The sequence below is a fragment of the Spermophilus citellus genome (genome assembly GCF_964194105.1).
Source record: "Spermophilus citellus genome assembly, chromosome: X".
Taxonomy (NCBI): Eukaryota; Metazoa; Chordata; class Mammalia; order Rodentia; family Sciuridae; genus Spermophilus; species Spermophilus citellus.
The window spans coordinates 583,232-693,571 of record NC_138190.1 but is presented as its reverse complement, the minus strand read 5'-3'; the positions used below and the strand labels follow the sequence as shown (position 1 = coordinate 693,571).

Here is a 110,340-nt window from a genome sequence, read left to right as displayed (position 1 = left end):
AGGAGAAGGAGAGGGAGGAGCAGGAGGAGGAGGAGGGGATAGTAAAGGAAGAGATGGAGAAGAAGGAGGTGGATGTAGAGGTGGAAGAGGAGGAAGATGGCACCCTGCCTTATGCCTGCCTGCTGGGTCCCCACCCCTAACGTCCTCAGCCACACACCTCTTTAGGGTAGGACGGTCCCTGCAGAAGCCTAATCATGATTGACGTCATCTCCTGGCAGGTGGCAAAGGCATGGGCGGCTGGGAAGGGGGCATCCGTGTCCCCGGGATCTTCCGGTGGCCGGGTGTGCTGCCCGCCGGCCGTGTGATCCAGGAGCCCACCAGCCTGATGGACGTGTTCCCCACCGTGGTCCAGCTGGGGGGCGGCCAGGTGGCCCCAGGACAGGTCCGTGTTCACAAGGTTGTCTTCCTCCTATGAGCCCTCCCTCACTCCCAGTTCAGGGCTGGAAATGCCACCTCAGGAATGCTCTATGACAACTGGGGTGCAGCTCAGTGGTGAGCACCGGCAAAGTTCACTGGCACCGAGAGACCCTGGGGCTCATGCTCAGCACTAGGGAGGAAGGAGGGGAGGGGAAAATCAGTATGCTGGTGCTGATTTGCTCTCAACTACATTTACAGTGACCAGTTCTCCTATTTAATGGAAGGTCTAGGGTCCCCCCAACTTCTCACTCCAAGGAAGAGTTTTCATCTATTATATATCAGGGGATCATGAGGTCTCTGAAGACAGATTGGTCACTAGGTATGTGTGTCTATGAAAATGCGTCTCCGTGGAGATTATCTATCTGCCATCTATCTATCTATCATCAACCTATCATTATCCATCCATCATCTACTACCTGTCCATCATGTTTCTATCTGCTGTCTAGCAACATCCTCCATTCTTCCATCTGTGTATCTAACATTTATTATCGATTCATTGTCTACATCTGTCAATCTGTCTACTGAAGACATTTATTTTAAAGATTGGCTCACGGGCTTGTGACAGCCAGGAGTAAATCCAAAATTCTTGCACTCAGTGAGCAGATTGCACCCCTGGACATTATTTCTATGTCAGTCTTGAGACCAAAAAAAAATCCCAACTTCTCAGTAGACCTGTTCTTTGCCTTGAAGGCCTTCATCTACTTAGACAATGCCACCAACAATGTTATTGTGGGTGAGCGGCTCAACCTAAACTCAAATGATGTTGGTGGTTGCTCTCATCCACCAAATCCCTTCCCAGCCACATGATTACACATCTGGTGCTCTGTGTCTTCGGGTTCTGTGTTGACAATTCCACCAAGTCCACATGGGAAGTATTTTAAGAACTGAGTCATACTGAACACGGACAGATTATTTTTCTGGTCTCATTCCCTAAACTACAGCAATTCCATGCAGGAGGGAGATCCGTGGGTCCTAGGAGGACATCCTCTGTCTCCTCATGGAACAGATGTAGGCACCCTTGGGTTTGGGTATCCACAGGGGTCCTGGCACCGAGCCTCCCTGGGACCCTGAAGCACAACTCCAACTCCACTGCAAAATAAAATTAATAGGCTTAAAATATTTTTTGAGGAAAACACTTGCATTTCTACATTCAATATTCAGATTTGTTTTTAATCGTCAAGCAGGACTTCCTGACTGTCTAGCTGGGCTCAGGAGACTCTGCATGCATATCCAGGTCATGGCTGGGTGCGGGCGGAGTGTGCATATGGTTAGGGGGTGCTGCCTACGAGATGGCTTTTGTGTCTTAGAATACCACAGGCTTCTTGTTAGAATACCCAGAGCCACTCGGTGGAGGGAGTCTCCGTGACACACTCATCTGGGGCCCCTTCTAGCCCCAGGCTCGCATCCCCCCACTGGCCGCCGCTGCTCCTGAGCATCCTTGGTCTGACCCCGCCCTTGCTCTCTGCATCAATCAGGGTGATTGACGGCCGCAGCCTGGTACCGCTGCTGCGAGGAGATGTGGAGCACTCTGAGCACGAGTTCCTCTTCCACTACTGCGGGCAGTTCCTGCACGCGGCCCGCTGGCATCACAGGGAGAGTGAGTACCGCAGGTCCTGCTGCCGGGCGCCAGGGGCACTGGGAGATGCAGCTGGAGGAGGGAGGATGGATAGATGGATGGATGGATAGACACATGGATGGATGGATGGATGGGTGGGTGGGTGGATATGTGGGCAGGAAGATAGATAGATAGATAGATAGATAGATAGATAGATAGATAGATGATGAGTGGATGGGTAGATGGGAACATGGATGGATGGTTTATGGATGGAAGATGGATGGATGGATGATACATGGATGGATGGTGGATGGATGGATGGGGGATGGATGGATAGTGGATGGATTTAGTGGGTGGAAGGATAGATGGATGGATGAGTTGGGTGGATGGATGGATGGATGGGTGGGTGGATGGATGGATGGATGATAGATGGATGATGGATTGGTGGATGGATGGGGGATGGATGGGTGGATCACTAGCTAGCTAGATGATGGATGGTTGGATGGATAGATGGATGGATGGACGGGTAGATAGAAGATGGTGAGTGGGTGGATAGATATTGATGGATGGATGGATGGGAGGGTAGATGGATAGATGGATGGTGGATTGGTGGATGGATGGATGGGCAGGAGGGTGAATAGATAGATGATGGGTGGATGGATGGATAGATGAATGGATGGATGGATGGGAGGGTGGATAGATAGATGGTAAATGGATGTATAGATAATAATGGATGGATGGATAAATGGATGGTTGGATGGGTGGGTGGATGGACGGATGGGTGGATGGATAGGTGAGCAGGAGAATAGATAGAAAGATAGGTAGATAGATAGATAGATGATGAATAGATGGGTGGGTGGGTAGATGGATAGGTAGATAGACAGATGCTATGTGGATGGATAGACATAGAGATGGATCTAAAGAATAGGTATATGCACAGCTGATCAAGGGGGGTCCCCTGCTTTTGTCTAGTTATTTTGATGTACATGCTAATCTCATCTGAAAAACCTGCGTTCACAGGGACATCCAGACTCCCATCAGGATGATTGAGAGATGCACAGATACAGAGATGCTCCGTGGAAAGATTGCTAGGTGATAGATAAGGAGAGATGATTGACCATCAAACAGAGATACACAGATGCGCAGACGGGTAGTGATGATTGACAGATGGGTGCAGAGAGTCGGACATACAGATAGATAGAATGGGTGGGTGCCAGCAGAGATGATTGGCAGGTACACAGACTCTCAGATAATGAATAGCTGGACAGATGGGTAGGTAGATGGTGGATCTGGATAGACAAATAGATAGATAGATAGATAGATAGATAGATAGATAGATAGATAGATAGATAGATAGATAATTAACAGAAGTTAGGAAGGTAAAGAGACAGAGTAGAAAAATAGATGATAGATTATGGGTGGACAGACAGCCGGACCTAGAGGACTGATAAATGCACAGAGATTATATATATATATATTAGTCTGTCAACCATCCACACCCTCCACCATGTCTATACATATATCACCTGTCCTGCGCGGATCCCACCCCTGTGTCCGTCCATCTGTCCATCCCGGAGTCCCTCTGCCACCTACCCTGTCTGCCGGGGGCGCGCCCATAGACACTGGCGACCTGGACAGGGACGTGGGGCGCAGGGCCACCCTGAGCCGCGCCACTGTCGCCGCTCTGCCCACAGGTGGGAGGCTCTGGAAGGTCCACTACACGACACCGAGGTTCCAGCCCGCGGGCTCGGGCGCCTGCGGGGACCAGCATCTGTGCCCCTGCTCCGGGGACGGCGTCACCCAGCACAGCCCGCCCCTGCTCTTCGACCTCTCTAGCGACCCTTCCGAGGCTCGGCCACTGTCCCCCGACTCGGAGCCGCTGTTCCACGCCGTGGTCCAGCACGTGGGCGAGGCTGTGGCGCGGCACCGGGGGACCCTGCGCCCTGTCCCGCAGCAGCTGACCCTGGGCAACGTCCTGTGGAAGCCGTGGCTGCAGCCCTGCTGTGGCACCTTCCCCTTCTGCTCCTGCAGAAGCGACGACGGGGACAGCTCCTCCCAAGAGCCAGCGCCATGAGAAGGTGTCCCAGGGCGACCAGGGGACAGCGTCTCCAAGGAGACCCCTCCCCCAGCTCCCCCTTTGAGGACCCTGTGGCAGCCGGGAGTGGGTCACTGAGCCATCTTACTCTGAGAGGATTCCAGGGACCACCCCTCTCCTGACCCTGGGGTCTCACGGGGGCTGACCTCCTGTCCTCTCAGTGCCAATCACCACAGAGCCGCCTTGGGAACACCCAGCCTGACCACAGGCCAGGCAAACGGGTCTGCACCCAGTCCACTTTGGTTGGCCACGTAAAGATCCTGTTCTGTGCTTAGGAATCAGTGATTGCTGAGGATTGACCCTCATGGCCACCTCTTGGGGTCACTGTCTTGGTACCCTTGCTGTGTGACTTAGAAATTGCCTCCAGGCTCTCCACAAAAGTCCCAGAGAATAAGAAAACTTTCAACAAGATTGCAGGATAATGTCTTCCAGGAAATGGGAGGCCCAACTTCCTGCTGTACTGCCCTAACTATGGGAGAGTGGGCCTCATGGTGTCAGGAGGGTTGCTGCAGCTCTGGCCCTCCCATACCCAATCCAGGCAATAGGATAGAGCCAGAACTAAGAGGCCTCCTCTCCTCCGGGTCTGTCCCTGTGAAGGATAATTATCACAGAACCCACAACTTTTGGCTTTCAGCTCTCTGTAGAGAGAACCGGAAATTGAGAAATACCTGGCTCTCATGAAGCCAGAGTAAGTCTCTGCGGCATATAAATGAGAACAGCTTCCTTGAGTGGGCCGTTTTTGATGTATCACTAAAACTGCCAGAAGAAACACCCTTTATCTCATCCCGCTGGGAAGCACATGCAAATACCAGTACCTGTTATTAGCAAGTGATCATGCATTCCTATTCTGTCTCTAGCCTTCAACTTGAAGGTGGACCCAACCAAGGAGCCACTGTGATACCCAGCCATGGAAGCTTCTGTCATCCAGAGATGGGGGGGCAGAGTGTCTTCCTGGGCGAAGGTCCCAGACAAGGGCTGAGGGTTCTGCTAACCAGGCAGCTGACCCTCCCTGCCCTGGCTCTTAAAGTCCTTGGAGGGAAATGAATTATAGGTAGAGGTTTTTGTTGTGGTTTAGATCCAGAATGTCCTTCAAAGGCTCTTGTGTTGAAAGTGTGGTCCCCAGGGCAAGAGTGCAGAGGTAGGCTTTGGGGAGGTGATTGGATCTCAAGAGCTCTGAGCTCATCAGTGGGTTAGTCCATTGAGGGCTGACCCGGCGACTGGGAGGTGGTAGGACATGGAGCCTACTTGGAGGAAATGCTTCCTTGGGGGTGTGGCCTTGGGGACTATATCCTGTCCCTGGCTTTTCTTCCCCCCTCTCTCCTTCCTGCTGCCCTGTCCTAAGCTGAGTTCCTCCTCCACACCCTTCCGCCATGATGGTCTGCCTGACTTCACACCCAGAGCCCTGAGCCAGCCAACTACAGACAGAGATCTGTGAAACTGTGAACCAAAATAAATCTAAGGGAGGGCTGGGGATGTGGCTCAAGCGGTAGCGCGCTCGCCTGGCATGCGTGCAGCCCGGGTTCGATCCTCAGCACCACATACCAACAAAGATGTTGTGTCCGCCAAGAACTAAAATAAATAAATAAATATTAAAAAAATTCTCTCTCAAAAAAAAAATAAATAAATCTAAGTTGCTTGGCTCAGGTATTTTGTCACAGCAACAAAGAACTGAAAAACACATTATTCTTGTGCCTGACCCTTTCTCTCTCCAACCCCTGGCTTCCTGGCTGCCCTGTCCTGAGCTGCTCTCCTCTTCCAGGCCATTCCGCCATTTTGTTCTGTTCCCCTTGGGCCAGAGCCATGGAGTCGGCCAACCATGGACCAAAACTCGGACACCAGGAGCCAAAATAAACCTTTCTTCCTCTCAATTGGTCTCGCCAGTTCTTTTGTCACAGTGATGGAAAGTTAATCCAAGTTCTTTGCTGGCTGGATTTAACCTGCAGCCACAGGGAATGTGAGCCAAGGGAGGTGGTGCATAGAGTTCAGGTTTCAGAGTCCATCCGGGAGAACATCTAGAGGAACAGGGAAGTCCCAACATAAACTAAAAGTGACAAAATAGCAACTGTCATGGAGCATGGGCTGCAAGAGCTCCCTCATCTTTTACCTGATTTAGGTTGGTTTTGGATAAAACCACTCCATCAAACTGGAAAACATTCAAATTGATGCTGTTGTAGTCAGATCTTACCACATAGTGACCACAAGTCTTAACAAGAATAACTTAGAGGAGGAAAAGTGTATTGGGGGCTCATGGTGTCCAAGGTTCAGCCCATGGTTGGCCGACTCCATGGCTCTGGCCCAAGGGGAGGCAGAAACAGAGGATACAAGGCCATTTCTCAGGACTCTGAAATTCTGACAGATTCTCCCTGGGTGGTTTCATTTGTTCCTATAGTCCACGTTCAAAATTCTTCTCCTACGTACACCCCCTGACTTTGAGTAACTTACCTGATTTTGTCATTTATTCATGGAGAGAAAATGAATTAACAAATTCTCCTCTTTTGGAAATCCTAGATGGCAGTCATGAACTCACTGCTTAAATTATTAGAGAGAACTAGAGGAGACTGGGAACAAGAATGTCTTAAATGAGAGAAGAGTATGTTCTTTCCTAGATAATATGGGCTCTACCATTTTTAGCAGGTAAAGTTGGTTTCATGGTCTCAAGATGACTGCCACAGCATGACACATCTCACACACATTCCAGCAGCAGGAAGGCAGAAGGGTAACTGCAGGATGCCAGGCAGTTGTTGAGTCCACTCCTGAAGGGGAAGCCTTGAGTCATTTTGACTCCATTGGGCAGCTATTGATCTATATCTCTGGACACTTTTATAGGTTATAATCTGGTACACATTATAAAATCAGCTATCCCACCACTTTCCAAGGGAGCCCATCATGAAGGGGAGCCTGATCCCTCCTCTTTCTCAGTTCTGGGATGAGCAATGAAATGAATCCTGAATCAGGGGCATTTCACAAAAAAATTATTCAGGAGTTTTCAAAACTCAATCTCATGAAAAAAATCACAATTTAAATGTATTTTTAGCTAATATGTACAAACATAAATATTGTACATATTTATGGGGTACCAGGAGATGTTTCACTACATGAGTACATTGCATAATGTTTAAATCTGGTTAAACAACTATCTTTCTATATGTCTATCATTTCTTTATGATGAAAGTATGCAAATTCCTTCTCACTTTTCCAAATGTGCCAGACATTATTGTTATTAACAGTCATGCTAAGGTGCAATAGTACATCACGAAGTTGCTGCTAATTAACAATAAGTTGATACTCACTGATCAACCATTCTCCATCAAAATGCCAAAACAAAAGAAAAGCAAAATAACTTCCTTACACACAGGAACAAAAATTTCTTAAAGCAGTGAAAGATCTCTGTAATTAAAAATTATAAAACATTGAGGAAAGAAACTGGAGACAGTCATACACAGAAAAAGTCATCCCATGTTCATGGATAGGAAGACTCAATATTGTTAAAATGCCCATACTACCCCAAGCCAGGTACAAATTCAATGCAATTTCTATCGAAGAACTGATGAACTAGAGAAAACAATCCTAAAATTCCTAGGAGTCAAAAAAAAAAATCCCAAAAGAGGCAAAGGTGTTTTGAGCAAAAAGAATGAAGTAGGAGGTGTTCTATGTACCGACTTAAAAATACACAACATTGGGGCTGGGGTTGGGGCTCAGCACATGGAGACACTGGGTTTGGTCCTCAGCACCACATAAAAACTTAAAAAAAATATGAAATAAAGGTCTTGGGTCCAACGACAAGAAAAAAATATTTAAAAAATACACAACAAAGCGGCAGTCATCAAAACAGCATGGCAGTGGCATGCATTCAGGAGCACAGAGCAAGGAAACAGAAAATAAAAAAAATTTAACTGGATCCTACAGCCATTTTTTTCAACAATGACACTATGTCACCATTTGACTGGATCTTTCAGTGGTGGGGTCCTTCCTGGGCAGTATAGGATATTGAGCCACATCTCAACTTCAACCCATTGAGGCCATTAGCTCTTCCCTGCCAAGTGTGACACTCAACATCAGTCCCCTGTAGAATCCTAGGGTCTGAATGTGTCCCCCAATGTCAGGTGCTGGTAATAGAATCCACTATACAAGTGTTCAGAGTGTGGACTTTGGGGCAGTGTTGAGGTCCCGAGGCTCCCCCATTATGAATGGGTGAATGCAATCTGAAAAGATTTTTTCTGGGAGGGAGTTTGGTTTCTCTTGGCCCTTCTGTTCCTCCCCTCTGGTAGATGCAACAACAAATTCCCTTGTTGAACGTAGACAACAGCCCTCACCAGACACTGAGCCAGGTGACACTGTCACCTTGGACTTCCCGGCAGACTTGAGTCACTGTCTGCATTGGTGATGTGCGTTGAAGAGCAAGGCTTGGCAGACATCTGGAGAGCTTAAATATGGAATAGGTGCGGGGAATAATTATATTTAATTTTTCTAGGTGAGGTAACAGTGAAGCAGTTATGCAGAAAGATCTCCTAATTCCTAGGAGTTGCAGGTTGAAAATCTTCAGAGCTGAAGAATCACAAGTTATTTTGAAATGGCTCAACAAAAAATATATATAACAAAGAAACATGTCAGGCTAACATGATAAAATGCTAGCCATTGTTGAGTTTAAGGGCAGTGCAGAACGGTATTCTTTTTTCTTCTTTAAATTTTTCTGTATTTTGTTTAATTTCTTCCATAAAAATAGAAATAAATCAAAGTAGAATTGAATGAGCATATCAATTATCATCTCAAAGGTCTGTAAAATTAGACCTTATTATGTAGTTTTTAAAACTTTTCTGATGAGACCAAAAGACCTGACAAGAACAAATTTAGAGGAGAAGTTGATTTGGGGCTCATGGTTTCTGAAGTTCAGTCCATGGTTGGCCAAATCCATGGCTCTGGCCCAAGGGGAGGCAGAACAAAATGGCAGCAGGGCCTGGAGGAGGAGAGCAGCTCAGGACAGGGCACCAGGGAGCAGAGACAACTCTGCTCACCAGGGACAGGACAGAGACCCCAAAGGCACAGCCCAGGGACCCCTCCTCCAGCTACACCCCACCTGCTGCAGTCACCACCCAGTGAGTCCATCCAAGTGGATTAATCCACTATGAGTCTACACCCAGTGAGTCCATCCAAGTGGATTAATCCACTATGAGTCTACACCCAGTGAGTCCATCCAAGTGGATTAATCCACTTATTAGTCTACACGGAGTCCATTCAAGTGGATTAATCCACTGATTGGGTTATAGCTCTCACTATCCAATCATTTCACCTCTGAACATTCTTGCAGTGTCTCATTTATGAGCTTTGAGGGACATCTCATGACTATACCATAACACTATTCATGGAGGATCCATTCCAAGAACCCAAAGATAAAATCTGCAGGTGCTCAATCTTTTATATAAAAGGTTATTACATTTTCATAGAAGCTCCATACATTAAACTTCACACAGTATATGTCTCTAGATGACTTATAATACCTAATACAGAGGAAAATCTCTCTAAATAGTTACTATTTTGCATCGTTTAACAATAATGACAAAAAGTCTGCATATTTTCAATATGTATATAATTTTCTAATTAAATATCTTCCATCCATGGTTGGTTGAATCTAGTGATACAGAGTCCGCAAGATGAAGGGCCAATACTTCAAATTCATCAAAGACACCATTGAGAGAGAGAGAGAGAGAGAGAGAGAGAGAGAGAGAGAGAGAGAGAAAGACAAGCCCCAGATTGGGAAGAGGTATTCCCTCTGCACATAACCAACAAAGGACTAGTATATACTGTACATAAAGAAAGGCTATAAAGGGATTAGAAACCAGACCAGCCACAGAGAAATAAGGGGAGCATTCAACAGAGACCACAAGAAAATTGCAAATTTAAATCTGAATGAGGCACAACTACCTATCCTCTAGAATATCTTATGCTGAAAGAATGGATGAGGTCCAGTACCTAGAGGGGATGTGGAATGCCCTCAATGTCACAATGTTGCTGGTGGAGTGCAAAGTGCTTTGACCACTTTAGCAGTAGCTATTGAAGGAGATGACTACTATTTTAAAGATCTACCATTTGGGATGCGGTGGGCATTCTGAAGGAACCAGAAGCCACTCTGACAACAGACAAGGATTTCATGGTAGCATCATTTATAAGTGTCCTAAACAAGTACTCATCAATGAGAGAAAGCACATGTAGTTTAGATGCCAATCAATGGGTGAACAGTCAAAGATGGGGTACCTATATACCATGGAATATTATTCAGCTATAAAAAAGAGAGAGACCCCATCATTTGCAGCCACATGGTGAAAGTGGAGCACATCATATTCTGTGAAATAAGCCAGGCACAGAAAGAGAAGTACTGCATGTTTTGGGTTAGCACGTGCCATGCATATGCATGTATGAAAACATCTTGCTGAATCCCATGAAGATGTATAGTTAACAGGTGCAACATAGGAAAGTACTCCAGAAAAGCAAACCAGAAAGGATTAATAAAATGTGGGAGATTCATACATTAGAATATGGCACCATAATAAAAAAATTTGCCATATAAAGCTAGGCATGAAATTCCTCCATTTTCATGAAATTCCAGAGTAGGGCAAGATCAGTCAATGATGTTAGAATGCAGGAGATTGGTTCCCTTTGGGGGAGAAGGACTTGGGAGATTTGGGAGGGATGCTTTGTGATTTGTACCCACGATGCCCCAGGGCAAATGTCAGTCCTTTCAATTTCTAGCTTGAGAGATTCGGTTTTAAGATCAAGCTGCCTCCGTTTCCCCGACTTTGTGGTGCTGAGGATTAAATGCAGGGGGCGCTTAACCACAGAGCCACATTCCCAGCCCTCTTTATTTATTTTTTTAATTTAGAGACAAGGTCTTGCTAAGTTGCTCAGGGCCTCATTAAGTTGCTGGGGTTGGCCTCCAACTTGAGATCCTCCTGCCTCAGCCTCCAGAGCCACTGGGATGACAGGTGTGCATTGTTGAGAGCCACAGCTGAAGGGGTCCCAGCAAACTTCCAGCTGCCAACTGATGATTGGCTCACAGCGGCTCCAGCAAACTTCTAGCTGCCAACTGTGATTGGCTCCTCTGCGGTGACGCACATTGGGCTGTTTCCCCGCCCTTTCAGACCATGGAGCTGCTCATTGGGGGACTTTTTTTGGCTCCGCCCTCGCAACCCAGCCAATTGGCCTCAAGAGCAGGAGGAGTGGGGGAGGTTGAGAGGCTTGTGGGAAGCCGGTGGTGGCAGTTGGGCTCTGAGGGTTTTTTCCTGAGGAGCTGTTTTGTTTGGCGTGTGTGGTTCTAAAACTAAAGTTCGTTTCTTTTGACAAGTGGCTCCTGAATTGTGCCCAGCCAGACTGTGGCAGTGCATCACTGTGCCCGGGGCCATAGTTTTCAAAATTTACCCCTCTCCACCATCTCAAATGGTGACATTTGTTTTCAGGTAATGACATTATTTTATACCTTTTATATTTTTTTCTTTTTGTGGTGCCGGGGAGCAAACCTAGGAACTCAGGTCCCAAAGCTCCTGTACCACTGAGCTACACCCCAGCCCTATTTTGTGTTCCTTATGCAGATGTTTTGGGATTCTTTCAAGTATTTTCAAACTTCTCATGCATTGATTGATTGCATATCTTAGCCTATAGAGGTAACTCCATAACCATGCCATGAAGGAACAAATAAATGTAATTGAGAACACAGAGCCCCAAATCCAAAAGCTCCTCTAAGAAAACCTTAAAAGACTTCAGAGGGACCATAAGTAAAGATGTTTTGCATTTTGCCACCACCAGGAATTCTGAAAAATCCACCGGACCACTGGAATCTGTCCTGGGAGCAAGGCAGCCACCTCCCCTCCCGCTGTGCCCTCTAAAACACGATCCCAATTGCTCAGAACCTTGCAGGCACACTTAAGAGGAGACTCTGTGGCTTTTTAAGACTTTAATTCAAATCCATCAGCGCTCTTCCAAGGAGGCTGACTGGCGTGCACCGGGGTGCAGTCGCATTCTAGATGGAGCTAGAACCCTGAAAGCCCACTAAACCATTGCCACGGATTCCCATTTCCAGAGACGCACATTCCTTTACGAATATGAATTTTCTGGAATACCGTCCATCTGGTTTGCTCGACGGAGGCTTCTGGTTTCATAGCACCAACGCTCTTTTGTTCTGTGATATATTCACGATTTTGCTCGGGATGGGGATCATCGGTGGACGCCTCAGTCAACACCATGAGCTCACCCCAACGGCTTTCCCTAAAGGGTCAACCTGCTTTGAGTGACAGAGGCCGGCCAGACAGACAGACACCATAGAACAGTGTTCTCAGCATGTCCCAGCCCACCCTCTGCATTTCCACAGTACGTGCAGGACAAAGGACCCCGCCAATTGTCCACAACACCCCGTGCCCCTCTCCTGTTGGAGAGGAGCCCGGAGGAGCCCCGAGGAAATGGCTTTGGAGAGTGATCACCGAAGGTACTTGGCACTGAGGTAGAGATGCAGAGACCGAGGAAGGACTAACTGCTCAGAGGTCACCCACTGCTTGCTGATGTCATGGCTTAGCAAAAAGCATCTATCTCTAGTTTCTGTTAGTGCAGATCAAGCTGCTGCCCCACCGAATGACAGTCTTCCTTTTTTTTTTCCCCTTGTGGTACCTGGGATGGAAGTCAGGGGCTCTCAACCCCTGAGCCCCGTCCCCAAGCCCCATTTTGCATTTTATTTAGAGACAGGGTCTCACCGAGTGGCTTAGGGCCTCACTTTGGCTGAGGCTGGCTTTGAACTGGAGATCCTCCTGCCTCAGCCTCCCAAGCTGCTAGGATGACAGGCTCCGAGGTATGGAATAGGCAGTCTAATGTTATGAGGTTAATTAGATAATTAAGATAATGCATAATTAGATAATTAAGATAGGCACCGAAGTGGAACTCCATAAAGGCTGCACAGGCAGCACTGAGGCTACACAGCACTGGAGAACTCTTTCCAGTAAGACCAGAGACCAGCATCCGGGGTCCACTAGGGCTATAGGCTTGTTCTCTTTTGCTGACAAAGGGAAGGATTGATCTCTCAGGAAAGCCGGAGAGACAGGGTAGGGAGCTCGGGGGCAGCCAGGGTGGCTTGGAGCTGGACCTTTAGCATCTACATAACTCAGGGCAGGCACTGGAGTTGGTGAATCATAAATAGAGGCACAGGGTTCCCCTCGGGAGGGGTCAGCGGTGGCCGCCACACACGCACATCAGTGCAGAAAGCGGTCGAGCTTCTCCTGAATGCGCGCGAAGGCGTCCTTCCCCATGTAGTCGATGCGACCTTCCTCCCACTTCTTCCTCTCCTCCTCGGGGCTGGGCTCCTTGAGCTTCTCCTGGATGGAAATCTTGGAGACCGAGGCGGCCACATGGACCTGGGGGACACAAGCAACCGCACAAGGTCACCAGCTGTCAGTCAAGCAGCCACAGAGGCTGCACCGTCCACGGGCTCAGCCCTCACTTCTGCAAGGTGGCGCGTCTCGGGCTCCAAACTAAACCCATGCCGGATGTCACGCAATCTGGCAAGGTGACACTCTGCCTAGCTTGTCCGTGGTGCTGGAAACCGTAACCGTGTTCCTGTTTGCTTTCCCCTAAGAATGAATCCCTAACCACTAAACCCCACTCCCCACCCGCACTCGTTAGGTTGAATACTTTCACCTGCAAAAACTTCAATGCTCCTGCGTCATCTTTAAAAAAAAAAAAAATCAAGCAAAGATGAAGAAAAATGTCACCACTTGTAAATAAAATTTGCAATGCTTTACACCGCTAGGGAGGATCACTGAAATAGTCACATACAGAATTGGCTTCAATTTACTCCCCAGGACGGCAGGTTCTATTTCCCTAATGGGTAGGTGGATGTATATCCACGCACAAGTGTGTAAACGCAAACACACGCATCTCACTTCTATTTGGTGCTCAGGTGGATCAAAAAGAACCCGTGCTTTAATCACTTCTCACAGGACTAGAATGAGAGTTTTAAAAGTCTGCACGTGGTGCTCATAACGGACATGCATGTATATCATCTGTGTCTTTATCCACATAGATGGACACACGTATAGACGGATGGACAGAAAGATCAAAGGATCAATAAAAGGATAGATACGACATAGAGATGGATGGATAGATATGATGGGATGGATGGGCGGACAGATGGAAGAGTGGTTGGTTAGAGGGTGGGTGGATGGGTGGATGGATGGATGGGTGGATGGATGGATGGGTGGATGGATGGGTGGATGGATGGTGGATGGATGGATGGATGGATGGATGGATGGATGATGGATGGATGGATGGATGGGTGGATGGGTGGATGGGTGGATGGATGGGTGGATGGATGGGTGGATGGATGGGTGGATGGTGGATGGATGGATGGATGGATGGATGGGTGGATGGATGATGGATGGGTGGATGGGTGGATGGATGGATGGATGGGTGGGTGGATGAATGGGTGGATGGATGGGTGGATGGATGGATGGGTGGGTGGATGGATGGATGGGTGGATGGATGGATGGATGGATGGGTGGATGGATGGATGGGTGGGTGGGTGGATGGATGGATGGATGGATGGGTGGGTGGGTGGATGGGTGGGTGGATGGATGGATGGGTAGGTGGATGGGTGGGTGGGTGGGTGGACGGGTGGAATAATGGGTGGATGGATGGATGGATGGGTGCATGGATAGGTGGGTGCGTGGATGGGTGGGTGGGTGAAGGATGGATGGATGGGTGGGTGAAGGATGGATGGATGGATGGTGGGTGGATGGGTGGAATAATGGGTGGATGGATGGATGGGTGGATGGATAGATGGATGGATTGGTAGATGGGTGGATGGATGGACAGATAAGTGTTGGAAGATCAATGAATAATAGATGGATGAGTGGATGGGTAGGTGGATGGATGGATAGATGGATGAGGGACAGATAGATGAGTGTGGAGAGATTAGTGAATGGATAGATGGATGAGTGGATGGGTGGGTGGATGAGTAGATGGATGAGTGGGTGGGTGGGTAGATAGATGAATGGATGGGCGCACTGATGGATGGGTGGGTGGGTGGTTGTGTGGGTGCATGGATGGATGGATGGACAGGTGGACAGATCAATGAATGAATTGATGGATGAGTGGATGCATGGGTGGATGGGTAAAGGACAGCTAGATAGATAGAGATAAGGAGAAAGACAGATGGACAGATGAAACACATAGAAACCAATGGATGGTAGGTAGATTTACATGGTGGATAGAAAGCGATAGTAATTTGACACATTGTTCCCAGATGTGGGTTGGGTTGGGTAGACTTGGTGCTGGGCACCAGACACCTAAGCTATTGGAGTTGTGCCCTGGGTGTATCTATCTACACACACAGATGGATAGAAGGATAGAAAGACCAATGGATCCATAGATTAACTGATGGCCACTTAGACACGTAGGAATTGCTGGATAGATTCACAGATAGTTGGATAGATACGTGGCCGTGTGGATACGTGGATGGATGCGTATGACAGGTGGGTGGTCTGATGGGGGTTGGATGATAACAGATAGATAATAGATGTGATAGATGGATGAATGGATGGATGGATGGGTAGATAGAGAAATGGACGTGTGGACAGATGAAATACATAGAAATTGATAGGTGATAAATATATGGGTGGACAGTGGGTGGCCACGCTCCCAGGACATGAGCCCTGGGGGCAAATGAGTGACCGGGGTCCTGATGGTGTGTGGGAGGCAGACACACAGTAGGGCTTCTTCCAGTTCACCTTCTCGTCCTGCCTTCTCCACGCTTCCCCCAGTTCTTGGAGGTGGGTAGCCCAGCTCCTCCTCCCACAGATGCTCAAAGGATGAGACCCACTCACCCAAGATCCCAAACCTACCAGTGGCTGGGCCACCAGGCAGATGTACCCAACCTTACTCCCATGCCATGTCACCCACCACCAACTACAGAGACGATTCCCTGGGTCTCCTTATCAGCGTACAAGGGCTGAACGTGCTGAAGGGACAAACTCACACATCATAACAGGTGGAGTTTTACAAGAATTCTTGTCACCAACAGCGTTCCATGCCAGTCCACACTATGACACCTGGAGTTCACCAACCCAACTGGGTGAGGATGAGAAGCAACATTCACACTTTCTCCAAGGGTGAGTTCCCTTATGGTGTGCTACAGTTTGGATGTGGAATGTCCACCAAAGGCCACACGTGTGGAAGGCTTAATTCCGGGTTTGATGCTATTGGAAGGAGGTGGGACCTCTAAAAGGTGGGGCTTAGGAGGAAGAAGTGAAGTCATTGGGGGAGTGGCCTGGAACCTTAGCCTCTCTGCTTTCTGGCCACCAGAAGGGGACCAGCTTCCTCCACCTCACACAATCCCAAAAGCACCTGAGCTTGAACCGAAAGCTCTCAAAGTATCATCCAAAACCTTTCGTCTTTTTAAGTCGATTATCTCAAGGTATTCGTTCTAGTAACAGAAAGCTGAGGGATGCATGACAGATGAGGCGATATTCCAAATCGGTGGGTAAATACATTCAACCCAGGCCCAGGTCCCAATGCTGGAGGGGTGTCATTGAAGGGGATTATGACCTTGAACGGATTTACTGTTGCCTGAAGAGAAAAGGCATGATCTGATCGTTCATTTACAAAGAAAAAAGTTGCTGATGGCTTTCATTCAACGCACCAGAGAGAATGAAATGCAGGATGCGAACGATCATAAGAGGAAGGAAGAGAAGAACAAGTGTCCCATTTCTCAGACACGGAAGAAATACTGTGTTTGATTTGCAGCTATGCATTCCCCCCGCCCCAAACAGCCCCCCAACCTTCCTTCACAGGACAATTCAGCATGCAGCCCGCCATCTTGAATCTACCCACAAACTTTCTTCAGATCAACTTCTGATGAAAAGCTTTTGAGGACAGAACAGGCAAGATCCGAGCCAAAGACAGGAATGAGGACACCAACCAGCCCCCAGCAAATGGCAGAGAGAAGACAAGTGGATCAGAGGCAGACAGAGCCTGAGTTGGACAAGCTGAGGCTGGAAATTTGGATTAAGGACAGACACGTGCATTGGGCTGGCTGCAGAGCTGGCTGAGAGCATCCATCAGGAGTGATGGGGCAAGGCAAAGGGATGCAGGTGTCACCTCCAGAGTTTCCTGAGCACCGGGGTCTCTGCAGGGTTCCCCAGGAACCTCCTGACTCGGATCCAAGGATTCCTCAGCGGGGCCACCTTTGACTTGATTCGCTGCCTGCTAGAAACACAACCATTCCATCATTAGTCTTCAAGAGGATGCAGGGAATTCTCAGCTTCGCCCAAAGGACGGAGGAAACGAGATAAAAATGAAGGTGCCCTATGAGATAGCCATTGGGGGGAGGGGGAGTACCCATGCTGAGCTTCATCCCGTCTCAATTTCCTGAACCACTCGAAATTTCTGACAGACAGACGATGGGACCCTAAAACTCTTCCTGCCGTTTATCTATGTTTCAGAGAGAAATTTAACAGATGCCTATTAATGCATTTTCACCAAAAAAGACTACATAAATAAATAAATAAATAAATAAATAAATAAATAAATAAATAAATAAATAAATTGTGGCTCAGGAGGCTGAGGAAGGAGGATTGCAAGTTGGAGGCCAGCCTCGGCAACTTAGAGGGGGCTTAAGCAAATTAGCCAGACCCTTGTCTCAAAATATTTTAGAAGGGCTGGGATGTGCCTCAGTGGTTCAGCACCCGTGAGTTCAATAACCTAGTAGCAAAAAAAAAAAAAAAGAAAAAAAAGAAAGAAAAAATTTCAATTAAAGTTAAAAATTAAAAATTTTCAATTAGAGTTGGCTCCTCTTTTTTCACAGGGGCTATGTCCCAAGACCCCCGGTGGATGCCAGAAGTCTTGCATAGTACGGAACCCTGTGTATGGTTTTTTCCCCAACCTCTGCATGGTTCTGATAAAGCTGAATTTGCAAATTTGGGCACCGACGGGTGTCGGCCACCCTCCCGATGCAATGGAACAAACTCGGCATTTAGACCCTAATAAACGTGATGCGCAGGCAGGTCCCTAAGAGCCAAGGCAAGGTTAGTATCCTTGGTGACTGGAACCCTATCAGGCAATGCCGTGGTTACACGAGAGTGTCCCAGTCACGATTTCAGGCACGGCTGCAAATCTCTCCAAAAGTTATGAAAATTAAGTGAGATGCCCCCGCCATATTGGTTTTCTTTCTTTCTTTCTTTCTTTTTTTTTTTTTGGTTTTATTGGTTTTCTTTTCTTTTTTCTTAAAATTTTTTAAATTTAAAGACAGGGTCTCATTAAGCTGCTTAAGTTGTTGCTAAGTAGCTGAGGCTGGCCTCCGTCTGGCAATCCTCCTTCCTCAGCCTCCACAGCCGCAGGCGTGCACTACCACGTGGATCTTTTCTGTTCCTTGCTAAAGCCCTTAGGCGATTCAGGGTGAAATGGGAAAACCCAGGGTCTGCTCGGCTGATGCACATCTTCTGAGAGAAAGGACAAGCAGCGACAGACAGGAGCCCATGGGACAGAAGGGGCCAGTGTACCCGGGTAGGTTGGGTCTCAGCGACGTCTGGACATGGCAGGGCCTGCGGTGGCTGAGGCGCACACGGGATCCTGGCCGGAGTCAGGGTGTCAGGGCGGCCTCCCGTCTGTTATGAAGGAAGAGCCGACAGGTGAGACCCGGACCTTGGCATGGACGCAGCTTTACCAACAGGTGGGTAGGGTCCCTGCCTCCAGGGTGCCGGTGGCACCTGGCCTCCGGAGCTGAGAGTGATGGGCTCAGCGGTGTCCAACGTGGATCCTTCTCTGTTCTCTCCTGTGGGATCCCACCTGATGCCGGGTGCAGCCTCCGGGCGCCTGGACAGGGTGGTGCGTCTCCATCTGACCACTGAGTCTGGGCAGCTGGGGCAGGACGCCCCTCCGTGCTGGGCAGCACGTGCTTCCCGCACCCTTCCTAGTGAAGGGCAAGATGTCCCCCCAACCTGCGCCCACTCGGTGGGTTGCCCCGGGAAATGAAGAGCTATGGAGACCGAGTCTGGCGGGTGCCAGGCCATGTTCTCTGCCGTAGCTGCTCTGTGCACAATGATGCTCTCACAGAGTCACAGCTGCAAGGACAGAGCAAGACCCTGGGTCTCTGAACAGCTTCACGGAGCCCAGGAAACCTGTGCCACCCAAAACTTGGATGCGACTCGAATCAGAAGCCCGCTTTCAACTTGGTGGGGACAATGATGCCCGCCTGTCATCCCAGGTACTCAGGAGGCTGAGGCAGGAGGATGGAGAATTGGAGGCCAACCTCAGCAACTTAGCGAGGCCCTAAGCAACTTGGCCAGACCCTGTCTCAAAATAAAAAATGCAAAATAAAAATGGGGCCAGGTGTGGGGGAGGCTGAGACAGGAGGATGGCAAGTTGGAGGCCAGCCTCAGCAACTTAAGCAAATTAGCGAGACTCTATCTCAAAATAAAGATAAAAGAAAGGGCTGGGGATGTGGCTCTGTGGGTTCAAGCTTGGGTACCAAGGTCCTGCGCATTCCTAACCATCCTCGCAGCCCTCTGAGGACACTGGTTACCCCCTTGCTCTTGGTGGTGAGGGGTCTAATTTGCAGTCGGAGACACTTGTCCACACACAGGAGCTCGTTAAGGACAGAGCAGGACCTGAGCCTGTGTCCGCCCAGCCCTGCTCCTGAGCCCTGCACTGGGCACAGCGTCCATGCACCCTGGGGCCTCACGGGTCAGAAGCACATAAATCCCACAGGAATGAAGAGCTGCTTGGACCCGTCGGGACGGCAAAGGAAATGTCCTAAATTCTAACCCTGCCCACGTCAGGAAAAGGACCTACATGGACGCCTGGCTCTCTGCCACTCGCTTGCTTTGGTCATGCAAGGGACCCGCGGTGGCCTTGGAGGATAAACGAAGCAATAATTTAACTTTTTTTTTTTTTTGGTACCTGGGACTGAACCCAGAGGTGCTTAACCACTGAGCCACATCCCCAGCCCTTTTTTTATTATTAATTTTTATCTATATTTTATTTTTTTTAATATTTGATTTTGAGGCTGGCCTCAGCCTTGGGATCCTCCCGCCTCAGCCTCCTGAGACACTGGGATTAGAGGTGTGTGCCACCTCGCCTGACCCCACAGGTTTATTAAAAACAATGCTAAATAAAACATAAACCTAAAAAATTGTCAAATCCATATCCCCCTTAGTTTTACCAATAACTAGGAAACACGTCCCTGTTTACACCAGATGAAGAGAGAGACCCAGGATGAGCAATAGTATGGGGCCAACGCAGCCTCTCGGCCAGGTTTCAGGAAGCCGGTGAACAAATGGGTTTGTCATTACGGGACTGTTTCATCCACGACAAGTCTGCCTGACATTGAGTTCACCTTGAAAGAAGAGACCGTGGCCTGGGGCACGGTCCGGAGACCCTTGGGTAGCTCTAAGGAAGGACAGGCGGACGGAGCAGAGAAGCCCAGAAACGAAATCGAACGAAACCAAAATTTTGCTCTCCGTCCAGAAACGTGTGACAGTTGGAAGAGGGATACCAAAAGAATCCTCTCCTGGGCAAGGATAGTCTGATTCAGAATTTCAAATTATTTTTGCAAAAAATTTTTTTCTCCCATAAACCATGTCTGGCCTTCCATTTCCAAAAATTAACCATCCTGTGAGAAGACAAGATCAAATGAGTGAAAACCAAGAGAAAAACCAAACCAAACAACAAGCATCAGACCTGCAGGAATGCAGAAAAATGATGGATCAGACACAAGACCATTAGCAATGCGAGAAATCGACTCTGAAATCCAGAAACAGCTGCAGGATGTCCGTGTGGTAATGACACTGCAGCCAGTTTTTGTTGTGACTTATCCACATCTGCTTGCTTTATGGCTGCATAGTATTCCACTCTAGGAATTCGCCTCGATTGGTTCACACATTCACCTCTTGATGGACACTTGTTCCATTGCAAAGCTACTATATATAAACTGCTATCATCTTTATGGACATTTGAAGCCAGCCTCAAAATCAAATATAAGAATAAAAATAAAATATAGATAAAAATAAGATATAAGCTTTCATTTCTCTTGAGCAAACTTCGGAGTGGAACGGCTGCATGATGCAGTAGGTGCATGTTTAATGTTCGAAGAAATTACAAATTTCCCACCTGCAGATACTGTAATTTTGTTTGCAGGAAAATCAAAGAGAATGTTGTGTCGTCGCATGAAAAAATTCAGCACACCGTCTGGATTCAAAAGTCACATGCATTTCTACATGCCAATATCAGAAAAATAAATTAAGCAATGCTATTTACTTAGTCTCAAAAATTAACAAGCCTAACGAAACACAAAAGTTTTCCACTGCAAAAAAAAATAAAGTAAAATAAACAGTGTTGAGAGAAATTAAAGATCTAAGTATAGAAATGGACCAAGTTCCTAGAGTTGGAAGGCTCAGTTCCTTGGAGACGTTAATAATCCTAAAACTGGTTTATAGATCGAACGAAACCCCAGCCAAAATTCTGGAAGTTTCTCTTTTTAGGAGAAAAAATCACTACGCTAATTATTTCATATAAAAATGTCCCGGGGTTAGATAATGGCTATCATTAAACACTCAAAGGTAGCTATTTTGATAGAGACTGCTAGAATTTACACTCAGCTTTTCTGCAGTTATGAAGACTTTTTTTAAAAAAAAATAGCATCTCAACCTCACCAAAAAATTAATAATAATAATAATAATAATATATATTTTTTGAGGGGTGGGTCTGGTTTTGGCTCCTCAAAAAAAAAAAAATCAAGACTCCAGAATCTGCAATTCAATAAATGGCCATAAGGGGGCAGCAGGGCTGCAAAATTCATTCAGAAAAAAAATTCATTCAGAAATAAAAAATTCATTCAGGAAATACACGGGGTGTTGTAGGGAACCCCTCCCTTTTACAACTGCAACGACTGTCATTTTTGGGGGGAAATAGGCTCCTCATAAAATACACAGGCGCTGTGGTGCGAAGGTGTTCCCCCAAAGTTCATGCTTGACAGACGTAACCCCCAGAGCCATCGGTTAATGGTGTTGGAGATAGAGTTTGGAGAGGTCATGGGGCTACGTGAACTGATGAGGGTAGGACCACCCCCCAAAGTGGCTTCAGGAGAACAGATTTCTCTGTCTCCCCATGGGACATCTCTGCCATGAGCTCGAGAAACCTCTTTTCTTTATCAGTTTCCCCGCTCCACAGCATTTTGTTACAGCAACGTCAAATGGGCCAAGGCCAGAGTCAATCTGCCCAACCACTATTCACAGAGGCCAGGGCGGCCGACGGGGACAGGAAGTTGAAAGGTGAAAAATGGATTCACACCTAGCACTTTTCTCCTCATTCCTATTTGGACCATAGATTTCTCTCTGATTCCAGCGTTGTCCCTCAAGTGTTCACACTCTAGAAGTTTGGTCCCCAGTGCGGTGACATTGAGAGGTGGCACATCGGATCATGGGACCCACTGAAGAGCCTCCAAAATCCTGACCTGTCTGGACCTCTCTCCTTTATCCATCCCTCGGTCTCAGGTAGTTTATGATAGCAATGATAAACAGACTGACTCCTAATTTGGACTCTAAAGGAGTGTGAAAGGGACCCGTTTTCGGTACGAGTTCTGCTGGGAACTCTAAATTCTGTTCTTTTCCTAAGAAATATTGAATTTTCTTCACTATTTTTCATGCGGGGAGGGAGAGTACTGGTGATGGAGCCCAGGAATTCTCCACCACTAAGCTGAACCCCCCAGCCCTTTTTACTTTTTTTTAAAAATTTTAAGACAGGATCTCACTAAGTGGCCGAGGCTGGCCTCCAACATGCGATCCTCCCGCCTCAGCCTCCCAAATTGCGAGGATTGGTAGGTTGAACGTAAGCAATGAATTTTCTACTTGTATCATTTTTACTTCATGATGAGTTCAGCAGGACCTGAGCCCATGGTCAGCAGGGGCTCCCTCCTGAGCCGGGTCTCTGGGGCTTTTCTGAAATCGGAGCAGGTGGAAGGCTGGGGGTGGGTGGGGGGTGGGCAGCTCCCAAGATGGAGTCAGCTGTTGATTCTGGGAATTGGCTGATTCTACATTTTCCCTCCTATAAGGACCCTTACGATGATGGGGGTCCCCTGGGATAATTCACAACCCTCTCTGCACCCCCAACATCCTTGACTCCAACCCATCTGCAAAACCCCCTTTGTTAGTACAAGGTTGTGCGGGTCAGGGCGTGGGCGCCTCTGGGCAGAGTGTGGGAGGCGGGTACTCACATCTTCCCATCCTTCAGGGGTCGTTGGGGTCTCAGCCACCGTGGTGGGCGTGTTCTCCAGAGCAGACCGCAGGTGGCCCGATCCTGGTGCAGAATTTGCACACGGCACCTCAGAAGGGGCAGCTGAGTTTGCACACGGCTCTGCAGCACTGGGGGCTGAATTTGCACACGGCACCTCGAGACCATCTGAGCAAACCTGCACACACACAAAAGGACACATTTTCACTAGTCCACTCTGCTCTGGTCCCCCCCCCCCCCGGTCATCCTGCCCCGTGGGTGTGCAAGAGCTGCCCATCAAATGCAAGGATTTGTGCAACTGGATTCCCAAGAACCTGTAAAGAACCCACAAGTGTTCTGTGTGGCAGTCACCCACAAGGTGGCCCGAGAACCAATAAACTCCTTCCTATTTGCTCCTATCGAAAGCCTTCAAAGGTTCCCGAGAAGTAGCATCCGGAACCACTGATTTCTTTTTTTCAAGCAAAAATTAAAGTTGACCTCCAGCCAGACACGGTGGCCCACGCCTGTGATCCCAGTGGCTCGGGAGGCTGAGGCAGGAGGATCGCGAGTTCAAAGCCAGCCTCCGCCAAAGCGAGGCCCTACTCAACTCAGGGAGACCCTGTCTCTAAATAAAATGCAAAATAGGGCTAGGGACGGGGTGTAAATACCTGTCCGATTGTTTTGGGGAGTAAGAACGAGGGGGGAAATGGGCCTGTGTACTGGTTCCGTGCAGACGCAGCTATTTGAAGAAGTGTTTTGCATCCGCGGTTGGAAGGGAACCGTGGATACGGAGCATCTGCGTGTTTAGACATAATGGGGAGAAGCCAGGGGAGCTGTGGGTCTTGGCGGGGACAGGCTGGTCCTCAGCCGAACTAGCAGAGGAACGTCCACTCACGCGGAGCCCCGCAGGTCCCTGCCTCTCCTGCGCATGGGTGGTTGGGTACAGAGGCCGCGCGCCCTCCTGGAACAGCCTCCACCAGAGATTCAGGAAGGTCACGTGCTGCCGGGGGCCGGACCCCGTGCCCTGCTCCAAGACGGAGCCTGTCTGCGGGTCGTACGTGCAGTTCCAGGGCTTAGTGGACCCCAGAAAGTGCACCACCTTCGCACTGGAGCCGAACCTGAGGAGGAGAAAGGACAGATTCCGATTTTCCACCAGGAAAGGACACAAGAGGGCGCCCGAGCACGCCGGTGGAGGTCCTCACCGAGAGCCACCTGGAGGGGAATCAGCCACCACTGTTGACAGGGACCTTAGTAGGGCAATGATTGACAGTTACTTTGTGTAAAGGGAATAACATTTGGGGGGGGATTTGTGTGTGTGTGTGTGTGTGTGGTGCTGGGGATGGAACCCAGGGCCTCTGCATATGAGGTTAAGTGCTCCGCCCCTGAGCCCCGTCCCCAACCCTATTTTGCATTTTATTTAGAGACAGGGTCTCCCTGAGTTGCTTAGGGCCTCCCTCTGGCTGAGGCTGGCTTTGACCTCGCGATCCTCCTGCCTCAGCCTCCGGAGCCGCTGGGTTCCCAGGTGTGCGTCACCGCGCCCGGCCCCCTAAAGATCATTTAAAAAATCCACATGTGCAGTTTTTAGAAAAAGGATGGGGACAAGAAAATAAAATAAAGAGCTTTTGTGGCAGATAATACAGGCTGCAAACCAAACACCTCTAAAAATAAAAAGGATCAAAGATTCTGAAATCTCCCCTTCTGAACCTTTTTTCCGGTGCCATTCATTATCACTCCCCAAGTGCTTTTTGGACATTTTTGGTTTTAGTTAACTCCCCATGAAATTTTAACACCAAAGGCACATGGTCTATCTGAGATTCACACATTATTTTTTAAAAAATATATTAACAACAACAACAACAACAAAAGACTATTTGCTGTCCCCAGAACCAATTTCTGCCTCCCTGGGGGCAGCAGGACCCCTGCTGCATAATGCATACTCTGGAGTTCTTCATCTCCTAGATTATTATCACATTTTGATTTTCATTTTAACATCTCCTCTGGCAGCAGAGCTCCGAATGTTTTGGTCCCAGGACCCCAGGGAAGACAAAAATCACTGAAGACCCAAAGAGGTACAACCCCATGGAATTCATCTTCTCTACTTTTCTACCATCATAGAATCTAAGGCTGAAAAATTAAGGAATACCGTCATCCATTCCTTAAAAGCAACCCACTATACATAAATTTCATAATTCTTTTTTTTTTTTTTTTTTTTTTTTTTTTACCAAAAAGGAAATCCCTGTATTCAAAACAAATATGTTTCTGGGTGCCATGGTGCACAGACCTGGAATATGAGTGACTCAGGAGGCTGAGGCAGGAGGATCGCAAGTCGGAGGCCAGCCTCGTCAACTTACTGAGGTCCTGTCTCAAAATAAAACTTTTTTAAAAAGCGTGGGGGTATAGCTCAGGGGTACGGCACTTGCCTGGCCTACGGGGACAGGGTGATCTATTTCCGTTTCCTCTACGAACAGCTGATATCTCATCTGGGAGATAAAAACAACCAAGTGGCTACGGCCAGTTGGGGTTCAAGATGGCGGAGGGCTTACTGTTGGAAGGCTGGACTGTAGGTGTAGGCTGCGTTGCTGGTCAGGTTGTAGATGAAAGGCAAATGCTTATGGATGTCCACCGTTGGCCAGTCCCTGAAGAAACTGTTCAGCAAGCCTTGATCTGCGCCTGGGCCACCCGCCAACACAAACAGAGGTCAGCAGAGTTGGGTGCCGTTCTCAGGTCGGCCTTATGTGAAGGACCTAAGGTCTACACTGGCCTCGAGAGGTCCTCTCTGCCAGCTACAGTGTTCCCGCTCTTCTTGGTAGTGATTGGCTACCCATACCATTACTAAAAATCAGGGTGTGTTCCCTACAAGATCTGCATCCACTGCCCCCCAAAATCAATAATAAAACTATGTACAACCTCCAGCGTCCTCCACTCACCCCCAGTGAATTCCATCTGGTAGTTAAAATGGCTTCCCCATTGTTATGTTAGGACCCTGCAGACTCTTGGAAAGGGGCTACATGTATTTTGTATGAGATTTTGGGGGACCTGGGGGACAATGACATGGTATACATATGAGGTGTGTCCCAAAAGCTCATGTGTGAGATAACACAAGAAGGTTCAGAGGTGAAATGATTAGAAGAGGTGTAACCTAATAGTGGATTAATCCACTTGGATGGACTCACTGGGTGTAGACTAATAAGTGGATTAACCCACTTGCATGGACTCACTGGGTGTAGACTAATAAGTGGATTAATCCACTTGGATGGACTCAGTGGGTGTAGACTAATAAGTGGATTAATCCACTTGGATGGACTCAGTGGGTGTAGACTAATAAGTGGATTAATCCACTTGGATGGACTCACTGGGTGTAGACTAATAAGTGGATTAATCCACTTGGATGGACTCACTGGGTGTAGACTAATAAGTGGATTAATCCACTTGGATGGACTCACTGGGTGTAGACTAATAAGTGGATTAATCCACTTGGATAGACTCACTGGGTGTAGACTAATAAGTGGATTAATCCACTTGGATGGACTCACTGGGTGTAGACTCATAGTGGATTAATCCACTTGGATGGACTCACAGGGTGTAGACTAATAAGTGGATTAATCCACTTGGATGGACTCACTGGGTGTAGACTAGAAGTGGATTAATCCACTTGGATGGACTCACTGGGTGTAGACTAATAAGTGGATTAATCCACTTGGATGGACTCACTGGGTGGTGACTGCAGCAGGTGGGGTGTGGCTGGAGGAGGGGGTCCCTGGGCTGTGCCTTTGGGGTCTCTGTCCTGTCCCTGGTGAGCAGAGCTCTCTCTGCTCCCTGGTGCCCTGTCCTGAGCGGCTCTCCTCCTCCAGGCCCTGCCGCCATCTTGTTCTGCTCCCCTTGGGCCAGAGCCATGGAGTCGGCCACCAGGGACTGGACCTCGGACACCATGAGCAGCCCCAGATCAACTTCTCCTCCTCTCATTGTTCTTGTCGGGTCTTTTGATGAACAAAATCTGATGATGACCATTTCCCCCCTTAATTCCCTCTCAGGGATCACCCTGAGCCCCTTTTTCCAAACTGGCCTTATTGAAAGGCAGCCACGTTCACTGTTTTTCTTCCAACGTCCACCTCCAAGTTGCACGTGCAGAATAAAGTGTTTGCAACAAAGACCCTGCACCCTGCAAAGCTGACGATATCGGTTATTCGGAGGAAGGTTTGAACACCTGCTGTATACGATCGGCACTGCCAAGGTGCTCTCTACCTGGGAGAGGGTTTTCCAAAGGTTCTCCTGGCTGCTGCATATTGACATAATACCTTCTTGGTGTCTCCCTGTCACCCGGTCTGGCTGACTTCTCAATGTGCACCTTTGTCTCCAGGCTCCAGCTCGTGGATGCGAGACACGTTTAGCTGGGTATAAAACTGGATCCCGGCAACGGGTCCTGCCCTCACTCACCGTCAAAGCTGCCGTGCTCCGTGGCATGCTGCAGCAGGAGCTGGTGGGTCTCCAGGGAAGGCTGGAAGACAAACACCCCGCTATTGAAGCAGTCGGGCCATCCCGGATCCGGGGCTGCGGAGAGTTCTTCCCTGTCAAACAGCTCGTCGATGTTGTGCAGGACCTGGCGAGGCAAAGCCACACATCTGTCGCCTCCATTGGGCAACCGAAAAAATTCCACAGGGGCCTAGAGTGAGCCCAGTGCACCTCTGGTGCCCGGAAACCTTAGACCAATTTTTTGTGTGTGAGATTCTTAAAACTTTTAAGGTGAAATGAGAAACTCTGGTGAGAAAGACTCCTCTCCAGTTTACCTGCAGTTGTTGAGTCCGCACTGGGTCTGCAATGATTTTTCTCACGGACGCTTAAGATTCTACAGTGAAGAGGATTATCCTTCCTTACAGCAGCAAGTGTGCAAAATGGAACTGGGACCCCAGGAAGGGACATGGAGACCATCCGTATCAAGCAGATACTGGGTGAATTTCGACGCAGAGTGGAAATGGTCTCCCCAGCCTCGGTGCCAGCCTCTGGGATACGCCATCTTGAGCCAGCACCCATTCTTGGGGGTTCTAGAACTTTCTTTTATTTTGCAAAACTCTTAGCTTGCCTCCTATGTCCTGGAGCCCATTCAAAAACCACCTAGGATTTGTTTCCGTTCCACGAAACTCACAGCGAGTCCAAAATGCATTTAGTACCTTTAGGCTACTCAACATCCTAGCTCCGCCACACACTGTGCTCTTGAGAACTTGACCCCTAATTGCAACTCCCTCTAACACGTACTGGTTTCTAAATCATGCCATTTGGCAGGGGGCGACCCTGTTTTGGAAGACAGGGTGCTTCGCCACCTCTTCCTAAAGGGGTGCTTCTGCTTAACCAAAACCGACTCGCGGTAGACCAACTGCATCTTGCGTTCCAGATCCCCAGTGGCCATTTTGAAAATGCCCATCCCGTGAGAGTTCTAAGGTACTACCCCCCCAAATGACATCGGGGGGGATGCCACCATTTGCAATTTCGAAGATAGTGGTCCAATCCGGAATCTACAATTCAATACGCAAGCGAGACAAAAATATTTTTCCACTTATGCTCTTTTGAGCAGATGAGATACTGTGGCTGGAACGGTTTGGACCTGGAATGTTCTGCACAGGCTCCTGTGTTAAAGGCTTGGTCTCCGAAGCCGCAGTGTCCAGAGCTGGGGATTTGGGAAGTGATTGGATCGTGAGGGTTCTGAGCTCATCAATGGATTAACCCGTTGATGGATACCTAGATGAAAGGGTTATTGGGAGGTGGTCTAGGCTGTAGGAGGTGGGAGCTAGTTGGGGGGAGTAGACCTTGAAATGGTACATCTTATCTCTGGCCTCCTCATCAAGCCGAGAAGTTGGTCCTGACCACTCCCTGCACTCACCAGGGTGTCGGCATCCAGGAAGACGCACTTGCTGTAGTGAGTGAGGGTCCAGCAGTGCAGCTTGGTGAGGGTGACCCCCAGCTCAGGTCTCTTCAGAAAGGCCAGGTGGATGTAGTCTTCGCTGTCCATCAAATTGACTTCAACGACCTCATCGAACACCCGTGAGAGGACATTCCTGATAAAGACACGGGTCAGCAGAGGACTATTAGCCCAGGGCAACACTGTCCTGCCAGAAGATGCCCAGGAGCTGCTCCCAAGCCCGGAACAAAGCTCCAATTCCCATCACACCCACTGAAGACTCAGCATTTGGGGTTGTCTTCCATGGCTGTCTCTCAACTGGGCACACTTTGCACTCGTTCTGGAAATGACCCCCAAACGGGACAAGCATACAGGTTGAAGGGAACTGTTCTAGATAGACTGACTCAGATCATCTCTTAGAAAGGTAGCTCCCTTCATAAAATATGTGGGCAGGGAGGTGTGAATGCGAAACTGATGGGAACCCACAGATGTCCACCGCAATCTCCCGTCAATTTTTGCTTTACGTGTTCAAAACCCACATTGTTAGTTGCCTACAAGTTTGAAGCTCAGATCTTGAAATATTATATTTTTTTAATCAAAGTAAACTTATCCCTGGTCCATTATGATTATTCTTTTTTAAAAATTGGCTGACACTCTACTTCACAGTGACCTGGAACATGTTATGACGACAATTTTTTTTTTTTTTTAATTTGAGCAAGCGCTAGAAAATGGATAAAAGTATGATAGCAGGACACCAGGACCCAACGAGGAAAAGATTCCAATTTCCAGAGCGGAAACAATTTGGTCAGCAAAATAACAAACACAATGCATAAAATAAATGTTTCTTGGTCTCCATTGATAAAACTTTTGAATACACAACCAGGGAAGAGGGAGGAGGATGACCTTGGGAAAGAATTCCACATAATAAATACAGAATGAATGAGGAACAGAGAAAATCTACGGTAAGCAAACAGCGCCATAATAATTCTTGCAAGCCAGACTGACTCACTGACGGATGCTTAGATACATGCGTGAATGTTTGAGGAGAAACTTTGGGTTGCATAAACCTAATGAGTCTGTCCCAGGATATTTATTCTCCATAAAGGGAAAAACATGACTTGATAATGGAGAATGCCAATTGTGCCTACTTCATTTATTCTCCGTCAATGTTTAAGAAGGGGACAGACAGACCCGGGTGATGGGACACGAGTCTATCAATGGCCCCCAGTGCTGACCCCACAGCTTCCTTCCCCGAAGCCCTGGACCTGCAGCCCTGCCTGGCCTCCGGGCAGAGGCTACACCACTGTCCTCACACACCACCTGTGACCTGCAGGGGACATGCAGGCGGGAAACCATGTCCCTGAGAGGAGCCAGGAGACCCTGAAGGGGGGACTTCTGTGACCCTGACGCAGACCAGGTCCTAGGACTCAGGGAGACGAGGATCCTTCCTCCAACCCTAAATGTCACTGTGGCCTGTGACCTCAAACCCTGCTGTGCGGCTCTGCCCATCTCTAGAAGTGGAATATGTTTCGTGCCTACAGTTGGAAGCACTCGGGTTGTGCCTTTGCAGACAGGCTTGCACCACAATGCCTGGGAGAGGGGTGGTCTTCTGGCCTCACACCCCTGGCGGTTTGTGGTCAGGGGCCACTCTCTGTCTTCTGCCCCCCTTAACCAGTGCATGAAAAGTCAACCTGGTCTGCGACGTCCTACCTTACCCACGGTTTCTGTGCTGTCCTCTCTAAATATTTAAAAGACCATTTGGAGTCAACATTAAGACGTACACACATAGCTAGGCACAATAGTGCAAGCCTGTGGTCCCAGTGGCTCGGGAGGCTGAGGCAGGAGGATCACAAGTTGGAGGCCAGCCTCAGCAACTTACAGAGGCCCTGTCTCAAATAAAAAAATAAACAGGGCTGGGGGTGTGGCTCAGGGGTTAGGCACCCCTGGGCTCAATGTCCAGTAACAAAAAAAAAGAGAGAGAGACACATAAATATGAAGAACACTGACCCCTGCTAAGAACATAGAAATCATGAGAATCACACATGGGTTGTGGGATCATTCAAGGGTTGGAGGTACAGGGAACAGATCACACAGGGTCCCTTCCCCAGAGACCCAGGTGCACTGACTTCTCATGCATGGTCACTTTGCCCAGATCTGACATCTCCTGTGTGAATGCGAAAGTTAAGTGGACCCAGGGCTGATGTCCACTGTGACCAAATGTATTTTCTTCCCTTGATCTCTTTCTGTTTGGACGCTGACAGACTTATTGGATCAAGAGGAAATACAAGCTCGGCACCCATTCCTTGGGAGGACCTTCAAGAGAATGGGTCACAGCCAAGAGGGTCCAAATCTGATCGTGTTGCTGGGCATCCAGCTCAGAGATCCACCCAAGGAGGCCACCATTTTAAAAGACATTGGCCAACCCAGGGAGGCAAAGACCTCAAAGACTAAAGCAAAGACTGACACGGTGTGACTATTTGAGAGGGATGGAGACGTGCTCATCTCACACACACACACACACACCCGCTACTCTGTCTTTGCTTAGTGATTTATAAGAGTTCTTTATATATGAAGGATGGTAGCCAAACTCTGCATTTTCCCACTTTGCATATCGATCTCTCTCTCCATCCAGCTACGATCTACCATCTAAATATCTTAATTACGTGTACCTACCTACCTATCATCTGTCCATCATCCAACAATTCTACGTGGTTGTCACAACCTGGGTGGGGTTGCTCCTGGCTCCTGGTTTCAATGACCTGCCATCAACTGTGACCCCAAGCTATTCGGCGGAAAATTCCAGAAAGAAATAATCGGCTGAGGCCCAGAGCAATGGAGCCACCAACCGCAGACTAAGACCTGCTGAAACCACAAGCCAACATAATAAACCTTTCGTCCAACATAATAAACCTGGATTTCCTCAGGTATTTTGTTACAGCAACGTAAACTGACTAACACTGTGGTTCCCGACCACTCCTTAGGAAAGGACCAGAGTTCCAATCCTGCCTCCGCCTCAGGAGGATCCCCCCGAGTTCTAGGTGGTTCCGATGGACTGAAAATCCACATTGGAGACAGAAATGCTCATGGGCTCCTGGGAACCAACCTGCAAGGGGGGGTTGAGAGCATGTCCTGGGTCCCCTTGGGCTTGGTGACCTTTACTGCATCGGGGTGCATGTGGAGTCCCCAGGTCTTACCTGAGCAGGCTGGACACCTGAGGGGTGATCAACACCACCAGCCTCCTCGTCGTCTTGTGATTCCTCAAGGACAGGCCCAACACCAGGGCCCCCTGGCAGTAAATATCGTTGGTGGCCAGCGTGACGAAGGCCTGTGTGGTCACTGGGAGTAGGACAAGAACACGAGGGTTACTCTCCTGAGAGTTTAAGGTGGGGCTTTAAGGTGATGAGGGATCATGAAGCTCTGACCTCACGGGTGGATTAATCCACTTGACGGATTTTGTTGTGTGGGCATCACACAATCTACTGACACCGACGAAATGGCTACGGTGTCCACACCACAAAAATCCCCTAATAACACACATTTGAGAACACCTGGATAAAGTCCACACAACTATATCCTGAAGTCTATCAAGCGTCCCATGGATCAAAAGGATTAATCCATTTAGGGCTGAATGGATGATGGGAGGTGGGACCTAGTTAAAGGAAACTAGTTAGCAGGTGTGTGTCCTGGGCTGACCTTCCGTCCAGCCCCTTCCCTTCCCTCCCTCTCCCTCTTCTTCCTGATTGACAGGACCTTCCTACCTCCATTCCCTTCCGCCATGTTTTTTTTTCTCCCTTGGAGCCAGTTGACCATGGAGTTCATCTTTGAAGCCAGGAGCCCAAGAGGAGCCATTTAGCTCCTCTCAGGTCACTTAGTCACATCAGGGAAAAGCTGATAGAGACACTTTGTCTGGTGGAACCCGAGGTCCAGGGGACAGTTCTATCAATGGCCCCCGGTGCTGACCCCACAGCTTCCTTCCCTGAAGCCCTGGACCTGCAGCCCTGCCTGGCCTCCGGGCACAGCCTCCGCCACCTTCCTCACACACCACCTGTGACCTGCAGGGGACATGCAGGCGGGAAGGCATGTCCCTGAGAGGAGCCAGGTGACCCTGAAGGGGGGACTTCTGGGACCCTGACGCAGACCAGGTCCCGGGACCCAGGGGGACGAGGATCCTTCCTCCAACCCTAAAATCTGCAAGAACAGGTTCCACTGAGAACCAGGCAGCAGGGGCCAGGGGGACCCAGAGTGGCCATGGCCGTGGGGACCGGAGAGTGTGATGTCACCCTGCTGTCCGTCAAAGTCAGGAGGGGACCTGGGCGGGGCTCTCTGGGGACTTCCCTGGGACCCCCATAAAACTGGAGGCCAGGAGGGGCACGCTGTCCCTGTCCTCTCTGAGAGGACCCCTCTGTCCCTTGAGAGTGTCCCCTGCCCACATCGACTGGCTACCAGCATTGATCTGGATATTTCCAAAGCACTGGGCTGTCTATGATCGAGCAAAACCAGAGGTTAGGACAGGAAGTGGCTTGAGCGCTGGTGGAAAGGGACCAAAGGACCCACCCGATGGACAGCCAGGAGAAAACTAAAAGTGGAATCGACTGTAAAGAAAAGGGAAGGTCCCCGAGAGAAAGTCACCCCCACGTGGAAGAGGGATCCCCTAATTCCTCATGCACAACGTCACCCCTCAAATTCAGGCCCACCGAGAAGCCCCGCCCACAGGCAGGACGGACATGGACAGTTGCTCAGCTAACACACCCGGACGCAGAGCTGATGGGAACAAGTTGGGCACACGCCTGTCATCTTAGCAGCTCAGGAGGCTAAGGAAGGAGGATGGCAAGTTGGAGGCCAGCCTCAACAACTTAGCAACCTCGCAAGACCCGGTCTCAAAATAAAATGCAAAAAAGGGCTGGGGACGTGGCTCAGCGGTCCAGTGTCCCCGAGTTCAATCTCTGGGATATGAACAAGACTTTTGATCTTCCTCGGCACCAGCCTCGAAATCCCGAGTTACACGTCCTTTAATTTAAAAACCTAAACCCAGACCCTAAAGAGCCAGGCTTCTCCGAATTTCCCTCCTGTGGGACAGAGCCTCTGCATGACCCAGGTCCCACCCAGAAAGGGTTGGTTTCATCTTCGAATACTTTTTTACCAAAAGATGGGCACAGCTCGCCCGATTAAAAAGGCGATGATCGTAAAATGAAATGGGTGCAAGGTTTAAAATGCAATGACTGTCATCTCGGGTAGGAAAACAGGGGACCTTGAAATTGAATCCCACTCTGGGATCATAGTGAGTTCATTTGGAAACCCGTGTTTTCGGAAGCATACGTCTTTGTGTTTGTTTTCAATCACAGGCTGCGCCTTGAAAGACTGTTAAACCCAGGCACCGCGCTGCACACCTGTCATCCCAGCAGCTCTGGAGGCTGAGGCAGGAGGATCGCAAGTTAGAGGCCAGCCTCTGCAACTTATCGAGGCCCTGAGCAACTCAGGGAGACCTTGTCTCTAAATAAAATGCAAAATAGGGCTGGGGATGGGGCTCAGGGGTCCTGGGCCTCTGAGTTCAATCCCTGGTACCCCCCAAAAAATACACAAAAAGTTGGCGTTGATGTCCCTCTGATGCCCACCCCTTAGGCTGAGAGGAGGAAGATCTCTCCCAAAGTCCATGCTGCTAGACACAGAGGGAGGGTCCTGAGATGGGCTCCTCCTGGGTCAGGGGGCCCTCGTGCCATGGCCGTGTCCTCCCAAGAGACAGAGGAGGGGACACAGACCAGAGGAGGAGCCCCGTGGAGATGGAGGCAGAGACTGGAGTGAAGGGGCCACAATCTGCGTCCTTAGGTGCTGCAGTCCAATAGGGGACAGTAACCTGAGCCCTGAACACTTTCAAAGCCACATGGACATTGATCCAGGAGGCGGCTAAGGGCTGAAACCAGTAGAACTTACGGCAGCTCCCAACACCTGATTGGCAGACGCCAATCCAGAGACCCCCACCCAACCAGGAACGCGGGGACGCACCGTGTGTCGGCCCCATCGTCCATTCCCACCCCAACTCTGAGACGGGTTTCAAAGCCCAGAGAAATCGGGGCCCCCGTGACTCACTGTGCCGAGCCTCACCTCTAATTGCGAAGCCACAAAAGTCCCCCAAATAACTTTTCTCTCCTGTCTCCAACAGAAACTAGATTAAAAATAACCCGGGAGGGAGGAGGCCACCCAAGGCAGACGAGTGTCCCAGCAAAGTAGAGACGGGGATCGCAGGCTGGATGTGGGGTCCCGCAAGAGACAGCTCTCCATGGAGCCCAGGGACAGGGGTGGTGGGAAGACAGAGGCCCAGAGAAGCCGGGTAAGAAGGGGGCACCCAGAATTTATCTTTGGCTTTAGTTGTTTTTCCCCCCATCAGTGAGATCAAAGGACCTGACAAGAAGAAGTTGACCTGGGGCTCATGGTGTCCAAGGTCCAGTCCCCGGTGGCCGACTCCATGGCTCTGGCCCAAGGGGAGCAGAACAAGATGGCGGCAGGGCCTGGAGGAGGAGAGCCGCTCAGGACGGGGCACCAGGGAGCAGAGAGAGCTCTGCTCACCAGGGACAGGACAGAGACCCCAAAGGCACAGCCCAGGGACCCCCTCCTCCAGCCACACCCCACCTGCTGCAGTCACCACCCAGTGAGTCCATCCAAGTGGATTAATCCACTTATCGGTCTACACCTCTCACAACCCAGTCATTCCACCTCTGAACAGGTCTACACCTCTCACAACCCAGTCATTCCACCTCTGAACATTTCACATCTGGCTGGTCTCATGCATGAGCTTTAGGGGGACACCCCGTATCCAAACCATAGCATCTTTTATCCCAAAGGTCCTTTAATTCCAGAGGGTTGCAAATAGCATTATGGACACCGTGTTCCAGTGAGGAGGAAGACGGGGTTGGGTGCCCTAACAGCAAGGGACAGGGAGGGCACGGGCGACAGCTATCAAACCAGCAATTGATAGCTTCATGCACTGGGTCTGTAGCTCCACAGGAGGACGGCAGCAAGGACCGCTGACCCTGGTGGATATTACACATTGAACCCCATCTCCCCAAAGTCCTCTGCTGCAGCCCTGGCCCCAGGACCTTGGGACGTGCCTGTGTGTGGAGAGGGGTCTTGGCAGAGGGGATGGAGGTGCAGTGAGGTCCCCAGGGTGGCCCTGTCCAGCAGGACTGGGGTCCTTGTAGAGGACGAGATGAGGACACAGACGCACACAGAGAGATGGCCCCAGGGAGGACACAGGGAGAAGATGGCGGCTGCAAGCCCAGGGGAGAGAGAGGCCTCGGGAGGAGCCGGCCCTGCCCACCATGGATCTCGCACCTCCAGCCTCCAGCCTCCGGGACCCAAAATGGACAAAAGAACCATAGACCGAGCTTATGACTCATATTAACAGCACCCGCGACTGGAAGAGCCCTGTGTCCGGCCACCAACTGTCCCTCTGGACAAGAACATTCACCCGTGAAGGGGGAACAGCCTCCCCTGGGCCCTTGGAGGCCATCTAAGCTGCAAAACCAGCTCCGCTGACTTGAATGCAGTTTGCTTTTAACACATCGGGGTGACCAGCTTTGGGGGCAGCACCCAGGAGCACGCTCCAGGCCCCAGGTCAGCAAAGCAATTATTCTTTAAAAAAAAAAATCCACTCGAGGCTCAGCCAAGAGTCTTCGATGGAGTCTGCCAAAAAGTGGTTATTTCTTGGCCTCCGCCCTGCATCCACCTTCCATCTCTCCCCCCAAATAACACCACGGGCTTCTCCCGGGCATCTTCTCTGCTCAAAGGTGGTTTTTGATTCCTGCAAAGAGCTGAAAGCCCCCAAAGCAGGTCTAGCAGGACATTCCAAGCCTGGTCAAGGAGTGTCCGCCAGTGTCCGCTGGCTGAATGCTGGCATTGTACACACCCCGGCAGCCTCGGGAGGCGGGGGACACGTGGTGGCCACTCAGGAGAGCTCCACCCTGGTTTTGGGAACAGAGGACCCTTTCTGTGGCTGCCGGGAACAGAGACTCCCAGTCCACCCCGAGAGAGAGACCCTGCAAAGCCCGGAGCTCGGAGAAACAGGATCAAGGTCTCTGGTCAACTGTCCCAATGTCCCCTGCCCAAGCTCAAGGGCAGGGAGACCCGGGGCTGAGCAGGCTGCAATCCCTGCAAGTTGGTCACCGAGCCCAGGCCTGCTGCCTGTTGGGGGAATCATTGGGACAAGAAAAAATAAATAAACCTGTCATCCCCGCGGCTCCGGAGGCTGAGGCAGGAGGATCGTGGGTTCAAAGCCAGCCTCAGCCAAAGCGAGTCCCTGAGCAACTCAGGGAGACCCTGTCTCTAAATAAATTGCAAAATAGGGCTGGGGAGGGGGCTCAGGGGTTCGATCCCTGGTACCCCCCCAAAAAAAAATTGAATAAAATAAATAAAACTAATGTTCTGACTCTGAACCGGCCTCCCTCTGGAGCCTCGATTTCTTCCCAACCCTCTCCCACGCAGTGAGACTCTCAGCTTAATATTACTCCTATGAACCCAGCTCCTCTGATCCTTTCACAGGAGGACTATTGTGACATCTCGAGCCTCCCCCCCCCCCCCGTCAGGCCATAAATCACCCCCTCGCGATGCTGCTGAGCCCCCCCGACCCCCGGCTCCAGCCACATCAGAAACACTCCTCCCTCAGGCCCCAGAGACCTAGGCGCGGCAGCCAGTTGGGGACTCAGTTTGGGGACAGTGGTCAGGGTCAACGGGGGGAAGGCGGGGGTCTCCCGGTGCCAGCAGTGGCTACTCACCGGACATGTTGGGAGGCGCGGCCGCCGCGGGCTCCGAGAGAAGCCTGCGCCCTGGAGCGGTGGATGGATCCTCCTGGCCCAGGCCTGCGGGAGGAACTCTGGGTAGCAGCTCCGGCCACAGTCCCCGGACCCCTGTCACCTGCGCCCCACACCTCCCCAGCGCAGGGTCAGCCTCCACCCGCCACCTGGGCTCCCCACCTGCGACCTGCAGCCCCTGTGCGTCCCAGGGCAGCCTCTGAACCTGGTGTGTCCAGGGCCCCACGCGGGTGTCCTCAGTCGCCTACCCGCGCCCCACACCTCCTTTGAGTGCCGGCATCCTCTGCCACCAAGGCGGACCCGCGAACTGGGCTCCTTGTCCTCTCCCGGGCCAACCCTGCGCCCTGAGCGCTGCGCTCCCCAATCCTCCCACCTCCCCGGGCCTCTGGCCTCCCCCGGGCCTCCCCTGGGCCTCCCGCTGTGGCGCCCAGGCCCCCACCCACCCAGACCCTGCGCGCCATCCCCGCTCCCTCTATCTCCCCGGCGCTCGGCCCACCCCTTCCACCGGCGCCTCCCGCTGCCTCCCCGAACCAGCCTCCCCTCTGCTGCCCCCAAGATGCCTGAACCCTGCAGCAGCCCTGCCCCTCCCCGGCCCGCCCAGGACCCGCGCCGCCTTCACCTCCCGCGGGCTCCTGGCGAGGCCGCGCCCCGCTCCCTCCACCCCTCCGGCGTCCCCTAGGCTCTCTGGCGGCCTCCGTCCCCGGCCTCCGCTGAGCCCAGGCCATCTCCACGAACCACGCTCCTCTGCTCCCTCCACAGCTCCTGGGCGCTCACCCCGCAGCCTCGGCCCAGGCCCGCGCCCCCTCCCCAGCGCTCTGCCCTCCGGCGCCCCAAGCTCCCGCCTCCTTCGGCAGCCTCCATCCCAGGCCTCCGCGGCTCCCCAGACTCCATGCCCCGCTCCCCCTGCAGTCCCCGCACCTCCGCGGCCCTCGGGCGGCCTGTGCCCCCGCGCCGCCCCGCAGCCCGCGCGGCACGATTGGCCTGTCGCAGGAAGCCCGGCCCCACCTCCGCGCCGCCACTCGCCTCGCCCAGCGGTGTCGCAGCCCCGGCCGGAGAGCCCTCGCGCCGCCTGTCGCCCAGCCTGGGCTGGCTGCCAGGAGACAGAAGAGGGGACCTGGCTGCGCTCCACTCCCGAGTGCCACCTCCCCTCCCCCGGGGCCGCTCCCCGCCGCCGCAGCCAGCGGTTCCTGGCTCTCGGGTTTGGACATTTAACCTTTACTCAGCCAACCCCTAAGCAAATGTTTGCTGTGGCTTCCCCGGCGCCGGCCCCAGGCCAGCGGGCGGCTAGGCGGAGGCCAGACTGGGAGGCCCCCTGCCCGGGAGGCGGGATTCCATTCCCCATCTAATTGAATGCGCGCGGGAGAGAAGGGGAATAAATGAGCGAGCCCGGCTCAGCTGTTGGGTGCGTGGGTGGTTGAGTGCGTGCACACTTGGGAGGGTGGATGCCTGCCCGAGAGAGAGAGAGAGAGAGAGAGAGAGAGAGAGAGAGAGCAGATCGAGCGCGCGCATTCCTGAGCACACGTGAGGAGTGACTAGTGGAGGGAACCCGGGACTCACCAGAGAGTAAACTCCCGCTGGGAAGGCGCCAATGGTTGACAGCGTGAACGGATGCGTGCTTGAAGGACCCGCTACGCCAATGAGCCAAAGAGCTGCGTGCGTGCGTGCGTGGGGGAGCGAAGGGCCGATTGAGTTCGTGCGTGCAGGATGGAGCGAGCAGACTCACGCCTTGGTGCAGGAATAAATGCGGGCACGAGTGAATGGATACGGGGCGTGCATGCGTGGATGTGTGAATGAACGCACGCGGAGTAGGCCGCGTGCGAGCGCGAGCCAATGGAACTCAGGAACGACGCATGCGTGAGCCAACAGACTGCAAAGCGAGTGGGCGCGGGAGCAGTGAGTGTGTGGACAAGCGTGCAGATGAATGAGCCAGCCGAGCGTGGTGTCAATCAGCGTGTTAACGCCGGCCCGGCAGGATGAGCGAGTGCTCGGGAGCGTGCATGCACCAGCGAATGAACCGAATGCGTGAAGGAGCGGGAGGAGTGCGTGGGTGTCTGGGGGATGAGTGGGTGGATGATGAATGAATCCGATCAGCACGTGCACGGACCTAAGCGGATGGGCTGGGGAATAAAGGAGGCCCTGGGAGAAGGCTGCATCAGCGGGTGGGCTGAGTGAGCCAGTGCGGGAGCGGAGAGTCGAAGGAATGAGTGAATGAGCAGGGGCCCTGATGAATGAATGCGTGCCTGAGCAGGTGAGTGGAGGAAGGAATGAACACGTGTGCATGAACAGATGAGTGGAGAGAATGGATGCGCAAGCAGATTCCACTAAGTGAGGAAATGAGATGATGAATGAATGAATGAGTGAGCAAGTGAATGAATGAGCAAGTGAATGAATGAGCAAGTGAATGAATGAATGAACATGTGAATGAATTAATGAATGTGAAAGTGAATGAATGAACAAGTGAATGAATGAATGAATGTGTGCGTGAATGAATGAGTGCTTGAAAGAATGAATGAGTGCGTGAATGAATGAATGAGCAAGTGAAGGAAGGAATGAGCACGTATGCGCATGAACAGATGAGTTGAAAGAATGGGTGCACAAGCAGATTCCGATGAGCGAATGAGCGAATGAATGAATGAAACAGTGAATGAGCAGGGGCCTTGAATGAATGAATGCCTGCCTGATCAGGTGAGTCAAACGAATGAATGAGCACGTGCACGCATGAATTGTTGTGCTAAATGAATCGTGTGAGCAGATTCCGATGATGAATGAGCACGGGAATGAATGAATGCGTGAGCAGGGGATTGAATGAATGAGTGAGCAAGTGAATGAATGAATGAACGTGTGAATGAATGAATGAGTGCGTGAATGAATGAGCGTGTGAACGGATGAATGAGCAAGTGAATGAATGAATGGGCAAGTGAATGAATGAATGGGCAAGTGAATGAATGAATGAGTGCGTGAATGAATGAGCGTGTGAATGGATGAATGGGCAAGTGAATGAATGAATGGGCAAGTGAATGAATGAATGGGCAAGTGAATGAATGAATGGGCAAGTGAATGAATGAATGAGTGCGTGAATGAATGAGTGCGTGAATGAATGAGCGTGTGAATGAATGAATGGGCAAGAGAATGAATGAGTGCGTGAGTGGATGAATGAGCGCGAGTGGATGAATGAGCGCGTGAGTGGATGAATGAGCTCGTGAACGGATGAATGAGCAAGTGAATGGATGAATGAGCAAGTGAATGAATGAATGAGCAAATGAACGAAGGAATGAGCATGTGTGCTCATGAACAGATGAGTTGAAAGAATGGGTACACGAGCAGATTCCGCTGAGTGACCGAATGAACAGTCAGGTTGAATGCGTGAGCGCCTATACATATGGACAGATGTGTAAAATGAATGGGTGCACGAGCAGATTCCGCTGAGCGAATGAGCGAATGAATGTATGAATGAACAGATGAGTTGAATGAAACAGTGAATGAGCAGGGGCCTTGAATGAATGAATGCGTGCCTGATCAGGTGAGTCGAACGAATGAGCACGTGCGTGCATGAACTGTTGCGCTAAATGAATTGTGTGAGCAGATTCCGCTGATGAATGAGCAGGGGAATGAATGAATGAGCAGGGGAATGAGTGAGTGAGCAGGGGAATGGATGAATTAGTAGGGGAATGAATGAGTGAGCAGGGGAATGAATGAATGAGTACGTGTGCACATGAACTGATGAGTTGAATGAATGGGTACAGGAGCAGATTCCAATAAATGAATGAATGAACAGGCAGGTGAATGAATGCATGAGCGCCTGCACACATGGACAGACAAGCGGAGTGAATAGATGCACGAGCAGATTCTGCTGAATGAATGAGTGCATGAGAGTCTTCCACGTGAGCAGATGAGCTGAATGCATGAATTGATGAGCAGATAACTTGAATGGATGGATGGACCAGGTGAATTGAATGAAGAACGACTGCACTAATGAGTGAAGGAGCAGGTGAGTCGAATGAATGAATGAATAAATGAGCACGTGGTTGCGTGAACAGATGGGTTGAAAGAATGCACGACGTTTCAGCTGAGTGAATGAGTGAAGGAGCAGATGAATGAATGACTGAAGGAGCAGCTAAGTTGAGTAAGTAGATGGTGAGTGGAATGAATGAGTCAGTGCCAGAATGAACAGGTGAATGAATGAATGAATGAATGAGCGCATGCGCACCTGGACAAGTGCGCTGAATGAGTGCTGGAGTAGGTTTCACTGAATGAATGAGCAGCTGAGTTGAATGAATGAATGGGTGGATGGATGGATGGGTGTGCGCATGCGCACCTGGACAGGCGAGCTGGACGTGGACGAATGGGCTCAGGAGCGGTTCCGCTGAAGAAATGCAGGCCTGAGCAGGCGGGTTGGAGGAAGTAGGAGTGAATGAGAAGGTGAGGGACGAGGTGGATGGACAGATGCAGGTGAGCATCCAGGTGAGCTCGGGGAAGGAGCAGGTGGCCTGTGGATGGGCTGGTGAGTAGAACACATAAAGGTGACTTCCCTGCACTCAGATGCAAACCAGCCTCCCCTGGGCCTTTTGTGTCCACCCCCACCCCCACCCAGCAGGTGGGAGCCCCTGCCAAGCCTGCAGCTGGGCTAGAGAAAGGATCCAGAGGCCAGTGGCCCAGGAAGGGTCCCTTGAGTGACAGAGTATTTCAACCCGGGGTCACAAGACCCAGGCCAGTGCGCCAGGGACAGCGCATGGCCGGACCAAGCACCTTATTGCATCCAGTTGGGGGAGAGGCAGAGGCCCACGGGGCCAGGTGGCCCCTCACGATGTGTCCTTGAAGCCTCCGGTTACTGCGGGGACCGGGTTGATGGTTCAGGTGAAGGGCCCTTCGTGGGCAGGCCGAGGAGGGGTGCAGGTAGGTGTGGGCCTGAATCCTGTGCATGCACCCCGAGTGGAGCAGCCTCTCTGGGCTCCTCACACCAGACACTAGGAACAGCGGCCTCTTCCCAACAGTCAGATCCAGAACCTTCTCCAGACACGGCCAACGCCCCTAGAGGTGACACCGCACCAGCCACACTCCGGGCTGTGGGGAAACAGTGCCCAGAGGCTGGAGAGGCCTCTGGGTGGGAGGCCACCTGGCTGGATCCCTCTGCCAGGCCCAGCCGGTCTCTCCACTCACCCGACCCCCCAGAGCTCCTTGGTCTTTGACTTCAGGTGTCTTTGCTGGGAACATGGAAGCTGGACATGTCCATCACACTGAAGGTCAGCCCGGGAGGGAAACGGAAGGCGGGAAACGGGACAGAGGTTGGAGGCGCTGGGTCTGCAACACAAGCTTCTGTCCATGTCCCTTGCCCCACACTCGCCCGTCCCTCTTGGGTCCCCCTTCCTCTCCAAGCAGAGCAAAAGCCTCTTTCGAAATGACACTGTGCCCAGTCAGCAGGGGACAGGCAGCCCCCTCGCTCCTGGGTGTAAGGGCAGGTGCCCCTGGATGTCCCCACCGCGGAGACGATGACGTCACTGGAGAATCCCGGGGACCCTGATCTAACATCAAATGTAAGCTGAGAAAACAGATGACAAACTGAAAAGCCATTTAAAAAAAGGGACCACCTATTTGATTGACAGTATGAGTTTGCCACCCGGAAGAATAAAAAAAAAAAAAAGAGAGAGAGAGTGTTTGTGACAAATATGCAAATTTCTGTGTGTCAGAGTCGCCACTTTGTATCAATCTTTCATCTGCCCATAAAAGTCGTTCCTTAGCAATTGTTGATCTTTAAATTTTTTTCCCCTGAGGATTAAACCCCCCTGAGCCCCCCTCCCCAGCCCTATTTTGTATTTTATTTAGAGACAGGGTCTCCCTGAGTTGCTTAGGGCCTCACTTTGGCTGAGGCTGGCTTTGAACTCCCGATCCTCCTGCCTCAGCCACCCCAGCCGCTGGGATGTCAGGTGCGGGCCATCAAAAACCCTGAACTTTTTTTTCTTGCTGTTTGCCTGGGCAAAATCGTGAACTGGATTGGTCTTCTGCATGTAAAAGGTTTATTTCTGCAAACAAGCAGAATACAGCATGCTTTAACTAGTATTGGGTATTTCGATGATAAACGTTTTTCAAAAAATGAAGATCCAATTCTCCCTCTTTGGGATGTCAAATGCTCGTCTGGGGGGGGGGGGTACCTGGTGTGTTCTCTCATTGACAAGCTCAGAAAGACTGCAGGCTGCCCATGAATGTAGGGAAAAGAGTGGGGAAAAGAGTGGTGGAAATGCAAATTAAATCTAGGCTGAAAAACCTCATCTCAGAATGGTGCTCATCAACAATACCTATAATAATGAAGGGCGGAGAGTGTGGGGCGAGAAAAGAACTCTCTTACACCGTTGGTGGGGCTGTAAACTACAACAACCACTATGCAACTCAGTATGGGGGTTCCTCAAAGGGCCAGGCATGGGACCAACAGATGACCCCAGCTGGACCGCTCTGGACCGTGTCTATCCTGAAGCATGAAAGTCATGTCACTGCAATGATCCACGCACACCCAGGTTCAGAGCAGCACAGTTCACAGCAGCCAAACTATGGAGCCAGCCTGGGGATCCATCAGTGGATGAATGGATAAAGAAAATGTGGTATATATATGCACAATGGAATATTACTCAGCCATGAAAAATGACATTTGCCAGAAAATGAATGCAACTAGAGATCATCACGCAGAGGGAGATTTTACCCGGATGCTGATGGACAAGCACCCATCAGCGTGGACCAGGAAGAGGAGGGAAGGGAAGAACTGGGCTGTAATTTTAAGCAAATTATGTTTTATGCATAGCCCACAGTGAAACACACTGTTCTGCTTAATTAATATACACCAGTAAAAAAAACCAAATTGTATTTTAATAATTTAAAATCAATTCTTCAAATATATGATCTTAATAACTTAGAAATTATTTTAAAATGTCATTATTTTAATATTTTTTATTGTGTTTAGTATCATGTTTTGAGAAATCTTTATACGATTTTTAGAATTTTTATGAGTTTTAGGCTTCAAAAAACGGAGGTGACTTGCTATTGGCCAGACGGAGTCACATGACCATGTCTAACTGCAAGGGATTCTGGGAAATGTAGTTCCTCTGTCAGCCCAGGAACCGGGCCCCATTGGTCAAGTTTTGCGGTATTAAAACTATTGAGAAGGAAAAACTGGGCCAAACAACCTGGATTCTGTATTCTCCAGAGCCATAGTTTTCCTCTCGGTTTTGATTTCATGGTGTAGAGTTTCCAGCCATTTCTAAGAAGTGCCCAACGTATTTATTTATATATATTTGGAATGGGGTAATTAAGACTCAGAGAGGTTATGAAACTTATAAAAGTTTGCACAGCTTCAAGAAACCTCCTTGTCCTCCTCCTCCTCCTCCCTCTCTGCTCCCTGGTGCCCTGTCCTGAGCTGCTCTCCTCCTCCAGGCCCTGCCGCCATCTTGTTCTGCTCCCCTTGGGCCAGAGCCATGGAGTCGGCCACCAGGGACTGGACCTGGGACACCGTGAGCCCCAGAGAGACTCTTCCTCCTCTAAGCTGTTTTCTTCAGGTCTTTTGGTGACAGTGATGAAAAAGCGCACTCAAACCCCCCCAGCCCTGGATTGATCCCCTGAAACAGTGAGTCCCTAAGAAATCCTTCTGATAAGTTGACTTATGTCGGGTGTTTTGTCACAGTAACGGCGATCTAACATATATCCCAATATCTTCACCCTCTTGTCCTGGGGCGGGGTTTGATCTTGTCACGCTCTGACCCTATTTTGTATGTTCCTAAGTCCTTGATCCTCAACCCAGAAAGGGACTCATTAAGGTGACACTTAACACAGGGCAACAGTCAAAGCCAAGAGTTTCCTTTGGCATTTATTTATTTGTCGATTGGAGAGTTGGAGGATGTGCTGAGGTTCACACTCAGGGCCCGGTGCCTGCAAAGTGCCAGCCCTGTCCCTGGGCCACCCCCAGCGCCCACTGTTATGTGAAGGAATTAAAAGTGGTTTAGGACAGTCATGGGAACGGGCAGACGTCCATCAAAAATGTTTAGATTCCACATCGGTGTGCGGGTAGGAACCTCAGGGTGGTTGTTTTTTTGGTACCAGGGAATGAACTCAGGGGCTCTTGACCCCTGAGCCCCCGTCCCCAGCCCTATTTTGTATTTTATTGAGAGACAGGGTCTCCCTGAGACTCTTGGGTGGCTCATGCCTGTCATCCCAGCTGTTGGGGAGGCCGAGGCAGGAGGATCACGAGTTCAAAGCCAGCCTCAGCCACAGCGAGGCCCTAAGCAGCTCAGGGAGACCCTGTCTCTCAATAAAATGCAAAATAGGGCTGGGGAGGGGGCTCAGGGGTCTTGGGAACCCAAGTTCAATCCCTGGTACCAAAAATAAAGGAAAAAAATGAGAAACTTGATTCTGTGTCACCAGGATTGCAAGTTTTGGGTCATTTTTCAAATCGAGGCTATTTCACTCCTCTCTGGAGACCTGCAGCCAGGATGACAAGGTGAACCCAAAGTGTCCGTGTAGGGGACTTCATGTGGGGGGGGGGGTTCCTCTGTACGAGTTCCAGCCTGCCATGACTTCCAGAATCTTTGGTTCTGATATTTGGAGCAAAGTGTAAAAACTTACGTCATTACAAACCACTCCTGAATCAAACTGGATCCCAAGGCCATTTTTTTCTCCCTGTCCCTCAAAGTGTCCCTAAAAATAGAGCGAATGGCTCAGACACTTTTTAGATGTTGAAGGATCTAGGAGGTTTCCCCTCCGTGAATAGACAAAGGTATTAACCAAGGGCGGAGGCTGAGGCAGGAGGATGGCAAGTTGGAGGCCAGCCTCCGCCACTCAGTGAGGCCCTAAGCAATTTAACAAGACCCTGCCTCAAAATTTAAAAAAAAGAATAATAACTTTTTTAAAAAAAAGGCTGGCAACATAGCTCAGTGGTAAAGCACCCCTGGATCGCATTCCCAGTATAAAAAAGGAAAAAAGAATTTTCTAGAAAAAAGTCTTGCAAGACCCATTTCCACTTTAGATTTTAAAACCTCAAATTCCATTTGGAGGGGACAGACGGGGGACGGAGGGCCCTGGAAATCCCTCCTGCCCCTTGCAGGGGGCGAAGGGGCAGTGTTAGTAATTAGGGCCGCAGCCTCCGTCCCCGAGACCCATCTGCTCACTGGCCTCCGCAGCCAGGCTCAGCCTCCGTGGAGGCCCCCCCTTCGCCCCGTGAAGGCAGCAGCTGCGGGGTGGAGGCCACAGGTAGAGAATCCTTCTGGAGGCAGCTGGCCTCCTTCCGCAGGTGGGAATGCACTGAAATATAAAAGGAGCTTTTCCACGGGACGGTCCCCGGCGTCGTCGGGTCCTCCTGGGGACCTCGGGAAGACCTGGGCAGCTTCACACCGTCTCTGGATCTGGAAGGGAAGGGGCCAAAGGTCTCAGGTCGGGGCCGGGGGAGAAGCTGCATCCCTCATCCCAAATGCATTTCTGGGGATTTCAGCGAAAGCTTTTTGAGTTAAAACTGGTATTTGTGTGAGCCTCTTTTTTTTTTTTTTTTAATGCGGCCTCATCAGATCTGAAGCGCGGAGGGTAATTTTCTTCTTTTTTTTTCTTATTTTTTAGTACCGGGGATTGACCTCAGGGGCACTCAGACCCCTGAGCCCCTGTCCCCAGCCCTATTTTGTGTTTTATTGAGAGACAGGGGCTCCCCGAGTGGCTCAGGGACTGTCAGTACCGCGTCTCTGCCAGCAGAGGGCGCGCGAGGCCAGGTTTTTGGAGACCATCCCAAACTCCCGGAGGGAGGCCGCCCGCGGAGGCCGGGGCAGACCTCCACGTGGGTGGTCTCCCATCCAGACCCCAGAGGCGCCAGTTAAACATGTGAGTGGTCCTTCGCCATCAGCGGCCCTTCCCCGGTTGTACCACGAACGGGACAAGAGAAGGAACTTACCACTGGCCCGAAAACAATTTCTCCTCTGGTTGGACTTGAAGTAGCTGACCCCGGCCCCCACCAAGGCCACCACCACCACAGACACGATCGGGGACACGATTCTGGCCACCGTGTTGCCTGCAGGGTGGACAAAGAAAGTCTGCCTGAGGAGAAAAATATTGGTGAGCAGAAGCGCGGCTAAAAAGGGCGGGTCGGAGAAGGGCCTGGAGAGGCGTCCTTCCGGGGACAGACACCCAGGACCGCGCTCTGCACGCTCCGCTCCGGGGTCTGCAGCCCTTGATGGACAGGCTCGGGTTCAGCCGCAGGGCTGTGCCTCAGCACGCTGTCGGGGCTGCCGAAGCCCCGGATGCCGGACCCCTGTCCTTCCGGGGCACTTGAAACCACCTCTAAGTGACTTAGGGTGGCTGGAAGCCGTGGGGACACTGACGACCCAGCTAAAGGACAATTTTCAATCTGTGCTTGGTGGGCTCCATCTGTGGCCGTAGAACCCACAGACATGGGGGGACAGGGCAGAAAAGGTGTTGCATAACAGAAGCACTTAATTATATGTGAATTATGAGTGTGACATGTGATAATTGACCATGTAAAATATAAGATGCAATATACATAATGCACACTCTGCATAAATAATATATGTCATATAATACATGTCATTATACAGTGTATATAATTACATGAGATATATCCTATTATGATATGCAATGTATGAAATATGATTAGATAATATATCACGATCACATAATTATAGTAAATAATATGTAAAACATATCAAGTCTACATCATTATGTAGCTAATTATATATCATATATAATCATATCTGAGATATGTATTACAGTTATACATATATACAATATATATTATATATAATTGTATCTGAGATGTATATTTCATTATCATATCGGATATAGGATGTATATATGATTATGTATACTATATGATAATTATAGATAATTATCTTATATAATATGTATAATGTATCGTGATGTATTATGTCTATAATTTCTCCCATTCATGCGTAGACACACACATGGATGGATGGGTTTGCACCTATACAAACATGACTATTAAATGCATTGACATACGTACTTATGTGTGCATCTATAAGTGTGGATGTGGGGGGTGTGTGTACAGGGTTTCATTTTATTTTGGGTACCAGGGATTGAACTCGGGGACACTCGACCCCTGAGCCCCGTCCCCAGCCCTATTTTGCATTTTATTGAGAGACAGGGTCTCCCTGAGTTGCTGAGGGCCTCGCTTCTGCGGAGGCTGGCTTTGAACTCGCGATCCTCCTGCCTCAGCCTCCCAAGCTGCTGGGATGGCACGCGTGCACCTCGATGCCCAGCTGTGTGTATAGTTTTGTTTTTTTTTTAAACTAGAACATTCCTGCTAAGAGTTGTTTCCAAAACCACTCTGATTCTCTCCTGCCCTGAAACATAAACACCCTCCAAATATAGACGTCATGCCTTCCTACAAAGTGTCCACGCACAGAGAACCGAGGTTGGGGACCTCTGTATACATACACAGCCATATGTATGTGTATACAGGAAGAGGAAAGGTGCATATATGTGCATATATGTCACTATGTCACTATTTATATTTATCACTGTCTACATCAGTAGGTAGGTACATATATTGATTGATTGATTGATTGATCAATAGATAGATGGATCGATGAGAAGAAGGGGAAGCTTAGTTTGCATTTGGAGTCACCAGCGATGTCCCTGCAGATGGGCTCCAACAGCCCAGCCCAGGTCTGGATGCAGGAGGTGACGGACATGGATGTCCCGTGACGAGGCCGGAAGACTGTCACCTCAGAATCTGTTTACCTTGCCTCTCAGGCCTCCCCAGGGGGATCGGCCTCCCTCCCTCGCCTGCCCAGGTCCACACCCCTGTGCAGGGCAGGCTGGGCTGCATTCCTCCTCGGGGGCGGGCTCTGGGTGGGCCTCCCTGGAGGCTGGGCTGGTCCTCAGCCGGGTGTGGCTTCTCTCTCCCGCGCCCTGCCCTGTTGGCAGCCATGGGAACGAGACTCACCCTGGAGGGACGTGAGATCCAGCGGAGGCAGAGAGAGGTGGCCTCAGCTGCAGCCCTAGGTCTACGGGGAGACTCGGCCCCTCCACCAAGAGGGCGAGCAGCCTCCATCCGAGCACCATGGAGCAGGGAGGCCGGGTGGGCCTTAAACCACCAAATCGAATTTGGTATGAGGGCCCCTCTGCAAGGGACCCTGAAGGGACATTCTGTAACTGTGGCAGAAGTTCATTCACTACTTGACTTAGGAGGACACTCTTGTTTAAAAAAGAAAAAATATGAGCTCAATCTCTGCAAAGGACCTCTGCTGAGTGTCCCTCAGTCCACCCCAGGTGGCCCAGCATCTCCCATCATCAAATACCGCCATGGTAGCAAAGAGTTGGGGGGGTTCTTTTGTTACGCAGCGCAGCTGACTGATACTCACCGCTTTCCTCTCTGCGCCCCTTAGACGTCATTCCGGTGCCGTCATTTCTACCAAGTGGCCCCCACCCACCCACCCCGTGTGGGCTCCCTCTTTCCCATGAGTCACAGGACCCCAGGGGGTCAGCCTGGGCTGCAGGGGCTTCTCTGCCGTTCTGGGCTCTCTCTGATTTGGGGGACACGAGGTGTCCACACCGGATTCCCAGGGTCAGGGGACAGAGATGGCCGAGACGGCGGGGCTATGATAAGGAATCAAGGGGTTCTCCTGAGATGCCAAACCCGGCACCTGCGTCCTAGTCCGCCTAAGATATGGCCACGCCGCCGCCGTGGCCGCTGGGCATGGCCGGTCCCCGCCGTCCTCTCCCGTAGTGGACGGGACAGCCTCGGGGTTGGGCGCGCGGGTGGCGATCATCCTGGGTCTGCGCTCAAGCGGGTTGGGACCAGGTCCCTGGGAGGGCGGGGACCCTGCCCCCTGCTAGTTGGCCCTTTGGGCGCAGCGTCCTCTGTCCTTTGCCCTGAGATGGGGCATTTGAGGGCTTAGCTGGGACAGAACGACACCCCTCCCCCGAACCCGCAGCTGTCTGTCCCGGGTGCTGAGTGACTGTCCCCTGCACAGGCGCCATGTGGACCCTCGGGCCAAGCCCGGGCTGCAAGGCGCCTCAGCCCCGGGCTGTCCCCACCGCTGCTCCCTGTGAATGCCCGTGGGTGGCGCAGCCTGTGGACGGGGCACGTGAAAACTGCAGTCAGGGGGACAGGGGACCGCCACAGGGGTGGGCGCAGCGCCCGTCTACACCGCGCCCGCCCACCCGGGTCAGATGAGATGTGGTGGGCTCACCTTGTGGGTTGCCGTAGGTGGACTGTCCGTCTCCACCTGCAAACAGAACAGGACACGGTCACGTGCTCAGCTCCAACCGCGCACGTCTGAGAGGCTCAGGGCGCAGGCGCGGGGCTGCGGAGGGTTTGCGTCGCGCTGGGAAGCGGAGCGCACGGGCCACGGGGGCGAGGTGGCCGGGCAGAGGGCAGGCACAAGGACTTCGGGGTGGGCAGGGTCGCTCGGGTGTGCGACACACAGCGCAGGCACACACACGCAGCGAGCTACACCAGTGTGCACGCACACCCACCACAGCATGTGGCACACGCAGACACGGGCGCACACATCCGTGCCCGCTGCACCTCTGAGGGCAGAACAGCACTGAAACACTCGGTCAAGCGTGTGCAGACGTGTGGATCCACACACCTCCTTGTGCACAGAAAACACACGCAGGCACGCATGCTCACACACCTACACGCACGCACCATAGTACAGACGACTGCACACGTGCGCACCCCTCAGCTCCACGGTCACACACGCGCACGCAAGAACACACGTGTGCAATTCACGTGCACACCGAGCACTAGATGGAACAGAGTGCATGCACACGCACCTGCGTGCAAGCGCGCAATCATGCACATTCTGCACAAGCACATTCGCGTGCCCAAATACACGCGTGTGAGCGCAAAGCATGCTCACAGGTGCACACACACGTGCACCAGAGGGCCGCAGCTCCCCTCAAGATGTGAAGGCCTCATGCAAAACAGCTCCCGAGCATCGAGGTGTGTGAGCACAGGGATCGCAGACCTGGGTGCGTTAGTGGCCCCGCGGGGGGACAGGCGGGCCCCCTCCCACGCCAGGCCGGGGGTTAGTGGGGCGCGAGGACAGCTGCGCCCAGTGCGTCCCTTCCTTTACCATAGGAATTTCCATAACGAGGTTTGGGTCTGTAACCCCCTCTGCCTGCAGGACAGAAAGACCCGTGAGACGCGAGACTGGACCCGGGGACCCGCAGGGCGCAGGCCCCACACCCGAGCCCAGATCTGCCCAAGCCCCCCAGGGACTGGCTCCCGGGCACCCGGGGCCTCCAGGACCTGAGACCCTCTCCCTCTTCCGGAGGACACAGCCCCGCCCAGCGGTGAGGAGCGACCCAGCCAGGACCCGAGTAGGGGAGCAGCAGCAGAGGCCCCATCCAGGCGGCTCCCAGGCCTGTTCCCTGTGAGGCTCCAAAGACCACTGGACCAGACACAGGGCCAGTCCCCGAGGGCTCCCGGCCAGCTTAGGACACACAAGGGCAGGACAGCGCCAGAGCTCAGGGCTCCTGCAGCCCCGGAGGGCGCAGGCTGGACCAGGGTCCACGGCTGAGATCCCTGCACAGGCTCCAGGAGGCTCCTCCTGCCTCTCCAGCTCCTGGGCTCCAGGTGGCCCTGGGCGGGTGGCCCCTCACTGCAGTCTCTGCCTCCGTCTCCACGGGGCTCCTCCTCTGGTCTGTGTCCCCTCCTCTGTCTCTGGGGAGGACACGGCCATGGCATGCGGGCCCCCTGACCCAGGAGGAGCCCATCTCAGGACCCTTCAGTAACGACCTCTGCACAGATCCTGTTCCCACACCTGGCCCCAGGACCTTGGGACGTGCTGTGTGGAGAGACAGGTCTTTGCAGAGGGGATGGAGGTGCAGTGAGGTCCCCAGGGTGGCCCTGACCCAGCAGGACTGGGGTCCTTGTAGAGGAGGAGATGAGGACACAGAGGCACACAGAGGGACGGCCCCGGGAGGACACAGGGAGAAGACGGCGGCTGCAAGCCCAGGGGAGAGGCCTCTGGAGGAGCCTGCCCTGCCCACACAGGGTTGTGCCTACATCCACTGATAACACGGCCCACCTCTTGCATTAGTGAAATGCCACAGGCTATTGACGTATGAAGTCTGCTTTGGGCCTCCCTTTGGGTGGAGAGTGACGTTAGCAAGCAGAGCTCCAACGGCAGAAATACCCTCCCAAATACTGTGTCTCTCTCACGCCCCAAGTTTCCCAGTCTTGTGGGACCAGAGTTACAAGAACCGAGCTCGGGCCAGGCACGGTGGTGCACGCCTGTCATCCCAGCGGCTCGGGAGGCTGAGGCGGGAGGATCACAAGTTGGAGGCCAACCACCCAAGGAATTCCCATGTCACGGTGTGGGCTCCTTTGGGTGACGCTGCATCAGAGTCTCGCTCCCCATTAAACAAAGCTGTGGGTGCAGAGCCTGGGCTCCGGGGGGACAGGCGGGGTCCTCCCAGCACAGACAGATGCTCAGAGTCCCTGGCCCCCGCCGAGGCGGCCCAGCTCACCCAGGACCCCAGATACCAGGCCCAGGCGGAACCCAAGGGGAACCAGAAATTCCAGCCTCTGAGTCTCCGCTGCCCAGCGCCCACATGACGCACCATCTGTGTGTCCGTAGCCACCATGTCCACCGCTGTATCCACCGCCACCACCTCCTCCTGTCAGACAGAGAAGGAGGGACTTAGGGACAGCAGGCCGAGCCTGGCTCACGGGCAGTGGTGACCGACGGGTAGGATGGCCAAGGTGATCCCGCCAAAGTGACGTCGTCCACGTGATAAATCTCACGCCAGGACCAGCTATGGAGACTCCCGGCTTCACCCAACTGTATCTGCCACATTGAAACCACTATGTGTGCACGCTGCTACTGCAGAGAGACTTCAGAGGGACCGGCAGCCCCGGGCCAGAATGACCCGCTTCTGAAGCACAGCCCCTCCGAGGATCCCGATCGTGAACGCTCTCATTATTATTATTATTATTATTATTATTATTATTATTATTATTATTGGTGCATGGGTCTGTGTGGACTGTCCCCTTCCAAACGCAGAGAATTTGCATTAGAAGTTCACATAGAGACCTACAGAAAGATCTATTTCTGGCCAGGCACCGTGGCACCCGCCTGTCATGCCCGCGGCTCTGGAGGCTGAGGCAGGAGGCTGGTGAGTTCAAAGCCAGCCTCAGCCATTTAGCGAGGCCCTCAGCCACTGAACGAGACCCTGTCTCTAAATAAAATGTAGAAAAGGGACTGGGGGTGGGGTAATAAATTGTCCCTTAGGGATTCCATCCCTAGTATAAAAAATAAAATCCTATATATATGTAATTTCTTTATACCTCTTTAGATATACGCATATGTGGGTACACACGTGGAAAAAATGTAGACCTTTGTATAAAGATATTTGTGGATACCTCAAGTCACATCAAGAGATATATGCATGTGACATTAAAGGGTACAAACATATAAATGTGTGCACACATGTTAGAAAGGTGCATACCTGAGGGTAGACATGCTTTGTATAGGGCCATACAGACATTCATGCAAATGCACATAAAAAGGTACTCGCAGGGTCAAACAGGCATATGTTTGCATATAATTATCATATGTAAATATCACACATATATGCACGAACGTCTATGCAAATACCATGCATATATTTGCATATAAACATCATATGCAAATATCACACCTACATGTGCATATAAATATCATATGCAAACACCATGCATATATTTACATATAAACATTATATGCAAATACCATGCACATGTTTACATATAAATGTCACGTGCAAATAACATGCGCATATTTGCATATGGATATTATATGCAAATATGATGTAAATGTGCATGAGCATATGATAGACACATAAAGGTCCGTGCGCACATGCAATGTGCACACAGACACGATATATGTGTGCATAAGGGCAGCTCTGTGCATGCAGAATGCAGAAAGATTCACCGACCTATACAGAAAGAGGGTCTATATGCACAAAGTTCTATCCATTTGTATACACATGACGGTCTATACAGACAGGCATATATTAACCCCCTTCTGTATAGCCACAGGGAGGTCATTTTACCTGAAAATGACCATGATTTTCTTTTCGTTCCGTCCTGGGCACTGCACCCAGGGGAGCTTAACCTCTGAGCTACACCCGCAGCCCTTTTGAGTTTTTATTTTGAGACCGGTCTCACTGAGTCGCTTAGAGCTTTGCTAAGTTGCTGAGGCCGGCCTCCAACTTGTGGTCCTCCAGCCTCAGCCTCCCGAGTCCCAGAGATGCACCTTGGTGCCTGGCGTGAGCACAAGTCTTGAGAGGTGGGTCGGTGCACAAGCCCCCGATGCAGGGATGGACAGACCCTGTTTGTGTCCTGCAGGTGTGACCTCCCTCCTCATGGGCTCTGTCCCCACCCTCCCTCTCTGGGCACACCTGAGGCTCAAAGTGGCTCTGCCCCTACGTACCTGCGGGCGGCCTGGGCCTGGGCGGGTAGAGTCCATCATCGTGGTTGTGATGGTACCCTGTGGGGCAGAGGCACAGCGTCAGGCCCACGTCCCGCCCACACCCCCCTGCCGGACCCACAGGCCAGGGGCCTTTGTTGGGGACAAGCCCTGTGCCCGCAGCAGCTCTTTCCAGGACACCCAGGGACCCCACAGACACATCTGCTGGGTGTCCTGTGGGCAGACAGGGACACTGGCCACCAGCCTGTAGGAACTGCGCTCTGCAAACAGAGGGGTCTGCCTTGCTGTCACCTGTGCAAGGGTCCTGGGGCCCGTCCTGCTCAGAGTCTCCCATCAGGATGCTGTGCCCCTTCCCTGCCCAGGCGCCACCCTCTCTCTCCTCCCGCCCCTGGTTGGCGGGGCCTCCAATGGCAGATGCAGCCCACTGACCCTCACCTCGGCCCTGGAGGGGTCTCTGGCCTCAGCCTCTGCTCCCCACGGCCCCAAACCCTCCTCTTCTTTCAGGTCTAAAATGACCTGCCTCTCCCACCCAGCAAGCCCAAGCTAGACCAGCGTCGTGCTGTGTAGACGTTCGGCCCCCAACACTGGGCTGAATGAACCTTTCTTCTTTATAAAGACAGCCAGCCTTGGCTATTTTGTTATAGTAACAGAGACCAACGCAGGAAGGGTTCCGAAACAGGAGATGCTCCCGTTGAGAACCAGGAGGAAGGTTGCTCTTACTCCTTTGTTTCTTTAGTGCATACGTTTAAAAAAAAGCCACTATATGCCACCACGTGACACGGGCGAAGCCAGACAGACCTATATGTCATGCAATCCCCGGGCGCTGGCCAGCAACCCAAGTAGCCCGCTGTGAAACTACTCCAGAGGGGAATTCACCGAGGAGCGCTGCGTGTGGAGTTTCAAGTGCTCCCCGATCAGTCGCCTCCGGAATTGGAACGGGACTCAGTGTCCTTACCTCCTCCGCTGTTATCGGAGCTCCCAGGCTGTGGGCGAGGCTGTGGGCGAGGCTGGGGTTTCGGCCTTGGGTAGATATCTGCAGGAAGAGAGCGCGGGGATTTCAGGGAAAGTGTGACGTACTCATCCCGAGCTGCCCACCCCAGGACCTTTGCACACCACCAGCTGCCCACCCCAGGACCTTTGCACACCACCAGCTTCCCACCCCAGGACCTTTGCATGGGGTGTTCTTTCTGCGGGAATCTCTCTGCCTGATGCCTCTGTGGCTCTGGGGTAAAGGACCTCTGGGTTTGTCAGTCACCACTGGAGTGACATTGCAGGCAGCACTGCAGACATTGGGCATGCTCTGGACACACCCTCTTGGATATGGGCCCCGGGGGGCTGCAAATTAACCGTCCAGCTCTGCACGCTAGATTCAAACCCCGGAACCGGAGCCAGGGAGCCGCCTTCCTGTGCACGGAGGCAGGAATCCAGCTCTGAGTCACACAGGGCCCCGCCCGAGCTGGGACCTCGGCCAGGCCCTCGGGTTGGTGAGTCACTCGGGGAGGGGAAGGGCCAGCGCCCAGACCCCGTGGCTCTGAGGGGCCCTGCCCAGGGAAAGCCCCAGGGCAAGTGGCCAGAGCTGGGAAGAAGAAGAACCGGCCCCGGGTGTTAGGGAAAGGAGCCGCGTGGCCTCCCGTTCAGTGTCAGGGACAAGAACAGAAATTGTCCCTTGAATTTTGTCCTCCCCAAGCTCCAGGGTTAGGAGCCTCCTGGGGCCGAGGCTGGCTCGAGGGAACTTACTGCCTCCGCTGTCCGGGTTTGCAGGCTGAGGGCCGTAAGGGGGCCTGGGCTTGGGGTAGATATCTGTGGGAACAAGGGAGCAGGCTTAGAAGACCCCCAAATCCTTTTATGACCCGTCTGCAGGACACACACCTCAGGCTGGGTGCCGAGGCCCACGCCTGTCTTCCCAGCGGCTTGGGAGGCTGAGGCAGGAGGATGGCAAGTTGGAAGCCAGCCTCAGCCATTTAGCGAGGCTCTACGGAACTCAGGACCAGCCCACCGCCCGGCCCTGACCCTGCTTCCTGGATTCTTGCCCCGTTTTCTTTGCCTTCAGGACGGTTCCCAAGTCCCTAGACACAGTCCACTCAAAGTCCCTTCCCGGGTGTCCACACGGCTCTCTCCTTCTCTCTCCTCCGTGAATTTATTTAATTTTTAATTTATTTTTGTGCTTCTGAGGTGGAGCTCAGCCCAGGGACCCCCTCCTCCGGCCGCACCCCACCTGCTGCGGTCACCACCCAGTGAGTCCATCCAAGTGGATTAATCCACTATGAGTCTACACCCAGTGAGTCCATCCAAGTGGATTAATCCACTATGAGTCTGCGGCCGCGTCCCATGTGGCACCCACCACGCCGTCCCCGCAGCCGGGACGTCCCACACGGAGCTCGGGGCGGGGGATTGGGGTCATTTTGGTGTCAAGAACCCCAGGCCAGGTCCCCGACGCTGCCTTTGATTGACATGTCGCTAAGTATTTTATCATTCAAAAATAATGATCACAACTGTCACTCTTTATCAGGTCATTTCGGTCCCTGGTTGCAAAACGTCCCCCGAGTGGCTCCCCAGGATGGGCCTGGCGCCCAGCAAGTGCCGCCCCACGGAGCTCCAAGCCCCGCCCAAGAGCCACTGAGTCCCTATTTAGGGCATTCTGCCCGGGCTCCAAGTTCGGGTGACACTCACCCTCTGTTTCCCTATTTCTTTATACAGTTGTTGAGCACGTCCTGCTACGGTCTAGATAGGTGACGTCCCCAAAGGTCACGGGTGAGACCAAGCAGGAAAGTTCAGAGGTGACATGACCACCTTACAGAGGTGTAGACTCGTAGTGGATTAATCCACTTGGATGGACTCACTGGGTGTAGACTAATAGTGGATTAATCCACTTGGATGGACTCACTGGGTGTAGACTAATAGTGGATTAATCCACTTGGATGGACTCACTGGGTGTAGACTCATAGTGTATTAATCCACTTGGATGGACTCACTGGGTGTAGACTCATAGTGGATTAATCCACTTGGATGGACTCATTGGGTGTAGACTCATAGTGTATTAATCCACTTGGATGGACTCACTGGGTGTAGACTAATAGTGGATTAATCCACTTGGATGGACTCATTGGGTGTAGACTCATAGTGTATTAATCCACTTGGATGGACTCACTGGGTGTAGACTCATAGTGGATTAATCCACTTGGATGGACTCACTGGGTGTAGACTCATAGTGGATTAATCCACTTGAATGGACTCACTGGGTGGAGACTCATAGTGTATTAATCCACTTGGATGGACTCACTGGGTGTAGACTAATAGTGGATTAATCCACTTGGATGGACTCACTGGGTGTAGACTAATAGTGGATTAATCCACTTGGATGGACTCACTGGGTGTAGACTCATAGTGAATTGATCCACTTGGATGGACTCACTGGGTGGAGACTAATCAGTGGATTAATCCACTTGGATGGACTCACTGGGTGTAGACTAATAGTGGATTAATCCACTTGGATGGACTCACTGGGTGTAGACTCATAGTGGATTAATCCACTTGGATGGACTCACTGGGTGGTGACTGCAGCAGGTGGGGGGTGGCTGGAGGAGGGGGTCCCTGGGCTGTGCCTTTGGGGTCTCTGTCCTGTCCCTGGTGAGCAGAGCTCTCTCTGCTCCCTGGTGCCCTGTCCTGAGCTGCTCTCCTCCTCCAGGCCCTGCCGCCGTCTTGTTCTGCTCCCCTTGGGCCAGAGCCATGGAGTCGGCCACCAGGGACTGGACCTCGGACACCAGGAGCCCCAGAGAGACTCTTCCTCCTCTGACTGTTCTTGTCAGGTCTTTTGGTCACAGTGACAAAAATCCAGCAGGTCCACATCCGTATGAATCCAGCCGTCCCCTCGTTAGCACCCATTAGTGCCACTTGTCCAGTGACACATGTCACCCACTTGTCCACCATGACCATCGGGGCTTTAGCTACCAGGGCTTCCTGCCCCTGATGTGATGTGACTTCCAAATGGCACCGATTTCCACGGGGGACTCGCTCAGCCCTGTCCCCTCCAACTTTGATGGACAGCTAGGATTCTCCTAATGTCCTGCCCGCGGGGTCCCGTGGCCTCTGGTCATTGAGGATCCCCCCAGGAGTTGCTAGGAGCCTGCAAGTCCCCTCTGCTGGTCACTAATGTGTTCCTTCCTGGACAGGAGCCCAGGTTCTGTGACATGCTCCTGGGGGACCTCGTTCCCGGCCCTCGGTACCCACCTGCTCCTACCTGACCAGTCCCTTCCTGGGTCTCCCTGAGCTGCTTAGGGCCTCACTCAGTGGCTGAGGCTGGCTCTGAACTCGCCATCCTCCTGCCTCGGCCTCCCCAGTGGCTTGAAGGACAGGTGTGCGCCCCGCACCCGGGTCACTCTGCATTTCAACGGTGACCAACTCCACATGGACACCTGTCACTTATCGCAAGCCTGGGGCCCCTCCAGGCCTCACATCACCCTAAACCCACAAATGGCCATTTTCCTAAAGGTCTCGTTGGTCAGCCCCCTACATCATTTTGGTCCTCGTAATACGCCCTCTGGGGCTCAAGTCAGGTGTCCCCAACTGTCGCTGGCTGAGTGACACAGTGGCCCCCAGGATTATTTGGCATCGTCCTTTTCACTGGCACTCTGAGCTGCTCAGGAGCTGGATGGACCAGGACATGCACTGTCCCCAGGGCGGGAACCAGCCCTGTGTCCCCAAAGCGCCCCAAACAATTGCATCCGCCAATTGTCATTGAGACCGACCTGAGCAGCTCACTACCGCCCCCAGTGGTCGGCTCAGGAACTGCAGGGTGGGCAATGGTGACCCTTTTTTGGCGGGTTGGGGGGGGGTACCAGGGACTGAACCCAGGGACACTCGACCCCTGAGCCCCGTCCCCAGCCCTATTTTGCGTTTTATTTAGAGACAGGGTCTCCCTGAGCTGCTAACAGCCTCCCTTTGGCTGAGGCTGGCTTTGAACTCGCCATCCTCCTGCCTCAGCCTCCCGAGCCTCTGGAATGACAGGTGTGCGCCCCTGGGCCGGCCCATGGCCACCAGTCACCCACTTCCCATCTCTTTGGATTTCTTGATTCTGGCCAATTTATATAAACAGGATCCTGGGCTCTGTGCCCTTTGGGGTCTGGCCTTTGTCACCGAGAAGCTGATGTTCGTGTTGTAGCTGGTGTCGCGGCTTCATTCCTTTGCATGGCTCAGTAATATTCCAGGGTGCATGGGCCTCCTTGTTCCTTTTTCATGGCCTAGTCATATTCCACAGCGTGGATGGACCAGATCGTGTGCGTCCATTCATTGTTTGATGGACGCCATGCCTTGGTCTCACATTTTGGCTTTACCGAATCGTGCTTCTACGAACACGGCCTGCAGGGTTCTCGACACCTGATATCATCTATTTCTAAAATCCTCACCTTCCTAGTGAATACGATGGAGCTTCTCAAGGTGGCTTTTTTGATTTGCATTTGCCCGGTGACCAGCATTTGCTTGTGACGGCTACTGACCGGCCCCCCCCGTCCCTCCCCCCGACACCCTACAACAGCCCTACAAAGCGTCTACACCCATCGCTGCCACAGCCTCCAGCCCAGGGTGCGGCCCCCTCCCCCGTGAGGCCCGGCCACTCACCTGAGCCTGGCTTCGGGGTAGGTTCTGCGAACAAAGAGAGAAGACAGATTCAGCGAGCCTCCAAGATTTACCTGCTGCTCGGAGAAAGGGCGTCCACGTCCTCGTTCAAAAGAAACCATGAAGAGAAACTGCAAACCCATGAGGAATGGGTGTCTGTCCACCAGCTGCCCAGGGGCTGTGTCGGTGCCCACAGATGGCCAGCAGGGACGGCAGCACCCAGGACGGGAGCCGCGAGCCTTGGGACGGCAGATTTTTGCACCTGTGAAGCTTAGATAAAGCCACAGGTGGTAGAATTGGGAAAAGTAAGTCAAGAGATATTTTCAGCTTTTGAAACGGTGCCTCTCCTCACTCCTCTGACCCACTCATTGTTCACGCACAAACATCGGCTGAGTGCCCACTAGTACCAGAAAAGGTGCCGGTCCCTCTGGGCACCCAGATCACCCCACGGTGCACATGGGAACATCCAGAGGTCAGAATTCTTGGATGCGGGTATCAGGTGGGGGGTGCTCAAGGTGCAACCTTGCTCTGTGACTCAGGTGTGGGCGCAGGTGGGCATGTGGGGGCAGCAGGGGGTTGGAGTCTTCACAGAGCAGAGAAGATTGGACACACATCCCGGGTGTCCAATGGCCAGAGTTTTTTCAAGGACCTGAGTGTCTACTGGAAGTTCCGTTGGAAAAGCTGTCTGGCATTCCCTTGGTAGGAAGTGGCCGGAGAACGGGAACCGGGGGGCAGTATGCCCAGTCCTCCTTCCCAGAGCTCCCGAAAATCTACTTCCTGTCTGTATGGATGCTATGGTTTAGGTAGAGGTGACCCCCCAAATCTCCTGTGTTTCAGCAGTGTAATGATTGGATTATGAGAGCTGTAGCTTAATAAGTGGATTAATCCACTTGGATGGACTCACTGGGTGGTGACTGCAGCAGGTGGGGTGTGGCTGGAGGAGGGGTCCCTGGGCTGTGCCTTTGGGGTTTCTATCCTGTCCCTGGTGAGCAGAGCTCTGTCTGCTCCCTGGTGCAACCTAATAGTGGATTAATCCACTTGGATGGACTCACTGGGTGTAGACTCGTAGTGGATTAATCCACTTGAATGGACTCACTGGGTGGAGACTCATAGTGGATTAATCCACTTGGATGGACTCACTGGGTGTAGACTAATAGTGGATTAATCCACTTGGATGGACTCACTGGGTGTAGACTAATAGTGGATTAATCCACTTGGATGGACTCACTGGGTATAGACTCATAGTGAATTGATCCACTTGGATGGACTCACTGGGTGTAGACTCATAGTGGATTAATCCACTTGGATGGACTCACTGGGTGTAGACTCATAGTGGATTAATCCACTTGGATGGACTCACTGGGTGTAGACTCATAGTGGATTAATCCACTTGGATGGACTCACTGGGTGTAGACTCATAGTGGATTAATCCACTTGGATGGACTCACTGGGTGTAGACTAATAAGTGGATTAATCCACTTGGATGGACTCACTGGGTGTAGACTAATAAGTGGATTAATCCACTTGGATGGACTCACTGGGTGGTGACTAATAAGTGGATTAATCCACTTGGATGGACTCACTGGGTGGTGACTGCAGCAGGTGGGGTGTGGCTGGAGGAGGGGTCCCTGGGCTGTCCCTCTGGGGTCTCTGTCCTGTCCCTGGTGAGCAGAGCTCTCTCTGCTCCCTGGTGCCCCGTCCTGAGCTGCTCTCCTCCTCCAGGCCCTGCCGCCATCTTGTTCTGCTCCCCTTGGGCCAGAGCCATGGAGTTGGCCACCGGGGACTGGACCTCGGACACCGTGAGCCCCAAATAAATTTTTCCTCTTCTAAGCTGGGGACGGGGCTCAGGGGTCCAGTGCCTTGCCAAAGCCCCCCCCATGTACCCCTGGACCACAGGCTCAGATCTAGCAAGACAAGGGTCGGAACTGATGGCCAAAGTGGACCTCTGCAGACAGACTTCTAGAAGGGCACCTGTGGGTCTCCCGAGGAGGCTGGCCTCCCTGGAGAGAAAGCAGACCTCAGCCCCCAGGGATTCCCAGCTGACCCCAGAGCCCTGGCCCAGCGGGGACCAGGCCAAGCCCCACTGAAAACATGGGCACTTACCTGGGTCATCCAGGGCGTCCGCCAGGTCAAAGTCTCCCTGAGCTGTTGGGAGCAGAGAGGGCACAAGTCACATGGGGAAGCCAAAGGTGACAGATGACAACCGCAGGGACCTCTGTGCGCCTGCCTGCATGGCCTGCCGGTCCCTCTGGGCACCAAGATCACCCCAAGATCTGACTCCCTGGAGCTCAGGGGTCCTGCTGAGCCCCAATTTTTGGACCCGGGAATCAAGTCTCTGTGGGCGGTGGTATCGGAGGGGGCCCTGCAGCCACCCTCCAGAAGACCTAAGGGTGACCGTGTAAGGAATGACGGGGGGTGGCCAGGGACACCGTGTCCAGTCCTGTTGGTGGCATTTCAAGAATCCCAGCCTCCCATCCGCCCCAGGACCTTGGCATCACTACCATGCATATTTCCCAGGTGAGAAGCCCAGGGCACCAGGAGGGGAAGGGCAGGGCAGAGGCTGAGTCTGCAGTTAGACTCAGTCACCAAGTCCCAACGGAGGCGGGGCCTGGGGAAACCCCAGGAGCCAGCCGGATACTGGGTGTCCCCAGCCACAAGTCGTCCCCACTCCCAAGTTGTCCCCACTCCCCGGGGTGCCCTGCTACAGGGGAAGGTCAGCGGCTCCAACCACATCACAGGCTCTTCCCAGCCTTTCAGGTGCCCTGTGAGGGAGCCACCGCCCTCCTCGGTGCGCCCAAGGCCACACCCAGTGTCTCCCATAGCCAAAGCCTCTGCCTTACCTCCCTCCGTGGAGGCTGGCCTCTCTGAAACGCTGTTTCCCAACTGCACTGGGGTGGAGGCTGGCTCTTATCAGAGAAGCCAGGAGGGCAGGGCTGGAGACTGTCCCCAGATATCACCAGTCCGCAGCAGGGGCCAGTTGGCTCACGGAGGTGACTTCAAGAGACTCCCCTCCTGCACCCCTTCTCTGTCCTCCCTTTTCTTGATTGGGGAGGGATATTGGGGATTGACCTCCGGGACACTGGACCCCCGAGCCCCGTCCCCAGCCCTAATTTGCATTTTATTGAGAGACGGGGTCTCCCTGAGCTGCTTAGGGCCTCCCATGGCTGAGGCTGGCTTTGAACTCGCCATCCTCCTGCCTCGGCCTCCCGAGAGCCCCTTCCCTATTCATCCCATGGCCTCCTGCAGCTCTGACGGGCAGGGGGGATCCGTGGGCGGGCAGGACGCGGGAGGGGCCCCGGAGGCGGAGCCAACTGGCCGGGTGAGATTTTGCCTGGTTTTGAGAGTCGCTTTCCCAGTAGGAGTGTCCCGGGGCAGCGTGACTCACGCACACGCGGGGAGGGCGTGGGTGTCGCCCGGGCCTCCCGGTTGGGCCTCCCAAAAGCCAGGCGTGGAGACAGCCCCTGTCCTGCGAGATGGGCGGGAATCTGCCCTGCGATGGGGGCAGGGAGCCCAGCCAAGGGTCCCTGGGAGTGGGGGGGCGCTCAGGGCGCGGCCAGCCCGGGCGGTGGACATCGCGCGGGCATCTTGCTCTCAGGAGGCCACGGACATCAGAACGCAGCATTTTTTGCACGAGGTTCCCCGGGCCCCGCGCATGCGCACAGAGAGAAGTCGAGCCGCGGATCCGGCAGGGGGCGCTGTGAATGCAGCTGAGACATCCCCCGGCCTCGTCCTGCAACCAGACCCCGGCCCCGGCCGCATTGGATGCAAAAGCCTGCAACCTGCAAAGACCCGCAAATCCTGACTTCTGTCCACACCCGCCGCCGGTTACCCGTGCACACAGCCAGCAGCCCAGACCCCGCGGCTCGGCTCCACCCAGAGGAGAGAACAGGCCCCGCGCGGGGCTTGGAAATAAAGGGAAAAAAATAAAAATAATAATATATGTTTAAAAAAAAAAAAAAAAGGGGGTTTCTAAAGCCCTGGCCGGGCGCAGCACCAATTCCAGCAGAATTTGCACACGAAGCGGCGCGGAATTGAATTCAAGTCTACCGAGGCCACCCGATGGCAAACACAGCTGGCTCCTCTATTGTGTTGTGCAAACCAGTGCCACCTCATCTGCAAAACATCCGCCTTCCCTAGTGACAGTTGGTGGGTTTTTTTTTGTTTTTTTGGTACCAGGGATCGACCTCAGGGGCCCTCCACCTCTGAGCCCCCTCCGCAGCCCTATTTTTTGCATTTTATTTACAGACAGAGTCTCCCCGAGCTGCTGAGGGCCTCGCTCAGTTGCTAAGGCTGGCCTCCAAATTGTGAGCCTCCTGCCTCAGCCTCCGGAGCTGCCGAGATTACACGGCACTCCCCACGATTTTTTTTTTAATTTTTTTTTTCCTATAAAGAGGATTTTTTGCGGTTTCTCGGAAAGCGATTGCACAATCGCTTTCTGAGTCTCTGGACCTTGAGGAACTCCCTGCAGCCCTTGCCCAGCACGTGGGAACCCCGGGGGGGGGGGGTGGATTCTAAGCTCTGCAGACACAAAAAGAAACAAAGTAACAAACAAGGAAAGGCCACTGTCCCCTGGGCAGCCGCCCTCCCCCACGCTCTCCCTCCCTCCCTCCGTCCCTCCCTCCCTCCGTGGGCAGTATTTATTGCATCTGTTGACTGCCCTGCCTCCTCCTCAACCCTCGCAGCCCACAATTAGTATTTCAGCAGGTATTATGCACCTCATGCATACACCACCCACCTGCCGTAGAGCCTGGGGACGTCCCCAGCACCACAACCAGGCTGTTCACACTGCCAGCCTCCAACCTGGGAGCTCAACAACCCTCTCTTCTTAATAAAATACCCGGCCTCAGGTATTCCGTGCTATCAACGGAAAATGCACGAAGGAATCCAGGAAGCACTCGGACAGCTCCTGTCACCCTTCAGGCCACCAGAAAGACCCTTCTCAAGGGCAAATGAACAAGGCCCTGGAAATATTCGTTTATGCACCTGTCAAACGGCCAGCCAATGTCCTCATCCATTTCCAAGGAACCCCAGTGGCTAGATAAAGCAAGTGACTTCCAACTACTGTTGGTGGCCACCTCTGAACCTTCTACAAGTGGACCGTGAGCCCCAAACTGAAGCAAGAACGTCTAGATTTAAAAGTCCTATAGTCTCAGGCCAAATGCACGGGAGGTGACATCTACAGGTGGCATCGCGCTGTGTGTCTCCCTTGAGGTTTCTGGGCTCTGGACACCAGAACCAGCCCTGGGTACCTCCTCCACCCATTCACAACCAGCTAATGACACCCTGTCTTTAAACAGGACAGACAAGAAAGGCCAGTGTAGACCCATCTGGAGGAAGCCTGTCCCTTCCTGACCGACCATTCTGCCTCTCCCAATCCCCTCTGTCCATCAGGCCCTGGAAGGACCCTCGGGGTCCCACAAACCTTCTCGATGCGGTTCCACCCTACAGTTCCGAGGTCCCTGCGCAACCCGATGCCCCATCCCAGAGCCTGGGAGGTGGGCGGAGCGTCTTGGCGAGTCTTTAGTAAACTTTGGCGTCAACTCTTTGCAGGACTCGGGCCTGCGGGAACCCAGGCTCGCGGGGGCGCCCAGTGCTCACCTGGGGCGCGCCGCAGCAGACACAGGAGCAGCAGGAGGCCGGGCAGCCCCCGCCGGGTCTCCATGGCTGGCTGAGGTCCCCGGAGCGTCCGTCCCACGTCGTCCCACGTCGCAGCTGGTCTCCGGCCGCCCCGCCCTGCCCAGTTGACGCCGCTGTCCCCGCCGGGGCGGGCAGCGAGCGCTGTGTCCAAGTGGAAAATAGGAAACCAGCCGCGCGCGCGCTGCGCTCCCCGTGCCAGGAACACCCGACTGCGCCCGAGCCCGGATTCCACGGAGCCCGGGACGAGTGCTCACACGCTCGCCCAGGGCCAGCTGCTCCGAACTGTCCCAGCCAATGGCACCAGCGCAGGCCCTGGGGCCACCTGGGCGGGGCCACGTGCCAATCATTCAGCATCCGCGGCTCCTGGACGCCGCTGCCGCCGCGCACCTGCTCAGCCCCGGGGACTCGTGCACCCTGGAGCGCGCAGGTGCTTGGCTGAGACCCCTCTGCCACTGGGGTCCTGCACAGAGGGTCAGGGCGTGGCCGCTGCAATCCAGGATTCAGGCTCCCAAAGAATCCCCGCCTCTCAAAGAATCTCTCAAAGAATCCCCGCCTCTCCCTGGAGCCCCCAATTATCTCTGTGAGCAGCAGAACCAATAGTCAGAAGGGGCGAGGGATCCTACGTGGCCCCCTCTGTCTGTCACCTGAGACCTGGACACTCTCGTTGGGATCCTGAGAGACCTGATCTGATAACCAAGATGGCTCCTTACCGAGTACCGGGAGGGTAGCATATACAGGGTGGATACACGGGGCTAAGAGGGGATCTCACGCAGGAACAACGGAACCCGACGTCTTCACGTGACACAGACTAGCTCGGGTTTGAAACTTCGTAAATGATTGATTTCTGGAATTTTCCATCTAGTAGTTTGGGGTCGCGCTCGACTGCAGATGATTCAAATTTTAGAATGTGAAACTGTGGATGAGGGGGCACCCGTGTTTCAGAGAAGAGGCTGGCAGAGCTCAGCTCCGGGCACAGCAAATTAATGATGGAGGAGATGGGTCCCTGGGGGGTCTGATTCCCATACGTAAAAATTAAACACTGCTGGGTGCAGTGGTGCACGCCTGTCATCCCAGTGGCTGGGGGGCTGAGGCAAGGAGGACTGCAAGTTGGAGGCCAGCCAGCCTCAGCAACTTAGTGAGGTTCTAGGCAACGCAGTGAGATCCTGTCTCAAAATAAAATATAAAAAAATAAATAAATTTTAAAAGGCTGGGGATGTGGCTTCGTGGTTAAGCACCCCCGAGTTCAATCCCTGGAACCAAAATGAATTAAAGAGTAAAGACTAGGCAAGAAAATTTCAAAAAGACTAACGGGATGTGTTTAGTTCCATCAGATATTAAAAGAGTTAATCTGTGATCATTAAAAGCATGTAGTTTTATCTCCTTTGTCGATGGAATGATCCGTGAGGGCAGAAAAATTATAGCAAAATCTTTGCCCCAGTGCAGTGGCTGAAGTCTGTTGCATTTCAAATCTGTAAAGGAGAAAATAGATTGTTCACTAAATGGTTTAGTGTGTATGAAATTATCCTATAAGGAAAAAAAATCACACTTGGTACATAGGAATCTCTTCTCTCCACTAAATATAAAGAGTGGGATCAAGAAAATAGCCTTTAAAGATTTAAAAGACTTAAGTAAAAAAATAACATCTGCTAATCCATGTTGCAACCCAAGGGTGCTATCTTTAATATGTAAAGAGTTCCTACAAATCAGTAAGAAACTGAGGGTGTACACAAATGAACAAAGGGATTATTCGGTTTCCAGGAACGGTGTGCAAATTGCTTTTTGTACACCCACCCTCCTTCCTAAGACACATGTGAGAATGTGAGCCAGTTGATTTGATCTTGTTTTCCACCAAAGCCCTGGTGGAACTTTCATTCGAAAGTTCTGGGATCTGCCAGGACAGCATTTGAGGTATTGCAAATCTGCTGCGTGTCTGCAGAACGATTTGGCAATGGGCGCAAACAGGCTGCAGAACCCTTTTAGCCTCACAAAGGCTGTCATTCATGACAACGTGTCCACTGAAACGGGGTCCCCGTCATGTACTTCCAGAGGCATTCACAGTCGTAGGTGCTCAGTGGGACATTCTTGGCGACAGCTTAATGTCATTGCAACCAAAGTTCTGACTGTTGGAAAGAATGACAGAGACTGTCTCTCTGCTCACCAACAGCCTCTGGTATGTAGAAAAAGTTCTGTGCAGGGCACAGAGGAGCATCTGGATGCAGGGGGTATCTGGGTATGGGGGAGTACCTGGGTGCAGAACAGCATCTGGGTACAGAGGAGTATCTGGATGCAAGGGAGTCTCAGGATGCAGGGGAGTATCTGGATGCTGGGGAGTATCTGGATAGAGTAGTATCTGGGTGCCGGGTAGTATCAGGGTACAGAGGAGTATCTGAATGTGAGGGGTATCTGGATGTGGGGGAGTATCTGCCGGAGCATGCGCGTGCCCGGAACTGTCTGGCTGCCGGAGCATCTGGGTGCAGGGGAGCATCCGCGCCCATGTGGAAGAGGAGGCCCCGCCCACGCCCCTTCCCACGCCCCCCGCTGGAACCCACCGCAGCAAACCCCGGTGCAGAAAGCGCTTGGTTTCCAATTTTGTTTTATTAATTGGAAAAAAAAAATCCTAAAAAAACAAAAGAAAAGAAAACAGCCGGATATCCTAAGGCATCGGAGGGTCGCGAGGACACTGGGGTCAGCCCCACTCAGGAGGCCTCCGGCGTCGCCTGGGTCCAGGTACTGGGCATCGGCCCAGGGCTTGCGCGTCCAGGCATCTGACGGGGCCGGTGTCGGACCACAGGTTCTGGGTCCTGGTGGGCCTTTCCCATCCCCGGGAGCCCCAGGGGTCAAGGTGAGACAAGTCCCCGGTGGGTTCGTCCTGCTGGTCACCCGGCGTGCTGGTCACCTCAGGTCTGGGACAGGGAGTCCTTCAGTGGAGACGGGGCGGCAGCTCCCCGAGCGCGCGGTGGCCTCTGCGCTCCCCAGCTGGTCTTGCAAAGTGTCACTGGGCAGGTGTCACTCAGCGACTGACCTGGGACTGGGCTCTTCCTGCCCAGCGGCCTCTACTTCTCCAAAAGAGTGCGCTGCACTGGGTGGACAGAGGACAGGGTGTCACTCCCCAGTGCCCGGCGCACGCGGGACATGCTTCCTAGAGGACCCAGGAGGACCGGGCACCTCAATCCAACACACATTGTAAAAAGTCATTCTGTGAGCCCCACGAGGTGATGGATGGGACCCCAGGAAAGGGACACCAGGGATGCTTCAGCACTAAAGCCCTGTCCCCAGCCCTTTTTATTTTTTTATTTTGAGACGGGGTCTCGCTGAGTTGCTTAGCACCTGAGTTGCTGAGGCTGGCCTCCAACTTGCCATCCTCCTGCCTCAGCCTCCCGAGAGGCTAGGATTACAGGGGTGCACCCCCGCGACACCCAGCCAAATTCTCCTTCTTAGACTTGGAAGCCGGCCTCCCTACCTGCCCTTCCTTACCTGGTGGCTCTGCGTTGGTGCCCGCTCGGTTCTCCAAGTCCACTTCTCCTTGTCCTGCTGCAAAGAATCAAACAAAACACGCACAGCTCAGTGGAGCAGGGAACGCACTGCTCAAGATGCACAAATCACACCCGGGGGTGGGGGTGGGGGTGGGGGGGGACGGGGTGGACGCCAGGGTCTGCTGCACCCCCAGGCTTTGTTTCTCAGTCCTAAGACCCTCCAGGAATGAGCGGTGGGCACGGAACCCCCACTTCAAGGCTCAGAAGGGACCGCTGGGCTTGGAACTCTCGCAGCCTGCAGAAGGGGGACTTTTCGTCCCTGCTAGTACCCCGAGGGCTGTCCTTGGGCTAAAAGCTGCCCCTGCCCCTGTACCCACCTGCCCCAGAATGCAAACCACCAAAACCAGCTCTGGTACCGCACACGGTGGCCCCCACCAGTCATCCCAGCAGCTTGGGAGGCTGAGGCAGGAGGATGGTTCGTTGGAGGCCAGCCTCAGCAACTTAGCTTAGAGCTAACCTAAGCCCTAAGGGGCTGGGGACGGGGCTCGATCCGTGGAATTTCAAAGTCACCCGCGCGCCCCATGTCACCCCCTACCCCCTCGCCCTTCTCTTCCAACGCGCATCTAAAAGCCAACAGAGCTCCAAGTCCACACGAGGGTCACGGATTAAATGCGTTTATTTGTTCTCTGCACTGTCACCAAAGGACACGTTTACACGCCACACGGAGGGGGCTCACCGCCCCCCATGTCACCCCACCCGAGCCCTCCGTGTCCCCTGATCACAGAATCTGAACGCACGCGCTCCCTGCGTGGTTCAAATACCTTCGTGCCTAAAGGTGTGCGGTGCGGGTTGCAATCACGGCGACAGAAAGATGGACCCCCTAAAGGGACCCTAAGATCTGCAAACTGTACCCCCACCCAGCCTCTAAGTGACACCCACAGTTAAGAAGCCAACGTGCTTGAGACCAGAGAGCGAGCGAGCCCAAGGTATACCCAAGGCGCGCACTTCAGGGAGGTGCGCAGGTGGTGACCAGAGAGGGTGCCTGCGCTGCGGACAGGGGACACAGCGGGTTGGCCTCTGAACTACTGCGAACTGCGAAAGCCTCGGAGCCCAGGTCAGCATGCCACCGAGTACCAGCGGCCGGTCACTCCGCGGTACTGACAAGCGGCGTTGGGGGACTTGAGCCTGCGTGCCTGTGCGCCTGCGCGGACTGGCTTCAGGGATCCAAACAGAGGATGCTTTGGACACATGTGTCCTTCCAAAGAGCAAAAGGGCCATCCAGGCGACCACCCTGGGGCGGTGACCAGAACCACAGTCGGTCTGTCCACCACCTGCGGTGCCCTTTTTGGGTAACGCAGGACCGGACTCTGGGGAGCCGTGTCTGCAGACCCAGCGCGGAAGGAATCCTGGGCCGAGAAGTCCCCTGCGCTGAGTGGCGCTGAGTGGAGAGGTCCCCGGGAGCAAAAGGACCCCGCCCCAGGGCACAGAAGAGCGCGGAGGGGTCCTCCCCTGCTGACCCGCTGCAGAGGACCCTCGGGAGCAGGGCGACGCCGCGTGCCCTGTTCTCTCTGTGGCAGTTCCAAAGGGACACCATCCCTTCCCGTCCCTCCCCGCGCACTGGGTGCGTGCCGTGTGGCCATCGAGAAGGCCCAGAAATGGAGAATTTAAGGTACAGAAATCTGCGGAGGGGACCCCGCGGGGAGGAGAGAGGCGCACTAGCTGGGGAGGGGACCTGGGCGCACAGAGGGGGAGGCGGCTCGCTAGGCCAGGCTGCGTCCTAGGAGCGGCACAAGGGTCCTCAGGGCGCTCTGGACTGGACAGGGTGCTCTGCTCCTCCCTAGGTCTTGGAGGCATCTGAAATGGGGGGACCAAAAAGAAAGAAAAAATAATAATGATAAAAAAAGGAGACGTTTAAGAGGTCAGCAGGGGGGCAGGAGCCCGGTGGACAGAGCGCAGCCAGGTGGCGTTAGAGGACCAGGCAGGAGGCAGGAGAGTGAGCGCAGCCCTGCTCCGCACAGCGTCCAGCTGTCCATCGGGGATACAGGCCCAGCCCAAAGCGCCTCCCTGAGCATGGATTAGGCTTTGCGTGGTTGTGCGCCCCCCATGCGGGCCTCGAAGCTGACCCGGTGCCAGGGGACAAGCAGCAGAGACAGACCCTGCAAGCGTCAGGCAGGTGGCCCGCTGAAGCTCCTAGAAATGCAGATTCGCATCTGGGGACATCTAGTTCTCAGAACGCCCCTGGTCACCCGCGAGGCCCCGAGGGAGCTCAGGACGCCACAGCAAGAAGCTTTGGGGTCAATGTGGCTCCTGACGCAGGGTGAGTGACTGATCCATCCCCACGGAGGACAGAGACACCTGCTCCTACCCCACAGGCCCAAGAGGAGCCCCGGGGTTTGATCCGCGGACAGCAAAATTTCCAGAGCAAACGGGTGACTTCACAATGAGTCTCCCCTCCTCCCTTCCGTGGGGAACTGGGTTTGCCCCAACCCTTCCCAGCCACCCCAGGTCATTTCTCTACCTCTGTCCTGAAAACCACGCTCCCTGAGTCACGTGTTACGTTCACTTGAAAATTCAGGGGCGAAAACGGAAATGTGCACGACCCAGAAAAAGGTGGAGGCTCCTGAGGGAGGCCGGAGGCGTCTCCAGAAACAGGTCACTTTCTCCCTACGTCACCACGGGGCTCCCTGGCTAGGACGCATCCTTCCTGAGCAAGCCACCTGCGTCCCCAATCCCGCTGCATGGCAGACCCCAACTTGGGAAAATGGAACTAAAGGGAAATTGTAAAATCCACGTGGGCAGAGCTCCCGGCCGTTCGAGGTCCCGGCGACTTTGGGGAGACCCAGGCCGGGCGAGGGTTTGGGTTTTCCCTGGAATCCTAGATCCTTGGCGGCATCTCCTTGAACGTGGGCATTTGTCTGCCCTGTTTCCCGACTTGGAGCAAATCCCGGCCTCACTCAGGGACTTTTAAGCACCAGGTCCCAACCCCCCTGATGGACCATGGAGTCCCCAACACGTGGGTCCCCAAGGCACCCCGAGTCCCGATTCTCCATCCAATTTTGCACCCCATCCAAGAGCCTCACTGGTTAGTTGGTTTCACCAAATTGGGCGGGAGTGACTCTGCATTTGGGGGGTCGGATGCCTCTGGGTGCAGAAAGCAAGATGGCGGCCCAGCCTTGGCCCTGACCTACAGATGTCCACCCTGGAGCTCCATCACCCTCCATACGTGATAAGAATGCAAATTTCCTCGGGATGGCGTCCCGTAGAGGACTCCCCACACAGCCCAGGGCACCTGCAGCCAGCGTGTGCCCAGAACCCGCCAGCGCCGGAGCAGTTAGCAACCTGTGCACATGTGCCATGTCGGGGCAGCAGGGCCTGATCGCAGACCCAGGGAGTCCCAGCCTCGCACCCGCGCGGTGAGCCGGCAAGAGCGCTGCTGCGTGTGCTTTTGCGAGGAGGCCCGGTGCGCGGCCAGGAGGGCACCTACCGTTTTCTTTGAAGCACAGCTTCTTTTTCTGGTAGGCAATGAAGCTGGAGATGGCCCCGGCCACGGCTACCACCACAGCTCCCACGATGCCGGGGACCACGCCCTCAGAGTTAGCTGCAGAGAGGAAGAAACAGAAGTCACCGTGACAGGGAGGGACACGCGGATGGCAATGGAATCCCAGGACAGCCGCCAGAGAGATCCATCTAAACACTGCGTAGAAGACAGGCCCAGGAAGCTCAGGAGGCTGAGGCAGGAGGATCGTGAGGTCAAAGCCAGCCTCCGCCAAAGAGAGGCCATAAGCAGCTCAGGGAGACCCTGTCTCTAAATAAAATGCAAAATAGGGCTGGGGACGGGGCTCAGGGGTCGAGGGACCCTGAGGTTCAATCCCGGGTACTAAACCCACCAAAAAAATTCGTCACTTATTTCCTAAAATTGCAAAGTGGCCACGCAGCCGTGTGGCCGGCCCAGCTGTGGCCCGTGATTGACACGCAGGGACCGGGGCTCTGCCCAGGTCTTCAGGGCGATGGTGCAAACACTACGACTTAAAGCACCCTGTCCCTGGCGTCCCTTGTCCCCAGAGGAGAGGGGAAGGGAGAGGGCAGCCGTTCAAGGTACATACTGTCTTGTCCCTCGTTCCTGGGGCTGCCACCGTCAGAGCCACCGCCGTGTCCTGCAAAAGAAGAGTGTTGACCGAGGGCAGCCTGCTCCCGTCTCCGCTGCACCTGGAAGGTCCCCCGGAGGTCCCCTGTGTCAACGGCTCGGTCCCCATGTGGGGGCTCGGAGACGGAGGACGATTCTGCAGGGGGGTCTCGAGTGTGGCCTTTCAGGGGCCCCTGGGTGGCCCCGGGTGCATCCTTTCCTGTCTGCGTCCCAGCAGGAGGTGGCAGACCCCTCGGCAGGGAGCCTTCCGTCAATGCAAGGGGCCCCCAGCCGGCTCCCAGGGTCCAGCCCGGGACAGAGCTCCCCAGGGACAGAGCCGCGCGTTGGAGAGTGACCTGGCTGAGAAGCTCGGGGACGCTCCTTTCTGTGACTCTGCAGGGCCGGTGGCCGTGGGGGGTGGGGGGAGAAAGGACAGCTCACCTTCACCTCCCGAAGTCCCGTCCAGAAGGTCACTGTCGGAAAAGCCACCTGGGGAGAGAGGGGGAGAGTCAGCGGGTCCTTGGGGTGGAGGGGGCCGTCCTGATGCGGAGGCAGGAGGGCGGCCAGTTGGAGGCCAGCCTCCGCCCCTCAGCATGGCCCCGTCTCCAAAGGAAATAGAAAAAGGGCTGAAAACTGCAGATCCCAGCCCAAAGCGGCCTTTGGGGCAAGGACGGTCCCCACAACCCCCAGTCCAGCCACGCCCCATGACCCCAAGTCCAGCCGAGGGACGGGGGGACTTACCAGAGGAGCCAGGCTGGTTGGGCCTGGGCTTGGGCTCATTGGGCGACGCTGGGGCGTCTGGAACAGAGAAATGAAGGGAAGGGACCTTCGTTGGCTTCCCCCGGGGTCACCCAGCAGCTGGACAGCACAGCTAGCCCTCACCTTGAGGGGACAGTCATCCCATGGTCACCTGGCAGTTGCCGTCCACCCCCTGATGACGATGCTACTCACTGAGCGCTTTCAACAGAGGCCAAAGGTCACGTGGGAGACCATGTGAGTGAAATGAGTGGGTTGGAGAGGTGTAGACCAATAAGTGGATTAATCCACTTGGATGGACTCACTGGGTGTAGACTACTAAGTGGATTAATCCACTTGGATGGACTCACTGGGTGTAGACTAATAAGTGGATTAATCCACTTGGATGGACTCACTGGGTGGAGACTAATAAGTGGATTAATCCACTTGGATGGACTCACTGGGTGTAGACTAATAAGTGGATTAATCCACTTGGATGGACTCACTGGGTGTAGACTAATAAGTGGATTAATCCACTTGGATGGACTCACTGGGTGGAGACTAATAAGTGGATTAATCCACTTGGATGGACTCACTGGGTGGAGACTAATAAGTGGATTAATCCACTTGGATGGACTCACTGGGTGGAGACTAATAAGTGGATTAATCCACTTGGATGGACTCACTGGGTGTAGACTAGAAGTGGATTAATCCACTTGGATGGACTCAGTGGGTGTAGACTAATAAGTGGATTAATCCACTTGGATGGACTCACTGGGTGTAGACTCATAGTGGATTAATCCACTTGGATGGACTCACTGGGTGGTGACTGCAGCAGGTGGGGTGTGGCTGGAGGAGGGGGTCCCTGGGCTGTGCCTTTGGGGTCTCTGTCCTGTCCCTGGTGAGCAGAGCTCTCTCTGCTCCCTGGTGCCCTGTCCTGAGCTGCTCTCCTCCTCCAGGCCCTGCCGCCATCTTGTTCTGCTCCCCTTGGGCCAGAGCCATGGAGTCGGCCACCAGGGACTGGACCTCGGAGACCAGCACCAATGTCCCCGCTCACGGCGGCAGGGATCAAATAACCCGAGTTGGGTTCCTGACGCCCCTGGCTCCTTTCTGGAAGGAAATGCGCGAGTGGGCACCTCAACGACACTGGCCACAGCAGGTCACTCACCGTGTCCACCACCACCACCACCGAGGGCGTCCTCGAGATTAAAGCCGTTCCCTAGAAACGGGGACAGGTGGTTAATTCCAAAGTTCTCGGGCGCGATGCTGACACAGACAGACGGTCACCCGCGGGTGGAGCAGAAGCAGTGGGTTATTAGCAAAGCTGAGCCTCGAGCACGCGTGCAGCAGGCGACGCTGGGGACCCTCGGGTAGCTCCCTTTACCTTCCACACCGGGTGTTCCTCGGTGTCGCGGGGCAACAAAGTTGCAACTGACTCACGCTGTACATTTTGCAACAAAGTTGCGACTAAGTTGTGTGCAGTGCGCATCCTGAGCTGCCGGGAGCTGTCCAGTGGCTTTTTCTGGGTCCTGGGACAGCCCTGACCATAGTCCCGGCTTGGTGCATGGACCTTTCTCAGGGTCCAAGAGCCTCATCCCGCCTTAACCGCGTCTATTTGCAGGACCTCAGGACGCACGAGGCTGTCCTTCTTGCAGACACGGCCTCAAGGAGCGCGGAGCCGGACCTCAGGACCGAGGGGACGCAGGAGGGAGACCCCCCAGCAGAGAAACCTCAACCCTCCTGAGGGTCTCGAGTGCCTCCCTTTGCAGAGTCGAGGCCCGCCCCTCCAGGAAGGCCCCACCCCGGTGCCCACCTTGCCAGGGCTTCGGGATGATCTTTGTCACGGGCCCCGGGGCTTCATGCGTGGCCAAGCTTAGGTCAGCAGAGGGCGAGCAGCAGCTGCTCAGTGCGCGAGGGCTCCCCGCCGCGCCACCTTCAGAAGCAAGCAAGCAGCTAAGGCAGAGCGGCCTCCGCAGCGAGGCCAGCCAGGAGCGGGCAGCGGCCATCTCATCCGCTAAGATTCCAACCACACTCTGGGGCCCAGTGATGCCCGTTAAGGAATAGACGGGCAGAGGCCACGGGTCCCAAAGTTGGGCGTGGACATGGAATTGAAATGGCCCATGGCGGTCACCGCAGCGGCTCGGGAGGCTGAGGCAGGAGGATCGCGGGTTCAAAGCCAGCCTCCGCCAAAGCAAGGCCCTGAGCAGCTCAGGGAGACCCTGTCTCTCAATAAAATGCAAAATAGGGCTGGGGACGGGCTCAGGGGTCGAGGGTCCCCGAGGTCAATCCTGGTACCAAAAAAAAAAAATGTCACCACCCAGGACACAGCCCAACGAGTGACTCATGTCCCCTGGTGGCTTCAGGAGCTGTGTCCTGCTGTTAGTTAGGGTTCGGGAAGCGAGCGTTTCCTCTTTCTTCTTTGCACGTCGAGGACTTTGCCTCCTTACCGTCATCACTCGGCTTTTTGGGAGCCTTCGTTGGCTTCTGGTCATCGTCCCCTAAGAAACAAAAATAACTTGAAGTACTAGACGGAGGCAGGGAGGCCCGCTCCGTGTCCACTCCGTGCACACGTGGAACACGGCTGGCTGCACAGCACGGTCCCGCCGGGCTGTCCCCTTCCTCCTGAGAGACACATGCCCCCGGAAACCACAAAAAGAGGAAGCTGACCAGCAAGACCGAGAGTGGATGGCCCGAGATCAGAGGAGAAGGCGGGGTAGGGACCCGGTGCCCCTTTACTCCTTGGGAACCCCACTTCCTCCTCAGGGACCTGCACCCAAGCAGCCTCCGTCAGGAACCCAAGCTGGGCCGGGCGCGGTGGCTCCCACCTCGGATCCCTGCAGCTCGGGAGGCTGAGGCAGGAGGATGGCAAGTTGGAGGCCAGCCTTAGCCACTCAGCCAGGCTCTAAGCCATTTAGCGTGGGACTGAGCGACTTCTAGAAGGTGTCTGCAGAGGTCATGAGTGGAGGGTCCTGAGCTGGGCTCCTCCTGGGTCAGGGGGCCCGCATGCCATGGCCGTGTCCTCCCCAGAGACAGAGGAGGGGACACAGACCCAGAGGAGGAGCCCCATGGAGACGGAGGCAGAGACTGCAGTGAGGGGCCACCCGCCCAGGGCCACCTGGAGCCCAGGAGCTGGAGAGGCAGGAGGAGCCCCCTGGAGCCTGTGCAGGGATCTCAGCCGGGGACCTGGTCCAGCTGCTCTGTGACCCCCAGGGGACCAGTCCCTTCCTCAATCCCCAGGCTGCCCGGCTTCCAGGTCACCATCTCCACTGAATGACCTCAGCGGCCACCATGGTGGACCCTGCTGGACTCTGTGCACTGTCCCCTTCCCGAGGGGCTCACACCATCCAGGGCCTTAAGGGACACACTGTGTGCAAAGTTAAAAAAATAAAAATAAAAAAAAATCAGGCACTACTCACCGAGAGCGTCGGACAGATCGAAATCTGAGAGGAAAAAGAAGGAGATCCAGGTTAGAAATCGGGGACATTACGCTGGACGCCGTGGCCGCGTCGGTCATCCTAGCAGCTGGGGAGGCTGAGGCAGGAGGATCGCGAGGTCAAAGCCAGCCTCAGCCAAAGTGAGGCTGTAAGCAGCTCAGGGAGACCCTGTCCCTAAATAAAATGTAAAATCGGGCTGGGGACGGGGCTCAGGGGTCCAGTTTGTGGACGGTGGATGGGGCCAGGGGCAGAGGTCCACCCAGGGGCTGAGGTCTGGACACCCCCGATTTCCTCAGAGCCTGCAGAGCTCCCAGACCTGGAAGAGGACATTTGGACACCTGGAATCCCCTCCAGGTGTCCCAGGATGGGACACATTGTTGCCACTGGCCTCCCGGAATTCCAAACCAGCTCTGCAGCTAATCCTCATGTCCTGCTCCCCAAACCCCCCGGAAACCACCTGGGCACTTCCTGATTCCGTATCAGAGTCAGAGCAGGTTCCCCTCGTCTTTCTGAGCCTGGCTTGTTTCAGGGCACACACATCATCGTCCCCTCCGGCCACCACGCTGTCACCGAGGACAGAAGGAGTCTGCCTTTTTCGTGGTTGCATACTATGTCACATTTCTCCCGGGCTCTTCCTAGGTTGTCCCCATTTCTGAGCTGCTTGGAAGGACAGGGCCATGATCGTGAGGGCGCAGACGGCTGGGACACGTAGATCATGTCATTTTACACCAGGGTGTGGGGAGGGGGCACAAAGTGACACTCAGACCTTCCAAAAAAAGCCACCAACTTCCTTTCCTTCCCAGACACAGAGCCCCGTCCTCCCTTCCGCTCCTCCTCGGTGCGCACAAAACCCCCGGTGACCCATACCCAGATCTGCTGCCCAAACACCCCCCAGGGACATTAGGGAGCAAGGGTAGGTGGCCAGTCGGGGGTGGGGGGCAGATGCGCGGGGAAGCCGGCCGCTGGGATCCTCCCTCGGTTTGCAGAGAGGCTGCCTCCGCCCCGCCCCGCGCCCGCGCAACCAGCCTCCAGATGTGCAGGGGACCGGCCGATGAGTCACCAGTGCGCGTCCCAACGGCGGCCCGAGCCCCGCCCTTCCTCAGCTCCGCGGCCAGGAAGCTCGGAAAAACAAGCCGCGGCGCGCACTGGCCTCCCTCCCGGCCTCCGGGCCTCCAGCCGATGCGCCTCCCGCAGGCGCGCAGGGGTGGAGCTCCGCAGGTGCAAACGCGGCCCGAAGGCGCACCGAAGGGCAGCCCCGCAGAGGCCAAGGGCCCCTGGACTTGCAAACCGGCTGGGTCGACCTACGCCGAGCTTAGGCGCCGCCTGTATACGGTGCCTTTTGCAGATCCGCTCAGGGAACCGCCTTCCAGACCGGGCGCTGGAATTTTGCAGCGGAGAGTAGCGGGAGGGACCCAGGCGGAGGTGACAGAGGCAGAAGGGAACTGTCCTTTCTGGGGACGGAACCGCGGAGCCACACCCCCAGGGTCTCGCTGAGTTGGGTGGAGTCTTGCTAAATGGCTGAGGCTGGCCTCCCACTCTCGATCCTCCTGCCTCAGCCTCCCCAGCCGCTGGGATAACCTAGCAAAGGATCAAGGGATGGATGGGTGGGTGGACCTGTGGGTGGGTGGACAGATGGATGCACATGGATGATTGGCAGCTGGATAGTGGATGATGGATGGGGGTGGATATTGGGGACGGTGAGTGGGTGGTGGATAAACTTGACTGACAGCTGGAACCTGGCCTCTCAGGGGCTCTGGGGTGCTCTGGTGAGGGGCTTTTAAGAAGCCTTCAGTCTCTAAGGAGGTCCCTGGACCTGCCCAAAGTGTCCAAGGTATGAACTATCTGAAGGGCTTCTCCAAGTTCCGGACAGATGCTAGGGTTGGGGACCGTGCGGAACAATTGAGGGGATTAATTCAACAGTCTGCTAACAATCTGATGCAGAAGAAGGAGCCGGCAGGAGTGGAACGGGCTGCTTCCAGTCCTGAGCTCTGGCAAAGGGCCATATCCTAAAAGATAGGCATCAAGGAGGGGATGCAGGCCAAGGAGAATAAAACCCAGTGCTTTGTTCATGGAGCACTTGGTGCATCCAGACAGACCCTATCCCTGCGCAATTCCCTACGTAACCTCAACCCAGTGAGGAATCTGGGGACAGGGCCCTGGACACTCGGGGGGTGGAGAAAAAGCAGAATCCCCAGATGTGGATCTAGGGAAGTTCCCTCTGTGATCACACTCCCAGTCGAGTGCTTCTCCACCATCTCCACTCCCTGCTTATCTCCAGCTCCTTATCTTGCTGGACACGGAGATGAACCCAGGCAGCGGCTCTGACCTCGGGGCTGTCTGGGGGGTCACACCCATCGCCCCGCAGACATTTCTGGCTGGAAGCCGGACACCGGGCGGGGGCCCCTGGCTGTCCGTCACGTCTGTCTGAGGGAGCCAGCTCGGTGCAGAGGGACCGAGAAGATACCACGTCCCTCGGGCTCTAGAACCATCCGTGGCTCCCGTGCCCTCCTCCAGGGGCCGGCAGGACCTGCAATCTTGGGGCGCTTCTCAGCACACAGAGGGACCCCGACCATGGCACCCCCTGGAGAAGTGACGCCCAGGAGCCGGGGGCGGCCAGCTGCGGTTTCCAGGGCACCCGCTGGTGTGGCTCAGGGGAAGGAAAACAGGAAACAGGAAGTTGTAGAGGCGGGGTAGAGGCCCAGCCTCACCAGGGAGGCTGGCACCCGCCCAAGGCAACGGCCCAGCACCAACAGGAAGCCCCCAGAGAGAAGTGGCAATGTGCAGACGGTGCCGTTTTCACCCTGATGCCGTCACCGTCCTTGGTCACCATCCTTCCTCCTGGGCAAGGGCACACACAAGAAGGCCGGGCGTATAGCTGTCCCTGCGGTGGGGACACTCTGCCACCCTGAAGGCCACCTCCACCATGCTCCGCCTGCCACCACGCTCTCACAAGGTGACAACTTGAGCCAGGCGCGGTGGCACGTGCCTGTCATCCCAGTGGCTCGGGAGGCTGAGGCGGGAGGATCACAAGTTGGAGGCCAGCCTCAGCAACTCAAAGAGGCTCTGAGCAACTCAGGGAGACCCTGTCTCTAAATAAAATATAAAAAGGGCTGGGGACGGGGCTCGGTGGCTAAGCACCCCCAAATTTAATGGCCGGTACCCCCCAAAAAATTAATAAAATAAAATTTAAAAAATAATTTTTAAAAAATCTAAAAATGATAAAAATAAAGGAGCCCGGTTGTGGCTCAGTACTGACTGGTCCCCAGTACAAAAAAATAAAATGAAATGAAATAGACCCTTAGGTCACCCTGACGGACGGACGGATTCCAGAGGGTGAAATGTCCGTCTGTCTGGATTTTGGGTCTTTTTTTTTGCCAAACGTGAAAATAGGTTTAAAAACCTGGTGGAAATCAGGGGAGAGGGTCCCCAGCCCGGCCAGAGGCTGACGGCTTCTGGGTTAAAGAATCCATCGTCCCCCTGAGAGGCTCCGGGCGCCTCTGCCTCCCCGCGTGAGGAGGGTCTGCAAATGTGGGAAGCGCAGGGTCCCCATGTCCTGGTGCCAGGGGACACGGAGAGCCCAGCAGGACCCAGGTGGACAGCACCCCCCACTGGACAGGCGTCCAGTTAGCTCTGCACGTCCCCAGCCCTATTTTGCATTTTATTTAGGGACAGGGCCTCCCTGAGTGGCTCAGGGCCTCACTTTGGCAGAGGCTGGCTTTGAATTCGCCATCCTCCTGCCTCAGCCTCCCGAGCCGCTGGAAGGACAGGCGTGTGTGCGCCACGGCGCCCGGCCGAGCAAGCAGCCTCTTTCCACTCACCAGAGCTCAGGGACAGACCCATAAGAACTGCCAAGACCTGGCTCGAGTGTCATGGGGGTCTCAGATCTCTGGGTGGCCGACTGCTTCCAGGTACAGACGGAGGCTTCGTTGATTGACAGGTCCACAGCCGGCCACCTCAGATCTGAGGCACTGCTGAGCTCAAGGAGATGCACCAGGACCCAAGGTCCCTGCTCCGGTGCCACCTGGGAGCCAGAGCCCACCCTGCAGGGACTTCGCACCCTCCTGCCTGCAGATGCCCCCCATGGACCCTCAGCATGTAGGGGTCCCCTGCCTCAGGACTCCAGGGGACAATTCCTCCTCCACTAGACGCTGCCCCTGGAGATGCCAAGCCCTGGGCCTGTGTCTTCCCACTTCTCCAAAATCCCCTGTCCCTGTGGAAGGCTCTGTCACCGTCACTGAGAAATTCAAAGCCACTGTTTGGGTGACCATTCCTGGTTCCTGGGTGCCGCCCACGTGCCTGGGGAATGTCCAGGTCTCAGGGACCCACCTAGGGCATTGTGGTACCTGGGAGCCCAGGACTCCCCGCGTCCCCAAACTGGGAACATGGAGCAGAGTTCTCAGCAGCAAGCCTTAGGACCCGTCTGGAGCCAAGATTGTTTGCAAAACCCCGAGGAAGCCAAGCCTGAGGCTCACTCTCAGGAACAATCTGGTCCCCATCCCGTCCCAAGAGGATCTGATGGGAAAGAGGGGATCAGGAGCGGGAAGAGGAGGCAGCCCCTCAGAGGAAGAGGGCAGTCCCCTGCCCCACCCTGCGGCCACCCCATCATGGAAACCATCCACATCTACAGCCTTGGGGTTGGTAGGGCCCCTGAGCACCACTGAGGCACTTCCAAGCCGACACACTGAATGGTCTCATTTGGGACTCAAACATGAGGAGGCCGCCCCCTCTCCACCGTAACCCTCCAAAAAGGTGCAATCGCCAGGCCAATTCTGCAGCAACAGCATGTCAGGAACAAGTTAGGGAGGCTTAGGACCGGCGAGCGGTAAACTCCTTTTCCCCACCAGGAGGCAGGCTGCGCTCGTGCTTGGCCGCGGGGCATTCCAAAACCGGGTTCAAATTGTCCCTAAAAACCGAGGGCCTGGTGTCCCCCTGTCCCCCCAGGTCTAGGCTGAGCTGCAGGCTGGGGGCGCTCTGCATAGAAACTTGAAGGCCCCATCCCAGCTGCAAAGGGCGCCTCGGTGTCCCCGCGTCGCTTCTCCACCAGGCGTGACCCGCGGCCAGCGCTCGCCATGCACTTTCTCTGCCCACCTCGCCCTGCCCCTCCTCCCAGGCCCCAGCTCCCGGAGCCGATTCCAAATTTAGGCCGAGGCGCAGGGCGTGGCTGGGGACGCGGCTCGCACACAAAGGCCCAGGTCCCCGAGGCCCCCCCTGCGTGGGCGAGAGGTGGCGACCCAAGTGGCCGGGGGACAGCGGGCACCGGGCTGAGGACCGTAGGCAGGCAGGTCGCCCGGGCTGGGAAGCGGAGGGGCACAGACTCCAGCTGTCCCCGGGGGCCTCCTGCAAACTTTGAAAAAGTTGGAGACGCCCGAAAAGACACGCTGACTTTTCGCGCCTGGAAGCGATCCGAGCTGGCCCCGGGGACACAGCTGGACACGCGGGCCTCCTCCTGGAGGCGTGGGCCACCCGCTGGCCGCCCGCCAGGGCTCCGGGCGCGCACCGAGGCCCCGCCGCGCGCTGCGCCTCCCGCGATGCCGTGCGCCCCCCGCGCCCCCGGGCCCGGTGGCGGTCACTCACCCTGCGCCTGCAGCTCGGCGCCCAGCAGGAGGAGCAGCAGCAGCCCGGCCAGGGCGGCCCGACGCGCCATGGTGCGCGCGGAGCCGCAGGGGACAGTCCGGCGAGTGGGGCGCGCGGGCGGCGGCCAGGAGATCCCGGGCCCAGGCGGGGCCGGAGGAGGGGCGCCGCCCTGTCCCCGCCCCGCGCCCGCCCCGGCCACCTCCCACCCAGCGCCCTGGCCCGCGGACCGCGGCAAACCCTACAGGAGACCCCGCGGGGCGAGTCCCGTGCGCTCCGAGGGGGTCGCCGGCCCCGCCAAGCCCCTCCTGTCTGCAAACTGCACCGCGGGGCTCCCCACGCGCCCCCCAGGGAGGACCTCGCGCTCGGTCCGTCCCGGGAGAGGGCAGCCCCTGGTCCCCCGCGGCCTCCCTGGGCAGCTCCGACTCGTGGCGGAGGGAAGTCCCGGGGTGGGGGAGGGGCTGCGGGACCGGGCGTACGGTTGCTCCAGCTGCGCACCGGCAAGGATTTCCCTGAAAGGGGCCTCAGCTCTGGCAGCTTCCGGGAGCAGGCGCCTAGGGACGAGGAGAGCTGGGGGTGGGGACTGTCAATCACTGGGGCGGGGGAAGGGCAGGAAATGCCACCCCCACCCTGTTCCCAGGTCCCTGGAGGCCCGTCCTGTGGTGGGCTCTGAGTCTAAAGGCCCTGATCCCAGGCCAGAGGTGTCCCCTGTCCCCACTAAGACCATGTTGTGTTCTAGGTTAGGTTAACGCCTTTGCCTCCGCGGTGTGACACTCCACTACCCTGCGTGACAGACCCCTGAGTCACAGACGACTCTCCACCCTGAGTCACTCACTACCTCCCCTCTGGCCAGTCCAGGCACGGTCTAGCCGCGGGCTGTGTCTGGGCCCCCTCCTGCCTGTGTGGGAACACCTGTCATCTGCGGCCTGCCGCACCCTGGCCAGCTGGGTGACACTCTCACAGGGCCACAGGGCCTGGCCCTGCACCCCAGGGCCTCCACCCAGGGCCTCCACATGCTGCGGATCTCAAGAGGTTACAAATCTGTTTACAAATCTGGCCCTGCACACCTGCACCAGAGGAGACAGGGTTTATCTTTTTATTGTCCCCTAATTGCCCTGCCACCTGACCCTGGTTCGGAGTCACAAGAAGAAAGCCGACATTTGTCGGTTGAAACAGGAAGTCTTAAAGTTCACCTGAGTTGATTGCGCAGCCACAGCCCCTTCTCACAGGTTTTTCTTCTACCCTTCCCCTCCTGCAGAGCCCTCACCCTCTGCCCAGTGACATATTTTTCCAGGTTGCACACTTGGGGACAATGGAAGGGTACGGTCTTTGGAAGATCTCACGATTTTTCCTTATGAGGCCAGGGAATGTTGGAGCTGTTGCAGCCATTTTGGAGCCATGAGGCAAATCAGCCTGACATGGAAATGAAAGAAACCAAGGGGACTTCAGGCTGGTGGCCAATTCCAAAGACTCATTTGTGTCCCCTTTATCACAATGAGATGTTTTGTTTTTCTTCAGCGTTGGCTCAAAATTACAATTTCCATTAGATGTTGTGGGCATTTTTGAAATGAGTGTCTAAAGTTCTCATCTCCAGAATGAAAATTCAATTAATGGGGGGGAGGGGATCCTTTGAATTGGATTCCACCCCCAAGGACCCAAATGTGTCAATCATAAGGTACAAGTCTTCAAGGACCCCCGCAGTGGGTACAGCGGGAAATCAGAGGCCCTGTGCCTGCCTCTGGGCGCGGTGTTTACTTTAAAAGCCTCCATCCAGGTCTATTTATCTGTGTTTATTGGCTTTGGTCCGAGCTGTGACAGGCTGCACTTTCAGGCCACTGTGGCCCGGGCTGGGAGCCCAACCCCGAGACAGACACAGGCCTTTTAGGAGATTAAATTCTCTTGGTGAAGTGCAAGCAAAGCACAATTAGCTCATGTTAAAGACTCAGCATTTCCATAATGAAACATTTTGTTTTTGCAGAGGGAGCCCCAGGTTTAGAGCCCAGGGGTGCTTAACCACTGAGCCTCGGCCCCAGCCCTTTTTTCAAATTTTTATTTAGAGACAGGAGCTCACTCAATTGCTTAGGGCCTCTCTAAGTTGCTGAGGCTGGCCTCCAACTTGCGATCCTCCTGCCTCAGCCTCCAGAGCCCCTGGGAGGACAGACTGCACCTTGCAAGTCATGTAATTTCCAATGCCCTCAAGCAGCCGGAAGAAACTCGTCAGCAAGGATTAGAGGGCACACACATGTCATGGCATACGTAGAGAACCACATGTCTGCCTACTGTGTGTGAATATATAAAGTCAAATATAAATAGTGCACATGTGATGTGTAGAGGGTGCTTGTGTGGTGTTAATACAAGATCTATATATATATAATAAGTAAAATAAAATAAATAAAATATATCCAAATCTCTATACACAGAGTGCAGTATGTGTTACTATACAGTAATGCATGTGCATAGTAGGATTAATACTGTGTAGAACTGCACAGATATCATACGCAGTAACATAAAGTTGCTTGGTGTTAATACATCTACTGTTTATATATAAAATAATATATAATAAAAATAATAAATATATTTATTATGTATTATATTTAATATAATATAATATATTTATTATATTATGTATTATATTTTATGTGATATATATTATAATATATTATGTTATATATTATAATACATGTATTAACATCAATGTATTATAATATATCATATATGATTGTAATATCATATATAATTATAATTATATATGATATATTATATTAATAATATAGAATAATATAATATGTTATATTATCATGTGGTTAATATGTCATAATTTAATATGAATATAAAATAGTAGGGATACCTGTGCTACTTATATTATATATGATAAAGGATGTTTCTATCTGTGTACAGAGAATACCCTCTATATCTACAGATAGCATGGCATATCCAGGATGCATAATAGTTGATATAATTGCAAATATAATGTCAATAAAAGACATAAATATGGCACATATAATAAAGCGTGGCGATATCTCTATTTGCAGAGTGAGATATATATTAATATGTAGGACCCAGTGTGCATACTGAGTGTGTGATGGACTGACGGACAGATGGACTGATGTCTGGATATCAAAATGGGTGGGTGGATGGATGGGGGTGGACAGATGGACAGACGGACAGACGGATAGGTGGGTGGGTGGATGAGTTGGTGACTGAACAGATGAGTGGTCCAGTGAGTGGAAGGACAGACAGCCCACCCCACCGGGGGGACCTTTCCTGACACGCTTGCCGGGCTTCCTGTAGCTGACCTAGCCCTCGCACATCGGGACTCAACCGTGAGGCCAGGGACTCGGGCTGGGGACTCCACTTTGCCTGATGAGGAAACGGCCCACCGCCCCGGCCCCGCCCCCCCGCAGTGGGGTGGGATTAGCAGCAGGAGCTGGGGCCCCTGGATCAGGCCATGGGGGGCACCTGCCTCTCGAGAGCCTCCTGTCCGCGGGCATCTTCCTGGGCCTTCCCGACGCTCCGGGATGCGGGGTCCGTTTGGCAGACTCCTTGGCTCCTGCCCATCTGTGGACCGGCCCAGGGTTCAAACAGTCTCTAAGTCATTAGCAAAACCTTGGCTTCTGGACCCCGCTGTGCGCCCTTCTCCAGCGCCACGCACATCGGGGCTGCTGCAGAGACCAGGAGTCTTGGGGGAGCTGCCTAATGGCCCAAGAAGTCCTTCGTGGACACAGCAAAACCTCGCCATTAGGCTGCCACGGAGTCCAGAAAGAACCGACTCCCTGCAGGACGCCTTTGCAGCGTGGGTCCTGTCTGCCTGAGTCCATTTAGAAGGACACGTGGTCTCGTGGGTGAGAGCCGTGTGGGGGGCCAGGGCCACACCCAGGGCTGGAGTCTCCATCCGTCGGGACAAGGTGAACCTTTCCGATTCCAACTTGTATTTCTCAGGTAATTTGTTACAGCAACGAAAAACTATAAACACTGTGGTGCATCGAGCTAATGAAGCTCTTTGTTGCCTGAGAGAAGAACCACACAGACCTTAGGTCACAAGGTTCCACGCAGACGGAGAGTACACGGCTCCAGTCCCAAACATGGATGGGGAATTTCAAGATGGCGGCCACGGAATGAGGAAGCAACTATGGAGATCCATTCTGGGCAAGGACCCAACTACAGACAGTGGGAGTCCATGAGATCAGCCCTGGGGCAGACACCTGAGGAGACTGTCACCAGAACAGGCACACGTGGTCCCAGGACTAGGTCACTCTCACAGGATGCTGGTTGGACCCCAAGAGGCGACTCAGATTTTCATTGCTGTGATAAAATGCTTGATGTAAATGATTTAGAGATGGAAAAATAGGGGGCTCAGGTTTTCAGAGGTTCATGGTGGGCCGACTCCATGGCTCTGGCCCAAGGGGAGCAAAACAAGATGGCGGCAGGGCCTGGAGGAGGAGAGCCGCTCAGGACAGGGCACCAGGGAGCAGAGAGAGCTCTGCCCACCAGGGACAGGACAGAGACCCCAAAGGCACAGCCCAGGGACTCCCCCTCCTGCAAGGGTGAGGAGACACTGTCCCCGGGGGGACAAGCAAGAAAGTCGCTTCCTAAAGGTGACCCTGACTTGCCTGGTTCCTCATGGGCATGAGAGAGAGCCAGTCCGTGTCCCTTGGGATAATTTGTACCTGGACTTTCTGGCCTGTTCTTGGTGTTCCCTCACCTTGGCTGGCACCTCAGGAACAAAAGGGCCTTCAGGGACATGGGGTTTCATTGTCCCCCCTCCTCTTAATGGACGACCCATTGCATGGTGTCTGCAGAGTGGGCGCAGCTTCTGTGTGGAAGGCTCGGTCCTCGGTGCAGGACCTCATGCTGCCCGTTAGGCCCATGTGGCCAGTGGACGCTTAGGTAGTAAATAGAGTCACAGACCCCACCCTAGTGCCGAACATGCATGGGGTGGACGCCATTGCTGGGTCTTATGAAGCAGCCCAGAACATCTACCGAGGGACAGCAAATACCCTCCACCCTCAGCCCTCCTGGGTCTCAGGAATGCAGATGATGGGATGTGGACCTCCGTGTTCACATGTGTCCATGCCTCATTAAATGCCCTTCCATTTATCTATCTTAACAATTTATCCATCCATTCATTTATATATCCATCCACCCATGCACCCACCCATCCATCCATCCACCCATCCATCCATCCATCCACCCATCCACCCATCCATCCATCCACCCACCCATCCATCCATCCATCCATCACCCACCCATCCACCCATCCATCCATCCACCCATCCACCCATCCATCACCCACCCATCCACCCATCCATCCATCCATCCATCCACCCATCCATCCACACATCCATCCACCCATCCATCACCCACCCATCCACCCATCCATCCATCCATCCATCCACCCATCCATCACCCACCCATCCACCCATCCATCCATCCATCCATCCACCCATCCATCCACACATCCATCCACCCATCCATCCACCCATCCACCCACCCATCCATCCACCCATCCATCCACCCATCCACCCACCCATCCATCCATGCACCCACCCATCCATCCATCCACCCATCCACCCATCCATCCACCCATCCATCACCCACCCATCCACCCATCCATCCATCCATCCATCCACCCATCCATCACCCACCCATCCACCCATCCATCCATCCATCCATCCACCCATCCATCCACACATCCATCCACCCATCCATCCACCCATCCACCCACCCACCCATCCACCCATCCATCCATCCATCCATCCACCCATCCATCCACACATCCATCCACCCATCCATCACCCACCCATCCACCCATCCATCCATCCATCCATCCACCCATCCATCACCCACCCATCCACCCATCCATCCATCCATCCATCCACCCATCCATCCACACATCCATCCACCCATCCATCCACCCATCCACCCACCCATCCATCCACCCATCCATCACCCACCCATCCACCCATCCATCCATCCATCCATCCACCCATCCATCACCCACCATCCATCCATCCACCCATCCACCCACCCATCCATCCACCCATCCATCACCCACCCATCCACCCATCCATCCATCCATCCATCCACCCATCCACCCATCCACCCATCCATCCATCCATCCATCCACCCATCCATCCACACATCCATCCACCCATCCATCCACCCATCCACCCACCCATCCATCCACCCATCCATCCACCCATCCATCCACCCATCCATCCACCCATCCATCCACCCATCCATCCATCCATCCATCCACCCATCCATCCACCCATCCACCCATCCATCCATCCACCCTTCCATCCACCCATGCATCCATCCATCCTTCCATCCACCCATGCATCCATCCATCCACCCACCCATCCATCCACCCATCCACCCATCCATCCATCCACCCATCCATCCATCCACCCATCCACCCACCCATCCATCCACCCATCCACCCATCCATCCATCCACCCATCCATCCATCCATCCATCCACCCATCCATCCACCCATCCATCCACCCATCCATCCACCTATCCATCCACCCATCCATCCATCCATCCATCCACCCATCCATCCACCCATCCACCCATCCATCCATCCACCCTTCCATCCACCCATCCATCCACCCACCCTTCCATCCACCCATGCATCCATCCATCCACCCATCCATCCATCCACCCATCCATCCATCCATCCACCCACCCATCCATCACCCACCCATCCACCCATCCATCCATCCACCCATCCACCCATCCATCCACCCATCCATCCACCCATCCACCCATCCACCCATCCGTCCATCCATCCATGTGCATTTGTATGTGTCTCTCTCTCTAATCTTCCCTCCTTTGGTCCCTTTGGTCGCATGAAGCAGACACTGGCCGTGGCTATTACAAAAACAAGCCCCAGAACCCAGACCCATAGACGGGGAAGTTGAAGTGGACAGAGCTCACTTGGACGCTCCGTGTTCCACTCCAGGGTCAGACAAGGACACCTGGAGGTTGACTTGTAAGTTCTCTGGATCTGCAAATAAGTAAGCCGCTGTCCAGTCGGTCAGCAGACCCAGCTGCCAGCTCCTTCTGACCTCCTGGTGCGTCTTGGTCGGTGGTCAACGGTGATTTCAGAGAAGGCGGTGGTTTCCGGCTCCTGCGACCACGTGTCCTCTGCTCTCTGGGGAATGTGTCAACCAACAGGAAGGAGGCGGGTGGGGGAGTTTGGGTGGCAAAGACCCAAATGTGACCTCAGGTCATCAGATGGCATTTGGGTGTTGAAATATAGCAGGAAATAAAGAAGGTGTCAATTTGCACTTGTAGGGTTTTCACGCGTCATGATTTCGTTTTATAACTTGGCATTTTGAAAAAATGGCCAACTTCCCGGGAACTTGCCAAACCAGTCCCTGCAACTCCATATGCCCCCAATCCAACCCCGTGGGGACGTTTCACACGATGACGGGAAGATCTGTCCATCGAGACGTCACCTCCACTGCATTAAGGAGCCTACAGACCACGTGGGCTTCTCCCTATTCAATCAGCTCTGGGGCCCCTTGCCTCCAGCGTCTCCAAAATATGCAGATACACCGAGGCACCCGGGGACAGGGGGCCATCTGTCCACTAAGTTCTGGGGAAAACGCACATCCAGGGGTGGATATGTCCATTGGCAAGGCCGCCATTTTGGTGGGTAATGGAGCTCTGGTCAATTTCTGCTCCAGGGTCTTCTTGCTGCATTCCCCATGGACCAGGTTCTCCTGGGCCATGTTTCTGTGAAATCTTGAGTAGGGAGAAGAGTTGACGTCCCTTGGGTCATTTCCAGTCTCTACCTGTGCTTTGCTGAGAGGCCACGCAAAGAAAGGTGCATGGGAAATGACCACGTGGTGGGCCACACCATATCAGGACGTGTTTGAGAACAGGTGTGCAGAAAGCAGAGAACTGGGGTGGTCCAGGAGGAGGGAAGACCCTGGGGCTCATCCATAAGCATCCGGGGAGCAGGGACTTTTGAAATGTTTATAAAAAATTCATTGCTTTTTCCTGATTCATTCACATTGCTATTTTTTTTTTCTTAAACGTCCCGTTGAAACCGTTTCATCTGAAATCCTTCCCCGTTCTTTAAATAAGTGGATGCATCAGAAGCCACAGAGATGGACCGCTCCCAGCTCTGCAGCTGCAGCCCGAGGTCCAGGTGGGGCAGCTCGGGGTCAGCTGAGGCTGCTTCCTGCTCCCAGAGGTGCCTTCTCCTGGGTCCTCCAAGGTGGACGGGCAGGGGGCTCTCAGGTCTCTCTGAGAAGGACCCTGGTCCCCTTCATGGGCTGCACCTGGGAGCTCAGCCCTCCCAGAGCCCCCGTCTCACTATTAGGGCCACAGGGATCAGAATTCATTATGCAAATTTGAGGGACACCCACAGCAGATTTGCTGGGCTCATAATGGCCCCCGAGACACGGTGGTTCCTTAGGCACGACTGGGCGCCAGGCAGGAAATTCCTTCCATGTCCCCTTTGACTGGGCACACAGTTAGTTTTCCAACATCTCCTTTCCAATGGGTGGTCTGCCATCCTTTGGGACCGTTTTGGACCCGCAGCCTCCAAACATGTGGGAACCATCAGGAGAGCTGCGCTGCTGCCCGCCTCGGAAATTCCTTCCCCTCCGCATCCTCCCTCTGCCAGGATCCAGCGTTGGAACCATCGGGAAGATGGGTGAGTTTTGGTGAGTTTCCTGCCGCCATGTTGGATTGGGGCATTGGCTATGTGAGGTTCCTGCTGCCATTTTTGTTCAGGGCATTTATTGCATGAGGTTCCTGCTGCCATGTTGGTTTGGGGCAACTATTTGGTGAGGTTCGTGCTGCCATATTGGTTCAGGGAACTCCAAGATGGCCGGGCCACACAGCTCGCAGGGCAACAAGACAGGTGAGCAGAAGGTCCGAGTTTGTCTTTGCATTCGCAGCTTATTCACACGGGGGTTCCGCTTGGCTCCCAAGAGCCATGGCAACCTCAGGAAGGCACCTCGGCCGTGTTGGATCATTTGAAGTCATCCCGCCACACTCCCTGGCACTGAGCAGGTGGACAGTCTGGTCCACGTGAGCTCCTGCTACCATCTTCTCAGCCTCGCCACCCAAGACGTGATGGCCGGTGCAGCAGCAGCCCTCAGGTGCTGAGAGGAGATGCAGATTCTCCACCTCCTCGTTCAGGAGGTACCTGAAAATCTCCAAAAGCCACGTATGAGTTTTCTTTTCTTTTTTTTGGGGGGGTGTGTGGGAATAGGGGTACCCAGGATTGAACTCAGGGGCCTCTGACCCCTGAGCCCCATCCCCAGCCCTATTTTGCATTTTATTTAGACACAAGGTCTCACTGAGTTGTTAGGGCTTCACTTTGGCTGAGGCTGGGTTCAAACTCTCAATCCTCCTGCCTCAGCCTCCTGAGCCGCTGCCTTAGGGCAACCTCATTGATACAGCCCTGCACCCTAGGACAGCCACGACTGGAGTCCAGACTCTCCCTCTAACAGCTCAGGGAGTCAGGCAACTGAGGATGAAGGGGGCGCTCGGCCTCACCTCTAAGGTGCCGCCTTCATGAGCCTCCAGAGGAGGAAGCCGGTGCTTAGACAGGGGACGTCCTTCCAGCCACTTCCCCTTCAGCCCAGGGGACACCCCAGGGGAGCAGCTGCGGCGGCCGCTGTGGCCACCCACAGTCCCCACTTCCCCTCAATGTCTCGCGTCCCTGCTTCCTGGCCTGGGGAGGGGGCCGTGCTGGCCACACCTGCTCTGGAGGTGGACCACTGGACTGTGAGGTCCACCTGAGCAATGGCCTGTGTGTCCCAGAGCCCGTGGCCCCTGGGTGGCCCTCCATGCAGTAGCAGCTGGTCAGCTCCGAGGTGGACTGGCTCCCGGGGCCTGAGTTGGCCGCAGCCCTTGAACTTGTGAGCTGCCTGGAGCCTCTATCTCTGCAGCTGCTGTGACAGAACTCCACGGGCCAGCGACAATGGCCAGTCCCCCGAGGTGGCCCTGGCCAGTCCCCTTCAGCGCCCCTCATCCTGCTCCCCTGGGAAGAAAGCCCATCAAGCCTCGATCCCGTGACCCCGTGAGGATCAGGAGAACTCTGAGCTCACGGGTGCTGATCCATGGATGGGTTCCTAGGGGGGTGGGTGATTGACAGGCGGCGGGACTGGAAGGAGGTGGGAGCTAGCGGGAGGGATGGGTCTTTGGAGACCTGGCCGTGTGGACTATGTCCTGTCCCTGGCCTTGGGGACTATATCCTGTCCCTGGACTTGGGGACTATATCCTGCCCCTGGCCTTGGGGACTATATCCTGCCCCCGGCCCTTTTCTTTCTCTGCTCCTGACAGTCTTTTACGCAATGCAGATCGGTGAGTGGCAACTTTCTTGACCTGATTTCCTCTCTGGTGTCATCATGACTGCAATGTGACTCACAAGAGCCAAGCTGTGGCATCTGCCTGAGCGTTGGTCCTCGGAAGGATGTGGTCTGTGGGCATGATGGAGTACTATACACCCCCCAAAAAGAATGGAACCCTGTCTGCTGCGACAACCACACGGATGGACCTGGAGGACATTCTGGAAAGTGAAATAATCCAGGCAGAGAATGACAATTACCACACGTTCTCACTGCTGTGTGGACCCCCAAATAATAATAATGATAATAATAATAATAATAATAATAATAATAATAATAATAATAATAATATCCAAAGTGTAGAAATACTAAAACGGTGGATACCAGGGGTCCAAGCGGGGGAAGTGGAAGGTGCTGGTCTCGTATCATATGCCAGAAATCTGCCTAGAGAGTGGGTTCTCCGTGTGTTTCACATACACTCTGTGCTACTCAGCTCTCTGTTACTGTGACAAAATACCTGAGCAAGTCAACTTAAAGAAGGAAAGCTGCAGATAGGCTCATGGCTTCAGATGAGCTGCTTTGCTGTGGCCCGAGGTGAGGCAGGGTATCATGGCGGAAGGGCGTGGTGGAGGAAAGCAGGTCAGCTCATGGCTCCCAGGAAGCAGACAGAGAAGAGGCCGGGGACAGGATATAGTCCCCAAGGACAGGTCCCTAAAGACTTCCTTTCTTCTAATAGATGTCACCTTCTACAATTTCCATTCCCCCTCCCCAATGGTCCACTCACCTATGAGCCCATCAACAGATGAGTCCATGCCTGAGGTCAGAACCCCACCTTTGGGGACCAAGCCCCCCTCCCAAGATGGCCCCAGGCTGGCTCTGCCCAGGAGGGATTACCAACGACCCTCCCTAAACCGTTAGATGCATATGGATACGCGACTGCAGTGGGGGTCAGACACTGGGTGCGTTTCTGGCCTTTCCAAGGAAGTGTGAGCTGACGGTCTGAACTAAGCACTGGCGTCTCTGCTGGTATGTCCCTCCCAGGTGGACACCTGGACGTGCCTGTCGATGGTCAATTCTTTTTATCTTTCTTTTAAATCGGTCCACCATGCACCTCCACGGCCATGTTGTACCATATGCCAGGGTTCCATTCCTTTTCAAGGCTGCATACTATTCCACAGTGCAGAGATAACACATTTTCTTCATCTATATTTTTTTTTAACCAGAGACTGAACCCAGGGGGCGCACGAAGCTCATTGCTCCTGACCCTCTGTGCCCTCTTCTTGATGCCCCTTCCTGCCTGCCAGGGTCACATCTCTCTCGTCCTGCTTGGACTGCTGTGGACCTTGCCAACATCGTGCCTCTGGACAATGGCATTCAAAGCTCGTTTTCTCTTGGTCACACAGAAACCTCACCGGCTGGGGGTGCAGCCCAGTGGTCCAGGGCTTGCATGAGGCCCTGGGGTCCAGGCCACGGGCAGCAGAAAGAAAATCACAGCGACAGAGGAATAGAACAGGATTTCTGTGTCGTAACTGGGAAAATCCAGGGAGTCGGGAAAGAGAAAAAAAATAGAATTTCCTTTGACCAGGGTCCAGTTTCTCCCCCGAGTCCTCCTCCGTGGGCTTCCTGCTAGGAGGTGGCCACACCTTGCTCTTCCCGCGCACTCGCTGCCCTCTGCTGGCCACAGGCTCTCACTGCGTCCCCCCGTCCATGCCAACCGGGGACACTACCAGCTTCCCGTGGCTACCTGCAGTGAGGGGCCACCCGCCCAGGGCCACCTGGAGCCCAGGAGCTGGAGAGGCAGGAGGAGCCCCCTGGAGCCCTGGAGGGAGCTGGGCACCACGGTAAGAGGATGGTCCTGTGCACAGCTGGACCCCAGGACCTGTGAGTGGGACCTGGTGTGGGAACAGGGTCTCTGCAGAGGTCACTAGGGAAAGATAAGGGACTCAGAGGCAGCCACGCACGAAGAACCACGGCGTCCGAGTCCCGCGTCCACCAAGCGCTCCGCCTGCCCCAGCGTCCGTCTCTGCGCCCGGGGTCCGCGTGGTGCAAGGACCGAGCTGCTCCGTGTGCAGAGCGCCCCCCTGTGGCCAGAACGACCACCTGCAGATGCCCAGCGACGAGCTCAGTCCTGAGCCTCCACTGACCGAGTGGGCAGGGCAGGTGGCTGTGGCCAGCTCGTCCAGCTTTAGGTGACAAGCTAAAAAAATTTATGCACAAGGCTCCGTCCTCGGGGCTCTGCTAGGAATGCGCTACCCTGCCCTGCTACTGCGCCCTGCGCGCTGCTGTGGGGACAACCTGGGGTGTCCCCACCCCTGAGCCCCGTCCCCAGCCCTATTTTGCATTTTATTGAGAGACAGGGTCTCCCTGAGCTGCTCAGGGCCTCGCTTCGGCTGAGGCTGGCCTCCAACTTGTGAACCTCCTGCCTCAGCCTCCTGAGCTGCTGAGATGACAGATGTGCACACGGCACTGGCAAAATTTTTTATTTCAGTGCTGACGATCCAAGCTGGGTCCTCATGCAAGTGAGGCGAGTACCCGACCCCTGAGTCGCATTGCCAGCCTCGGTTCTTCAATCTGGCAACAGAATTCCCCCAGAAAATATCTGCGGGAGTCACACCCTGAAATCCCCCCCCCCCCGGAGTTGAGTTTATTTCAATATGAATTAATTTTTATTGATCATGCCCTCGATTGACCTATCATTGCCTGTTGTCAATCTTCTGTCTATTCCTTCTCCCTGGATGGCATCTGCCGTTATCCGACATCGGTCATTGGTCCATCGTGGGTCCAACTGTCAATCCACTCACCAATCCATCATCTATTCGTTTTCATCTCCTACTTGGGTGACGGCCCAAGTCCAGCTCTGAACGAATGAACGGGGAATGTTACGCTGTCGATGTGACTGTCCCCCAGAAGCTCATGTGAAAGAAAAGTCAAGAATTATCAAAGGGGAAATGAGTGGGTTGTGAGAGGTGTAGACTGAAAGTGGATTAATCCACTTGGATGGACTCACTGGGTGTAGACTGAAAGTGGATTAATCCACTTGAAAAGACTCACTGGGTGGTGACTCATAGTGGATTAATCCACTTGGATGGACTCACTGGGTGTAGACTAATAAGTGGATTAATCCACTTGGATTGACTCACTGGGTGTAGACTAATAAGTGGATTAATCCACTTGGATGGACTCACTGGGTGTAGACTCATAGTGGATTAATCCACTTGGATGGACTCACTGGGTGTAGACTCATAGTGGATTAATCCACTTGGATGGAATCACTGGGTGTAGACTAATAAGTGGATTAATCCACTTGGATGGACTCACTGGGTGTAGACTCATAGTGGATTAATCCACTTGGATGGACTCACTGGGTGTAGAATCATAGTGGATTAATGCACTTGGATGGACTCACTGGGTGGTGACTGCAGCAGGTGGGGTGTGGCTGGAGGAGGGGGTCCCTGGGCTGTGCCTTTGGGGTCTCTGTCCTGTCCCTGGTGGACAGAGCTCTCTCTGCTCCCTGGTGCCCTGTCCTGAGCTGCTCTCCTCCTCCAGGCCCTGCCGCCATCTTGTTCTGCTCCCCTTGGGCCAGAGCCAGGGAGTCAGCCACATACCAACGGAGACCTCTGAACCTATGAGCCCCAAGTCAAGTGTTCCTCCTCTAATTGTTCTTGTCAGGTCTGTCGCTCGCCGTGATGAAGTATCTCATTTAAACCCTCTGTGAGGTCTGCCACAGCGGTCCCCACATGGGGCGCCATGTTGGATCCATGGCTTCCCTGGAGGAGGGAACACAGCCACCGGGATCTCCTGGAGCCCTGGAGCCAGTGCGGAATGTGGCTGTTTCCAGTCCCTTCGTCTGTGGTTTTAATAATTTAGAGGCCATTTTCAATCAATAGCCAGATGCTGCCCAGAGGCCAGCCCAGTCCTCTCCCGGCCCCACAGAGCGGCCCTGGAAATTCACATTTTTAATATAATGGAGACACCCACCCGAGTCCCCGGGCTAATGAGAAGTCAAGGGCTTCTTTATATTTTTAATAAAAAACAGAGCGTCGTCCACCCCCTGGGAAGAGGCTCATGAGGAGCCACAGCGAACAGAGGAGACGCTCCTCCTCCATGTCCCTTTTGCGACAGAAACTCCTGTTTGTTCAGAGCAGGATCATGAAATATTCAGAGCCTCGGTCTGTAGTCATTTGCCTTCTCAAGTCATTACAATAAGCTTTAAAATTAAAAAAGTGGAGGCTCCATTGCAGAACAAGGGCCTCGAGTAGCTGGAGGAACAGCTCCGAGGTGGCCACCTGCACCTGGGATTTCATCTTCTTGGAGGAACAGCTTGGCTCTCTGGTTGCTGTGGCCGGAGGACCCCATGGGGACAATTAGGGGATGAAAAGTTCACATGGGGCTCCTGGTGTCCGAGGTCCAGTCCCTGGTGGCCGACTCCATGGCTCTGGCCCAAGGGGAGCAGAACAAGATGGCGGCAGGGCCTGGAGGAGGAGAGCAGCTCAGGACAGGGCACCAGGGAGCAGAGAGAGCTCTGCTCACCAGGGACAGGACAGAGACCCCAAAGGCACAGCCCAGGGACCCCCTCCTCCAGCCACACCCCACCTGCTGCAGTCACCACCCAGTGAGTCCATCCAAGTGGATTAATCCACTATGAGTCTACACCCAGTGAGTCCATCCAAGTGGATTAATCCACTTATTAGTCTACACCCAGTGAGTCCATCCAAGTGGATTAATCCACTTATTAGTCTACACCCAGTGAGTCCATCCAAGTGGATTAATCCACTATGAGTCTACACCCAGTGAGTCCATCCAAGTGGATTAATCCACTTTCAGTCTACACCTCTCGCAACCCACTCATTTCCACCCCTGTACCTTCCTGCCTTCACACAGGAGGTTCTGAAGGACACCTGAAATGCAAACCGAGTTTATTTGTTGACTGTTTGCGTAATGGAAGGAATGAGCGTCTTGGAGCATTTTAAAAGGCAGCCCGTGTAGAAAATGACAATAAGCCCATCACCACATACAACAGTGGCAATTTTTAAAAATACAGTATAAAAAGAGAGGACAACAAAGGAATGTGGATTTCAGTGTAAAACATGCCAAGTTCACAAAGAAGAAGTGGCTAAAATAATACAATGTTCGGGGTGGTTTTTTTTTTTTTTTTACCATAAATTAGGAATTAACTTTCTGTGGCGACGTGCCTTGGACCTGATTTTAGAGAACGCGGCCCACATCTGTGTTTCTTAAAGATACGTCTTAAGTATAAATAAATAAACTTCTACATGTAAAAGGACCGAGTTCCAAACATTCACATATGCACTTTCATGACAAATGGAGTAGCCATGTTGGTATTTTAAATCGAAATATGCATTTATTTTATCCCCTGATGCTTTTGAAAGCCCCGAAGGCATCCCAGGGTCTGTGCTAACGAGAGGAATTTTGCATGGACAAAGAGGAGTTCCGGGAACGTACAGTTGAAACTGCAGAAATGAAATGTGGTCCAGCCACACGGTGGAATATTATTCAGCCCTAAAAAGGAAAGAAGTTCTCATATGGGACACCCCGGGGCTGCACTTCAAAATTATCACTCTGGGTGAAAAAAGGACATGAATATCCATGATGATATTAATTTGAAATGCCAAAAATTGGCAAATCCAGGGGTGTAATTCATAGATTCATGGTTGGCTGTTGCCACGCGAGGCGAAAAGGACTGAGTCCGGCGGGAGACGTCGGGGTTAAAAGAATTCACAGGCACCAAGGTTCTTCATCCAGGGGGAGACTGACTTTATTATCTCAGCTCATACTTATATATTTCTTTCAGACAGAATGGAAAGTTACTGGTAGGCAGAAGCAAGGACGGAGGGGGGCAGGTGGTCCTTGTCGACTCATACTAAGCCTTCAACCAGGAACCTTATCAGACCCAAGCAGGTCAGGACGTTCCCACATGACTGTTATAGGCTGAATATGAAAACAGACACCACAAATCTTTCAAGGCCTTGGGAGCTGGCCTCTTTGACGTGCACAACAAGAAACCAGGGCCGGCACCAAGCCCCGGGGGCCAGGGGGGATCCGAGCCAGCAGGCTGTTCAGGGGTTGGCAGCAGGATCGGGGTGATGGGTAAGGGATGCAGGGATTCCTTGAAGCACAAAGAAAATGGTCCGAAATGGATGGCCCTGAGCGATGCCCAACTCTAGGAACACATTAAAAGTCACTGAATTACATGCAATCCCTGAGTTTGGCGATTTTTCAAATTAAGAATTTTTTTTTTCAACTTTACATGGTGCAAAATGATCCACCATCAGGAGAAACTGTGCTTTTGTTGGATTTTGATTTTTCTCCGAGGCTCATGCTGGGCGCATGTGGGTATCCGAGCACGTCCAGGTGGGGTCAGCTTGGCCATCCTGGAGCGTGAGTTAGGGGCATCCAGTGATCCTCTGGGTGATGATATTCCATCTTAAAACAGATTTATGGAACCTCATTGTGAGTTCAGCTGTCGCCTGTAGAAACCAGGATCATCAGTGACCTTCCAATGGCCCCAGGAGTACAACCACCATCTCCAGGAACCAGGAAGTTCTATGACCTTCCTGTGACCCAGGAAGTACAACGGCCATCTCCAGGAAGTTCTATGACCTACCAACATCTATGACCTTCCAATGGCCCAGGAGTACAACCACCATCTCCAGGAACCAGGAAGTTCTATGACCTTCCTGTGACCCAGGAAGTACAACGGCCATCTCCAGGAAGTTCTATGACCTACCAACATCTATGACCTTCCAGTGGCCCAGGAAGTACAACCATCATTTCCAGGAACCAGGAACACCTATGACCTTCCTGTGACCCAGGAAGTACAACGGCCATCTCCAGGAAGTTCTATGACCTACCAACATCTATGACCTTCCAATGGCCCAGGAAGTACAACCATCATCTCCAGGAACCAGGAAGTTCTATGACCTTCCTGTGACCCAGGAAGTACAACGGCCATCTCCAGGAAGTTCTATGACCTACCAACATCTATGACCTTCCAATGGCCCAGGAGTACAACCACCATCTCCAGGAACCAGGAAGTTCTATGACCTTCCTGTGACCCAGGAAGTACAACGGCCATCTCCAGGAAGTTCTATGACCTACCAACATCTATGACCTTCCAATGGCCCAGGAGTACAACCATCATCTCCAGGAACCAGGAAGTTCTATGACCTTCCAATGGCCCAGGAAGTACAACCATCATTTCCAGGAACCAGGAACATCTATGACCTTCCAATGGCCCAGGAGTACAACCGCCATCTCCAGGAAGTTCTATGACCTTCCAACCACCATTGCCAGGAACCATCTCTAGGAACCAGGAACATCTATGACCTTCCAGTGGCCCAGGAAGTACAACCATCATCTCCAGGAACCAGGAACATCTATGACCTTCCAGTGGCCCAGGAAGTCCAGCCATTGTCTCCAGGAACCAGGAAGTTCCACAACCTTCCTGTGACCCAGCAAGTACAATGACCACCTCTCCGAGGCAGAAAGTTCTACCACCTTCCACCTGAGGGTGTTCAGGACTCATCACCCCCAAACATGACCGCGGGAGGCCAGAAGGTGCCCACTCAGAATAGGTCCCTTGGGTATGTCCATTCCCTGGCGCTAAAGAAATGGAGGAGTGGTCAAGACAGAAAGTGCGCCTCACCTTAGCACCACCAGAGCGGCCTTGCTTCTGTTGGACTGCGGTGACATTGTCTCTGTCCCACGGTCATGACTGGGCGAGGCAGGGCCACTCGGGGGTGTCAAGAGACGGCTCATGTCTTCTTCTCAGTGTTGCGTAATCTCTGACATCAAGTTAATTAAAAAAAAAAAATCCCAGACTAAATTGCTGCCCAGTTTGGCGAGATTCCAGGTCTGTAAAGACATTGAAATGCTGTATGCGTTTGGGGAGGGAATCCCTTTTCTGTGGATGCTTACACCCCTCTTGATGCTTTCCTTACTGTAACAAAATACCCGAGGCAGTCCATTTACAGAGACGAAAGGTTTGCTTTGAGTCACGTGAGAGATTTCAGTGCATGATCCTTTGGTCCTGCGCCTGGTTCTGGCACTGAACGGTGGGGAAGAGCTGAGCTAGAAATGGCAGAGAGAAAGAGGAAGGGGCTGGCCCCACGGGCCCCTGGAAGACCCCACCTCCAATGACCAAAAGTCCTCCGCAGGTCTCAACTTTAAACATGTCACCCACGTCTCTTGGTCGATGCAATTCCCAGCACGCCCTGCCTGGCCCCCCCCCCCCCACAGGGTCTGCAGATGCCCAGCCGCTTTGGGGGTGACCCCACGTCCATATTCCCAGTCTGTGTCCATTTATCTACTTATTGTTTTTAAAGTCCTGTTCGTGAGGACAATTTGCCACTCAGGGACGCGGGGACCATGGGAAGGAACGTGTGGTAGGGGTCAGAGAGGCCACCCCGGAATATCCAACCCCAGACGTGACGGGAGGAGGCCAGAATACACCACCCACATGCGTCCCAAGAAGAACGCAATAGGTCACCCCGAATGTGACCGTCGGAGACCACCGTGCACCTCCCCCATGTGCCTCTTAATGGCAGAGACACGGGAACCCAGGACCCAGGTTCGAAATGATCCTGTTATAAGGAAAACGGGCATCTACAAGTGCATCTGCACCCGGGGGTCTCCCTCCCGGCAGCTAGAGGAGCTGCCCAGCTGTCAATCACAGGAGACGCCCAGCTGTCAATCACAGGAGCTGCCCAGCTGTCAATCACAGGACACACCCAGCTGTCAATCACAGGAGCTGCTCAGCTGTCAATCACAGCAGACGCCCATCAACAGACAAGGCTTGAGCTTTACAGCTGGGTGCACACGGGGTCTCTGCAGAGGTCGTCAGTGAAGGGTCCCGAGGTGGGCTCCTCCTGGGTCAGGGGGCCCTCGTGCCATGGCCAGGTCCTCCCCAGAGACAGAGGAGGGGACACAGACCAGAGGAGGAGCCCCGTGGAGACGGAGGCAGAGACTGCAGTGAGGGGCCACCCGCCCAGGGCCACCTGGAGCCCAGGAGCTGGAGAGGCAGGAGGAGCCCCCTGGAGCCCTGGAGGGAGCTGGACACCCTTGTGAGAGGTGGCCACAAGTCCAGGGGACCTTCCTAGGGTCCCACGTGCTGAGACTCCAATGTGGGTTCTGATTCCTGCAGGACATCCACTGAACCCTTGTTCGGTTCCTCTATCTTGCTCCCGGGACCCCGATAGGCAAAGCCAGGGCCCTTGGAGTCCCCAGATCTTGCGATTGTCCTAATGCCCATAAAGGTACAGAAAGGACACTCCTCCACATTCCAAATGCCACCTGCCTTTCCCTCAGGCTCAGCCCAGGTCGGAGAGTTGACAGTTGGTGACGATTCCTGCGTCCTTCTGTGATCGTCACCGAGTGACCAAAATTAGGCCAACACGAGAGCCGTAATATAAATTATCAGTATAGCCATAATAAATAAAAAGCACGCTCCATTAAATGATTTTACAGAAACAGCTTTAAAAACTGCAACCTGATAGCTTCTAGTACTCTGTGGCAAGAAGAACTGAGGTTTTTGTGCACGTGTGGAATTGCACCTGGTCACCCAACATCGACAGTGACTTGCTGCTCCTGCCAACTGTATTGAGGCATGATTTGTGCACAGGGAACTCTGCTTATTGCTGATGCACAATTCTGTGGTTTTAAATAGATTCACAGCATTGTCCAAAAACCACTACGATTCACACCCATGCAACTGTCCCTCCCCGCTAACCCGTCGCTCCCCTCCAGGCCCCCTGATGACCACCGGTCAACTTTCCGTGTCCTGGGGACGTAACTGTTGCAAACCCAGCATCGTAACCCACGCAGTCTTTGCAGCTGACTTCTGTCACTGAGCAAAATGTCACTTACTTTTCTCCCCGTCGCATCTGTCAGTAATCAACTCCTTTTCATGACTGAATAATAGTCCATTATGAGGCTAGGCATTCCCTGCATGTGTCCACTGATGGGCATTTGGGGTCGTTCCCAGTTGAGTGCTATTGCAAATGCTGAGCTAAAAGAAGAAATATATATGTACGAAGGCACAACGTCTAGGGCGGACATGTTTGAGGTTTTTTTTGCATTCTTTGGGGGGTGTATATATATATCTCGGAGAAGAATTGAAGAATTTCTGGGTGTGGGGGTCAGCGTAATATATGGCAAAATTCCTAAGAAAATCAACTTGATGGAAGAAAGATTAATTTTGGAGAGAGAGAGACAGACAGACAGAGAAATACAATAGACAAGGGACAAGATATTGTCCCCAATGGCGTGCCCTCTATTCAATCAAAGTAGGTTTCACGTTCCACAGTCTCCACCACCTGCCAAAAACCCCATCCACTAAGGACCCGTGAGTGGATTGATCCTCGGATGCAGCCACAGCTCTCAAGATCCACCGCTCCCTAGATGGCCACCTCCGGACGTTGCTGGACCGAGGGACCAAGCCTTCCACACGTGGGTCTTGGGGCGACATTCCCAATGGGCCACACCTTGGTACCGTGTGAATTTCCAGTTGTGGCTCAGACTTCAGCCTGAGCCAGGCTCCACTGTCCTGGAAAAGCCATCTTGGCTGTATTATCGAGGTCCCCCTGGGTCCCTGGAGTCGCATAAGAATGTGGGTCATGCTCCATTTTCCTGCTGGTCGGGAAACTGGTCCATAGTGGCTGCAGGGTCTCAGGCTCCTTGTCCCCCTCCATTGCTGGGTGTGTGCAGGGTGTGTGTGTGGGGGGCGGGGACGGGGGGGGGGGATTCAGGAATCTGGGCCGAGCCTGGAGCCCGGGAATCTGCTCCAGGAGCAGGATCACCCGCCACCCAAACCCTTGCAACCTGCAAAGTCACTGAAATGGCGATTTTAAGGCCAACCACGGGCTGGGGGTGTGGCTCAAGGGGTAGCGCGCTCGCCTGGCCTGCGTGCGGCCCGGGTTCGATCCTCAGCACCACATACCAACAAAGATGTTGTGTCCGCCGAGAACTAAAAAATAAAATATTAAAAAAAATTCTCTCTCTCTCTTAAAAAAAAAAAAAAAAAGGCCAACCACCTGCTTAGGGGGAGGTAAAAAAGAGAAGAATTGGTTTGGACGCTGTGCAGCGCCCTTTGCATCTGCAGGCCCTGATGCCTGCACCCTCCTCCTACCTGTGCAAGACGTCAATCATCCAAAAAGCTCATAAAAGGGTAAAAAAAAAATAAAATAAAATTCGGGGTAAGTCCTGGGGTTGGAAATGGAGCGAGCTCTGCTCCCACGTGGGGAGAACGGGCGCCTATGCCGATGGCGGCCGGTAGGTGGCGCTGCCGGACAAGGTTGCGCCCGGCGGCGGCTCCGCGCGGCCTGCAGAGTCCTGTCCCCAGGGAGGGCCAGGGAGGGCCAGGGAGGGCTGGGGTCAAGTCCCACAGATACATCGGTGGACGCTTGTCCCTTTTTGAAAACTGGGGCATGAGATGGGCTCCGTGGTGCCCGCCTGTCATCCCAGAGGCTCGGGAGGCTGAGGAAGGAGGACTGCAAATGGGAGGCCAGCCTCGGCAATTTAGCAGCTCAGGGAGACCCTGTCTCTAAATAAAAGGCAAAATAGGGCTGGGGAGGGGACTGAGGGGTCGAGGGCCGAGTAACCGACTCAGATTTAATGAGATAAAATAGACAAAAAAAAAAAAAAAAACAAACCCGCAGGCTTCAGGGTGAATTTGCCCTGAGCTGGGGTCATTTATCACCCTCTGTCAGATGCACTGGGGAGGTCCGCGTCTGTCTTTGCAAACACGTGATCCCAAGAATGTGAAGAATGTTCCTTGCAAAGGACCCTCTTCCAAAGGGCACCGGGTCACAGCAGCTTCCCCTCAAGTGGACATCCTTGTGCGCTAGCTCCTTTCTCTGTCCCCAGATGCAAATGTGAGACATCAAAAATATTAACTTACAGTTTTGTCTTTTCTTTTTGGTAGCAGAATTTGAACCCAGGGGCACTGAACCACGGAGCCACCTCCCCAGCCCCTTTTTTAAAATAAAGTTTTACTTAGAGACGGGATTTAAGTTGCTTAGGGCCTCCAACTCGCAATCCTCCTGCCTAAGACTCTCAAGCCCCTGGGCAGACAGGTGTGTGCCCCTGCACCCGGCAGCTGATGCTTATGAATTGCATCTATTTTAAAAAAATCCTATGTTATTATTTTTTAAATCAGTTGCAGGATGAATTAAAAAGGGTATTTCATGAAGATGACCCAGCACGACGTGCACCAAGAAGGTATCTGGATCTTCAGGTGATATTCTATTTTCTTTTTTTAAAAAAACCTGTTTCTTAATTTTAAGTCCCGTCACAAATGAGCCAATGAGTGCGATTCTCCCCGACTTTCCCTGCGGACTTAATATCATCACAATAATAACAGCGGCCAATGGGGACAGTATCAGGAAGGAAAATGACCGAACTTGCAATCAGCCTGGCTGCGTACTATTCTACTCCAACCCACAAGGACACCCCAGGGCACCTGTCAGCCACCGATTCAGGGACCAAAGGGGCCGTGTGCAAATCGAATTTTATGTGAGTGAAGCCAGGAAGCCGGGTCTCCAAGCTTGGGCGGCCCAACCTGCCCATCCAAGAGACCAGACCCACCCCCAAGGACGCCGCCGCAGCCTTCCAACGCCTTGGGCACAGCTTCCTGTGGCCGAAATTCAGCCTTCAGGGCAAAAATGGAGATGGTTACTGGATGACGTTAGGCTGTCCAAAAGCCCTCAAGAAAGAGGTTCCACCTTTTAAATAAACTGCTGGCCCTGTCCCAGGGCTCTCCAGGGATGGCCAGGAGCCCTGGAGCCGATTCAGAGGGAGGCACATGCGTCTTCAATACGTGCCTCTCCGGAGGGCTGTCCACCGCAGCCTGAGGGCCCCTGACTGTCCTGCTGAGATGGACACTAAGCGAAAACACAGCCCACTGTCAGAAAACAGGGGGATCCTGGTTGGGAGGGTCGCTCAGAGGTAGAGCGATCACCTAGAACAAGCCAGACCTGAGTTCCACCCCCAGTTCTGCAAAAACCAATCTGTCAACCGTTCACGTCAAAATCAGGGAATCCTTTTCCCCACACGCTCCAGAGTAACTGGACCATCGCTGGACTTTCTCGGCCTGCCCCTGGGCCCTTGGGTCCACCTGCCTTTGAATCTCTCAAAACTACTTGGGAGATAAAATGAAAATCAACCCACGGGGCTCAGCCAGCCGTTTGCTTTAAAGAATCCTGGTTTATTGCAACTAACGCCTTCTGACATTTTTTAAAATCCACCTGATTTTTTTTTTAATTCTCTTTGCACCCTCTGAATAGACACTGTGCTCTTTGATTGGGTTGCAACCCTGTAGTTTGGAGAATTGCTTCTCAGTCTGTCTACACTGACTGTCCCGCATCCAATGAACCCTTGAAGATCGCACCCGGATTTTTGGGAGCTTCTTCTGTTACTGAAGAGTCATCAATACACTCTCTCCGTGGAGGGAGGAGAGAGCATAAAAATTCGGTTCTTCTTCAACCCAACTGCAATCCCCACATGCACGGCTCTGTCCTGGTCCCCAACAGGACAGCGGTAGTAGCATCTCGGGGGACCAGCTGTCCCTGGTAGAAATGGGACCTGGGCTGTTTCTGTCCTCCACGTGGCAGGTCAGCACATCCTCCTTGGTCTCCCCACACACACACTCCGCCTGCCTCTATCCGAGGCCCGCGCAGGGGAGGCTCTTGAGGCTGGTTGAGGTCCGATTCTCTGCTTTGTCCAACACTCTGAAGGTCAGAAATTCCCCCACACCCCTGATAGACGATTCCTGATTTTTCCCACGCCTCCCCAGGACACTGGGCCTTCTGAGCTGGGGCTGCGGCCTCCACCTATGCAGACCCCGGCCTCCTGGCAACTTCTCCTGCCGCACGAGGTCATGCACCTTAACCCAGACCTTGGTGGCTGTCGCTGGGGCCACAGGTGGTGCGGAGGCAGAGGTCACAGGGACCCTAGGCTGGAGAACTGGGTTCTTCCAAGACGTGGATTCGCAGCGCAGGCCCCAGAATTGTGCGCCACACCAGCTCACTCCGCGTTGTGAAGGGCACATGCACCACCCTGTAGGGGGCCTTTATTTATTTTTTTTTGGGGGGGGGGAGGTGTTCCTGGTCTTTCTGTGCTTTCTACTCCGCCATCGTCCCCTCCAGGTCTCGGCCCTAAACGTAGCCCACACTGAGGGAAAGGTGTGTATGTGTGGTGCGCGCGCGCGCGTGTGTGTGTGTGCACGCGCAGCGAGATGTGTGAGTGTCCGAGACACCCCATGTCGCGCAGGGCAGAGACCGACCTCCCTCCGTGCACCCCGAGGTCCGCACCCGCTGCACCTCTGTCTCCCAGCAGCACCGCGGGCGCCCCCTCCCCATTATGTAAGTCCCGAGTCTGGGCGAGGGTCTGCGCCGCGCCCCGCCCTCCCACCGCCCGCTCCTGCTCGGTGTCGCCGACCCGAGCTGCAATGCGCAGCCCCCTCCCCGCGGCCACCGCCCGCCCGCCCGCGGGGGAGGGGAAGGGGCGCCCCTCGCCCTCCGCAATCCCAGGGCCGCTCCTCGGTAGCCGGGAGCGGGGAGGAGGGGGTGGCATCTGGGGGCGGGTGGGCTGGAGGCAGCCGCCAGCGCGCAGGACTCGGGGGATCCGGGAGGGCAGCGCGGTGGGCGGGGTGACCGGCAGGGGCGCCGGCGGGGCCTCCCCTCCCCCGTCTGCGGAGGGCGCCCCCTCGCCGCAGCCCCTCCCCCGGGCTCGCCCCCGCGCCGCCTTCCCGCGCACACGCTCCTCCGCCGCCCCCGCGCCCCCCGCGCGGGTGGACGGCTGCGCGCTGCGCCCCGCGGGGCCGGCGCTTCCACCTGTCACCGCGCGCCCGCTGTCTCGCCGCCACCCAAGTTTTCGGGGACTTGCCCGCGCGCCTCCCCCGCGGCCCTGCGTCCTCGCCTCGGTCCTCGCCCATGGCCGCGGCCCCGGCCCGCCCGCGCCCCGCGCCCCCCGCGCCGCCCGCCCAGCCCCGCGGCCGCCGGGCGCGGTGAGGGCGAGGAGCCGGGGCCCGGGCGGCGGGAGCCCCGCGCGCAGCCGCCCGCGCCGGAGCGAGCGCGCCGGGCGCCGAGCCGCGGCCGCCCAGCAGCAGCCCGACTCCGCCGCCGCCGAGCCGCGAGCGCCGTCCCTGGCACCGGGCACTGCGGATGCGGCGCGGGGCCGGCGCGGGGCTCCGGGCGCGCTCGGGGGTCGTGAGCGCCGCGCCCCGCGCCCCCACGCGCCCCCCGCCCTCCCGTGCGCCCCGCCGGGGCCATGCAGTCGCTCATCTCGCCGGTGACCAAGGCGATCCTGGTGGCCCTCTTCATCTTCGCCATCCTCCTCATCCTCTACGTGATCCTCTGGTACATCTGCCGCGATGTGGACTGCGACCACGGTATCTGAGCGCCGCGGCCCGCGCCCCCGGCCCGAGGGCCGCCGCGCGGGGCAGGGGGACTGAGCCGCCCCGCGGGGTCCTCCGCCCGCCGCCCGCGACCCCCAGCCGCGGCCCCGCCGCGCGCCCGCCTCCGCCACCTGGCCTTGACCTTCAGGGATGGACCGGGGCGAGTGGGTGAGTTCCTGCGGCCGCTCTGCCGGGCGAGGGTGCGGGAGACGCAACTTTGGGGAGGACGCGGGAGCCGAGGATGGGACTGTCCCCCGGGGTCCGCACTGCGCCTCGCACGCCCCCTGCGGGTGCGAGGAGCTGGGGGGGGGGGAAGCTGCAGGTGGGTACGCAGAGGGGTGCCCTTCGGGGTCCGTCCCACCCACCGGTGTCTTGGGTCTGAGGATGCGATTGCGCTCCGGTGGTTGGTGGCAGCCGCGGGGCAGCGCGGTGCCGACTGGGGCGCGGGTTGCCAGGTCCGCTGTGCCATTGCGCACCGGGCGCTACCCCGTCCCCAGCCCTGTGCCCGCAGGGAGGCGCGAGGACCCCGAGCCGAGGTCCCCCGGCGCTGAGCCACAGAAGGGTAGCGCGGTGCTGGGGGCCGGTGCCAGGCGCAGCACACGGACCCCTCCA

At 54.0% G+C, this 110,340-nt stretch overlaps 4 protein-coding genes across 14 annotated transcripts in view; 1 reads left to right on the top strand and 3 right to left on the bottom strand.

Moving 5' to 3' along the window:
- The window catches only part of LOC308638962 (arylsulfatase D-like), a 15,934-nt gene extending 10,386 nt beyond the window's left edge, over positions 1 to 5,548 (top strand). Inside the window, 4 exon segments of the mRNA XM_081276890.1 lie at positions 208 to 370; positions 372 to 382; positions 1,893 to 2,014; positions 3,667 to 5,548. Of these exon segments, the coding sequence (XP_081133016.1) occupies positions 208 to 370; positions 372 to 382; positions 1,893 to 2,014; positions 3,667 to 4,046 (676 nt within the window). The 3' untranslated portion in view covers positions 4,047 to 5,548.
- A 6,942-nt stretch (positions 5,549 to 12,490) lies between these two features.
- GYG2 (glycogenin 2) lies at positions 12,491 to 39,241 on the bottom strand. 5 transcript variants are annotated; one of them, XM_081277184.1, is made up of 11 exons: positions 38,997 to 39,241; positions 37,956 to 38,039; positions 32,385 to 32,526; positions 29,173 to 29,347; positions 27,735 to 27,897; positions 25,844 to 25,970; positions 24,196 to 24,418; positions 23,305 to 23,499; positions 18,596 to 18,700; positions 17,196 to 17,303; positions 12,491 to 13,453 (listed from the first exon to the last, which is right to left on the bottom strand). In XM_081277184.1, exons 2-11 carry the CDS (start codon positions 37,960 to 37,962, stop codon positions 13,292 to 13,294), a joined length of 1,407 nt encoding a protein of 468 aa, XP_081133310.1. In that variant the 5' UTR covers positions 37,963 to 38,039; positions 38,997 to 39,241; the 3' UTR covers positions 12,491 to 13,291. The 5 variants fall into 5 exon arrangements, with proteins under 5 accessions (XP_081133310.1, XP_081133307.1, XP_081133308.1 ...); XM_081277181.1 differs by lacking the exon at positions 38,997 to 39,241 and adding an exon at positions 38,611 to 38,879; XM_081277182.1 differs by lacking the exon at positions 38,997 to 39,241 and adding an exon at positions 38,611 to 38,879 and having other exon boundaries at positions 17,196 to 17,300.
- A 7,966-nt stretch (positions 39,242 to 47,207) lies between these two features.
- On the bottom strand, positions 47,208 to 66,930 carry XG (Xg glycoprotein (Xg blood group)). Of its 6 annotated transcripts, XM_081277188.1 has the most exons (11): positions 66,623 to 66,923; positions 63,128 to 63,169; positions 61,028 to 61,051; positions 57,152 to 57,214; positions 56,370 to 56,447; positions 55,418 to 55,474; positions 53,565 to 53,621; positions 52,073 to 52,117; positions 51,182 to 51,217; positions 47,902 to 48,018; positions 47,208 to 47,368 (listed from the first exon to the last, which is right to left on the bottom strand). In XM_081277188.1, the coding sequence occupies exons 1-11, from the start codon at positions 66,684 to 66,686 to the stop codon at positions 47,352 to 47,354; spliced, it is 600 nt and encodes a 199-aa protein (XP_081133314.1). In that variant the 5' UTR covers positions 66,687 to 66,923; the 3' UTR covers positions 47,208 to 47,351. The 6 variants fall into 6 exon arrangements, with proteins under 6 accessions (XP_081133314.1, XP_081133317.1, XP_081133313.1 ...); XM_081277191.1 differs by lacking the exon at positions 57,152 to 57,214 and having other exon boundaries at positions 66,623 to 66,930; XM_081277187.1 differs by lacking the exons at positions 57,152 to 57,214; positions 61,028 to 61,051; positions 63,128 to 63,169; positions 66,623 to 66,923 and adding an exon at positions 56,582 to 56,726 and having other exon boundaries at positions 56,370 to 56,549.
- A 2,307-nt stretch (positions 66,931 to 69,237) lies between these two features.
- CD99 (CD99 molecule (Xg blood group)) lies at positions 69,238 to 84,198 on the bottom strand. 2 transcript variants are annotated; one of them, XM_081277194.1, is made up of 10 exons: positions 84,001 to 84,198; positions 78,409 to 78,432; positions 77,440 to 77,490; positions 76,161 to 76,211; positions 74,999 to 75,055; positions 74,699 to 74,746; positions 74,238 to 74,288; positions 73,619 to 73,732; positions 70,136 to 70,192; positions 69,238 to 69,740 (listed from the first exon to the last, which is right to left on the bottom strand). In XM_081277194.1, the coding sequence occupies exons 1-10, from the start codon at positions 84,068 to 84,070 to the stop codon at positions 69,715 to 69,717; spliced, it is 549 nt and encodes a 182-aa protein (XP_081133320.1). In that variant the 5' UTR covers positions 84,071 to 84,198; the 3' UTR covers positions 69,238 to 69,714. The 2 variants fall into 2 exon arrangements, with proteins under 2 accessions (XP_081133320.1, XP_081133321.1); XM_081277195.1 differs by lacking the exons at positions 69,238 to 69,740; positions 70,136 to 70,192 and adding an exon at positions 70,793 to 71,988 and having other exon boundaries at positions 84,001 to 84,182.
- Positions 84,199 to 110,340: the final 26,142 nt, after the last annotated feature.

Bases quoted from the DNA above. Each gene is read 5' to 3' on its own strand.
- CD99 (XM_081277194.1), bottom strand. From the start codon at position 84,070: ATGGCGCGTCGGGCCGCCCTGGCCGGGCTGCTGCTGCTCCTCCTGCTG. The intron at 76,212-77,439 runs GTAAGGAGGCAA...CCCCGTTTCTAG, and splicing joins CAAAAAGCCGAGTGATGACG to GGAACGGCTTTAATCTCGAG. The intron at 74,289-74,698 runs GTGAGCTGTCCT...CTTCTTTTGCAG, and splicing joins CGGGACTTCGGGAGGTGAAG to GACACGGCGGTGGCTCTGAC.
- XG (XM_081277187.1), bottom strand. From the start codon at position 56,711: ATGCCCAATGTCTGCAGTGCTGCCTGCAATGTCACTCCAGTGGTGACT. The intron at 51,218-52,072 runs GTAAAGGAAGGG...TTCTGTTTGCAG, and splicing joins TCGTTATGGAAATTCCTATG to GTGGAGACGGACAGTCCACC. The intron at 48,019-51,181 runs GTGAGCCCACCA...TCCACCCTGCAG, and splicing joins CACCTACGGCAACCCACAAG to GCAACACGGTGGCCAGAATC.
- GYG2 (XM_081277181.1), bottom strand. From the start codon at position 38,716: ATGGCCTGGGCTCAGCGGAGGCCGGGGACGGAGGCCGCCAGAGAGCCT. The intron at 25,971-27,734 runs GTGAGTGAGGGC...CGGGTGGCCCAG, and splicing joins GGAGCACGGCAGCTTTGACG to GCGCAGATCAAGGCTTGCTG. The intron at 24,419-25,843 runs GTAAGCCCTCCG...TCTCCTCCTCAG, and splicing joins TACAGTCCAGCCTTCCAACA to GTTCGGCTCCAGTGCGAAGG.